At 35.7% G+C, this 144179-nt stretch overlaps 8 protein-coding genes across 22 annotated transcripts in view; 4 read left to right on the forward strand and 4 right to left on the reverse strand.

Annotated features, from left to right (window-relative positions):
• The window catches only part of LOC137965689 (protein FIZZY-RELATED 3-like), a 3134-nt gene extending 580 nt beyond the window's left edge, over positions 1-2554 (reverse strand). For both annotated transcript variants that reach the window (XM_068812002.1, XM_068812001.1), the window contains exons 1-7: positions 2013-2554; positions 1271-1393; positions 1033-1137; positions 768-947; positions 600-662; positions 317-511; positions 117-218 (exon numbers count right to left, since the gene is read on the reverse strand). In XM_068812002.1, the coding sequence (XP_068668103.1) occupies positions 117-218; positions 317-511; positions 600-662; positions 768-947; positions 1033-1137; positions 1271-1393; positions 2013-2480 (1236 nt within the window). In that variant the 5' untranslated portion in view covers positions 2481-2554. The remainder of the gene's footprint in view (positions 1-116; positions 219-316; positions 512-599; positions 663-767; positions 948-1032; positions 1138-1270; positions 1394-2012) is intronic.
• Positions 2555-11833: 9279 nt separating this feature from the next.
• On the reverse strand, positions 11834-13860 carry LOC137966652 (probable WRKY transcription factor 49). The gene is made up of 3 exons (XM_068813337.1): positions 13578-13860; positions 13333-13476; positions 11834-12518 (listed from the first exon to the last, which is right to left on the reverse strand). The coding sequence occupies exons 1-3, from the start codon at positions 13841-13843 to the stop codon at positions 12005-12007; spliced, it is 924 nt and encodes a 307-aa protein (XP_068669438.1). The 5' UTR covers positions 13844-13860; the 3' UTR covers positions 11834-12004.
• Positions 13861-26888: 13028 nt separating this feature from the next.
• LOC137965911 (protein IWS1 homolog 1-like) lies at positions 26889-31113 on the forward strand. Its single transcript, XM_068812296.1, has 11 exons — positions 26889-27089; positions 27749-28208; positions 28375-28491; positions 28631-28851; positions 28958-29087; positions 29255-29317; positions 29396-29473; positions 30034-30125; positions 30237-30302; positions 30426-30585; positions 30759-31113. The coding sequence occupies exons 1-11, from the start codon at positions 27070-27072 to the stop codon at positions 30855-30857; spliced, it is 1506 nt and encodes a 501-aa protein (XP_068668397.1). The 5' UTR covers positions 26889-27069; the 3' UTR covers positions 30858-31113.
• An 8169-nt stretch (positions 31114-39282) lies between these two features.
• On the reverse strand, positions 39283-40053 carry LOC137965212 (uncharacterized RING finger protein P32A8.03c-like). The gene is made up of 2 exons (XM_068811576.1): positions 39387-40053; positions 39283-39344 (listed from the first exon to the last, which is right to left on the reverse strand). Exons 1-2 carry the CDS (start codon positions 40051-40053, stop codon positions 39283-39285), a joined length of 729 nt encoding a protein of 242 aa, XP_068667677.1.
• Positions 40054-40553: 500 nt separating this feature from the next.
• LOC137966122 (uncharacterized) lies at positions 40554-50827 on the forward strand. 14 transcript variants are annotated; one of them, XM_068812635.1, is made up of 12 exons: positions 40554-40643; positions 40767-41302; positions 41758-41894; positions 45108-45247; positions 46465-46615; positions 47321-47386; positions 47557-48850; positions 49132-49248; positions 49557-49621; positions 49746-49828; positions 50062-50569; positions 50699-50827. In XM_068812635.1, exons 1-2 carry the CDS (start codon positions 40599-40601, stop codon positions 40947-40949), a joined length of 228 nt encoding a protein of 75 aa, XP_068668736.1. In that variant the 5' UTR covers positions 40554-40598; the 3' UTR covers positions 40950-41302; positions 41758-41894; positions 45108-45247; positions 46465-46615; positions 47321-47386; positions 47557-48850; positions 49132-49248; positions 49557-49621; positions 49746-49828; positions 50062-50569; positions 50699-50827. The 14 variants fall into 14 exon arrangements, with proteins under 14 accessions (XP_068668736.1, XP_068668734.1, XP_068668733.1 ...); XM_068812633.1 differs by having other exon boundaries at positions 40767-41894; positions 45035-45247; XM_068812632.1 differs by having other exon boundaries at positions 40767-41894.
• On the forward strand, positions 49917-51682 carry LOC137965213 (protein IWS1 homolog 1-like). The gene is made up of 7 exons (XM_068811577.1): positions 49917-49982; positions 50062-50157; positions 50431-50537; positions 50747-50917; positions 51025-51154; positions 51322-51382; positions 51492-51682. Exons 1-7 carry the CDS (start codon positions 49917-49919, stop codon positions 51680-51682), a joined length of 822 nt encoding a protein of 273 aa, XP_068667678.1.
• A 13125-nt stretch (positions 51683-64807) lies between these two features.
• Positions 64808-82641, reverse strand: LOC137966124 (UDP-galactose/UDP-glucose transporter 5B-like). The gene is made up of 11 exons (XM_068812637.1): positions 82270-82641; positions 81390-81503; positions 81186-81278; positions 81015-81080; positions 78948-79046; positions 77937-78016; positions 70254-70366; positions 66287-66375; positions 65988-66074; positions 65611-65679; positions 64808-65507 (listed from the first exon to the last, which is right to left on the reverse strand). The coding sequence occupies exons 1-11, from the start codon at positions 82369-82371 to the stop codon at positions 65400-65402; spliced, it is 1020 nt and encodes a 339-aa protein (XP_068668738.1). The 5' UTR covers positions 82372-82641; the 3' UTR covers positions 64808-65399.
• Positions 82642-108756: 26115 nt separating this feature from the next.
• Positions 108757-117379, forward strand: LOC137965679 (RHOMBOID-like protein 2). The gene is made up of 6 exons (XM_068811991.1): positions 108757-109649; positions 114631-114794; positions 115236-115399; positions 115493-115758; positions 115962-116088; positions 116720-117379. The coding sequence occupies exons 1-6, from the start codon at positions 109345-109347 to the stop codon at positions 116840-116842; spliced, it is 1149 nt and encodes a 382-aa protein (XP_068668092.1). The 5' UTR covers positions 108757-109344; the 3' UTR covers positions 116843-117379.
• Positions 117380-144179: the final 26800 nt, after the last annotated feature.

The following is a 144179-nucleotide window of genomic DNA, read 5'->3' on the forward strand; positions in this document are numbered from 1 at the left end:
ACTCCATTTTTTACGTTTAGTTCTTCTTTTGGAATTTGTTATGAGCAAGGAGGGTCTTCTTCATGATTTGTAGTTGTCATAATTCATTTAAGATCTGATTTGTTCATCGAACATACCTTTGCCATGGATGGATACTTCCAAACCATGATTTGGTTCTGTGAGTATCCGTGTGTGCTGACCAGCTCATTAACATTTCTACCCCACGCTAGATTGCAGACCTGTATGAAAAACGATATAATGTGGGATCATCTTAACCAGAGAAGCAAAGAAGGAAGAATATTTGGAGAAGTCATGGTGTTTGAGAAATGAAGAGAACCTGACTGCCAGTATCCACAGAGTTCAATTGGTTACCATTTGCTGTATTCCAAAATCTGATGCACCTATCAGCTGTTCCCCCTCCAGATGCAAGTAGCCCTTGTTGGTGAGGGGACCAAGCAATGGCCTTTACAGCAGCTGTATGTTCCATGAGTCTAAAGATGGGTTGCTGAGAATGTTGATTCCAAACTAGAAGCTGAGCAAACAAAATCCACTAGGTTAGTATCTCATAACTTCATCTAAGATAATCGACATTCTTGATCAGACTATCAGTTCTCTCAAACCTGATTATCATTTCCCCCTGATGCGAGTTCTCTATCATCATGTGACCATTTCAGCCCACAGACCTGGTTTGGCAGGACAGAGTTTTTTCTTTTCGTCAGTACAAAAACTTGAAAAACCTTGATAAACCTTGATAATATCCTTTGTCTGATTTACTAGCTTTGCCTCACCTCAGACTTATGGCCAACAAGCTTTCCAACAAAATCGTTTGAAACACGAAGATCATGGTTTAAAATATTTCTGTCTCTACTTCCAGAAGATAGAATGCAAGAACTCCATGCTAGTACTCCTGTTCTTGTCTGGTGACCTCTCAAGGTCCTTACCCGTTTGCAGCGAGTTCCGTCCCAGATCTGTCAACCAGAGATCAGTAGCGGAATATAGAACCAGGACAGAAATCCTTCTAAAAAATTGCTGGGCTAAGTTGAGACAACTTACTTGAACCTCACCAAGATTTGTACCAATGGAGAGATAAGTGCCTTCACGAGTCCACTGCAATGCACATACACTGTCGCTTGGACCTAACTCACACAACTTCGTCACCTAATCCACAGTATGAACAGTGTTTTAACAAAGCAATAAAGCAATAACCTACAAACGTAGTAGCAATCAATGGAAGGATAACCCCTTCAGCTACCAATTTAACATGGATTATTTCTTGAACTAACTGATCTACCTTACTATTCGAAGCAGTCCAAAGATAAACACATGTTCCCAATCCAACTGCTAGTACATTCTGACACGACCAATCCACTAGGTTCAGGTAGAAATCATCTTGAAGTGCAGGAGCATCCAGAACCTGCAACCCAATATGGCCATCAGCATATTTAAGCATGTTCTCAGTAGGTCCCATTGTGTAATGTTAAACTCATTATCTCGTGCTAGAGTGGATGGATTTACAGTTTAATTTGCCAACTTTTAGCACATTCATAGAGAGAAGCTTCAATTAGAGGAAACAGCTTGCAAAAGAGTGACGTGGACTGTTCATCATCGTTTCAGGTGATTCGATGGCACCAATCCTCCGTCATGCGTATCATATATGAGGTATCTCTAAAGGCTCTTGGATTTATTTCTGTGAAGAACAAACAAAAGAGCAAGCACACAAATATTCTCTTTTCTGGGAATCATAACTGCAAAATAGGTGCACCAAGAAAGGCAAATACGCGCTTCTGATACTGCTTAATGCTCCTATCCGTTTTTTAATGGACAAAAGGGCGCTAGCTTCACATGCGTTAAAGTCTAAATGAAGAGAATCAGGTGTAGAAAACGAAAAACATTATGTAATAACAGCTCCGTCTTTCTGCTACGCTATTCAGTGGAAATTTCTCTGTTCTCGTCTCAACATAATAGAAATCGAAGAGATCAAGAAAAATTTGCTGAAGAGCAGAAAGTATCTTAGGCTTTGCACGTCTCTTTACCTTATGAGGAGTCTTTGGTATCTTTCGAGGTGCTTTAGGAGGCGTTGAAGCTTCGCCGACTATCCCCCCTTCCACACCTGAAACCGACTGCGCGAACGGCGAGGTAGGGGCCGCATTGTCAGTTTTAAACCTAAACAAGTTCTTGTTAGGACTCATCGGAGATCCCAGACTCGCTGGTGACCTTGGTAATGAATCTTCCCCTAAGAGCTCACTTCTCAACAATCTGGCATAAGCCTCATTGCCCCCTTCTTTACCCTGCGGAGACTTCTCTATCAGAGCAAAGTTTTGAAGCCTCGAGGAAGTTCTGCAAGGGATGAACCTATCACTGTATGTGGTTTTCGAAGGTGAAGATGTTTTAGGAATAGAAGAGAAAGATCCCGTGGGGGAAGAAGTTTCCAAATGTAGAGATGTTTGGGACATCCAAGTAGGGAGATTAAGACTAGGTTTCCGAGCCTCGACGGATTCCATGGCTTCGCTTCGATTTCTTGTCGGCGATAGAGAAGTTCCCGCTGTTTTGTGGTGTGGAAGAAAGGGGGAAAGAGGAGGAGGGCAAGGAAGGAAGAGAGCTGCCAGTGTCAAATTGGAATGTTTTTAAACGTTGCAGATTGCAACGGTCACATTAGGAGGAGCTCACGTGGCCAGTTTGGTAACTGGGACGTGAAAGGCTGGCTTCGGTGGCTCCGCGCACCAAGTACTGCCCGTAGTAAGTAGCCGTTGGAGGCTTGGAGTAGGAGATTCCATCCAAAGAATAATTAAGAATTATGTTTATACATACTGTACTAAAGAGCGTTTTTAGTGAACATACAAACTCCTCTAAAAACCCTAAGACTTGTTAGTGCCTCTGGTTGGAGTAAAATAAAACACTTTTCTTAAGATAAATATTTCCATGAAACCTTCAGATAAAATCCTATTGGTGATTTACAAGGAAATTACATAAATTTTTTTAGAAATTTTTAAGAAAAATTAAATGAACCTATTAGTGCATTTTTAGGAAAATAAATAAAAATTAATAATCAATCTCATGCGCTACCATACTAATCTGATAAATTTTCAGTAAAATAAAATATCAAATACAAAATTACTATGTCAAATACAAAGATTTTCCAGTATCACAACATCAATTGTTCATAAGGTTTTTCGGCCTATCTTGCCTGGAAAATCTTACGTAGAAAATTATATGATTTTCTTGGTAAAATTTTTCTTAACATCTGTAATAGTTTAGGCTTGTATTATATCTTTTTTCTTTTTTTCTTATCCCAATACTTGTTAGTTTCTTGGTGTTCGTAGCAATAACAAAAAGCTTCAAATTTTGATCCATTTTAACCCATCGAGAATGGGACTTTATTTATAGATCTATATTTCAAAAGAAATATCTTTAAGTCTATTTTCTACCTTATCAAATTAATTCTCAATCTGAGTGTTTTAGAGGGAGAAATCAATTTCTCAAACGTATTCCCAATACTTTTTTCTTTAAGTCAATGGACATGTTGGCCAAAGAAGAAAGAGTATTCTATTTGGCCAGATTAAAAAGTCCAAAATCTGTTAGATTCTTTATTTAAAAAGAAGTATATTTAATGAGTAAAAGTTATACTTGATGAAAGGTGTTAAATTCTAGTTACAAAAGAAGAAAATTCATGTCAATATGATCTATATTTAAGGAGATATTCACATCGGAGTTGACAATGATTAAGGTACAGAACAAAAAAAATCAAGAGGTCATAAAAGATTCAAGAAAAATATTTTTTATGTCAAATTAGATATTAATTTAAAAATCTTTGAGTCTAGTTTCTTTAGCAACAAATATTTTGTAATTTTGAGCTATATTTTTGGAGATATCCATATCACAAGTACCAAATGTTTGTTCTGCCCAAAATGTCTCATTTATCCTATTTTCTCTCCTATTATCTCTCCATGCATTGCCGTGAATTGACTTTTCTTTTCCTCTAGAATCCTAGTTTTTTAGCCAAATTTCTCTTCTAATAAGAGAGTTTAGGTCAAACTTAATCACTCCATGATGTGCTCATTCAAGGTATGCAATATCTTGCTTCGATGTTGCTTTCAAGTTATATGTTTTTGTTACCTGATTGTGTATCTTCAACATAGTTAACTCCAAAAAATTGCAGTCACCCCAAAAAAGTTATTCTTGGTCAAGTTATTAAGTTCTACCATTACAGTCTCCCCTAATTTTTTTAAAAAAAGTCACTTTAGAAGTATGAGTATTGCATAGTCGCCTCCTTCTGGTTAAAGTTGTTTTCCTATAATATTTCTTTAGTTTATCACCTTGCGTTTTTATCACTTCAGAGCAATGCCTAGACCCATTATCTAAATAGTATAGGAGTGTGTCCAACATCCAGTTTGAGTCAAGTATTTTGTTCTTCACACAAGAGGTGATTTATGTTTGAGCTACCCTTAAAAAGTATGTAGTCTCTTTGTTATGCCCTAAAGTTTGATAGTTTTTTTGCCTTTAAAATTGAGCATAGTGTGTTTTAGACTATGACTGTTTTGATTGGTACATGGAGCTTTATCGTACGGCTAGAAGTGATTTTCATCTCCCACATTGTGTTTTGTCCAAGCTAGGTTTAGATGTCCTTTTTATCCCCAACTCAAGGGGGAGAAGTAGAAGAAGTACAAAAAGAGGTATTTTGTTCCACATGTTGTGCTAATTTTTATGTGACCAAAATCTTCAAGAAAGGGAAAGCACAAAAGATGAAGTTTTTATATTATGGAGAATTGCATCTATGAAGAATTTTTTTCACTAAAAGAAAATTAAAGACCAAGAATCTTTTTTATTGCAAGTAAGTTATAAAGTCCAACTTGAAGGGGAGTATTGAAGAGCATGTATGGAAGAGTCTCATTTGACTCTCACAATAAGAAGTCATACAGAACAAAAATTATTATGGTAGTCTTACAAGAGTAGGTCTCACAGAAGAGTCTCAATTAAAGGTATTTTAGTTATGTTAGTCTTCTATTTATATTCAGTTGTTCAATTATTCTAGGACTTATCATTTAGTATTTAACTTTGAGAGTAACTAGGATAAGGGTAGTTTAATTGTAAGTGAGTTCTATTTATTTCCTCTATTATAAATAGAGACTCGTGTGTTCAAATTACATCAAATTAGTGAAGTATTTCTCTTTTCCATAAATTCAACAAAGACATTCAAACACCTCGGGGGTAGAGAAAATGATGATCTAGAAGGGAACAAAACTTTATTTGGAAATTTATTCTTTAGAGTGGAGGAGAGCATACGATTGATTAAATAACATGAGGTAAGGATAGAATACCCTAAAAAAAAATTAGGTATCTTCATGTGAAACATTATGCTTTGGGTTATGTCATGTAGGTGGTGAACTTTACTTTCAACCACCCCATTCTACTGTGGAGTATAACTACATGCTTGTTCATGTAAAATTCCATGTGTTGAAGAATTTTTTGAAAAAGCCCCACTGTGTACCTAGTGCATTATCGGTCTTGAAACATTGGATAGAAATACCAAATTGACATTGAATTTCATTATAAAAATTACTAATCAAAGATGGGCAATACTCAGACTTGTTCTTCAAAAGAAACATTCAATTACATTGATTAAAATCAACAATGAACATAAAAAAATACTGAAAACCATCTTTAGGAGGTACTCTACATGGGTCCTAAATATCAGAACACATTGACCAAAAAAAAAGTAGAACTACTCAAAGTCTTCTTTTTGTGATAGACACTCCTATGATGTTTGACAATCAAACAAGATCCACATAACGAGCCTATAATTGAGGGAAACCATAATTTCAACTTGTCTATGGAAGGGTGCCATATTGGAACATACCAATGAAATGTTGTTTCTATAACCCTTTGTGCTCATCCCATGCACCAATCATCTTCCATGTTCTTAGGTCCATGTTGTTTCTACATACATAGAGGGGAAAACATTATTGAGCAATTCAGCTACTTAACAAGTTGATTAATTGAAGGTAGATTGACAAGGAATTTTGATACATATAAGACAAGTTGTAGAGGCATGGAGGATTTTTTTTCTGAACCATCAACTAGTAGCATGCAGAGAATATGTGGATCTTTTTAAAAGACGAAAGAAGACAAGAATTACTTGACATGTGAGTGGAAGCACCTATGTCAATCACCCAAAACGAAGTTGATGGAGAGCAGAGTGTTGAATTTCTTGATTGAGAGCAAGTTGACCCGGTAGATGCCATAGTTGGTTGGCGCCTAGAAGTAGCGGTTCATGCTATCGTACATTGGTGCATCATGTTTTGAAGCTCCTTCCTTATGGTGGAGTTACATGTATTATGGTGGACTAATACCAGCACCAATTCCAAAATTTCCCACAATGAATAAAAGTTTTAGAACCCTACACTTGATCTCTTCTTCCGTCTAAAAATTTTGAATTTTTTGGAATTTTTTCAGATATAGAAGAGGTGTTTAAGACAAAGAAGTCACCTTTGAAATAGTTGAGGAAATGGTTCACTTGGCCCTTACCACTTGTGAAAGTGCATCTTCAAACACTGATTTCTCCCTTCATATTCTGGTCCATCGCTAGGAAGAAACCTAGTAACTTGGAGGATAGCTCTCTCTACCTTTCAAGTTGTGCTTCATCCATAACAAGAGGCTGATAATTTATAATTTCTTCACAGATCACCTCTCTAAAACATAAAACACCGAGTATAAAAGACCATAAACATCGAGTCTTGAGACACTCTTACAATTTTTCTCCACACTATTGATCAACTAAGTCATGACTAGGTAATTTTATACTATCTAAACTTTCTCTCCAACTAAAGGAAGCCACATCATCCCCCATGGTAATCAGCAATTGACATGAAACATAAATTGCATAAAGTTTAACCTATGATTACATAATACCAATAAAGTCTCTTTATGCAAAAAAAACTACCTAATTTTTTTTACTAGTCCTAACAATGCAAAAACACACTTAAGTCTAAATTCACCAAACACCCTTGGTAGAACCCTATATGACTTCACAACCACTACGAATCGTACCTCGTCAGTGATGGGGGTCAGGTTTCGTTGGCTAATGGACGGTTGTGCATGCAACTCAATATAGTTTGAACTTGACTCAACCCACCCTCCATTACCCAACCTACTCTTAATCAGATTATGTACCCATCCTAGTAACTAGGGCAAACACAAGAAAACATACACAGGAAAAAAAACCCATGTGGTGGATATTTATAACACCCAAATCTCCTCACCACATGACATGATCATTCCATGGTACTTCAAATTTATTTAATAACAACTAGCAACTAAAAATCCTACAAATCCTATCTTAATAGAGTAAATTGCAATTTCATAAATATGAAACCGACGGAAAGCATAGGGCATAGGGATGAGGGTTTAGGGTTTAGGGCATAAGGTTGAGGGTTTAGGAGGGTTTCAAACCCTAAATCCTAAAAAAATCGTAAGGGTTTAGGCCCTAAACACACAAAATTGTAATTTCTATTAAAAAACAGAATTCAACTTCCATTAATATGGGTTTAGAGTCTATGTTAGTGTTTAGGGCATAGGGAAACCCTAAACCCTAAAAATCCTACGAAACCCTAAAAATTGGAAAAGGTTTAGGCCCTAAAAACACAAAATTGAAATTTGTATTAAAAAATAGAAATCAACTTCAATAAATCATCCATTAGAACAAAATCATCCTTTAATTAAAAAAAGAAATACAACATTCAAAATCATCATTATTGAATAATTTACCAAAATTACCAAAATCAAATACAACATTCAATGGCATAGAAATCAATAAACTAAAATATAAAAAATAATAAATGCAGACATCAATTCAATCATGTTTCAATTAAACTTATCAATAATCTTAATTTAAATCAAATTTTAATTTATTTGTAATTGACAAAAAATTCATTAACAAAAAATTATAAATTAAACAGTAATTCACACAAAAAGTCAAAACAGACCGACAAATCAATACAATAATTAAATACCTAAATTAAAGCAATAAGATAATAAAATACACTAATTAGATTCAATTAACAAAAATCCTAACAAATTATCCTGGTAAATTGGCTTCTGAAATTCGGGGTTGGAGGGTGAATATGGCTTCAGTTTTGAGAGAAGGGGTGTTGAGAGGATGAAAGGATAGGGTACTAAGAGAGGGGAGCCAAGAGGAAATGATAGACTTCTGTTTTGAGAGAGGGAGTGGAGAGAATATGAACAAAGGGGGAGATGAAAAGAAGGCGGTTGAGAGGGGGACGTCGAGGTCAAGGCTGAGCTGTAACAGTGGCGGAGTGGTGGCATCACAGGAGCAGTACCCGAGAGGCGACAACAGGCATGACGAGAGTGAGAGAGGGTGTGAACAAAAGCAAAATAAGAGGGTCGAGAGAGGGCTTACGTGGTGCATGAAGACATGTCACAATGACATGGCAACAACTAGGGGTGGCTTCGAACTGAGCCAGCTCGCGAGCAGCTCGAGTTCGGCTCGGTTCGATTCGTTATATCTCGAGCTTGAGCCAAACTCGAGATCAGAAATTGGCTCGTTTAGATTAACGAGCCGAGCTTGAGCAGAGCCAAGTTCGGCTCGCTGGCATGCGAGCCCACTTGTTAATTTAACGAGCGGCGATTTGGGGATGGGGGGATTTGGAAATTTTTTGGGAAAGAGAGTCCCATCTCTTCCATTCTGTCTTGCTGCCTACGAAACCCATGCTTCTCTGCCATTTTAGCATGATTTTCTCGAGAAAATCGCTGTCCGTCGACGGGTATTCATGGGAAACGGGGGATTTTGGTCTTCAAATCCCTCGTTCTCCCTCTCCCTCTTCGATTCCTCAATCACTGTCAAAGACTTCAATTTTTTCATCTACGATTGGGCTTCGAAACCACACCGTTTCAGGCCAAGAATTGTCGCTCTACGTGAAATATGAAAATATCAGAAGTCTGGGGACCTCCTTGTTCCGCATACTCCGTTTGTCCAAATAGTGAGTATGGCTTCAAAAAGTTTCTCATTCTTCTAGAATTTGGTCTTGACAGGCTGCATTATTTCTTAGAGAAGTCCTGGGGTCAATTCTGCTCAAGTCTCGCTTAGGACACATATATTTAAAGATCTCTAGGAAGTACGGAGTCTTCCAAAATTTCACGTTTTATAATTAAGTTTCTCATGAGTTACCCCGTAGATTTATTGGCACAAATTCAATTTTGCAGCACTAATCTTGGAGGGACACTAAAGAACAAAATATATACATAATACAAAGGTTTTAAACATTGTAACTAGTGCACTTGAATCCATGTTTAGGCTACTTCTACTGACTTGAATGGCTGGATCTGTGCCCCCTGAATCTTAGTGTAGCGCTTTGATATTTTTTGTTATCTTCATGTGTAATATTTTAATCTATTATTTGAGAGATGTCTTACCTCTCTCCTTTGTTATTTACTCCACTAGCTTGATTCAATTCTAATTCATTTCGAACTGAAATTCTTTGTTAGTTTTTCTCTTTTTCCAAAAATTAGCTTGTTATTTTATTTTAAGATAGTGTTTTGACTAGGGACGTTGGTTTTGCATATTAATTCTTTTATGCAGCCTATGCACTCGTTTTGTTTTCATCATTACAAAACATTAATTTCAAATCTTGGTTATACGAGGAGGTTGAAAGAAGAGAAGTAATTTAGTTGATTCTTTTGATCAAAGGTCAAGGACCAATCTATTTCTTATGAACTTGAACTGCAAAATGTTAGTGCCCCACAAAATTCTTGTAATAAAGCTTTAGTATTTATGTTGTATCGACGCCTTTTCATCTTTGAACTCTGCAAAAGAGAATTAGGGTGTAAAATGCTCTGGATACATTTCTGCAGTTATATGATGTGAGATTGGACAGTAAATATGAAGCGTATTACCAACACAAAGCTTATAACTGTAAGATGTGGAGAAAAAGTACATCGAAGGATCAGTTACATCGAGTTGAGAGTATATTGGCCAAGATAACTCAAATCAGTAGGGAAACTGAGTAATGTTTGCAATCTCTATTCCTATGCAATTTTATTGAGTTTCTTTCATAGATTTGTTGAATGTTAAAGGCTTGCCTCAGAATATCTGCAACCAAATAATTTCAAGCCAGATAAAAGATCAGCAATCTAAGATTTTATGGAGTTTCAGAATCCCAGACATCCTGCATATATCCATCAACGTGAATGTTAACTGCAAGTTGTCTCCATGAGAGTTCAATCTTATACATGTATTATTTATATAGGTTATGCCCAATTTTATGTAGAGGTCATGTCCAATTTTATGTAAAATGTATGCATAATTTTATATACAATTTATTTGATATATATTTTTTGAAAAGTTTTAAATGTATGTTGAAGCTCGAGCTCGACTCGAAGCTCAGCTCGAACTTGGTTAAAATTTTTGGGCTCGAGATCGATAAAAATTTTAGGCTCGAGAAGAGGCAGGTTCGGGCTCGGCTCGACTCGATGCCACCCCTAGCAGCAACATGGATGGTGACAAGATATTCGATGATTTGTCATAATGACATGTCATCCTACATGGAGGATGATGTGGGTTCCCGATGATGTGGTAGATGACATGTTGTTAGCCTCTTCGAGTGGTGATGTGGTGGATGACGTGTTGTTAGCCTCTTTGAGTGCTGATATGGCATGATGATGTGGCTTCATGTAAGTGGTCAAAGCTTATGTGTCATCTTTGATTGTACACTTGGGTAGTTGACTGGTCAAAGTTGGGTATTTGTGATATTAAGTTGAAAAGTTGATTATTTGTGTTATTATTTAAAAAAATTGGGTAGTTCAAGAAAATTCCCTAATATATATCGAACTGTTAGGTATTCAATCTTGTAATTGATATATTTGGTTAAATGATATACAAAAAGGCACTACCCATTTAATTATTTTTATTAAAATGTATAATTTTATGTAGAGGTCATGCCCAATTTTATGTAAAATGTATGCATATTTTTATATACAATTTATTTGATATATATTTTTTGAACAGTTTGAAATGTATGTTGAACCTCGAGCTCGACTCGAAGCTCGGCTCAAACTCGATTAAAATTTTTGGGCTCGAGCTCGATAATAATTTTAGGCTAGAGACGAGGCAAGTTCGCGCTCGACTTGAACATAGGCAAGTTCGGGCTCGGTTCGACTCGATGCCACCCCTAGAAGCAACATGGATAGTGACAAGATATTCGATGATTTGTCATGATGACATGTCATCCTACATGGAGGATGATGTGGGTTTCCGATGATGTGGTAGATGACGTGTTGTTAGCATCTTCGAGTGGTGATGTGGTGGATGACGTGTTGTTAGCCTCTTTGAGTGCCGATATGGCATGATGATGTGGCTTCATGTAAGTAGTCAAAGCTTACGTGTCATCTTTGATTGTACACTTGGGTAGTTAACTGGTCAAAGTTGGGTATTTGTGATATGAAGTTGAAAAGTTAGTTATTTGTGTTATTATTTAAAAAAATTGGGTAGTTAAAGTAAAATTCTCTTATATATATATCTGTTAGGTACTCAATCTTGTAATTGATATATTTGGTTAAATGATATAAAAAAAGGCACTACCCATTTAATTATTTTTATTAAAATGTATAATATGTCAATAAAATTATGCATAAATTATGATTCTTCGATAAAAAGATACGACGTATCTTTAATCTTTGGATAAAAATACCCCTACCGTAAAAGTAGTTGACTACAAAAAATAATCAATTGCTTCAACTAGATATAAGAAGTAGTTGGCTGGAGTTCAAACAAAGGAGAGGAGAACAAAAAGAAGGTGAATTATCTATGAAAAGTAACTACAATTACTTAATTTACTGTCTTTACACTATACCCACATATGTTGCTTTCACTAACTCGAGGACACATACTTGCTTTGGAGGAGTGCAATTTTACAGAGTTTATTGTGCAACAAATTTGTTGTTTTCCTAATAAAGATGAAGAGAACTCTGGACAAAAAGAAAACATCAGTATCCGTTAAACTTTCCCTTCATCCTCTCACAAAATTCCTGAAAGAATGCCGACGTCGAGGAACTGGGACGTAGGTGACCAGCTGACGGAAGAAGACGAAGAAGATGGCGGAGAAGATAGTAAGCAGGGATCGTTGTGCGACAAAGTTGAGACGTTCAACGGGTTTCTTATAATGAAGGGAACAATATCCTCAAGCAACCCTTGCGAGGTTCCGATGGAGCCGGCGTCTTCTGCCGTGACTCCTCCAAGAAGTGGCTCTTCTTGTCTCACGCGTGCCGTCGTAGAGGCGTCGGGCAAGTCGGCTGGAGGGCTGGATCGGATTTGCTGTTCTTGGTCAGAGTTGGTTGGATCGAACGGTTTAAGCCTCTTGCTGGGCCGGAAGTCTGACATGAAACTCATGGGTCGAGTTCTGAGGAAGTGAGAGTAGATGAAATGGAGATGGAGCCCTTCGTAGGTGACGATGATCGTGTCGGGATCGTCTTTCGATCTTTCTACTTGCTTCTTCGCACTGCATCGAGGGTTCGTGCACCTGTAATAGCTCCTGCATGCACCAGAAGCATAACAATCAACCCGCGTTAGCAGAACTTCCCACCGAGGAGTTTAATGGGCTCTAGATCATGAACCATGAACAGTTCGGATTTGCTTTAGAAGAAGGGGACAAGAGCCATTTTAACAGTGTTCTTTATTCCTTTCATATACTACGCGGGATCGTTTACTAGTCAAAGCTAAGAGTCCCTAGACACTGACTTGCTGGGCCGCGTGATTATCTCCTTCTCCGGAATAGAGAGGAGGCCGATGTGAGCCGCAGCAAGTGCGAGAACTGTGCAAGTGCTTAATGGCTTTCGGGTGGAGGTCCATACTTTCTGTACTATTTAAACTGTGGGAATCTTCAAGGCTCTGGTGTAGCGACTAAGAAGGAAATTACCGTGGGAGGAAGGTGGCAGTGCTCTACGTCCCAAAATAAGGAGTTGCAGCTTTTGTCAAAGGAAAAATGACAAGACGTTCTCTCTGATCATGAAAATGGCAATTGTAAGGAGACATGCCACTCGCATCGGCCAGTGGTTTTCTTTCTTTTGATTTTACGAGGGGTCGGGGCAGGAGTGGTGGTAGTTCTCCACTACTTTTGGCGACTTTGATATTTTCTTTACGACGCATCATCTGTTAAATTAGACGGGAAATGCTCAGTTCGTCTGGGGGTTTGGGAGGGCGCCGGACAGAGAACACTTGGGCGACGTCTGACGACAAATAGGGGCGAATTAATTCAGGAGAGAAATCCGGAAACTTGATCACCAAAAGAAATTCAGAAACTTCCAGAAAATGAATTAAGACCAAATTTAAAACAACGGAAAGTCTACCTCGGATTCGGACTGTTTTTAATTGATTTCTGCCCATATTTTCTCCATTTGTAGCCGTCATCCGCCGTTGTATTCCCTGAGCTCTTGATTTTCAGCGTGTACTTGTTATCAACTTTGCTAAACCTCTTCTCGATCAAAGAAAAACTACCAGGAAAAAAACAAACAAGCAGCTTTAGATTATAAGACACATCGCTAAATAAAAAATTAAAAAAAAGGAAAGAGAACCAGAGGTCCATTAAACATACGACGTCCGCGAAGTACTGAGCTCTTCCAATTCTATGCTTTGCTGAGTCGTTGACAACGCGCTCTCTATATCTTCAATAGTAGGTCCTGAATACAAGTTCAAGATTGAACGACCGGCAGCACTTGTCGGCGCCGGAAGAGAACCGGATTCAAATCCCAATGATTCAGGTAGAACGAAAAACGGCGTCTCGTCATCGAGCAGCTCTCTGATGAGCTCATCTTCAGACCCAGAAGCCCAATTCGCGTGGGGTTCATCACTTGCGGCCATGAATGTAGATGCAGATATTCACTTCATAAGCCGGAGTCGGACAGGAAATGCTTATGAGAGGGAAGAGCAGATATAAGAAGACGTTTACTGATTTACAGTAACGTAAAAACTTGTTGTAGATTCTCTGCGTTGCTGCTTTAGAGCTCTTCTGTAAGACTAAAACACCCTTACCTGATTTTGTTCCTTTCCGATAATTGTATCAAAGGTGGAGCAAATTGAAACCACCTGATCCATGACAACCACCCCAAAACCATGATTTTGATTTGCTTTCTTCTCTTTTGTTTAATGCTAATGACCTTTCTTATGAGGGAATGATTCTGGACAAGCACATGTTTAATTGGTCATTTACAATACTAGACTAATCACAAAAAAAATTTTAAAAATGCTTAATTGATTAATGAAATTGACTTATTTTTCAACGCCGATCACATCTGCAACTGCTCTATCTAACAACTGCCCCCTTAATGACATTCTACTCTTATCTCAATCTACAAGACGATGGACATTTCCGTCATTTCATCTCTCTGTGCAGTGAACGTTATCGCTAGCTCGTGGACGTTGGTATCAAATTTTTGTCTTGCATGGGTTGACTTTGTTGCTTGTGAGACAGAAGTCCACCTAGAGACGGAGGGCGTGGACTGGCAGAGGCTATCAAGTCAGCCATTGTTCGTACGTGGTTAAAAAGTCAACAGCAGACAGGACACGTGATATTGGAAATTAGTGGGTCCATGAAAAAACGAGTGGACGGAGTGAGCGTGGGATGTGGGTCCCATATTGGGTGTCACGTGCACGGTCAAAGTAGCTCCGTGATGTCGCCGTCGTCTGCCGGTAATGGACAAGCGACGCGCCAACCACTCCAATGGTGGATCCCACGAGCGCAAAACGAAACGAAAAAAATCGGGGTCACCAACTTACCCTCTTTCGTTAGTCGGTTATGTTATTGAAGTTGTCAAAAGAGTTTACTTCGTTACATCGCCACCTGGGAATCTTAGTTGTCGATCTATCTGGTGGGCCATGACAAAGGATGTTCTACCTGTGACTTAACGAATTGATAGTAAATATTTTTATATTTAATTTATACTGATTTTACAACAAAATATTTACAAAGGAAAATCAGATTTTTTTTCACAAGATTCTTATTATGTTTACATTAGATGTTAGATGGAGAAAATATTTTGTTATCATCATAAATAGGAGGATTAAGACAAGAAGGAACATCCTTGTCAAGATTGACGGATGTTCAGTGGACATATTTAATATCGATAGTTTGTCATCTAGAATGCTGCTAGTTACATGGTTTAATCATCACAGTTCTAATAAGTGAAAGATAGAGTCAGCTCAAGCAAGGCGCTGATAGTTAATATCACTCGATTGATTTGGTTTTACTTGTAAAACAAATTATTTTTATATGATAATTTTGATTTATATGTTATAATAATATTAAAATAATTTTAATTATATATAGTATTGATTTATATGTTATAATAATAATAAAATAAAATATGTAATTATTTTAATTTAATTTAAAAAAGTAGACACCTTTTTGACATTTAATATTTGAATAAAATAAAGTTATTTCAAATAATTAAAAAATAATTTTTAAATAATATGAAAAAAATTGTGTATTTTATTTATGTTAGTTAAATTATATTAATATTTTTAATTTTAATAATATGTCAGTACATGAAAATTATGTCAAATGTAAAAAAAAGGCATACTATAATATTGTTCCTCGTAAAATTCCTCATTACTTTGTTTCTTTATGCTAAAATTTCCTCATCAATATATTTTATTATGAAAATTTTCTCGATGTTGATGAAATAAAAGTAGAAAATGACATATTTAATATAAAATACTTAAACAAGTAACTCCAAAATTTTTTTAAAATAGAATCAAAATATTTTAAATAATTAAACCAAAAAGCATTTTAAGAAAAATGAAACCAATAATCAATTAATTTAACAAGAAAATATTTTTTAAATATAAAATATAAAATAATATAGTTTAATTTTATATAATTAAATAATAAATTATATTAATCATTTATACTAAATATATATTAAAATTTTAATTACTTAATCTGAATTAACAAAGTATGAATAATTATATTCAATAATTATAGTAGCTCAAATATATTTGTCTAAAATTTCAATTATTGATTAAAAATATATATATTTAATAATTATCATATTATATTTTGATAATATAATCAATTAATCTAATTTATGAATATATGATTTTAGTTAATATAATAATTTAAAATTATATTCAATAGTATGTTTTAAAATTATATTCAACTATTCTCGAGAGAATTCAAATTTTGTTGAGAACAGTAAACCTATTCTCAAATCCGTTGAGAATAGGTTTCTTGAAATTTCTAGGTGAAAAATTACTTGGAACCATTCTAGCTGGAATATGAATTCAATTAATAATAAGTTTTTAAAGATTTCAGACAGGAAATTAATAGAAACCTTTATACATGGATTATGAATATTGTTTAGAACACGTTTCTATAAATTTCTAGCTCCTAAATTGCAAGAAACCTATTATCAACGAAAATCAAATTATGCAACGAATAGGTCTATTATTCTCAATGAAATATGAATTCTTTCAAGAATAGATTTATAGAACTTTTTGAGCAAGAAAAATTTGGAAACCTATCTAGGCAGAATTCATATACCACTGAGAAAGGTTTATTCCCACTTGGATTTTTTTTTTATAATCTTACAATGATGAAATTGAATTTCACAAGCAAATGTCTTTCTATTTTATCCCATGCACCCTTATTTCGTATGTTTTCTCTATTTTCTTCCTCTTTCCCCCATTGCCATAATCCGTCCCCATTGAGGTGTTGTCCATCCATCGCCATTGATGTTGTGTCTATCTATTGCTGCTATCACCACCGTCTCTCACTGTTGTCATTGTTTTTTACATGGAGATGTTTGCTTTCCATCGCCACCACTGACATTGGGGGTAGGGTGGAGTTCCAACGGTTCAAGCAAGGGGCTCGAGCCAAAGGCTCCCCATATTGATTAAGGTTGACTCAAATCCACAAGAATAGGTTCCCGATAACAAAACTTAAGCTTTTGAATAATTGTTGAATATGTAGTATTCTACGTGAAGAAAATACATTTCCCCTTCAAGTTCTATGATGACGAAGTATAAAAAACAAAGCAAGACCGGATACCTCAAGCTAAAAAAGGAAGGTCAAGTAATCTTGAAGAAGAACTTACAAAGATTGGAGTACGAAGACTTGAAAACCTGGAGCCTGATTGGAGTACAAAGACTTGAAAACCTGGAGCCTAAGTGTCATAAAAATCTCAAGATATCTAGTCATGTATGAGGATTGTCATACAACTTCCAAAACTTGGGTAAGACATGAATTATAGTAGGGCATTAAATGTTTTCTAAAACCATATTTTAAAAAATCACACAAGTGTTCAGGAAAATTATTTTATCACATTAAAGTGTTTTCCCATAATTCTCTTGTGTATTGAAAATCTAGCAGAAGAATGATGAGTCAATTTTTTTTATATGATTGATCAATGTCAAAATGATCAACCATTTTTTTAAAACTATTGATCATTCATCTAGAGTTCATTAATTATGATTGATCGACCTTTATAACTAATGCTGAATTAATTAGAATTTACTTTTTTTTTGCATTTAATTAATTATTAATCAATCAGTAGGCTAGAAAAATTAAAAAATAAGAGCCATAGGAAGGGATTGATCGATCAATGTAACTAGAATGATTGATCAACTATTAAAGAAATAGAGTTGTTGGAAGGGATTGATTGATCAATGATATTGATATTTCAAAGTTGACTTTCTTTAATGTTTGACAATGACTAGTTTTCTATCCTAGGCTATAAATAGATAACCTAAGCACGTTCTCAAGCATCCAAGAGCCTTCAATTGCATTCACAAAGCCCTCAAAAGTTTTATTTCCTCGTCTGTTATTTCATTATGTAAATAAAAGATTTTTCTTGGTTTTCCCAATCTTTTTTCAACTTCTTTTCAATCTTTCATTCATTCCTGGTTTTCCAAGAGCTCCTTATTTGTTTTATGTGTGCTTAATGATTTGGAAAGATGGTTTTCATTAGGAGTGTGGCAATCTCTCCGAAAAGAGTGGAAGTTTTACTTACACTTTTGTACTTTTAATTTTTCTTACAAAGGTCTTTTTAGAACCTTGAATCAAACAAGGGAAGTGCCTACTAGAGGCAAAATCTAGTTGATCATAACAAAATCCCTTCAACAGAGATTAGGAAAAAAATAAATTGGGAATTGCACTTGTTTAGGCCTAAGAGAGTCATGAATCTCTTTCTACTTTTATTAGTAGGAAAATTAGTGAATTTTTTTGAACAACGGTTCTTGGGTTGTGATTACTAGTAGGTGAACATAAAAATAAAAAAACCTTGGATTCTTGAACTTATTTGGTTGTTTGTTTGTGACAATTGTTAGACTAAATGGTAAAATCATGTTGGTCTCCATTATTTTAATGATAACAAAATGGGTAGCTTGAAAATGTGCTACTGATGGTGTTACCAATATATTTTAGACACAAGCCATCTAACACAAATATTACTAGGTTTGTAGCAAAAACTCAAGACAAAAGAATGGTCAATCAAGTTGCAACGTCAAGACCCTAAGCAAAAACACATTGAAGATTGTTGTTGTGAAGAAAAACTTACATAAAGAAGAAGAAGAGTTGAAGAGTAAAGTCAAAGTCAAATAGTAAATCTCAAGAACTCAAGCTATGTAAGTAGATAGCGAACCAAACTTCGATTCTTAAGCACATTTATATTATGGAGTTTTAGGGCATATTTTGTTTTCAAAATCATGCTTAATCGATGGATAACCATGTTTTTGAACTTACTAGATTCCCCTAGGATAGTTTTCATCATGGTTAGAAACTGTTGGAGGACACCTCGAAGAGGCATCAATGTAATTATCTTTCCCATATCAAGGAGGTGGCAAAGGAGGTAATTCAAAGGTCTTCTCATAAGGATGACACAATGGTATAATTATCTAAGAAGATGTATGTAGACTTATGTCTTTTCCTTTTCAAAGCTTGTAACTCTAAGTGCATTGTAAACATTGTAAACTTCCTTCCACAACTATAAATAGAGGCTCAAGGCATGGGATAGACCATTAAGTCTCCCCTCTCCTCTCTCAAATTTGTGCTTAGAATTGTCTCATCTCCCAAGTTCTCTCTCTCTTCATCTCTCTAGCCAAGTTGTCTCTTCTCCTTTCTTTTCTTCCTTTTCTTCCTTTTCTTCTTGTCCTCTTTCACTACTTAGGTCGAGGACCTTGTCATGGGATCCTAAATTCAACATGGTATCAAAGCAATGAATTTAGGATCCCCATGTCAAGACGTCCTAAATTCAACATGGTATCAGAGCAATAGATTTACGATCCCCATGTCAAGAAAAAAATTGGAAGGCTCTATTGATTACGCTTCATGTAGAGTTCTTCTCGTTGATGAAACAATTTTCTCTTGAATCTGCACTGAGATAAGTTTTTTTCTTATGAGATTATTACTAATAGTAATTTATCTCTATAAGATGGTTTATGGATGACTTTCTCGTCTAATCTGAATGAGAAGTTGGTGATTGTATTCTTGGTTTTGAAAGTGGCTCATCCATGGTGATTATGCTCAGTTTTTATTCCGCATGCAAGACCGATTGTGTTTTTACTCTCTTCATATTATGCTGATGTTTGTGGCTGGAATTTTTGTATGAATCAAGGTTCAGTATATTTGTTATTGACATCCAAGTTTATTATGAGTTAAGCTTGTAGTTCTACCATTTTTTTGAGTTATTATATTGGTTAAGTTGTTGCTCCTCTTGACTCTTCCCAAAGAGCTCAACAAAAGATTATTTGAGAGGGTACCAAGAAGGGATTTTTTTGATAAGGTTGATTGTCTTTGTAATGGTTTTTTTTGTATTTCATTGGGTGTCTTATCCTCTCTGGTATCCTACCAAAAAGTTTTGAGGGAAAAAGAGAAAAAAATGGGCCAAAGAAGGCATGATTCTACCATCCAAAGCTAATGCATAATTAGAGAAGGGAAGTTTCCTTCTTAAAGCCATCTAAAAAATGTTTTTTTAAGAAAAGAAAGTGTCACTATTTTGGCTCATTTGTAGATTTTATTTATTAAAAGATTCAGTGGTATTTGTTTTCTAATCAATTTAAGGAAAGAAGAAGAAGAGATTGTGCTATTTTTTGCTTGCTAGGTGGCACATTTGATAAAGAAGGCAAGTTTTCATCTTTGAAAGATTTGATTTGATTCAAGTTTAATTATATCTGATTTGATTTGAGAGAATCTTCTAATTGAGGAAGATTGAAATCCTCTCTAATTGGCATGATCAACACCTAATTATCCTCCCATTCCTGTTTTAGTGCTTGTTTAAAACAAGATAGTAACTTACCTATTCTCTCTGGGTTGAAGACCCTTCTCCAATCCGATTTCGAGTTCATGTGTGATAAAAGTATGAGATCTATCTTCTATGATACAACACTTGGACTTCTCTTGGATAGAAGATTTATGGTGCATACTATTTGAGTTCTAGTTGCTCCACTCTTTTCAAATTGATTTATATATTTGCATTGGTTTGCTTTTCAACCTACTTGTTGGATTTCAATATTTCACATAAGAAGTTGTTTACTTGTTGATTATAAAGGTTGAAGACTTTATGGGAAAAAGAGTGATCTCTTAAAATTACCACCATACCCTTGAGAGGGTTACCTGATCCCAATCAGTTAATAGGTTTCTCATTACTCGAGACCTCTTAGGTCACTTAACCAAACCTACTCCACTCTTTGATGAAGAAGATAATTCTTATGTAAAAAGGTTCAAGAATGTCACCTTAGTCATTACTTGGCTTATTAATTGCATGGAGGAGCATGTGGCCAACAATGTTGTTCACGTTGAAACTACAAAAAAAATTGGGACACTTGTGTTAAGTTGTACTCTAGTACGAAAAATTAACGAAAGTTTTATGATGTGTTCCAAAACATGTTCAACGAAAAGCAAGGGGACAATCTACATGAAAGCATGGCTTGATTTAGAGGAATGATTCTATTGAATTTAGGCTCCCTTTTCCAATATTCTGAGCAAGAGAAAGAAGAAAGAAAAATAAGAAAAGGGAAGAAGAGCTATCGGGTAGAGAGAAGAAAAAAGAAAAAAGAGGTGTGTGCCAAGCAAAGAGAGAGAGAATTACTCAAGAAGGAGATGTGTAACTTGATTTAATTCCAAATTACAAGACCTCTATTTATAGTAGAGGAAGAGATAGAGTCCTTATACAATTAGCTTTTCAATCTCCTAATTACATTCCAACTCTAACTCTCTAAGATAAGTCTATCAACACAATCTACTAGAAGTCTAATATGAGTTGAACTAGAACTCTTCTTCAATAACGTGAATATAAGACGTGATACATGATAAATGTCTGTCATTCACAAGACGACGATAAAAGACGTGATACATGATAAATATCTGTCATTCACAAGACGACAATAAAGGACGTGATAAGTGGGTAATGCCTATCATTCACAAGACGACAATAAAAGACCCACGGGTATATATATAAGTCTCAATAGACTTAAACTCCCAACCGAAGCAACATGCAAAAGGTTGGCCCAAAGATGTATGTGAGAGTCAAATAAAGGATGGTAGGAGTAAGGTTGTCAAATAACCATGAAGATAAGATTTTGAGGCCACCACTTCTTCAATAATAATGTCTCATCCAAAGAGACACAATAGATGCATCCGAAATGGGCCTGGGCCTATATAACACGAGCCAAAATAATAAAAATCCTTATAAAAGGACCCATGAAATAATCCGATGTGACTATCTGCACCAAATAATATGTTGACCAAAGAATATGTTGCGAATACCTCAAAATAATAATTAACCCGGAGAAATAGAATCGAGTCGAGCCGAGTCAGGTATCAACAATAATTACCACAATTATTACTGTGAGTCAAGATTCTTGATCTGGGATTTTATTTGACGCTAAAAAATTCTTCTTAGATGCAAAATCTTCATCTTTTTTGCTCCCTCTTTCTTGAATATTTTGGTCATATAAAACTTACTACAACATATGGAATAAAATACTTCTTTCTTGTACTTCTTCTACTTCTCCCCCTCAAGCTAGGAGGTAATGACAATGTTTCCAAATTGAACCAAATAACATAGATGTAGTTACCAAAAAAGGCGTAAGTGAGATATTTTCCTGATATAGTTGATCAATAACAACAACTCAAAAAGTGACGCAAAACAATCGGCTTAAATTCGGATTTTTTAATGCAACAGGATACCGATATGACCTTTGATTCTTAAAATGCAAATATATCCTTAAATATAGATCAGATTGTTATGAAATTTTCTCCTTATAAAACTAGACTTAAATAACTTTCATCCAAGTATAAATTTTCTTCATAAAATATAATTATATTGAGATATATAATTTGATAGATTTCGGTCTCTACGAAACAAAGTCCTCTTTCCCCTTTTCCAGCATGACCATTGACTCTTCCAAGATCAATATCTCCATATAAAAAACTCAGATCTAGTATTTTTTGAATATTTAAGAAAATATACTTATAGATATTTCTTTTTATATATAATTCTCCATATAAAGTCTCGTTCTTGATAGCATAAAATAGTTCGGAAGTTGAAGTTTTTTGCTAATGCACGAACCTCTTTTTCAATCTAACCTTTGCTGCTTCAAATATCAATTTCTCTTTGTAGATAACTCCAATTGAAAAAAAATATTTTTCCTTGGAAATTAGACTCGAATATCTTTCTGTCAATATATAATTTGCAATATGAAAAACTCATCATAGAGGTGAAAACTCAAATAAAACAACGGGTATAGGGACTGAAAAGAGAAAAAAAAATAGATATGAACCTAAACTATGAGAGATAATAGATCAGAAGAGGATCACATTAGAATCTAATCTGATACCATGTTGAATTTATGGAAAATAGAAATACTTCATTGACCTTTTTTTAATCAGAGTACATGAACCTCTATTTATAATAGAGGAAGCTAGTAGAGTCCAATTACAATTAAACTACCTTTGTTCCAATTACACTCAAACTCTAACACTTAAAGATAAGTCCTAGCATAATTAAATAACCCAATATAAATAGAAGATTAACATGACTAAAACACCTTTAAAATGAAACTCCTCTATGAGATATGCTTCCATAATAATTGTGGCTCTGTTAGACTTCTTATGCCACCTCATGTGATCATGGTGGGTCCCATATCTTATGGGCTTTGGCCCATCTTCCAACACTGTTTTCTCATTAGTAGGCTATCATCCTAAGTACTTGGTCATAATTCACCATATTCTTTGTTATTTCCCCCCTTTTCACTTCCTTTGAAGGTATTTGGTAGCAATTTTATTATTCATGTCACATCCCCACAAAAAAGTAAGCTACATCTGAAGGCTATGAAGTGTATCTTTTTGGATTACTCTCGTACTCAAAAAAGATATGTTTTCTATAACTCCTCTCTTCGAAAGTTGAATGTCTCTAGGAATGTAACTTTTTTTTAAGACAAATCCTTTTATTCCTCAAACAATGTTCCTCCGGGACATTCATTTGTTCCTATGGTTGTGAAGCCTGTTGTGCCCCTCGATGCGGATCTCTCTATTCAGCCCCCTGAAGCATAAGCCAATACCACACCTGTGGATTTTATGGATCGTTATGCGATGAGTCCATCTCCCGTTCTTGTATATGTTATACCATTTGATACTAGGCCCATAACTCTTTGTAAGGAACCTAGGACTTATACTAAGCCCTCTACTTCTCATCCTATATCAAATTTTGTTTCCCATCATCGTTTGTTTTCTTGTTGTTGTCAATTCCATGCATTTATCTCTTCTATATCTATCCCACATTCGTATCAGGAGGCTCTAAGACTTTCAGGATGGATAGAAACAATGGAAGAGGAAATGAATGCTTACTTACGAGAATCAAACATAGTGCCTTGTTTCCTTACCATCTGGTAAAAAGCCTGTAGGTTGTAAATGGGTCTTCACTTTCAAACAAAATCCGATGGCATGGTGGTCCATCTTAAATCCCGACTTGTGGCTAAAGGTTATACCCAATGTTATGGGATTGATTATGAGGAGACTTTTTTCCCTATTGCCAAGTTTAACTCGGTGCGTATCTTCTTATCTTTGGTTGTTAATTCTTGATGGTCTGTCTTTCCGCTCGATGTAAAAAATGCCTTCCTCAATGGCGATATTAAGGGGAAAATTTATATAAAGAAAACACTTGGATATGTGGTTGAGGGGGAGTTGGTGTGCCGCTTTAAAAAATCCTTATATGAGTTCAAAAGGTGTTATGTGGATCATTATGTATTTGTTACCGAGAAAGGAGTTGTACTACATGTTGTATATGTGGATGATATTATTCTAATGGTAGTAATTTGATAGCATCAACCAAGTAAAAAAAGATATGTAGTGAATTCAAGACAAAAGAGTGTTCTTAAGTATTTTCTCGGTATTGAGGTTCTTCAGTCCAGACATGGTATTATTTTATCCCAGAGGCAGTATGTTATTGACTTGCTTGACGAGACATGAATGATGTGATGTCGCCCTGTTAAAACTCCCATGGAGAAAAATACAAAACTATGTGCTAGCTCGGGTGAAGAAGTTGATGTTAGCAAGTACCAGAGGCTAGTTGGCAAGCTTATCTATCTTACTATGACTAGACCACATACTCTCTTTGCAGTCAGTATAATTAGTCAATATATGCATAAACTTCAGATGTCTCATTGGCAGTCATTGGAAAGGATTCTTAGGTACTTAAAAAGGATACTAGGACAAGGGCTCTTATATAAGTGTCATGGTCATCTTAATATTGAAATATTTATCGACGTGGATTGGGTTAGATTACTAGGTAATAGAAAATCAATTTTAGGATATTGTACTCTAGTTGGAGGCAACCTTGTTACATGGAGAAGTAAAAAACATAATGTGGTAGAATACAAAGTCATGGCACATGCGGTAAGTGGGATTCTTTGGATTAAATATCTTCTAGCTGAATTGGGATTTCACAAAGAAGGTCCTATGGAACTCTATTGCGATAATCAAGTAGCAATTCACTTTGCCTCCAACCTAGTATTTCATGCGAGAACAAAACATATCGATGTGGACTGTCACTTGGTAAGAGAAAAGTTGCAAGCAGGAATCATAAGTCTTAAACATGTCTCAACCCATAGACAACTTGTTGACATGTTTGCAAAATCAGCCAACTCCAAAAATTCTCTCCATTGCATGTACCAAGTTGGAGTTATATGATGTCTTTTCACTACCAACTTGAGAGGGAGGAGGAGGGGAGGGGGGGTTGTTGAAAGTCGTAGACAAGATTAGGTGGCATTATTATAAATATCTTATGTTCTTTGTCTTTCCTTCCGTCTCACTAGGGCGAAGGGCATACTATAATTTTAAGTACTCTTGATATCTATAAATAAAGATTAAGGGGGAGGGTTTGGATAAGTCCGACGACCCAAATTCTCCTCTTCTTTCCTCAACATGAACTCTCACTTCCTCTCCTCTCTTCTCTTCTCTTCTCTTTTCTTCTCTTCTTATATCTTCTTCTCTTCTCCTTTGCATTTCCTAAATTGAAGATCTTAATATCATGGAATGCTTAAATCAACATTCTACAAAATAGACTATGAGAAGAGGAAAATGGAATGGAAGGTATAAAATCAATGAGAGAACGGAAAAGATGGGGAAGGAATGACTTTGTATTTGAACTCACATCTTCCTCCCTTTCTCTTCCCCTACCGCTCCCTTCTTCTCTCTTCTCTCGTCGCTCTTCTTTCACTATTCTTCTCTCTTTCCTTTTCCTTCTCCCAGCCTTGTCGTCCCCTTCTTTCTCCTCCTTTCTTCCTCCTCGTTGCTTCTTCTCTCCCACTCCCGGTTTCTCTTTTTCCTTCTTTCCCAACTCCCCTTTCAAAAGCTTCTTAAAACAAACTAATGCCCCTCTTTTGTTTCTTTTCTAATTTACCTAAATGCCATTTTCCTTTTTCTCATATTTCGTCCTTATCCTAAAAGGTATGAAACTTTAACATTGACCAAAATAAAGAGAATGAATACAAGCTGAAATGTAAAACTAGTTACACTCTATTCTCTATCAACTTTTAATTATCCCTTTCTAGAGTTCAAGTAGATAAAAATACATCAGACATGATGACAAAGGTAATGGTGTCAAGGGAGAAACATGAGATAATGCACAAATTTGGTTGACAACAACTCTTTAAGATTTTAACATTAAGAGAAAGATTGAAGTCTCCCTGCATATCTGGAAACCTTTTTCCATCCTAAACTTTCTGTTCTTTGATATCTAACCTATGGAATGCTTTATTTTTATTATCTGAAATGTCATTTGTGAATGATTTTTGGATTTAAAGTTTGACTACCCCTATTCCTTGTAAGTGGATGTTACTTTTTTTTTTTTTTTTTCATTAACATTGCATCCTCAAGTATGGGCAAAACTTGAGAAGAAGAGATACTGGAATCCCATATTTTATATTAGAAGTTTCTTTTAAAGTTTCCTTGTGGTTTTCCCCCTCTATAATGGAGGGTTTTTATGGAATATTGTGTGCTTTGTGATTCTTGGGTTGAGTTTTATGACTAGTCACTAGGTGTTAATCAAAATTCTAACCAAGTGAAGCTCTTTATTCCTTATTTGTTAAGTTCGGTTTTGAACAAAACTATAAAGCCAAGTGACAAAAGTTACTGAAATGTACTGCCACATCACCTATTTTGATTTTTTAATTAAATTTTCTAATTTTTCAGGCAAACAGCCCCGGCTTTGGTTTTGACATATGAGTTTGGTTTTTCATGCAATTAATGATAAATGAGTTGGGTCAGTTGAGATGATGGACCGCAGACAAGCCGACTGGACCGGTCCCCCGACCCTTACCTCAGTTTGGTAAGTCCAGATTAGACAGGTATTCTTTTTTGTCAATAAAATGTTTTTCGGCTGGTAATACAGTTATTTGACGCCTGGGGTTAATTGAGGGCAAGCTTGCGCGTAGCTCTTTGGAGACGCGAAATCCGTTCTCGGTCGTGTCTGCGAATTGGTTTAAGGTCTGCAGTCCTCGCCGGGCGGTCGCGGTACGAAGTTGTTCTAGGGTTGCAGGTTGCTCTTGTCGCCGGCCTATCGCAGGAAGAAGTTGAAAAATCTGCTGAAGCAATGGGATACGAAAATGATCCGTAAGCTCTCTGGATTGATTTTTGCTTTTGTTGTTGTTCTTGGGCTTCTTAGGATTTAACTTTTCCGTTATTTTCTTTTCTGGATTTGAAATTTCTTCCCGATCGAAATTTTAGGGTTGTTGAATTCCTCCTCATGGCAAAAAGGTTTATGCCAATTTGCTTTCTTCTTTTTGCTTCTTTTTTATTTAAAATTTTCAGTATTAGGATTTGTCCTAGAAAATTCAAGTTTCAGATTTTGGGTACTTATTCGTTTTGGTGGCGTGCAACCTGGGGACAATGGCTTTCTTTTTTCTTTTTCTTTTTTTTCTGCGAGACGAAGTAGACATAACATTTTCACTTGAGACATTAGGGCTTCTGAATTAACTTTGTTGATTCAAGTTGCCCTTTGGAGTTGGATTTTTCCCCTTTTATTCGCCTCTTGTATTTTGTTTTCTCTGGTAAAATTATCCCTATCGATAACAAAAGTTTCTGGACGAGATCAATTTGCTCTTCGTCTTTATCTGGAAAAACATTGTTTAGGGATCAGGTTTTGTGGAATTTCATTTTGTTTTTGTTTCTATTTAAGTACTTTCAAAATTTTCCACTTAATTTCTTTTCACGTGGGGAAGAAAATTAGGCGTCCGAACTAAAAATTTATGGAATTTTCTACTAATGTTTAGATACCGAGATGAAGATGGGGAGCCATTGATGGACTTCAATGAACAGTCTGATCGTGAGCAATCCCTTGAGCCTGAAAGGGATGACTGGCGGCGTGAGCGATCACCAACACCTATCCTTGATTCTGTACCAGATGAAGCTGGTCCATCCAAAGGGAAGCCTAGAAAGAGGCTGGTGAAAAAGAGTTTTCAAGAGGAGTCACTAGATTTGAAGGATGAAAGTGCTGCTGTGAGGTCGTTTGGAAGAGGGAACATTTCGGATGAGGAGCCCTTTTCTAGGAAAAGGAAGGTGGGGAAAGATGATAGGAGTGAAAAGAAGGAGAAGAAGTTAAAGTTAGATAAGAATCTTAGGGATGAGATGAAATTAGGGTCCAAGGGTATGGGTTCTGTCAAGTCAAGGGATCATAGAGGTGATTCAGAGATGAAGGAGATGTGGGATACCGTTGCTGGGGTTGATTCTGAGGTAATGCTTTTCATGAGTTTGACATTTGTGTGGTGGTGCCTTCATTAAGTTATGCTTTTGGTTGTGTGATATTTGGGGAGATATGGTCATCTTTGACTTAAGTTTTGATTAAAGTGCTTTTATCAGATATTGATTACACCATTTCTTCTTTATTTCAATGAAATAGGATGATAAAGAGGGTGATAGAACCTTGGATGATGATGCATTTATTGATGATAGTGCTGTGGATCCAGTTGATCGATTTGGCAGCGACAATGAGGTCTCTGCTGGGGATGCTCCTCAGGTTTGTGCATCATTTAATTTATGTTTTTTTTTTCATTTTATAAAGGTAATCAAATCGTGATGATTGAAGGCACTTCTTATTGATAGGTTATGTGGAATTTAGTATGTGCATTATAACTCTTTGTTCTGACTTCTTACAGGCAGAAGAGGGTGAGGAAGATGATGAAATTAACCAACTATTTAAAATAGGGAAGAAGAAGAAAAAAACTGAGAAAACAGCTGCAGAAGTTGCATTAATTGTTGAACATCTTTTGGCTGAACTTGAAGTTACAGCGGAAGAAGATGCAGAGCTAAATAGGCAATCTAAGCCTGCTATCAACAAACTTAAGAAGTTGCCATTGCTAATTGGGGTTCTCTCAAAGTAAGTTGGTCCTATGGTGCTTCTTTTGGTGCTACTGGACTAAGAGGTTTCTTTTTGATTGGTTGATGATCTTTTGCTTTTTGTATTGCTTGGATTTTTTTTGCAGGAAGCAACTTCAACAAGAGTTTTTAGATCATGGAGTATTGACTCTTTTGAAGAACTGGCTTGAACCTTTACCAGATGGTAGCTTACCTAATATAAACATCCGAACTGCTATTTTGCAGATTCTGTCTGATGTATGTCTACTGGGCTTTCCATTTGTTTTTCTTACTTGATATTTTCTCTATGCATGTTTGTGTTAATTCATCCTTTAAGATGCTTGTTTCATAATGCTTTTGCTTATCCTCTTCTTTAATTGATATTGTGATTTGCTTCTTTTTGACATGCAATATCTGTTATGCAGTTTCCAATTGATTTGGAGCAGTATGACCGGAGGGATCAATTAAAAAAGAGTGGTCTTGGAAAGGTGGTCAATGTTTAATATGTATACACTGTCCATCATTATTTAGTGTTTGACTTGAAAGACTAATATATATCTCCACAGGTTATAATGTTTTTATCAAAATCTGATGAAGAAACCACATCAAACCGGAAACTTGCTAAGGAATTGGTTGATAAATGGGTAAAGAGCTTGGTTTTAATTTTTAGTGTTAGAGTATCTCATGTAGCAATTAGCTTGCTTTATATGAGTTCAAAAGGCTATTTTGTTTTATTAGCTAAACCTCTTGTAAATGTCTCTTTGATGGTGCTCTGTTATATTCCTTAGTCTGCTGAAAGTTTAATGTTTTTTATATTACACAGTAGTCTTGTTTCTCTATTGGGAGTGGTTTGCAGTTTTCTCCTTTTCTCTGCTGTCAAGTCTACTTTTTCTGGATTTCTATCAGTAGGTTTTTTTAGTAAGGGTTCCTATCGGTAAAAAGCTTTCTCTTTCTGAACACCAATACACCCTATACAATAGTGTGTTTGAGGAGAAAAAAAAAAAAAGAACTTGGTAATGGGTTGTGCTCAAGCAAAAACAAAAAAAGAGAACTTGGTGGTTTGGTCAGCCAAATTGCAAGTTGTCTCTTTGTTGGGAGATAAAGAGTATTGGCAGACCCTTTTTTTTTTTTTTTTTGTTAAAGTAGGGCGTCTAAGTACTGCCTTTTTTTTTTTGATAAATTTTCAATCTGGTTTGTTTTGCAGAGTCGACCTATATTTAACAAGAGTACCCGCTTTGAAGACATGAGAAGTTTCGATGATGATAGAGCACCTTATCGTCGACCATCTGCAAAGAAGTATATGATCTTTATCTTTTCCTGTTTTGGGCATTAATATTTTGAACTTGACTATTTTTTTTTTTTTAAAAATGATATTTCTAATTACCTTTGTGAAATTTTATTAATCAGGGCTTTGACAAAAGCAGCTGGTTTGGAATCCAGAGATGATGACCTTGACTTGGCTGGATACTCACAGTAAGTGAATGCCCACCCCTTGCCAGTCGAAACAGTTGAAAGACTGATATATGCTCGAGCACGTTGTGCACTTCCCTTTCTAGTAATAGTAGGTGCTAGGATTTTAATATGGTAAAACTTCAGGGAATCAAAATCTGGATCGAGTTTGTCTGCTCAGCGGCTTCATCCATCAAGGCCTGAAGCATCACCTTTAGATTTTGTGATCCGGCCTCAATCAAAAATTGATCCAGACGAAATAAGAGCTCGGGCTAAAAATGTGGTGCAGGATCAGCGTCGGCTAAAGGTTGGTCTGTGGTAACTTGTTCTCTTCAAGTTATTAAGAGTGAAAAGAATTAGGGATTTTAAAATGTAGATTTGTATTCTAAACAAGCTATGTAAAGAGAAACCTTACATTTGTTTTATCAACTTGGCTTACTAGACCTATTTTCTTAACGACTTTCACCTGGTGGTATGCAGATGAATAGGAAGCTCCAGCAATTGAAAGCACCCAAGAAGAAGATGCTTCAAGCTACCAAGTTGAGTGTAGAAGGACGTGGGATGGCCAGGTTTTGTTAGCCTGTTAAACGGATTTGTTGGTGTATAGCCTGGGGCAAGGGATATGGTGTAATCGTTAATTAATAAGAATCTTTTTTATGCTCTTGCAAGTTTTCTCTCCAATAAATTCTTGCCGAGCTTCTGGGACTGAACCAAAGAAAGTTTCAATCGTTGAGATTCTTCATGTAAAACTTATTCAGAGTAGTGGCAGGCAAATTTCAAAGGTTATACCCCATCAAATATGGTATTAAAGCCAGCAGTAATGGCCCTCTTGAAGTCTGAGACGTCTAGCACCCCCTCATTGTAAGAGCTCAATTTAGTACCTCTATTGTATGCTTGTATTCCCCATATATCCATACCAGCCCACTCCAGAATATCCAATCAACTTATTGTGTTCATCATCTGATTCATTCCCCGCTTACATGAATCATTCCAAAAATTGATGTATCTTAATTTATAATGGACTTGTTCTATTGAAATATTTTAATAAATTAATTATAATTTATTTAAGTAAATATAATTTCATAATTAAATAAAATTAATTTTATTAAAAATAGTTTATTTATCTTGACTATAATACAATGATAATAATAATAATTTATTTCAAATCAATCAAAATTATTCGTTATAATTCATTTTTGTCAAATTATATTTAATAAAGTTACTTATACTAAATACAAGTTCTACATTAATTTACCCTTCTTCCTAGTCGAAAGCCAGCTTTGATGGCTCAGTTTCTCTTTTCTATCCATTTTCCTAAGGCTATGTTTGGAACACTGAAAGTAGAGAAAAAAAAATAGAAAGGACGAAAAGAGAAAAAGAAAGAGAAAAGAAAATAAGTTTATTTTCTCTTGTTTGGATGCCCGTAGAAAATTAAAGAGAAAATGAAAGAGAAATGTAGTTTCTTTTATTTGGATACATGAGGAAAATATAAAATAAAATAAAATTCTTAATATTTTTAAATTTTGATGATTACAATTTTCTCTAAAGTTATTATTTCTTTCCGCTACCTACCAGACTGATCTTTTGGGTAGTATTGGCTAGGTGCTTAACAAAGAGTCATTCTTCCATAATAATGTATCAATCAAAGAGTCACAATAGCAATAGCGGATATGGGCCAATGCTGAAGTAACACGTACCAAGTAATGAAAGTCCTTAATAAGGACACATGAAATAATCCGCTACGAGTCTATCTTTGAATAATGAAGTTTTAATACTTCTAATATCAATATCTCCAAAAATATAGCATAGAATCACAAACAATTTATTGATCAAGAAACTAGACTCAAATATCTTTAATTTGATATCAAATTTGAAATAAAAATATTCGTTCTTGAATCTTTTATGATCTCTTGATTCTTTTTATTTTGTATCAAGACCTTTGCTCACACAATTGAAAATATCTCCTTAAATATTGATAAAATTAACATGAACTTTTATCCTTCTGAAATTAGATTTCAATACCTTTCATCTAGGTATATTTTATGCTCATAAAATATATTTATTTTGAGAAAAAGAATTTGATAGATTTCAGAATCTATAACCTGGTCGAACTAAGTGCTCTTTCTTCTTAGGCCAGCGACCATTGACTCTTCCAAGATCGATATCTCCATGTAGAAAACTAAGATTGAGAATTGGTTGAATAATTAAGAAAGTAGACTTATAATTAGTTTTTTTAATATATAATTCTTCCTATAAAATCTCGTTCTTGATGGCATAAGCTGACTCAAAAGTTGAAGCTTTCTGTTGTTGCTCGAACCTCTCTAGCAATCTGACCTTTTTCGCTTCAAATATCGATTTCTCTTTGTAGAAACCTTCAATTGCCAAAATTACTTTTGCGTTGGAAAGTAGGCTCGAATATATTTTCGTCAATATATAATATGCAACATGAAAATCTCAGTATAGAGGTGAAAACACAAAGCAAACAACTAGTATATGGATTGAAAAGAGAAAAAAAGATAGATACGAACCTAAACAGCTAGAGATAATATATCAGAAAAGGATCACATTATCTCTATGGGTTGACCAAGTCAACTCACAAAACCTGCTCTGATACCATGTTAAATTTTTGAAAAAGAGAAAAACTTCATTGACTTGTTGTAATCTGAGTACATGAACCCCTATTTATAATAAAGGAGAGTAGTAGAATCCAATTACAATGTCTTAATTAACCTAAACTACCATTGTCCCAATTACACCCAAACTCTAACACTTAAAGATAAGTCCTAACATAATTAAATGACTCAACATAAATAGAAGACTAACATAACTAAAACACCTTTAAACTAAGACTCTTCTGTTAGACTCCTATAAATCTGCACCATATTAATTCTAGCTTTGTGAGACTTCTTATTGTGAGAGTCCTATAAGTGCCTTATATATCTTCTCTTCAACAATGATGAGGTAGCTAAAGTAACTGGTTTAATTGATTAAAGAACCACTTGTGCACAAGAATCGTACCAATTTGATTGAATAATGAACTCTACCAATTCAACCACATAGAACCTTCACATCATAAATTTTACTGAATTTAATTTGTGTATACTCATAAATGGTTAAAAGATACCCATGTGTGTAGTGATGGCATGTATAGTAAAAACGGAGAACTTTCCATAGAGATGAAATAGATATTTAGGCAAGTTGGTGTATGTCCTCTGATATCTTTTTTTTCTTATGAATCATGTAATCCTAAGGGCATTGTAGTCATTGTAAACACCTTCCCACAACTATAAATACAACCTCAAGGCATGGGATAGAGAGCATTCAAGCCTCTTCCTCTTGGCTCAAATTCATCCTTACTCCTCTCTTTTTTCCTCTTCTTTCTCTCCCTTGGTTTCTTTTCTCCTCTCCCAAGAGCTAGATTTCCTCTCTACTCTCCTTCCCTTGAGATCTTCTGTGTTTAAGTGTTGGCCCAAAAAATTTACATATTGACTATGGATAGACTACCTTCTTGATTTTTATAAGAATAAAAGTTAATAGAGCTGACAATTACAAATCTCGTATTTTAGGTACTTTTCCTTCAAGAGACATCTATTTCAAGGTCTTAAGCATCGAAACGGGACAAGCTTCTCAAAGACCTCAAGCTTCATGGAAAGTCAAGAACTCTCGCAATTTTAGGTATTTGTTCCTCTTCGATTTCTTAATCCGAAGTTCTTCCTCATAGACGAGTCGAAAGCGACGGTCCGACGGAAGGAGGTAAGTTAGTTATTTAATCTTCTTGGTTTTTTTTTTTCGTCGCCGACCTAACCCTACAAAAGCTCTAACTCTCGTAATTTTTTTTAGTATCATCCAGATGAATGCAAGGGGAACAACTGCGGCGTTCAGTTTCATCGGATAACCGAAGCTTACGATGTAAGTACTTAAAAAATACCCCCTTTCTCTCCAAGTTTTAATCCATTCCCTTGTCTTCCTTCAACAAAATCAGAAAAATCGATTACTGATTTCTACCGGCGACCCTTTTCCGTGTTCAAATGGTGATGAGTAGTTTGAGGGAATCCGATGAAGACGAATAGTATTCTTACAAGACCAACAACTAAGAATACGTGGATGGTTGCGACGAACCCTTCTGGGGAATGAACGATTCGACCTGGGATTTATGGTATAATGGATGGGTTGGGAAGGAGCCGGAATCCGAGACTAATCTCACATCAACCCTTACATCTATTTCCTTTCATCATCATCTTCTTCTTTGATTTTCTTCTTATTCTGTGAATTTCGTCGCCGCAAAAGGAAGAGGTTGTTGGAATTATTATTTAGCATATTTTTTGAAATTTTTGTCTTGATCTTCATCTCTTCACAAATTTTCTCATTCCCATATATAATTTTAGCTCTGGAAGGATTACATATCCTACTTTTTTATTTCTCTTCAGCATACTGTGGAAATTATCTTGTTATCTTGCCCCTCTAAGTTCTTCAATTACTGAGACATTGCACTTAGTAAGTACTGGTGTAACTGGTCAATCATATGGAATTTATATCACTCTTACATTTTCAAGTTATTATGCAAGATAACTTTGACAACAAAAGGGTATTACCTAACTGATATTTTTCTCAAGTTCTGCATTCTAGTAATGTTTATCTCAGTCATTGCATGATCGTCATAATTGGAGAATTTTTAGAGTGTATTTCCCCTTTCAGGTTCAAAGATGTAGCGGCTATTGACATCAACATGGGCCGCCCCAAGTCATTCTCTATTAGTGGGGGCATGGGCGATATTAGTACTCAGTTCCACAACCATCTGAATTTTTATCCTGGTGCATAGGACATTAAAAGTAATGAAATCCGCTTGGTAATATGTAATTCCAACATTGTTCCTCAATGATGTGTTTTATGTTTCATCTGTTTGGCCATTGAAATTATTGCATGATCTCCAATAATGATTCCCATTACCGAAAAATGTATCTTTTTGTTTGAAAATAAGAGTGGCTATATAGTTCATTATTTTCACACAGGGATAATATCACCTACCTTAACCCCATTGAAGAGTACGAGAACAATTTAGGTTACGACACAACTATTTGTAAAATTCCAAATTTGGGTGAAGGAAGAGGAGAAAATAGAGAGAAAAATGAGAAAAGAGAAGAAGAGATTTTTGAAGTGCTAAAAGGCTTCGTTGGGAACTGTGCACAAAATCCCAGACTTCTTAAATAGGTACTTTGAGTTCCAAATTAGAAAAATACTCCTATATACTTAATAAACCTTCTCCCTTAATGCAAATCCTATATACATGAAAAATTAACCACTAAATAATAAAATGACCAAAATACCTTTGAAGGGTATTTTCTATTACCTTCTCAAGCTAGAGCATATATATATATATCCATGAGTCCCAGCTTGTTGTAGAATAACATAAATTCTCGTTTGCCAAGGGCCTCAGTGAAGACATTTTCCAATTGATCTCCAAACAGAGTCACTATCGCATTTTTCATTACCACATATCGAATGAAGTGGCAATCCACTTCAATATGTTTTGTCCTCTCATGGAAAAATGGGTTACTTGCAATAAAGATTGCAACATGAGTATCGCAAAACATGTTCATCAACTCATCCTCGTCGAAACCCAACTCTCGTGAGATTGACCTAACCCACTTCAACTTGTTTATTATGCGAGCCATCGCATTGTATTCAACTTCTACACCAGGTCGGGCTACAATATTCTATTTTTTACTTTGCCAACAAACCAAATTTTCTCCAAGGAAGACACAACTTATGAAAAATTATGTTTTTGAAAATTTATTTGTTTTATATTTATATGAACTGCCTAACTTGGTATGTACAATGTATCGATCTTGTCTTTGATGTTCCTCGTTGTTTTTGTTAGGAAACATAATTCATATGGAAGAGTCTAAGAATCTAGGTATAAAAACATCATTTTAGTGAAAAGAAAATACATTTCTAGGGGGTGTTACTGCGTGCGCGAGTCAAATGAAAGTGTAAGTGATTACATTGTCAGTTGACCCGAAGGCGTTAGTGCGCACATCGGAGGCGAGTTGAACTGGATGAACCTGTTTGTTCGCTTGAACTCATTCCTGAGTAAAGTGGGTGAAATAGGATTCCTACCAAAATCCTAGTTCATCCACTTTCCCTCGCGTCGACGCTCCCTCTGCCCTATCGCTCTCGGCCTCCCTCGCATCATTAATTTCTACTACGTAAAAATCTATCTTATGTTATTAATAAAATATTATATTTATTTATTTATTTATTATATTAACTATTTTTATTATTATATTAAATTAGTGATTTAAGAGTGATAATTAAAATAAATCTTTTATCAAGTATTTTTGTTTAATTATCCTATTTTTATAATTAATTGAACCCATAACTTTTTACTTTTTGGCAGTATATTATTAATTTATACTATGTAAAATCAATCTTAAGTTATTAATAAAATTAAATATTTATTTATTTATTATATTAAATATTTTTATTACTATATTAAATTAATGATAATTAAAATATCGTGAAAGTAAGCATTTGATCAAGTACTTTTTTTAATTATTCTATTTTTTAATAATTAATTAAACTAATTATTTTTTATTTTGTGGAAATATATTATTAATTTATACTACTTAAAAATCTGTTTTATGTTATTATTAAGTACTATTTATTTAATATATATATTACTATTCAATTTTTAATTTTTATTTATCTAATTTTAATTAATTAGTGTATCAGTTAATTTTCACACATAATTATTGTATTAATTTAGACTAAAGCGCAATCTATCTTAATTTGTTAATGAAATATCTTATTTAATTAATTAGTACATTAAATTACTTATTAGTGTAGTAATCATGTGTTGTTTAGGTTAATTAGTTATTTAGGTATATTATAAAAAAATAACTCATTATCTTGTTTAAACTAAATTTTTCATTTTGGGCACTAATATAGGAAAGGATGAATTTTTCTTCAAATTTTAATTAATTATTTAATTTAATTTATGGAGGGTGGGAGGAGGAAAAAGGGCAATGACGTGCATCAGGTTTGTCATCATCCGACAAGTGGCTTTGCACAAAACTGCAAAATCTCTCTAGTCTTTTCTATTTAGTTTTTTATTTGGATGCACAAAAAAAGGGATAAAAATTAAAAATTTATAAATTTTAAAAAATTATAAATCAAAATTAAGGCCATCGATTAAAAAATAGAGAAGGAAAAGAAATTTTTTTTTTTTAATATTTCTTTTAATATATCATGAGTAATCACGATTCAAAATGTAATTGCTTTGACATTAATCTACGAAAATATTATAATATTCACAAAAAAATAGAATAAACTTTCTTTTGGGTTATTTATGCTTGTTGACATGTATATACGAATATGATAGTATTTTCTATTTTGATTATACAATAGTATATACTCGTAGAGTTTTCTAAAATAAAGAATAATATTTTTTATAATAAAAAGTAAAATAATTATTAAAAATAGAAAGTTTTCAAATATAAAACTATACAATATGATATACTATAATATGTAAGATAAACATAGTAATTAATATCTTTTATAATAATTATATTTATTTTATTATCATTTATTATTTAAAATAAATAAATATTATTGTTTAAAATAAAAATAAAATAATTATTACTAATAGATAGTTTTCAAATATAAAACTATACAATATGATATACTATAATATGTACGATAAACATAGTAATTCATATCTAATATAATAATTATATCTATTTTATTAACATTTATTATTTAAAATAAAGATATAAATAATTATTACTAATAAATAGTTTTCAAATATAAAACTATACAATATGATATACTATAATATGTAAGATAAACATAGTAATTTCTATCTTATATAATAATTATATTTATTTTATTAACATTTATTATTTAAAAGAAAGAATAATATTTTTTATAATAAAAAATTAAATAATTATTACTAATAGTTTGTTTTCAAATATAAAACTATACAATATGATATACTATAATATGTAAGATAAACATAGTAATTCATATCTTATATAATAATTACATCTATTTTATTAACATTTATTATTTAAAATAAAAATTTAAATAATTATTACTAATAGATAGTTTTCAAATATAAAACTATACAATATGATATACTATAATATGTAAGATAAACATAGTAATTCATATCTTATATAATAATTATATCTATTTTATTAACATTTATTATTTAAAATAAAAATTTAAATAATTATTACTAATAGATAGTTTTCAAATATTAAACTATAAAATATGATATACTATAATATGTAAGATAAACATAGTAATTCATATCTTATATAATAATTATATTTATTTTATAAACATTTATTATTTAAAATAAATAAATATAATTGTTTAAAATAAAAATTTAAATAATTATTACTAATAGATAGTTTTCAAATATAAAACTATACAATATGATATACTATAGTATGTAAGAGAAACATAGTAATTCCTATCTTATATAATAATTATATTTATTTTATTAACATTTATTATTTAAAATAAAGAATAATATTTTTTATAATAAAAATAATAGATAGTTTTCAAATATAAAACTATACAATATGATATACTATAATATGTAAGATAAACATAGTAATTCATATCTTATATAATAATTATATTTATTTTATAAACATTTATTATTTAAAATAAATAAATATTATTGTTATCGTAATAAAGGGCTTCTCTTAACTTGAGTAAGAAAGAGATAGGGTTAGTGCACCCACCTCTAGCTCTAAAAAAACCAGTGGTGGTATAATAATAATTAATAATAATTTAAAATATACTACAAATGATGTATATAATCTATGTTTATACTTTTAAATAACAAGAAGAAATTATGGAAGATCTTAATTTGTAGATTTGAAAATCTAGGTTAAAAGAAAATTCAATTTATATGATAGATGAAACCAATTCCAATCTAAATGAAAACATGCTTGTAACAAACGCAAGATCCCGAAAGAAAAAAATACCATCACAATGGAACAGAAACTAGCATTTTATTTGCTTTAATCAACAATATTTTGAGGGAAGTTTCTGAACAATCAACAATATACACTTTTGATTCGTTTAATCAACTAATCAGGGAGGATCTGCAGAGAGGACATGTAGTCGCTCTCCTCAGCCATGGAAGGAGGCACTCGCTGTGGAACATATGTGAGCATGGAGTCTCCGTCACCTCCTTCCTCGATCCTCCTAATTGTTCCATACAAACTGCGCAAGTCTCTCCGGCAGCTATCTCGCTGACCTCCTTCAACTTCATGTTCTGGCCGACAGAAGCCGGCGGCATTGACTCAGGCTCTGCGGGAAACAGTGGCTGAATGTGGATTTCGAGCATCTCACTCACGTCAATAGCCACATCCAACCTCGTACGCCCATTCCTCCACGTGATCTCCGCCCAATCACCTCCAAGAATATAGAGATGCGCAAGGAGTTGGGCGTACGCCTCGGAGCTGAAGGAGAAGTGGTCCAGTATTCCGGAGGCCGCATTCTGCCAGCGACTCCGATCCAACAATAAGGAAAGCGGCAGACGAAAGCTCATAGCCGGTATAAGGAGATTAACTTGTTCAAAATGGGCTCCCTCCGGCATAGGACACATACAGAAGACTTGATGGGATATTGAGATGACCGCCGTGGGATCGTCCACTGGGGCTTCATACGAATGGTTAAAACTCATTTCAATAGACACTGGTTCTTCAGGGGTAAGTAGGGCAGGAACAGGAGAAGCAGCGGGGTAATCAGCCATGAAGGCCACTGAAGAAGAGGAACGACTGGAGTGGGCCACTGAAGAAGAGGAAGGGGCCACTGAAGAAGAGGAACGACTGGAGTGGGCCACTGAAGAAGAGGAAGGGGCCACTGAAGAAGAGGAACGACTGGAGTGGAAGAAGAGGAAGGGGCCACTGAAGAAGAGGAACGACTGGAATGGAAGAAGAGGAAGGAGCACCGGAGTGGAGTGGAGTGGAAGAAGAGGAAGGAGCAGTTGAGTTTGAGTGGAAGAAGACTCAGAAGCTTGCTGGATTGGAGTTCAGAAAGCGCGGGAAGAATACGGAAGCTGAGCCCTTAATTTATAGGCGAAAAACCGCGTAGTTAGTTTAGATCGTTCGAGTTTAAATCTGGCGGTGGAAGATGAAGGGGCTCCAGAAGATCAACGGCTAAGCCTCCTTCAGCAGCGCCAGCGGGAAAGGGTCGCTGCTCTCTTGATTTCCCCCGCCCCAAGACACGAAAAGAAAGAGGGCGAGGGACTCTGGTCTGTGTTGATTCGATTCGTTACCGAGCTGCCTGCAGACGAAGATGGAGTATGAGAACAAGCACGTCCTCGCCCCCATGGTTCGCGTGGTCAGTTGGCAGTACTTTGCCTTTTTTTTTTTTTTTTTTCTGTTCTTTTCTTGCGGTTGATTCCTTCATTCTTTAGCTGTTTATTTGCACTAAAATAGTGCTATCCCATTCTTGTGCATGTAGGGAACTTTACCATTTCGGTTTTTAGCTGCAGAATATGGTGCAGACATCACTTACGGAGAAGAGATAATCGATCATAAGATGCTGAAGTGTGAACGGAAGAAAAATGGTAAAGTAAAAGGCGAAAAAAAAAAACCAGAGAAATGGTACCGTATGCTGGTTTTAAACATCAAAATTATAGTTTAGAACTTGTTTTATGTTCTTTGATAATTTTCATTTTCCACTGCTTGACTGGGAAATATTGTTTGTTTATCTAGGTGTATAGCATAGAGGAAATATGGTTCTAAGGTTGCTAGATCTTACTGGTACCAAATCATGTCCTCTGTTAACTGAGAGAAGGATAGTGGTTTTACACAAATTCTTGTTCATGTTCATGCTGTGGTAAAATCTCTTAAATAAATTCTGTTTTCTTCTAGAGTCTCTTGGTACTACAGATTTTGTGGAGAAAGGAACGGCAGCTTTAGTTTTCAGGACTTGCGCCAAGGAGGCAGATTGGGTACTTCAGATTCTGTGAGGGCTCTTGCTGCTGCTCAGATGGTGTACGTTTATTCTTGTTGTATCTTAGATATAGATCAAGTTGTAAATAAGTAAATCTAGTTGGTGATCAATTATTGAAGCATTGCACTTAGTAAGTACTGGCCTAACCGGTCAATCATATGGAATATATATAACTCTTACCTTTTCCAGTTATTATGCAAGGTAACTTTGACAAGAAAAGGGTATTACCTAACTGATATTTTTCTCAAGTTCTGCATTTTGGTAATGTTTATCTCAGTCATTGCATGATCATCATTACTGGAGAATTTTTAGAGTGTATCTCCACTTTCAGGTTCAAAGATGTAGTGGCTATTGACATCAACATGGGCTGCCCCAAGTCATTCTCTTTCAGTGGGGGGCATGGGTGCAGCTTTATTGAGATATGGCAGTTTCAGGATTTTTATCTTGATTATTGCTATTTTTATCCGATGACATGCTGTAATTTCATTTTATGCAGATTTTAACTACATTGAGAAGGAACTTAGACACTCCAGTAACTTGTAAAATTCGACTTCTTAAGTCACCTCAAGACACTGTAGAGCTAGCTAGACGAATTGAGAAGACTGGTGTCTCTACTCTTGCGGTTCATGGAAGGTAAATACTTCATATATTCATAGTCATTTTTTTGAATGTTTGTTGCAATAGAAAAATATTTTTTCTTGTTGTGGTATATTTTGTGTTGATGGTTTTTTCTAGTTTTATTTGTTGTTTCATTGTACTTCTGGTGTTTATATAGGAAATTGCTCACCGATTCTTCCAAGTATTGTTTGCTAAGAATAGTAAGATGAGAAAATATAGAATGTTGCGTGCTATTTGAATGAAATGTCAAGAAACAGATACTGGAATGGATGATTACTGCATTTCTGAGAAGATTAACTTGAAGGTGCTTTGAAAGTTTGACTAGAATTTGGTATTTCCGATATGTATCCTGATTTAACCCTTTGGAGTACTGACTTATATAAAATAATATAAGTAAATAAAAATTTTGGAAATATATGCTCTTCAGTAATCATCCATTTTTTAACAAAGTTTCAGAGTTCTGTCCAGAATGGTATTAGATTCCAAATGAGTTTAGTGAACCCTTTCGCAATACTATAGATAAGCTACAAAATTCAGGACCTGTTCTGTCTGCTGTATCTTCTCTTGTGAAACTTGAATTGGTATTTCCTCTTGTTTGTTTCATGTATAGGCCTGAAATTAAATTAGATTTAAAGAGGAAGATAAGTATTTAAGCACAAGCGGAGGTTGACAACATGGTGACCTTACAGTGTATCTATTAGAAAGCAGTTGATGAATTTGTGGACATAACAAGCTGATAGAGTTAATCTCATCCTTTTAAAAAAGAAAAAGAAAAAGGCAGGTTGAGTTGATCACAGGGAAATGACGGATAAAGAAGACACCCTGATTTAGAGTTGTTTGTTGCTCAGGCTATCAACATGGTTGCAATGCTTAAAAAATTGGCTTAGTGCATGCTGCCACCTCTATAGTGAACAATGCAATCTCCTACACTCAGGCATCATTATCTTAAAGGTCATTTTAAATGTATGTAACAACTTTACATAAATAATATTACTTATATAGTGAAGATTTACATAACTAAGTACAATATATTCAAGCATATTCATAGCAGGTTCTGGCGATATTAGTACTCGGTTCCACAACCATCTGAATTTTTATCTGGTGCATAGGACATTAGATGTTTAGATATGCGATTACTTTTGAGTACTCCTAAGGGTATGTACCCCTGAAACGTCTAGATTAACCTGCCTCAACCTGACCTCCTCCACATGGCAATGTGTTTTTCTCTACAATCCGGTAATCTGGCTGATAAGAAATATATTCAGGGGGTTCAGACATTTGCTGACATGGGTATAGTTGGAAATAGTCCCTCTCAATGTCCACACTTTATGACTTTTGTTTCTGGTTGTAGTTTACTATTTTTTTACTTAAAATAAGTGAATTTATGCCATTCAAAAAGTAGAAAAAGAGTTTATAAGTTGTATTGAGAAGAGTGTTTTTCTCCATGTACTAATCTCTTACTTAAATGAATTTATAAGAGGCGAAAAGTGATTGACTTTAAGCCTAACATGTTCCTATCAAATACAAACCATATCATCATTGTAAGATTTGTTAGTGGGAATTATTCCATATTGGTTAATAATAAGAAGAGTCATGTGGTTCTTAGTTGGGAAAAAGGCCCGGTTTTGCTATTTTAGTTTGTATGCTATATGTGTTATTTTTGTCTTAGACCCATTGTCCCTTTGAGTAGGTTTGTATGTGAAGGGGAGTGTTAGTGGAAATAATCCCATATTAGTAAATATCAAGAAAAGTCATATGGATATTAGGTGGGAAAAGACCTCCTAACTTCGGTTGGGATGGACCTAGATCCTAATGTGTTCTAGAGCCTCATAATGCAAGAAGGGAGGAAACTATCTATCTTGTCTCCAAATCTATTAGTTTATAACTGAAACTACATGAAGATTGACTTTCAATTAACACTCTTTAGTCCATAATATGATTTAACCTCTTAAGTTTCTTTACAAGGAAATGGTTTTTCATATACTCGAATAGTCCCTCTCAAGTTGGAGCATACAAGTTATAGATTTCCAACTTGTAATATTGTGAATATAATTGTGCTGATGACAAGGCCTAGGTGAATATATCGGCAAACCACTTTTATTGAGAAGAGATAGTGTGATTCTGCATCTTGTCTCATAAGAAACTACAATCAAGTTCAAAATGTTTGTCCACTCATGAAAGACTAGGTTATTTGCAATGTGAAGAACTGTTTGATTATCACAATAGAGTTTCATCTCAGGCTAAATTAGGCGTCTCTTTCCAACACCTTGTTGTGGAGGGAGGCCCTGTTTAGCAAGGTATTGTAATCTTCATCTTTTTTTAATACAGCTTGTACATCTTCTTTTAAAAAAAAAAAAAAAATCAATAGAGTTTCATTAGTCCTTCAACTGTCAACTGCAATTCTTGGAGTAATGATTTTAACCAAATCTGCTTACAAATCACATGAGTCGTCGCCTTATACTCAACTTTTGCACTTGATCTTGCTACCATATTTTGTTTTTTAATTCACTATGTAAACAAATTTATGAGAATTAGGGCGCAATACCCAGACTTACATTTCCTATCATCTGACAAACCCACCTAGTTTGTATATGTTAGACCTTTTATACATATATGTCAATAAGATTTATATAACAACCCTTTCCCTGGAGCATGTTTAAATAGCTCAAAAACTCTTTTTAAAGCTCTCTAGTGGGAATCACATAGGATGTGCATGTATTGACTTATGGCACTAACTCGAATTGCAATATCTTGTTTTGTGATGGATAAATACGTCAGCTTTCCCACTAGTCCTTGAAACCTATCTGGATCGTTAACAATTCATCTCCTTTTGCTTCAATTGTTATCTTGACATTGAGCTCCATAGGTGTGTCACTAAGTCTAAACCCCAACATCCCTATCTCCTTCAATAGATTAAGAACATATTTTTGTTGGGATAGGTTTATACTAAATCAAGATTGCATGATCTCAATACCAAAAAAAATACTTAAAATATCAAGATCCTTTGTTTGGAAGTTATTATGTAAATGATCCTTGATCCTCTTGATCTCATCGTTGTCAACCCATTTCATCTTCATAACGAAACTTGGTTTCTTTTTATTACATCGTTGAGGCTTTATTCTGTTGGTGGGTGAAGTGTATCCTATTTTATGCAGGTGGGTCTTGTAATTGGAAAATTAAGATGAAGCTTAGACTAAGGTTTTGTGTTTGATTTTATTTCAACGCCAGCCAACGATACCGGCGAACCCTCTTGATGGCTTTCAGAGAGCAGGAAAGACAATAAGAAGAAAGGTTTGAAGACGAAAGCTCAGGTGGAGGGTTTGTTGCCTATGATCGACAGGGATTGGGTTGAAGAACATGCTAGACAGGTTATTCTAAAGTTTTTTTTTGAAATGAAGGTTATTCTGAAGTTAATTGTTGATAAATTTTTCTTTCTCAATACCTTAGTTGGTTTTTTGAACAGAGGTTGTTCTTGTGACTTAGGTTGTCAAATGGGGATTTCTATTGTGAATCCTTAAGTTCAAGTCTCTGCGGGGGTAAAAGGGTGTGTGCTTCTTTAGTTTACATTAAAAAAATAGACATTGATCTTAGGGTGATCACCTAGGGAAATATAAAGGAATCGTTCGTTCTACAAGATGACTGTCCTTTTCTGCATCAGCGGGAGCACATAGAAGGAGTCAAGGGAAGTATTAATTCAAATCTTATATTAAGATGAGATATGATATTGTGCCACCTTAAGCTTTCTTTCGAGAATCTGAAATTTCTCATTTACACTGAAAATAGACAGTGAATTCTACTCCCACATACCTATTAACTAACTCGTTTTCTTCCAATTATCTAGAGTAAAACAACTCTCCACATACACTAACAAGCCCTGACAGGCAAGTTTTGGTATCTTTGACTTATCTATTGCTACACTGGTTATACTCCATATGACTTCAGTCGCGTACTTTATGAACTCACGCAGGGTTTGTCCATGTCCCAGGCCAATTATCTGTTTTTTTAAGCCTGAATGAGGCGTAGTGTTAGTGGGAGTAGTCCCACATAGATAATAGTAAAAAATATCCTATAATTTTTAGTTGGGAAACAACTAATTTTGGGTAGTCATTTTTCGGATGGACCTTGTGACCCGAGTTGAGAATGAATAACATGGTGTAAATGTTATAGGGATCTATATTTGGGCAGCTGAGAGCTCATTCAAAACATCAACCACTATACTGTGGCGGGTACTAATTTTTTCCTTTTTACTAAATAGACTTGATATATCTTAAACAACCTAACATGTCCAAAAGTGCTTTCAAACCCTTGTTACATTTCTGCAAATTTTACTGATTAGACATCATATTACAGACGGTTAAGGTTGTTGCGGATGCAGCACAATGTTATGAAAGTGATTTGGATGAAAGGCTACTAATTCATATTTCGTTCAGCCCAAGAAGTTTTTTACCCAAATCTGTTTTATATCTTATACCTGGGAGGAAAATTTTATTAGGATGCACTGGCCTTTTTTTTTCTTTCTACTTTAGTACTATGCTGGAGGATCCTTATCCCTTTTGCAAGCGATTAATAAGAGCTTTTTATGCAGGTGGTCTAGCTGAAATTGCAAGTTGGGGTCTACTTTTTCATAAAGCAGTTTAAGACCTTTTTGTTTTTATATTTTTTATTTCGAATGAAAGCAGCTTAAGACCTTGTGACTTCAAAATGGGAAAAGTGTTACCATACTGCTTTGAGATGAGGTATTGCTAGATTTGGAGTTTCTCTATGATTGAATGGTGCCAAAGTCGTTGGTTTTTTTCCTTTTTTTTTGCTATGGTCATGTTATGAGACTTCTTTTAATAGACATATATGAACTGTCTGGTGTTAGAGGCTAAGAGTTTGGAGATGTTTCTTGATCTAAAGATATGTTTTAAGTGCATGTACAACTTTGAGATGAGGTATTGCTAGATTTCTTCTTGGAGTTTCTCTATGTTTGAATGGTGCCAAAGTCGTTGGTTTTTTTCCTTTTTTTGGGCTATGGTCATGTAATGAGATTTCTTTTAATAGACATATATGAACTGTCTGGTGTTAGAGGCTAAGAGTTTGGAGATGTTTCTTGATCTAAAGATATGTTTTTTCATTCATATTTTTCTGCCAACACGGATTTTTTTCTTCTAGTGTTTGTGTATTTTATTTATGGGATACAGGTCCATGTTTTGTTTTGTTTTCTTTTAATATTCTACAAGTGCAATTTTTTTTCTTAATATGTGGTTCCTTGTGCACATTGATTGAGGGCTTTTAGGTTTGTTAGAGATTTTTACACTATTAGGGCAGGCACTTTCTTTTAGAAAATTTCAGAAAGGAAAGCCAAGTACCACCCTTTACTTCTTTCATACTTTTCCTTCAATTTATTTTTTTAATCATTTTCTACAGTACCCTCTGACTGTCTGATAACTTATTTTCAGGGCACTGTGTGATTGTGGGACTGTTGAGATTGTTGGACCAATTGCATCCACTGTTGAAGATGTTATGTTAGTGTACTGTGTTCCTGTGAATACATCTTTTATACTTATTCGATTCAATTTTTTATATGCTTTTTCCATCTGCAGCTCCATGTTGTCCTTACCAGTGCTTTTTTCCTTTTTCTAAATTTGAAAAATATATATGGGATGGCTGAGTACATTTTAAATGAATTCTGCAGGTATGCAGCCATGTTGGGCTCCTCTTCAGCTGATAGAATAAGTTTGAATCCTGTAATTTCTCTTAAAACGGATACTTTCGTGATATGTACATAGTAACTGTTTTTTTTTGTGAGAATAGCTACTTTTATGTTCTTGTGTCTTAGTCGGATCAAAGATTATCAACATCCAGAAAAAAAAAATGGGACTGCTAAAGGACAAGCAGTTACCCTGTGAGATATTTATTTATATAATGAATGATAATGTTGACCACCTCCCCGTTTACCATGCTTAGCTTCATTGGAGAATTTGGAGATTCTGAGATCTCTGAGGCTAGGAAAGTATACTGAGGTACAGAAATCTCTAATTTCGTATACTATTTGATCAGCTAAATAGAAAATCTTTATCTTTTTTCATTCTTCTTCTGCAGTGGTTTAATGATGTATACTCTATTGAGATTTCAAGTAAGGGGGGGTTAGTCCACAATGAAGTGGAAATGAAGTGGAAAATTGAATTGAAGTGAGATGAATTGTTTCCACTTCAAGTCATGTTTGGGTGTTAGTCCAGGCCAGTTGAAGTGGCTGGAAAACAGATTCCAGTGTTAGTGGTTGGAAAACAGATTTCAGTGTCCTTTTCTAGATAAATGATTATAGTTTGTTATAAATTAAAACAATAATTACGTGTGACTATAATAAATTATATAAAATTAATAAAAAAATTAAAAATAACATAAAAAAATATAATAAATAAACCTAATGGTTTAATTAATTATAGGAATTGGATAATTAACCAATTAAGTGCGAAGACATTCTTGATAAGGTCACAGGAACTTATGGATCCCAAGTGAGACTTTCACTGATTGTATCTGTGTATATTGTGATTTAGTGTTTCCACTATTTCTTTTTTGTGAAATCCTAATGTGCATGTTACTATCTTGGTTCAAGGTGATTGAGATTGCACTCCCAGAGCTACAGGAAATGCGAAATGCTCATATTTTATCTATTGGTTCTGAATCATTGGCTGCTTTAAATCCTGAGATCAAGAATGGGTGGAGTTATTGACTTGTTTGCTGTATAGTTTTTGCGAAGATAAAATTTTGGCAACATTCGGATGGATCTTGCTTGTGAATCCTGCTCAAACCTCTGGAGCTAAATTCTCAGCTGTCTTTTACTGCCACCTACTATTTATTTAGATATTCATTCAGCCCTCATTATCTGTTTACAGGAGACTTACTGAACTAACTCATGATACACGTACTAATTTGGCTCTTTTCCAGTTGTTCTCTGCCTTAGAATATGTTGCTGCCCAATGTATTAGGTACGACAGATAATTGTGTTGGACTTGGATCAGATGTAGATTCCTTATTTTTCAATTGTATTTTGATATTAAATGGAGAATATATTGAAGCTCTATATATCCATGCTTCAAAGATATTACTATATAACAGAGAACTGTACAGAAGTGACATGTCTGAACAAAATGAATGTGTTGATCTTATTATATTTCAACTTTTTTTTTTAACATGATCATCTTGATGGATCACGTTGCAAAGTTGATACAGCGTCTCTGTATTTGTGAAATTGGTCCACGTGATGCAGGAGATGTACTACCATATGGAGGTGTTTAAAAAGGTTGATGTCATTGTAACCCCAACTACTGGATATGGTGTAACTGTTCCATTGTTCGGATACAGAATAACATATTTGTAATTATAGGTAGGTGCTCTTTTCTTTACAGAGAAGTTGCTGAATAGACACATGGTTTGAAAGAAAAGCCATATTGTGTTCAAATTTTCATCCTTCAAAAGATAAAACCATTTTTAAAATGGTTAACTGATTTTGTTCATATTTTTTGCTTTCCTGGTGTAGTTGAACCTGACAAGTAATACTTTTTGTTTTAATCACTCTTTAACTATAAATTAAAATGTATTACATCTATTTTCACTTGCCTTTTCTTTTTTAGTTGTCAGATTGGAAGTAGTTAGTTTTATTTTTTCATTTTTTTCTTTTTTCCTGGATAACAGTATGACTGCCCTTGTTATTCCTCGAAATGCTCTTAACATTGTGGCGTCAAATTTGGAGGTATCAGGTCAGTTCAACTTGTTTAATTTTTGTAATCTGACTGAAATTATTCTGTTAGTTCAAATGGCCAAATTTCTCAGAGATTGTCTTTGTTTTATATTCAGTTTATCTTATGGGATTCATTTTGGCAGGAAATTTTCTTGGCCTCCCAGCCATTAATGTCCCAGTGAGTAGACTATATGATACTGGGGGAAGGTGTTTATATTCTATTTGAGTAAGTTTCTTTAAAACTAGTGTTTTTAGGAAGCTTATTAAACGAAAACTACTTTGGACTCACACACAAGTGGAGTCATAGTTGCTAAATGTGTTATGATTTCTCTGAGTCTTTTCATGTTGTTGTTTCCAACATAATTGCAGAGATTCAAAATGTATGTTGAGCTGCAGTTTATGAATACATTGTATGGTTCACTAGTATGTGGATAACGTTGAATTATACCACTTATTCAGGTTGGTCATGACAAAAATGGTGTTCCTATTGGCTTACAACTGATTGGTCATCCATGGGGTGAAGCAACAATTTTGGGTTTGGCTTTTGCAGTCGAGGTAGCGAACCTATAGTTTGAAAATGTATAGACAAATGAGACTCGGTATCCTCTATACCAGAATTATCATTCCCAGATAATAAAATGTCATCTACATAAACCAAAAGCACCACAATTCAAGAGGACCTCTTCATCACAAACAAAGAGCGATCACAATGACTCTTTGAGATAGATACCACAACCTGGCTGAATTTTTCAAACCAAGCACGTAGACTCTGCTTTAGCCCATAAATCGCCTTCTTAAGTTTGAATACTTTTTATGTCTCCCCATGAGCAACATATCCTGGAGGTCGCTCTATATGTACCTCTTCTTCCAGATAACTATATAAGAAGGCATTTTCAATGTCCAGTTGACGTAGGGAACACCCCTGATTCAAACAGGTGAAAAGGTTTCAAACACATTAATACCAAAGGTAATTAAATTTATGTTTTTTTATGAAGGTAATCAAATCGTGATGATTGAAGGCACTTGTGAAGTCTTATTGATAGGTTATGTGGAATTTAGTATGTGCATTATAACTCTTTGTTCTGACTTCTTACAGGCAGAAAGGGTGAGGAAGATGATGAAATTAACCAACTATTTAAAATAGGGAAGAAGAAGAAAAAACTGAGAAAACAGCTGCAGAAGTTGCATTAATTGTTGAACATCTTTTGGCTGAACTTGAAGTTACAGCGGAAGAAGATGCAGAGCTAAATAGGCAATCTAAGACTGCTATCAACAAACTTAAGAAGTTGCCATTGCTAATTGGGATTCTCTCAAAGTAAGTTGGTCCTATGGTGCTTCTTTTGGTGCTACTGGACTAAGAGGTTTCTTTTTGATTGGTTGATGATCTTTTGCTTTTTTGTATTGGTTGGATTTTTTTTGCAGGAAGCAACTTCAACAAGAGTTTTTAGATCATGGAGTATTGACTCTTTTGAAGAACTGGCTTGAACCTTTACCAGATGGTAGCTTACCTAATATAAACATCCGAACTGCTATTTTGCAGATTCTGTCTGATGTATGTCTACTGGGCTTTCCATTTGTCTTTCTTACTTGATATTTTCTCTATGCATGTTTGTGTTAATTCATCCTTTAAGATGCTTGTTTCATAATGATTTTGCTTATCCTCTTCTTTAATTGATATTGTGATTTGCTTCTTTTTGACATGCAATATCTGTTATGCAGTTTCCAATTGATTTAGAGCAGTATGACCGGAGGGATCAATTAAAAAAAGTGGTCTTGAAAGGTGGTCAATGTTTAATAAGTATACATTGTCCATCATTTTTTAGTGTTTGACTCGAAAGACTAATATATATCTCCACAGGTTATAATGTTTTTATCAAAATCTGATGAAGAAACCACATCAAACCGGAAACTTGCTAAGGAATTGGTTGATAAATGGGTAAAGAGCTTGGTTTTAATTTTTAGTGTTAGAGTATCTCATGTGGCAATTAGCTTGCTTTATATGAGTTCAAAAGGCTATTTTGTTTTATTAGCTAAACCTCTTGTAAATGTCTCTTTGATGGTGCTCTGTTATATTCCTTAGTTTGCTGAAAGCTTAATGTTTTTTATATTACACAATAGTCTTGTTTCTCTATTGGGAGTGGTTTGCAGTTTTCTCCTTGTCTCTGCTGTCAAGTCTACTTTTTCTGGATTTCTATCAGTAGGTTTTTTGAGTAAGGGTTCCTATCAGTAAAAAGTTTTCTCTTTCTGAACACCAATACACCCTATACAATAGTGTATTTGAGGAGAAAAAAAAAAGAACTTGGTAATGGGTTGTGCTCAAGCAAAAACAAAAAAAGAGAACTTGGTGGTTTGGTCAGCCAAATTGCAATTGAGAAGAATCATTGTAAGAGCTCAATTTTAGTACCTCTATTGTATGCTTGTATTTCCCATATATCCATACCAGCCCACTTCAGAATATCCAATCAACTTATTGTGTTCATCATCTGATTCATTCCCCGCTTACATGAATCATTCCAAAAATTGATGTATCTTAATTTATAATGGACTTGTTCTAATGAAATATTTTAATAAATTAATTATAATTTATTTAAGTCAATGTAATTTCATAATTAAATAAATTTAATTTTATTAAAAATAGTTTATGTATCTTGACTATAATAAAATGATAATAATAATAATTTATTTAAAATCAATCAAAATTATTCGTTATAATTCATTTTTGTCAAATTATATTTAATAAAGTTACTTATACTAAATACAAGTTCTACATTAATTTACCATTTAAAAATCTACCCTTCTTCCTAGTCGAAAGCCAGCTTTGATGGCTCGGTTTCTCCTTTCTACCCATTTTCCTAAGGCTATGTTTGGAACACTGAAAGTAGAGAAAAAAAATAGAAAGGAAGAAAAGAGAAAAAGAAAGAGAAAAGAAAATAAGTTTATTTTCTCTTGTTTGGATGCCCATAGAAAATTAAAGAGAAAATGAAAGAGAAATGTAGTTTCTTTTGTTTGGATACATGAGGAAAATATAAAATAAAATTAGTAATATTTTTAAATTTTGATGATTACAATTTTCTCTAAAGTTATTATTTATTTCCGCTACCTACTAGACCAGTTTTTTGGGTAGTATTGGCTAGGTGTTTAACAAGGAGTCATTCTTCCATAATAATGTCTCAATCAAAGAGTCACAATAGCAATAGCGGATATGGGCCAATGCTGAAATAACACGTACTAAGTAATGAAAGTCCTTAATAAGGACACATGAAATAATCCGCTACGAGTCTATCCCTGAATAATGAAGTTTTAATACTTCTGGTATCAATATCTCCAAAAAAATAGCATAGAATCACAAAAAAATTATTGATCAAGAAACTAGACTCAAATATCTTTAATTTGATATCAAATTTGAAATAAACATATTCGTTCTTGAATATTTTATGATCTCTTGATTCTTTTTATTCTGTATCAAGACCATTGCTGACACAATTGCAAATATCTCCTTAAATATAGATAAAATTAACATGAAATTTTCTCCTTCTAAAACTAGACTTCAATATCTTTCATCTAGGTATAATTTATGTTCATAAAATATATTTATTTTGAGAAAAAAAATCTGATGGATGAATCTATAATCTGGCCAAACTAAGTGCTCTTTCTTCTTAGGCCAGCTACCATTGACTCTTCCAAAATCGATATCTTCATCTAGAAAACTCAGATTGAGAATTGGTTGAATAATTAAGAAAATAGACTTATAGATATTTCTTTTAATATATAATTCTCCCTATAAAATCTCGTTCTTGATGGCATAAGCTGACTCAAAAGTTGAAGCTTTCTATGGTTGCTCGAACCTCTGTAGCAATCTGACTTTTTTTTGCTTCAAATATCGATTTCTCTTTGTAGAAACCTTCAATTGCCAAAATTAGTTTTGCATTGGAAAGTAGGCTCGAATATATTTCTGTCAATATATAATATGCAATATGAAAATCTCAGTATAAAGGTGAAAACACAAAGCAAACAATGAGTATAGGGACTGAAAAGAGAAAAAAAGATAGATACGAACCTAAACTTCTAGAGATAATATATCAGAAAATGATCACATTATCTTTATGGGCTGATCAAGTCAACTCACAGAACCTGCTCTGATACCATGTTAAATTTATGAAAAAGAGAAATTCCTATTTATAATATGAGTTAAATTCCACCTGGTGGGCCTGCCTTGATATGGGAAGCAGTTGTTGTTGCTAATTCAGTTACAGTAGCACATGAGCAATCCATTGATTGAGTTGATATTTCCAAATTGCAAAGGAACTAGCTATTGTTATATTTGCTGTTATCTCATGCTTCCTTCCAGCTTCAAGGTGTCAAGTACTTACCGTTGCAGCACTTGCTGGGTGATAATTCCAACACACGTTTTTGGGATTTTGGATGATTTATTAATGATTCCAACACCTATTTTTGGATTATGAAATTTATTCCTTGGGAGTATTTAGTTGCACTTCCAATTGTGTTTCTCCCCTGGCGAAATTGATCCATGATAAATTTGGCAAGATTAAGGGATTGATGACAACAGTTCACTCCCTTACTGCCACACAGAAGACCATTGATGATCCTTCAAATACCAGCCTAACTTGATCTTTCATTGATCGGTTTCAAAACTTGTTTAGTTCTGGAGTTATACCTAAACTTATTACTCAATGCACACAACCTACTTATTTAAGGATAGACTTGTAGCAGATTATTTCATATGTCTTATTACTTTAAAGGACTTTCATTATTTATCAGTTATCCACTGCTATATAACCGTATATTTGATATGTGTTATTTGGGCATTAGCTCATTATCGTAGCTGCTATTGTAGTTCTTTGATTGAAAAATTATAATTAAAGAAGAAATCCTTGATTGCTTGCCTTGGGTTATTTATTTGTTGATTGTTCTCAGCATTGGTTCATTATTTCATATGATGAAGAATTTGAATTACTTCGGAAAATAAAGCACATGATGACCCCGACTTCTCCACCTTATCTTCCTTTCATTACCCATTACCTTTTCATTATTTGGTAGCCCTACCATCCTTTATTTGACTCTTATTTAACAACTTTAGCCAACACTTTTTGGTGCATTGCTACAGTTGGTCATTTTTATGTATGGGTGTTTTTAAGTCTAGTGTGACTTTTTATTTGGTACCCTTGGATTTTTTATCGTCGTCTTATGAATACAGACATTACTCACTTTAGTGATTATTATCACTATTGTTCGAAATCCTTTGAGGTTGGTTTTGATTGATGTTTTGTCACCCATTTTTTACTTTTTGAGAGTTTGTATCCGGTTTCGTATTTATCCTTGGGACACCTTGATAGATGAGATCATTACTACATCTATTTTATTTGTTTCAAGTTGGGGTCATTGCCATTATCTCCCAGCTTAAAGGGTTAGGACACCTTGATAGATGAGAACATTACTACATCTATTTTATTTGTTTCAAGTTGGGGTTATTACCATTACCTCCTAGCTTGAATGGGAGTGTTAGAAAATATGAATGAGTTGGGGTGTCATTGATGTAATTATCATATGATCTTTGTCTACTATTCACTCCTACTAGGATGAAGGATATTCTTGTAAGAATGGTACTTTTGACATCTATAAATAAAGTTTAATGGGGAGCGTTAGGGCAAATCCATAACTCTAATCTTCCTTCTGTTTTCTCTCTCTCTCCTCTTCTTCTTTCTCTTCTCCCATCTTCTTCTTCATCCTTCTCTTCTTCATTACCAAGGATCTTAAGGCTATGGATCCTGAAAATCAATTATTCTAATCGTTTGTTTAAGAATAATATTTTATTTGATATTTTAAAATATAATTAAGGGTTCATTAAAGATTGTTTCTCATCATTCTAATCCAATTGATTGCAAGAATACAACAAGCAAGGACACAGAATAGGGATCATGACCCTCTTGGAACATAAATTCTTCCTGAGATACAATAGAAATCAATTGAATGAAATCAAGTTAATTTTGAATTTCAAATCGTTAAGGCCTATTGCAATACCAATTGTGGGCCTAGGGGTGCTGAATTGAGATACAAAATAAATTTTTAAACGCTTTTGGAGCAATAAAAAACAAATAGATTGCAAAATAAAAGGCACTCGCACACCACAAAGAGAGAAATATTTTTTGTTATTAATGTTCCCTAGTGGTAATCATTGCCTGAGAACCTTGACTCGAGAAAACTTTCACTATCTTGCTATAGTAACAAAAATAAAAAGAGATTTTGGCTTTCTGTAAGTCTATTGCAATACCCAATTACACTACTTTAATCTTTCATCAAAAGATTCATAACAAACTAGATTCCAACTCTAGTGGTGACTCCTTCTATATCCAAGGCTCTAGAATGCCAATAGTTCTATACTAGAGAACCTCTAACAAATAAATTAAAATTATTGAAAGAGAAAAATGAAACTTACAACTTTCTTTTTGAGAGATAGTCTTCTCCTAGTGAGATCCAAGCTTCCAAATCATTAAGCACGTATATTGAAATTTTTAGAGCTTGATGGACTAGGAAAATACTGAGAAATATGTAGAAAATTTGAAAAATATGTAATTTTTATAATTCTTCTTGTACAAAAGAGTAAAATTAGAACTTAAAGTATAAAATATTTTTTCAGAAGTTTAGTATTCCGCTAGAAGTTCAATCCATACTCCTCTACTAGTTTGGGAGTTCACATATAAGTTTCCTAGCCAAAAATAGTCATTACTTGACCATTTTCAAAAACTTGTACAAAGGATTGATCGATTAGTCGGACCCCAACAACTAGGTTACTAACATTATGATCGATCATGCTTAAGGGCTGATTGATCAATGCTATAGGTTGTTTGTCCAATCTACTATGATTGATTGGTCATGCTTTATGTGTTGGTCTGGCAGAATTTTGGTTGATCCATCATGCTTTATATAGTTTGATCAATCAAGCTATGTTTAAGTGTATTAAGTCCATGATTTAGGCAATTTTCAAGGGATTTAAAGTTTCTAAAATATTTATATGCATCTTAAAGGCATGGTTTTATAAAATATTGTATATCCTAATGTTTTTTCTTGAATTCATAAATCGGAATAAGAGAAAAACATCATATTGGAGTTTCATGTGGAGTTACATAGCTAGAGTTAAGATTTTTTATTTGATGTTGACTCTAGGTTTTCAAGTATTCAAGTCTTTAAACTTCCACTTCATGTAAGTTTTTCTTTACAGCAACAATCTTCAATGAGTTTTTACTTCAAGTCTTAATTTTTTAACTTGATTGATCGTTCTTTTGTTCTTGAGTTTTTTATGTAGACCTCATAATATTTATGTTGGAAGGCATGTGTAACTTACACTGATAATAGCGTTAATAGCAAAATTTCAAGCTACCTATTTTGTTATCATCAAAATAATAAAGACAAATATGATTTTAATACACATGGATAAATATTATTTGGAAAACTATTTGGTGTGATTGAATGTACATTTGGTTCTTTTTAAGTTTGAAATGTAAAGTAGCCAAAGTTAAATTGAATTTCTAGTACCTAAATCAAGTCTTGAGAATCTCATCATATAGTTCAAAATGATATATGCTAGATTTTGAAATGGTTGTTCAATTATTTTAATACATGATCTCAAGTTGATTATCTAACTTGAAGCAAGATTTGGGAAATAGTCATCTCCCCTGGCTACACATCTAATCAAGAATTGATTGATTAGGAAAATGAACTCACTACACCCTTTTTTGCCAAATGTTAGAGGCATAGTTTAGTATGGTTGGCTTTAAATTCTTAGAAGAATAAATATGTGTGTAGATTTAGTGAAAGCCTTCTAGGTAAACATGTGGACCGAAAATACTCAAGACCCAACCTTAAGAACCATCTAGATAATAAACTCCTACGATAGATAGTACACTCACCTTCAACAATCAAATGATGGTGTACAATTTAAGAAGGAAAGAACAAGTGAATTTACGGTATACATTGTAGATGTCATTTGTCAAAGTAGAATTAGGGAGGGCAATGGCCTAATTCATGGATGGATTCTAATACATGTCTTGCAAGGTCACCATATAGAGATGATTAAATTTGAACAAAGATAAAGAAATTGAAAAGGAAAAGAGTAAGCCAAAGATCTCCGTAAGGACTATATGCTATAGCAAAAGATGTATGTGAGTCAAATAATAGAATGAAAAGGCTAGAAGAATGAGTGAGCTAATAAAGCTGAAAGTGGAATATATATGAAGCCATAACTAAAATTTTCAATCAAGAGAGCAGTGGAACAATGAGGAAATTAAGGATGAAGAAGAAAAATCAGAAATTGAATCTTTCTAGTGAAGATGTAGGTTCCTAAGTGTTGAAACAAATGACGAGTCCAAAAAGTCATAGAGATAGAGGATGATGATCCTTCTTCATACGGAAGAGTAGCAGAAGTAACTCCAACTGGAAACAAGAGGAGGAACTAGATTGAGAGACAACTCTAAGATAGTCTCACTTCTATGAGTATGTTAGGTTCATTATTTTGTGTAATTTTGTTCGACACTTCTTGTTTCTTATGATAAGACTCTTTGGATGTAAAAAATATTTTTTTTACTTTTATTTTGAAATCCAATATTACATTTGTGTCATCATGTGGCTTCTTGAGTTGTGTTTTTTTATTTTATCATGGATATTATGTTGTCTTGTGTCTATGACAAATTTAAACAATGTCAATTGATACAAAACTTGGGTAAGCAGGATAAATGAAGAAATGAAGTGAAGCTAAAACTTTGAAACACCTGTCTCACTTAAAGCTAGTAGAAGCAGAAGAATAAATGAAGTTACCAAAACAGTTTCATAGGAAAAATAAGAAAGAGGCTAATAAATGTTGTAGTCATAAAGATGAGGATAAGAGAAGCAAATGATAGAATTCAAGAAGAAAATGATGAGAAAGAAGAGTGGCAACAAGAAAAAATATGATGTGAGAGACAAGAATGTGCATGAACTATTTTAAAAAATCAATTAATCAATACAAAAATCATAATGCACAAAAACAAATCAATTCCTCTTCTGAATGTATCACCTTCTTCATAAATTATATAGAATTAAGAGTTAGTTGTATTTAGCCTTGGTAAGGCATCACTAATAGCCACCAATAGCCACCAATTGAAATTTTAAAATAATGAGAGAAACAAGAGGGCTTAAAATCAAAGAATAAGAGAAGACATGGCAATAAGAGAGGTAGAACAAAAAAGGAAGGAAGAGGACTTAGTTTTTGGCACAACTATTAAAGGGGGAGGCATCCAATTGAAAGAAGACGAAGAAATGAAAAATGAAGAGAAAAAATGACTATGAAGAAGAATAAAATAAGGGATCTTACCGATTTGAGGGAAGGCAATGGGAGATGAGGCAAATCTTCTCCTTCCCTACACCAAAGGTTGCCCATTTTCAGCGAAGAAAAATAGACTAATAAATGTTCCAAGGTGAGCTCGATGGGAAAAAGGAGAAAAACGAGAGGTAATCAAGTTTAATAGATAGATAGATATATAGCGAACTGATCCAATACAAAAAGTCATTTGGTGTAAAACATGCAAAACGGTTATCTTAGTCGTCCGATCAAGCGGCTATCTCAGCCGTCCAATCGTACCAAATGGTTTTTCGTATTGGATATATCTATATATATATAACCATTGCTCTCCATCTCTTGAAGGTATCAAAGGCATCAGATTTTGTTAGAAGATGGTCCAAAGCCCACACCACCAAGGAAGGCCCACAAATCCATGTAAGTGGAAGATAGGCTCAAGCCCATAAGACCAAGAAAGTCTCATACATCCCATAGATGTGGAAGATGGGCTCAAGACCCCATAAACCAAGGAGAAGGCCCACAGGCCTATACAATGATGATATGATAGTAAATAAAGAGTCATCTCATAGATATGGCATTGATGTAATTAGGTTATAATTTCAAGGGCATTATTATAATATTTTGGGATCATTAATCTATAAATTGAAATTTAGGGGAAGGGTCAAGACATCAAGTCCATAACCTCTTCTTCCTCTTGTTTTCTCCCAATGGGTCTCCCTCTTTGTTTTCTTTCTCTTAAACTAAATCCATGGAGTCCTGAAAATCAACATGGTATCAGAGCATTGATTTTTAGGACTCACAGGTATAGTTTTCAAGATTCCAAAGTCCCATTTGTTTTCTTTCTCATATTAATGGTTCTTTTTTTTATAGTTTTTCGTTGGAATTCATTTTTTTATTTTATTGGTCGTCTTCGTTCTCCCTTTAAGCCCGCTCATCTTGCCATTCCATTACTGCGGGTATTGCCTCTGCTATCATACTTTGGACTGTGATTACATTCAAGCCAGCACATGATTTCTGGTTCATCGACAATCAAACCTCTCTACCGATGGTTTATTTCTGGACTTACCGAGCCGGTATCTCTGTTGCAGTTCCCGTAATCTTCCTCATTACTAATTTCCTAGCCGAACGGTTGCTCTAAATCAGTGAAAAATTATCTACTTTTATGCTTATCTAGTTGTACTGATTAGCTTGTATCCCACTGGCATCTTCCGAAAATAGCAATGCTGAACAGAGCATGCCGGCTAGAGAAATAATCATATTTCAGAAATTTCCTGTTTGGAAAGTTTCCATTTCTTTTTTCAAGATTTCTTTGCAGGATTTATCTTCCTCTATTTGGAAGGCTTTCTTAGGATTTATCTCTTTTCGGAAAGTTTCTGGTTCACCTTCATCGCTAGCTTGGTTGCCGCTTCATGAGGACGACGGCTCTACTGAATTCGAAATTTCCTTCTTTGGCTCACATCATTACTGGAAGATATCTCCACCACAGATTTTTCGAAAATTCCTCTTATCGCCATCCGAGACCTCTCGTTGTTGTCCCATGCTTTTCGGAGACTATCAGCGCCATTGTCGGAGAAGACGACTCTGTGAGTCTATTTTCTGTTTTTGCTCGATGGATTATTTCCTCCGCCGAGAAGAGAGGTGCTGATTCGAACTAGTGAACCAGCGTACCGAGTCCATTACAATCTTTCAACGAGGGGGGCGAAAGAAGTTCATTTGCCGAGTTGTTCGACACCGTGAGGAAGATACGGTAGATTGATTAAATTTCGCGAGCAGCTCGAGCTGGCTCGGTGCCGCTCATTTCGATTCGGTATCTCTTGAGCTCGAGCCGAGCTCGAGATCCAGAATTGGCTTGTTTAAATTAATGAGCCGAGATTGACCGAATTTAGGTTTGGCTCGACAACTCGTGAGCCGGATCGTTAACGATCTGAGTCGGGAGCGGGAGCGGGAGCTGGAGCGAGAGCGAGATCGGGGTGGGGGGAATTCTTCCTCCCGTCCATTGTTGTCATCGTCCGCCTCTGTCTCCGGCCGTTCGATTTCTTCCTCCCCTCGCCTTCGCCTCTGTTTCCGCCCCCCGTCGCCTCCATCACAGCCATAATCCCCGACAAAACCGTCACCGTCACCCCCTTCCTCCTCCTCATCTCGGCGGAATACCTAAGTTCAGGGGATAAATAATTTCTCCCCTCGTCACCGCCGAGTCCCTCCCGTCCGTTGTGGTCGCCGCCTATGTCACCGTTGACAGCTGCTCACTGACCACCTCTGTCGCCGGCTGTTTGATTTCTTCCTCCCCTCACCTTCGCCTCTGTTTCCATCACCGCAGCTTTCGTTGCAGCCGTCATCCTCGACAAAACCGGCACCGTAACCTCCTTCCTTCACGTCGTCTCGGCAAAATACCTAATTTTAGGGGATAATAATTTCTCCCCAACCCCCCTCCCGTGAAGATGATTTTTCACGTAATAAGATCATACCCCCCACCCGCGCGCGAAGATGATTTTGCACCTAACGAGATCACGAAGTTAAAAAAAAATCCTTAAACTCTCCTTCCTCATAGCTCTTGAAGAAATTGAAAATACATTTTAGTAAAAATAAGTTTCTAGGGCCTATTAGTGTCTCATGTTATATGTAAACATTTTTTTAATTGAAAATTCTTATTAAAAAATCATATAAATTTCTAGGTAAGATCTTCCAGCCAAGATGGGTAAGAAAACCGTATAAAAAATTTTTGAATAAGTATTTGACAGTTGATGCTGTAATACTTTTCGCATGAGGCAATTTTCATAGCAATTTTGTGTTTGACATTTTATTTGAATAAAAATTTATTGATAAATATAGTAATATAGTAGATTGATTATTAATTTTTATTATTTCCCTAAAAGAGGCAATAAGAGGTCCATTTAACTTTCCTAATTTTCTAATAAGTCACTAATAGTAATAGGATTTTATTTAAAGTTTTTTTGGAAATATGTATTGTAAGAAAAACATTTCTAGTTTTTCCTAGAATATAAGTTTCAACCAGAGGCACTAAGGAGGCCATAGTAAATTTATGGCCAGATTCAAAAATTACAAAACAAGCTAAACAACATTTGGAGTAAAAAAGATTAATATTGGTGCATTTTAATCCATTATTGAAATTCAATCCAGAACCTCCCCTATCATTCTTTTTTTAAAATGTATGTATAATTTTATATATAATTTATTTGACATATTTTTTATATAGAGTATTAAATGTAGGTTAAGCTCGAACTCAGGTAGAACTCAAGCTCGAACTCAGTTAAAATTATTAGGCTTGAGTTCGATTACAATTTTATGTTCGAGGCTAGGGTCGGCTCGAGCTCGAGTTCAAAATATTTAAATCAAGCTCGGCTTGAACAAGGTTCGGACTCAGTTGGATTCGATGCATCCTTATGCCCAATTTTAAGTAGAGGTCATTCCCAATTTTATGTAAAATGTATGTATAATTTTATATACAATTTATTTAACATGTATTTTTTGAAAAATTTAAATGTATGTTGAAGCTAGACCTTGGCTTGGCTCGATGCCACACCTATTCCTAACTTAGGTTTATGGTTTAATCTACCAATAGGCCGCGCCTATTTTGACCCAACCTGGACCGGGCTAAGTTAACCTAAAGACACTGCCGACCTGAGCTTAGCCTATGTTCTGCCAAGTTAACTCGGCTCAACCCGGTCCGGATCGACTCGGGTTCGGGTCAACTTGACTCTGCTCACTTGTTTTTTTTTACCTCAATATACTTGTCTGGTCTCAAGTTCTATGACCCAACTATATTGGTCTACTATTTGACTTCGCTTGACTCGGTTCCTTGTCTCCACCTTGATTATTATAGTATTGGTAGTTTATTCCTTGGTTAGCATATTATTTGGTGCACAGACTTGCATCGGATTATTTCATGGGTCCTTTTAAAATGATTTTTATTATTTGGTACGTGTTATTGGGCCCAGGCCCATTTTAGCTATTGCTATTACGTGTCTTTGGATGAGACATTATCTCAATTGCTGATTTTTATCAGCATTGGCTATTCTCATGATGAAGAAAGCCAAGGTGGCCCCAAAATATTTTCTTCTTGTTGAATTTATGGAAAAGAGAAATACTTCATTGACTTATTTAATCAGAGTACATGAACCTCTATTTATAAAAGAGGAAGGTAGTAGAGTCCAATTACAATAAAACTACATTTGTTCCAATTACACCCAAACTCTAACACTTAAAGATAAGTCGTATCATAATTAAATAACTCAATATAAATAGAAGACAACATAACTCAAGCTAGAAATCTTCTGTGAGGACGTGACCATAAGATAAATATGCCAGCCCGTGGCTATTTTTGTGGGTCCCACTTGATCTTCTAACCAGCTTGTGGTTATCTTTGTAAGTCCCACTTGATCTTCCAACTTATGTCATAAGGATGTCAGCTCGTGGTAATCATGGTGGGTCCTACTTCTTATGGGCTTGGACCCATCTTACATTACTTTTAGATATATGGGCCTTCCTTGGTCGTGTGACCCATCTTATAATCCTCTTAGATATGTGGGCTTTCCTTGGTTGTGTGGGTTTGAGCCCATCTTATAATCTTCTTAGATATGTGGGTCTTCCTTGGTCGTGTGGGTTTGAGCCCATCTTCCAACACTCCCCATCAAGCTAGGGGTGAGAAAACATTTGAAGGCCCCCACACATCTGTGTGAACTAACTCTAATTTGTTGTCTTTTGCTCCTTTTCAGCCTTAGAAAAATTAAACCTTTTCTACTTGCCAAAAATACAACCTTCACACAAATTGTTATTTACAGTTTTTAACCCTGGTAGCTTTCCTTTGAACTGGAGCACTTTCATTCTCTTTCCACTCATGTGACCAAGCCTATAATGCCACAAATCAGAATCAGTAATAACATCAGCAACTGCAACCGTGTATTTATAATTGGAAGTAATGTATATATATATATATAAAGAAAGAGAGAGAGAGAGAGAGAGAGATGGGGTTTGAGAGACTTGAGAGACTGGAGTGGGTTGAGAGGGTGGGGATATGACTACCAAAATAAAAACCCATTCCAGCCAAGCACAAAAAAAAAGCTGGGTTACAAGAGTTCAACAATTTTTTTGGTAGGCTAATCGATAAAAAATTGTTGTCTATCAAACAATTGATCTGATTGGACAATTGATACCAAATTTTCATATCTTTCACAAGATAACATGTTTCATATTAGAGACATTCAGAGGAGGCTTATCATCAAAGTGAGACATAGTAGCCAAACTTTTCGCCTATTCTAGCGTTGTGAGAAAGCGAGCTTACATGGATATATGTTTGTGAGTTGGGCTATCTTTTATACGTGTATTTAGGGCATGTTTGGAACCCACACAAAAGAAAAGAAACAAAGCGATAAAGTTATTTTCTGTAGTTTGGCAATAGAGAATCATCGAGAGAGAAGAAAATAAAAGAAAAAATCACTCTTAGTTAATAAATTTTCTCTCACAAAATGATAGAATTTTGGAAGAAATAATAGAAATAAAAACCTAAGAGAAAATTTTAATCATAAAAATTTTAAAATTTACTAATTTTCTTTTCTTTTTCATTTTTTATATGTATCCAAATAAGAGAAATTATATTTCTCTTCTATTTTCTCTCATTTTTCATGGACATCTTTTTTTTTCTTTTCTCTTTTCTTTCTTCCAAACACAGCCTGTGTTATTATGTACGTGGGAAACAATCTTGGTATTTTAAAAAAGTCCTGATAATCTAAGGAAGAAAATGAAGACATTTTGAAGTGGGAGTGAACTAATCTCTTCTACATGAACATGAGACTCTTACCCTAATTTTTTCTTTTCTTCTCTCTCCAAGCTCTTCTTCCAACCACTCATAACTCTCCGCTGGACCTGTAAAACAATCTTAAATTTCCATTTTTCAAGTGCCAACAATGGGAGAGTGCCGGTGTTGAAATAAAACAACCCTCCCCTCTTTTTGTAATGCACCCTTGCTAACCAGACTAGATTGACCACTTCCCCAGTTGAATAGGCTAAGCCAACCTGATCAACCGGGTTTTAACAATAAAAATTTGTTATATCTTATGCAAATAAAGAACTGAGTTCGATTGAACCTGTTTCAACCGGCCAGTCCAGTCTGAATTTTGTAAAACAAATGCAAAGTTTCTATATACTAAGTCACACAAACACAAAGGGAACAAAAAAATCACCCAGGTTTCGTACTAAAACAGAAAACTTTTTCACACTAGTCTTCTAGCAACCTATTGAGGGCAAAACTTTCTTTTACATCTCTGGTTCAGATGCAGTTGTTCTTGTGCATCTCCCATATTACAAAACTGCTCTCCTCTATCCATATCTACCTTGGAGACTTGGCAAAGGCAAGCAGATGAAATAGCTAAACTCAGTAGATGATACACTTCACCCGCGTTTTCTATCTGATGTTAACCAATGCATCAGTGCATCAGGGAATTCCATTTGATTGTTTTGGATCTCCACCATCTACTTGGTCTGGTGGGGTGGGATTTCTCCTCTGAAAACTTCTCCAGTAGAGAGCACCAAAGACAACAATCTGTCAATTTATTAGACGTTGGTCAGAGAAGACACGATCTCACGGCTAAAATAAGGATAAAAAAGTTCATTATATCAAATAGGATATAAGAAGATATGCTTACGGCTCCAAAACACTGTTCTGCACTTAGGGGATGCACGAACCACACGCACGATAGCATGATGCTCACCAGCTTCACCAGTATCAATGGTGCAAATCAGTGAATAAGTTAAAAGCTAGAAGAAGATATGTGCAGAACTGATTTTGCTCTAAACAGTGATTGACAGAGGTGGTTCACAACAGCGCATGGTAGGTTTCATATCATTGGCATAGAACATAAAGCATAAACTCAAAGGGCCAGATCCTCATCAAATATAGCAGGTACTTTCCTAGAAGAAATGTAGATATAGTAACTACCGAATAGGTAAATATCCAGAAGAAATGACTTTTTCTGCTTTTTTTTTTCAGAAAAATAAAAGCAATGATGCAACATTGTCTTACTTGTCTTGTTGTCATTATAGTAGCATTTGTAAGGGAGCCAAATGTGCGGATAGTGTAGGAAATGAAGAACTGGCCGGCTGTTGCCACCTGCATTAGCGGCGGATCAGTAAATTCCATGTTAATCTTTGCCCGTAGTTCAATAAAGAAAAATTAAACTTACTGTGTATAGAATGCTCTTATGGTTAGGCCAAACAACAAGGAAGGCAGAAAAATATTGGATTATATTTCTTTCATAGTTAAATAGAAGAAGGCAGAAAAATATTGGATTATATTTCTTTCATAGTTAAATAGAAGCTTACCGAAGAAAGCAATAGAATATCATATAAGCAGTCACGATGCTGCAATACAAAATCAACTGCCAACAGTAGTTGCCCCTGCAACACAAGTCCTATGTTCAAGCAATAGAAAAAACATCAGTATTAGCAACTAAGGTTAGAGATGAAGGATAATATCAGAACCTTCCTACAGAAGAAGATAGAAAAATAAAGATTCTGCCAATCCTAGTTTTTTTTTTGAGAAGTAGTTGGCCTCCAAATTGGACAATTCAGTAACATAATTTCAGTGCTCCTGTAACAAAGGCTGAGGCTTCATTAATGCCGCCAAATTACAGAAAGTTAACAGAAAATGCTAGAATATGGGTAACACAACCTCTATCTTCTCAACTCTAGGAAATTCCCAGTTTTCAAGTCCAATGGAATGAACTTGAATTTTGCGAGTGTAATTTTGTAACTAACAGTAGCTAGCACAAGAGAAAATCCACAAGAAATTATTCTCAACAAAAGAAAAGAGAAATAATGGTGCTCTAGCAACCCAAAAAAAAAAAACTTTTATTAATTTCAAAACTTATTGAAAGTTGCAGCATACTCATCCATTAATAGACTCTAAAACACCTAAAGACCTGTCAACATATGTAACATCACCCAAATAGATCTTTCCCAGGATTAAGCCTCCTAATTTGACTGAATTGTTACTTACTAAGTTAAAAACCACTTGCTAGAAAAAATTTCAACAACTAACTTAAATAAAAACTACCAATAATTGACCTACTAACTTGATAACTTCCCTAAATTGATTACTTATAAAGGAAACCAGTAACCACATACTTTACTAAATAAAACTTTCCTAATTGAAACCTATTATCAAACTAGGAAAATAACGAAAGTAGAAACTTACTTTCCCTATATAAAAAATACCAAAGTAGAGTACTTTCCTAAAAATTGAAACAGCATTTGTTTTTTGTCTTCAATTGTTTTTTATGACTTTCTTCTTCCATGATTAAGCCACATACCACTTCATACACCCTTTCTTCAGAAGAACTCGACCTTGATTCTGAACTAACTTCATGCTCGCTCCAATAGGGGGATAGATGTGTCTATTGAATGTATAATTGTTCTGCAACTCTATTTGAGCTTGATGCTCTTGTGTTGGATGGTAGAAACAAGACCAAAACCTATCTTTTCTTCTTTAATTTCCTTCTGAAAGTCTGTCAGAGAGAGCCATAGAATAGGTTTTGACTTTTCATGATCCTTCGGCCCCTTAATAGGCAATAAAGTGAAATTCTCCCTGTTGACGAGTTAAGTATTCCTCATACCATTATATATTACCTCTCTATCATAATGACAGTCTTCCAAGTAAAAAATGGCATATATCCAAGTTAAAAACATCATTACACACTATGTTGTCCTTTTACTTGTCTCCAATACCTAAAGTAACAAAACACCTTTTTGAGACTGACACCTCATTAAATGTATTCAACCATGCAAGCTTGTCAACTTGAAAAGGAACTCTTAAACCCTAAACACCTTTTTTTTTTTTAAATTGAGCTTGGTAACCACACTTAGAGATAATATTGCCACAACTAATCAATAATCAATTTGGCAATTTGACCTCTACGAGAACAAGTGATGGTAAAGATGTTATAATGTAACCAAGTCTCTTCGTCCTTCTTAGAAATACGAAGAGACCTACACACCAAATAGTTGATGACCATAGTCTTCAGCCCTAAGGGTAACACCATCACTAGTTTCTTCCTCTTCATTCAAACAATCTCTATCTTGGTTACTAAATCCTTGGTAGTATATAATATTACCCTCTGATCTTCCATCATCATAAACTAAGAGTTGTTACCTAGTTTGTGGACATTAGATCTCTATCTTCAACTATCTCCTTGAAATATATAAAATTACCCTCTCTGCACTTCCATCTTCATAAACTAAGAGTTGTAGCCTAGCTTGTGGACATTAGGTTTCATAAAGACCTATCCTTCCACACTTAAATAATTCACCAATAATGTAATCGTGTAGAAGCTGGAATTGAGGTGACTGAGGTGGAAACATGCACTAATAGTTTATTTTAGGATGGTGTAGAAGCTGGAATTGAGGTGGCTGAGGTGGGCTTTGAAAATAAAAATGAAGGATGAATTGTAGTAAGAGGTGGACTTGCAGTTATTGATGTATTAGATGGCTGAAAGGAAGATTGATAATGTGGTGCTCTAAAAGAAGAAACAGTTTCATCTTCTTCAGCATATTGAGCTTTAGTGAAGGCTTCTGAAACAAAAGTAAGGGTAAACATACACAATTTCCTAGAGATAGATGGTTTCAGTCCACTCACATATCAAGCAACCAATTGATCTTACAACTCCAACCAACTCCTTGCTAGCAATTTCTAGAACTTTTTACTGTATTTGGAAACATATTTTGTTCCTTGTGTGAGTTTCTGATGTCTTTCATACAATGCTTAATGGTTGCTGAAAGGTAGAAACTCTTCCCATTATCCTTTTCATCTTTTGCCATGTAGTGATCTCAGGCTCAAAAAATTGGCTTCACTGGTATCCGTGGCTTGCCACCTCAACCGTACAACTACCAAAGCAACTTGTTTATCAGGTGGGACGTCTTTGGATTGGAAAATTTGCTCAACAGCAATCACCCAATCAAGGCAATCTTCAACATCAAGGCTCCTATTGAATTTAGGAACCTCAATTTTGATTCCACTCTCCCAATGGCTATAATATCGTGGTGGATAATTATCTTAGAGGTGCCTTGGGTATAAATTTTGAGGTCTCACTATAGAGGCGCATCCATAGGCTGGAGTCTCCATGAAATTTTCACCTTCTTCATGATCTCCAAGTCCCACATTGCCAACTCCCAAATTAGTAAAGATACTTGTTTTAGTGACCTGTTATAATTGCTTCATAGGCTGTTCGAATTTTCTTATGATGTCAGCCGTAAACTCCTCAAAATCTAATCTAGACATATTCTCCATGCTAAAAAAAATTAAGAATCTAGAGTCTTGGAACTAGCCTTGATTGGACACTAGCTTTGATACAAAACAATGCTGCCAATTACAAAAATAAACTTGATGGACAAGGTTGGAATATGGTAAACCATCCTCTATCTTCTCAACTCTAGGAAATTTCTGGTTTTTCAAGTTCCAAGGAAATGAACTTGAATTTTATAGGTGTTGAACTAGTAGAAGCTAGCACAAGAGAAAAATCCACTCAAAATAAAAAAGAGGAAGAGGAATAATGATGCTCCAACAACCAAAAAGAAAAAGTTGTAATTTCAAAAATTATAGAAAGTTACAGCATATTCACCTTTTTATAGACTCTAAAACATCTAAAGACTTACCAAAATAAGTAACATCACCCAAATACAACTTTCCCAGGTCTAAACCTCCAAATTACAATTGAATCGTGATTCACTAAATTGAAAAACACTTTCTACAGAAAATTTTAGCAACTAACTTAGATAAAAACTATTAACAATTGACTTACTAACTTTATGACTTTTCTAAATTGACTAATAATAAAGGAAACCACTTGCCAAACACTTTCCTAACTCAAATTCTCCTAATTAGAACTTATTAATCAACTAGGAATCTAAGAACAGTAAAAACTTATTAATTTTCCCTTAGAAAGAAACAAAGTAAAGTACATTCCTAAAATAGTAACTTTCTAGAAATAGAAAGAGCAGCATTTCAGTCTTCTTCTTTCTTATTTTATGCGTCTTCAATTGTTTTGGATGACTTTCTTCTTCCACAATTGAGCCACGTACTACATCATTCAGGAATGTAGTCAATTTGAGCAATGAATTTACGACTTTGAAATCTACATTTAAAAAGCTTAGGGATTAAGGGATGTCCGTTTTGTTCTTTTAAATTTTTATAGGACTGTGGTATATAGCTTGGTCACAACAACGCATTAAAAATTCTTCTTTATCTTCTTTCTAGGAGAAAAAGAAAAGAAAAGGAAATGGGGAAAAGAATTACCAGAAAAACTAAGAATTAAAGAACACAAGGAAGTAAAAAATATTTGATTGTGTATTTCCATGTCATAACCCTTAAATAATTTCTCCTGAAAAGTGCTTGTGAAGCCATCAAACCTGCAAATAACAAAGAGAACGCAGACTCAAGGACTTTGTCTTGAATAACAGCTGGCCAACAAACAGCATTAGACATTATCATAGACCCAACAAAGCCAGAGCTTAAACTAGCCTGAAAGAGTATGTATACTTACAGTGTATGTGTCCCTTTTGCATATCAGATCAAAAAATTTCTCCAGATGTTGTCAAAAATATTCATCTCATGCATGCAACTCAAGTTAGACAAGGTTGTCTTAACATTAGTGTCTTCTCATGCTCACATTACAATTTACTCTCCATGGTTTTGCATAAGTTTGTTTTCATAAACAATCAAACTATTAGACATAGTTGCCCATTGTCAATACATAAATACCTGTGTTAAAAGTCTTCATACAAATTTGTCTATAAATGAATAATATACACAGCACTTTTTTTAAGGAATTTTTTTATGTCTAGACCGAAACATCAGGCTTTACTTCCTGTGTCAATCATATTATGTTACAATTGTTAGGAATTAGACGCCCTAATTCCAAACTAACGAGAGCAATAATAATAATCATAGAAGAAGAAAAACAGGCAAGCACAGAAAAAACACAACAAGATTTTATAAGTTTGCCTCAAGGTGAGACTACGTCCTGTTTTCCGCCACTGCAGTAATCCACTATGAAGATGAAATAGTTTATAAGAGAGATCACACACACTTACATGTGTTGTTTTTCTCTAACCTCTCTCAGTCGCAACTGATGCTCCTCGGATTATGATCGAACCCTAATAGCGGTGACCCCCCAATTATAAAGAGAAAATTAGGGCAACCGCTTTAAAAGAATAAAATTCCCAAACTGCCCTTAATGAAACAGAAATTGATATATCGTGGATCTGACGGGGGCTCCACCCCCACACCCCCGGGAGCCACGGTGACCTTACCACGAAGGTCAATCCGCGTACCGACTCTGTGTAGAGCATTAATTAGGCTCCACAACTTAACATCTCTCACTTGGAGACTTATCCATCATCAATTTCTCCTCTGTAGCGGTAACAACTTCTCAACCCTGAGAGAGAAGTCCAACTGAAGTTGCACACAACTTCAGTTTCTCAATCGTAACAGTCTTTATCAACATATCAGCCAGATTATAACTTCCTTGAATCTTCTCAAGTGCTAAGATTCCATCCTCCATAGCCAATTTGATGAAGTGATAACACACCCTAATGTGTTTTGTTCTGGCATGATAAACAGGATTCTTTGCTAAATGAATAGCACTCTAACTGCCACAATAAAACACATTCTTCCCATGCTTAAGACCTAATTCTTCCCAAAAAGACTGCAACCATACCATCTCTTTGCTGGCTACGGTCACAACGACATATTCTGCCTCAGTAGTGGAAAGAGCAACTATCTTCCGCAACTTAGAGACCCATCTAACTACTGTACCATCCAATGTGTATACATATCCAGTGGTACTCTTCGTGCCATCAATGTCTCCAACCATATCAGCATCTACATAACCTTGTAATCCCAAGTCTGACTTTCTAAAACATAAGGCCGAGTCTGCAATGCCTCTCAAATACCTGAGAATCCACTTCACTGCTTCCCAATGTTGTTAACCCGAATTACTAATATATCTGCTCACAACTCCCACTACATAAGTTATGTTAGGTCTAGTACACACCATGACATACATGAGACTGCCAATAGCAGAAGCATAAGCCACATTGGCCATGTGGGCTCGCTCCTACTCTGTAGAAGGTGATTGCTCCTTAGATAGCCTAAAATGACTAGCCAAAGGAGTGCTCACTGGTTTTGTATCATTCATGTTGAATCTGCTCAGCACCTTCTTCACACATTCTTTTTGTTACAGTTTCAAAACATCAATGTCCCTAGTAATCCTCATCCCAAGGATTTGTTTTGCAGCACTCAAATCCTTCATTGCAAACTTTTTGGACAACTCCCTTTTCAACTTATCTATTTCCTATTTGAAAGCACCTACTACCAACATGTCATCAACATATAGCAGTAGAATGTAGGAGTCATCAAGCTTCTTCACATAACAACAATGATTTGTCTGGCACCTCAAAAAACCTTTTTTTTTTTTTTTGAAATAAGATGTGTAAGCTGAATTAAAAGAAAAGAGAGATTACAGTACCTTGCTAATAGGGCCTCCTTCCACAACAAGGTGTTGAAGAGAGACGCCTAATTTAGTTGGGCATCCGCTAAATGATTAGCAAATCTAGGAATATAATTCCATTTACAACTTAAAGAAGAAATTAAATTACATATATCATAATACATATCCCAATGCCACCACGGAGGACGTTCTTTATTTGCGCTAATTGATAACAACTTTTGAGTCACCTTCAATACGGAGGGGCCCAGAAGCACGACTTTTGAAAATCCGAAGTCCGTTTAATAATCCGGTTAATTCAGTCGTTGTAGAATCCGAATTTCCAATTGGCATGGCATAAGAAAAGAGAAGAATTCCATTTTCATCATGAACAACACCACCAAAACCTGCAGGGCCCGGACATCCGTACGTCTACCATCAAAGTTCAACTTAAAATGGCCAATAGGGGGAGGGGACCAACTCGACATACAAGGGGACATTTTAACTACAATGTGCCAGTTTTCTCGGAAGTTTGCTCCTCGATGATCACGAAATTCCTTTCGCAATAAAATCCATGAAGTAACTTGACCAATAATTTTTTCAACCAATATTTCTCTAGAAGTAAACTTCAGGTTGAATTTTCAATTATTCCTTTCTTTCCATAATGCCCATATAAGATGCCCCACACAACAAGATATTAATATTTTTCCGAGTTTTGGTAGGCTGGTATTTGTAATTGAGAGAATGGTTGAAGGGAAATTATGAGAGGAACAGAATTGGAGACCCATTTTTTTTAAAAGGCCGGTCCACACAAAAAAGGCATATTCGCAATGGATAAGGATGTGGGAGATAATTTCCGTAGAAGTTTGGCAAAAGGGGCAAAGAGGGTCTGGGACATAGGCACCTCTTCGAATTAAGGTGTCCGACATAAAGACTTTGTTATAGCATGCAGTCCAGATAAAAAAAATTGCATGGGGGGAGCATGAAGAGTCCAGGAAATGGCAGATGGATGATTGATTTGTGGTAGGTTGGAAGAGCTTAGGAAGCCATAAGCAATGGAAATTGAAAAATTACCTTTCGAACTGGGCATCCAAATGAGAGTATTTGTCGATTTTTTTAGACTTACCGAAGACAGCATGGTAAGGAGGTTAGAAGCTGCCAAGGCCTCAAGAGTCTGAGAGTGATCTTCGAAGATTTAAGTTCTACCCTCCTGAATCAGTTCGCAAATCAGAATAGAAGCTTCAATGCTTCTTGCCAGATTTGAAATCAAGTTGTGGCTATTGTTGAAGCTTTGTGTACCAGTTCACCAATCGGTCCAGAATCTTGTCACAGAACCCGTGCCCAAGTAACATTTTACAGCTGATTTGAAAGCAGGTAATAACTTTACAATTTTTTTCCATATTGGAGACAACTTATTACATCGCCCACCCTCAGTCCACCAACCCAACAATTTATTTGCTTTTGCCGCAACCAATTTTCTCCAAATTAATTCAGGAAATAAGTTAAACTTCCAGATCCATTAAAGTAACAGTGCTGAATTTGTAATGACAGTATCCCGGATCCCAAGCCCCACTAAGGGATTTTGATTTACATTCCTCAACCCATTTCACCAGAGAGTATTTCCTTTCCCCATTCGGTCCACCCCAAAGGAAATTTCTTTTGAGTTGTTTAATTCTTTGGCAAACAGAGGCAGGACATCGATAAAGTGAAAGGAAATAAGATGGAATTCCATGCATACAAGACTTAATGAGAACCAGTTTACCAGCCTTGGTTAAGAATCTTCCTCTCCAAGTGGCCAAATGACCTTCCAAATGCTCAATAACAGGATACCAAGAGCTTTTGGAGGGTATTGAAGGAGATAAAAGGCAATCCCAGATAAGAACATGAAGGCGAAGCAATTTTACAACCCAAGTATTGGGCCATGGAATTTAACACAGAAGGATCAATATTAAAGCCAATAATAGATGATTTTGACCAACTAACCTTCTGACCAGAAGAGATTTCAAATAAATTTAATAAGACTTTAATATGAGAAATTTCTGCTAACGTACCTTCCCCAAAGAGAATAGTATCATCGGCATATTGCAGCAAGGAAATATCTTGAGATGGGTCATCAGATATAGATTTCAGCCACCCAGAATTTTTGGCAAGACGGACCATTGAGGAAAGATGTTCAGCAATGAGAGTGAAGATAAACGGAGACAAGGGGTCCCCTTGCCGAATACCTCTAGTTGGATTAAAATACCCACAAGGTTTACCATTGACTAACACAGAATATGAAACATTCGAAATGCAACTCCTCATCCAAAATTTCCAGCGTGTCCCAAATCCCATCTTATAAAACAACTGATCAACAAGTTTCCAATTTACACGATCAAATGCTTTTTCAAAATCGAGTTTCAGGATAAATTTGGGTTTTTTTGAATTTTTGAAGGTATCCAACAGTTCATGTGCAGCCATGGTAAAATCCAGGATATTTCGTCCTCGTATAAAGGCACTTTGACTAGGGCTAATGATCTTGGGAAGGAGGACTCTCAGACGATTGGCTAGAATTCGTTCAATGACTTTGTAAAAACTCGTGGTGAGATTAATTGGACGAAAATCTTGAGGTAAGGCAGAGTTAGCTTTTTTAGGAATGAGGGCAATGAATGAAGCACCCACAGCCTTGTGAGTGATCCCCATTTGATGAAAATTATGAACAAAAGCAAGAACATCATTTTTTCTGACCTCCCAGAATTTTTTATAGAACTCACCATTAAAGCCGTCAAGACCAGAGGCTTTGTCTTTAGGGAGGCCAAGAGTAGCAGCCTCGATTTCCTGAGTACTAAATGGCCGCTCCAAGATGTCCGCATCCGAAGAGGAGATGTACATAATAACATAGGTATTTCGACCATTCCTTGGCAAGTTCTTGGTGGTCTACTTTGATGATACCCCATTTATAACTAGACCAAATACCAGCACAAATTTGCCACACACTCTGGAAAGAGAAGCTTTATGTCAATCTCCAAAAATGTTCCTTCCTAACTGATCAAGTGGTTTTCTTGGGTTTTGTGGTAACTTCTACGGGCCTTACTGCTGATCTCCAGAAGGTGAGAGTCATCCTCAAGTGGTCAAAACCATCTATTCACCACAAGGTTCGCAATTTCCATGGTCTTGCCACTTTCTACTGACGATTTATTAGGAGATTCAACACCATCATGTCCTTGATCATGGATTGCATGAAGGGGAGTTCTTGTGGTCGAAAGCTACATCTCGTGCTTTTCAAGAAATCAAGAAACATATGACAGAGGCACCCGTTATGAGATTACCTGACTTCTCTAAGGTATTTGAGGTAGAATGTGACGCATTAAGTTATATGACCTACCTCAGACCATTGTTTCGGATAGGGATATCCGCTTTATGAGCTATTTCTGGATAACTCTTTGGCACTTGATGGGTACCAAATTGAAATTTTCTACTACCTACCACTCCCAAACTGATGGTCAAACTGAAGTCGTTAATTGGAGCTTCGGGATCCTCCTTCACTGCCTCATAGGAGATCACCATCGCACTTGGGATTTGATTCTCTCAACAACCCAATTTGCCTACAATAACTTAAGTCAATAGGTCCATAGGCATGATCCGATTTCAAATTGTCCATGGTTATCAATCTAGGAAATCTTTGGATCTCATACATATGTCACCTCATACTAGGGTTTTAAAGTTTGCCACAGCATTTGCAGGTAGAGTTCAAGACTTGCATGTCGAAGTCAATAAACAAATCCAAGCAAGTAAGATGTCAATAAACGTGATAAACAATTTAATGTGGGTGATTATGTCATGGTTCAGATTAGGCTTGAGGGATTTCCTCCAGGATCTGCTAAAAAATTGCAAGACCTTTTAAAGTGCAAAAAATGGTAGGACGGAATGCTTATGTTGTTGATTTGCCATCAGATTCAGGCATTAGCTCAACTTTTAACATTGAAGACTTGATAGCATATAGGGACCACCGTTCTATTCCTGATGACCCCCCTTTTTATCACCTTCTCACTCCACCTCATAACTCGATACACCCCCTCCTTCCTCCTTGCTCGCCTAATATCCCTTTGGATCCTATTCCATTAGCACCAACACATAAAGAACATATTAATGCTATTTTGGATGAACAAGTTGTTTTTACCAGGAGTGGCGTGGTTCAACATTTCCTAGTGTGATGGACATGGCAACAAGATTCCAATTGCACATGGATTACGAGAGACACAATACAGCAGTTGATCCTGATTTGTTGGAGTACTATGAGAGTCATTAGGAGCCCTACTCAACAGGGTCGAGTTTACCCCAGACCGGGAAAGTTGGTGAGGACACCCCTCGTGTATTGCCAATTACAGGAGTCTATACTCAAAGACACCGGACCACGACAAGACCCACCACGTTGTTGCTGGGAAGTGAGGCATTTAGGACAAATTAGTTGTTATGTTATTTATTTATATCTTTTATTGTCCTTAGAAGTAATTGTTTTATTTGTTCAGGGGCATTTTTGTCATTAGGGGTATTTTGGTCATTTTGCATTAGGGAATGTCCTAGGGTTTTGGGTCTCTATTTAAACACATGATGCTTAGAAATCAGGATTATTAAATGAAAATGGAAATTCGCCCCAACTATTATCTTCTTCCCCTCCTTGTTCTCGACTTCCTACTTCCCCTCTCTTCTTCTTCTTCCTTTCTTCCTCCTTTCTTCTTCTACCTCTATTTTCTCCATTCTCCCTCACTGCAACAACGCACCACCATCATTGCACATCAAGTACCCTTGAAATTTTTTTTTGAGAGGGTGGCACAATTCGAACTCGCGACCTGACGCACCTGATGTAAAGAGAATACCACTAGACCAAACAGCCATAGGTAAGTACCCTTGAACTTACTCTCTAATTTCCCTTTAACCCACTTTCGCCTTATTAAGTAATAACGCTTACATCAAATTACCGAACTAACTTTATAATAGGCTACTAACTTATTGATATGCAAGACGAGCTTGTGGATAACTCACATACAAGAATCAGCTTCAAACCAACTTTAGGTACCTTTCTTCAAAAAGAATGAAGAACCAACAGCTCAAGAATTAAAGCTACATGTATAAAGCCAACAATGTAATCTTTGACTGCTTCTGCCGCACGACTTATCTATAAAGCTATCAAACTCAGGAAGGCTAGGTAATGTTTTTTTAAGATAGAATGTGCAAAACACTTAAGTTGTTAGCTGATGGATACTAACACTATGAACTGACATTAGTCCATCTCAAACTTCATTATCCATGCATTACTGTCTAACAGGCTTTCATTAATGCATGTCAGAATTGTTCGTACTTAGCAAGAGGATTCCTTTCTATCATATACATTTATGGATTATTGAAACCATGCTAACTTGCTGGGGTCCCATCCTAAGAACAATTATGTGTAAAATACATATTGATACACGGATAGCTATATGAAAAGAGAGAGAAAGAGCAAAGAACCATACCCAAGATATCCAGTCATAAGGAAAACACCCCAAACTGTGTTTTCCCTCCGTGAGTTGTATGGATTAATATCAGATGCTGGCTACAATTCAAAAGGAGAAAATAGATAAAATAAATTAGATAATGGTGAATTAATGCTTTAGCTAAATATACACCAAATTAAATACTTATATCCCTTCAATATCTCAGTACAACTCTTGTCCATTATTCAAGTGGCAAAGTAAATTTGTACATTTCAAAACAACTGAAAGCCATGCCCACAGGTAGAGAACAGAAAAAAGAAACCATTAATTAAACAAAGTCAATGCAGCTAAAAACCACTCATTTGAGAACTTGTTTCAAAAATTCTTTTTCTAGAAAACTCTAAAATAACTGAAAAAAAAAATTTAAGTTTAAAAAAATGATTTGAAGATCCATCTCTGTAAAGAGGTGATCCAAAGTGAAGAGCATCAAGTAATGACAAATAGTAGAAACGAGGAAACTAAACATTCTCTAATTTGCTAACCATCAAAATTAACAATGACTAGAGATGTTATTATGTTTAGCACTGCCTGTTTACTCCATATTATTGGTTATTGGCTACGACCTTCAAATATTTATCTATTGAATAGGTACTCAAACTTAACATATTACAAAAGATATAACCAACAATAAAAAATGAAGTTGTTAGAGGAACTTCGCAATCACATTCCACATTCCAATCTAATTTGCTTTTAGCCAATGCAATGGATGTTTCTTCATTCCTTTGGACACGTTCCTGGTGTTTGCCATATGTTAATGGTTTTATTTCAAGCTTCTACTTACTTTTTTCTGTTGCAGTGCATCATTTAATTTATCAAGTATTTGTCACACTAGCTTCTGTATATTGAAGACAATTTTGAAAAGGGAAAATGGAGGAAGCGTATTTTACTCTAACATAACTTCACAGGGGCTTAGATACAGAATATATCACAAAGATAAGAAAGTTAAGAGTTCAATGTTTGAGAGAATAAAACATCTCACATTGTTATTACCGGATATAATATGAAGAGTGCACTTCCCAGTGTCACCAGAACAGCCACTATGTAGTCCTGGCTTTTATATTTCTTTTGCATGATTATCGTGCACCATACCTGCAGGAATAGTAGAAATTTGAGAACTTCTTAAAGTGGAGGTTAAACAGACTGAAAAAGCCTTAAACCATAACAAGAAACAGATACCAAAAGAAACATAAATTTCACCAGTTCCCAGTAAAATAATGGAAAATCACTAGTTAGTGAATGATAAAGCAGACAGAAAAACACAGTTAATAACATTTTCCTCTCACATAAACACTCTTTCATATCAGTTATAAAGTAGTTTCCAATAGAAAGTAGTTACCAATGTAAGAAAGTGTGAAACCCTAAAGTAGAGGGTATTCTTGTGATATTTGTATTTAAATTGATGAAGGATTATATAAGTGATAAAGGGAAGCTCAAACTCTAAGCTGATTCTTTCCTCGCATTCTCGTGAAACTGATCTCTCTTCCTTTCCTCTCCCCTCTTTTGCTTCTCCTCATCTAGTTGTAACTCCTTTACACTTTTCCACATAGCACCAGAACAGGCCACCCACTCCTTATGAGATTTTTCAAACTTCTCCCTTTTTAGTACCCATGTGAGCCTTTTTAGGAGGTACGAAATCAAATTTTTTATGCTGAGACAACAGTAAAGGTCCTCATTCTCTCTACTCTGTGCCTCAGCCCTACGTTGATGGTGTAAGCTTCTATACTGGGTCACATGTGAGTACCACATTCCCTACTTAGTAAGAAAAATCTTAGCTTTGTGTCTTCCCTTGGTATGTGCTAACATCATGATTCGACATTGAATTTTGAATGGTTTAAGAGTTAATAAGTGATTTAGTTTCAGGTTATGTGATGTTTGATGCTCATGCTTCATGCTTAAGCACTGTAAGTGAAGTATACCTGTGGTCTGAAGACCTGCACCAGGACAGGGAAGGTTCCCTTAGTGATGTATTCATTTAGCTCTATTTTTCAAATCACATCCAGCTTTTCAAGTCAAAGAATGATGCTTAAATGTTGATTAAAGTAGCTTAGGTTCTGCTCTTGACTGGTATTTTAATTTTCTGCTTAGGAAATATAATCATTGTATAATCATTGTCATATTAGTATGTTGTTTTCAATAAAGATTATTGGCAGGTTTTTGTGGCTACATATTTAGTTATTTTGGCAAAGAGTTGTGGGTGAAGTACTGGTGTGTTTTCAGGTTCATTCTTGCTGCCTATGGGTGAAGTCTTAAGTGTGTTTGAAGAGCTGAAATTTAAGAGTTTATTATAGCTCAAGATAAAGTTCACACACTATTCAACTTGTTTTGAGTCTATCTGGTGGCAGAAGTGTAAGTGTTTTGGTTGATTGTGTAGTTATTATGATCTTTGTAGCTGGAGTGTCCATGACTGGTAGAAATTTGCCCTGTGCAGGAGAGGTTGGTGGAGCCGATAACTTCTGTAGCATCATTACTTAGTTTTGTTCTATATAATAGGTTTCTGAAGGAATTTCCCTTATGGAAGGTTCTATTCTTGATTGCCATTATAGGTTCAACTCTTGGGTTAACACAGCTTATGCTTGTGATGGGGCTAATAGAAATTTTGGCTTAAGTGATTCATGGTTTGCTATTGGAGATTTTTTTTTCTTTTTTTTTTTTTTTTTTTTTGGGAAAAGGCAATTTCAATAAACAGCCTGAAGGCGAAAGCACAAGGAGCTAGAGGAGGTTGATCATAACAACAGAGATTGGTGATCAACTACCTTTTTACTATTGGAGATTAACTTATTATAACTATCCTTGGTCAGGCATCATTCATGAAATTTTTGGTGTTAGCAGCAAGATTATGTCCAGAAAGATGATACCGCAATGATTGACTCTTAGCTGTTTTGATTTTCTAGGCTTGTTATCAGCTTTTATTTGAACAAAGATCTCCTCTTGATCCAGACGAAAAAGCTGTTATATCAGGCTTCTCTACTTGACCTTGGGCGTCTCTTTCATATCTAAAGGAGAAAAGCATTAAGAGAGCAGATAAATGACCATGGAATGCAAAATGTGGCAACATACCATTACAGGAATCATCTTGGTACATTTTGCAAGTGTCTGTACTGGGAAACTGACATACTTCAATGCCTGAAAGAAAAAATGGAAATGAGCTCAAGTAGTGAAAGCAGAGTGATCAGATCACTGATGAAGATGGTAACACATAACATGGAACTATAAACTGGTAGTCCTTACCTCATATTGGCATGTGGTTGTAAGTATATTAGATACTGATACAATACAATATTTATAAACTGGAGCTACAGGATTCAGACCTTTCTTACTTGCCTAATTAAAAAAAAAAAAACACAAGTTAATCAGGCCAAAGAGTTCCATGAACTCCATAAGCAATATGAAAGAATTGAAAGCACAAATATAAACATTATATGTTGTTTTTACCAGTAATATGCCTGCAGATATTGCTGATGTCGTGAAACGGTTGCAGCAAACAATGAATAGTGAATATTTAAAGAATTCCTTGTTTACCCCATAGGGAACCTTCATGATTTTTTCCTGGAAAAATATTAATTTGTAAGCAGTCATGAACTAAAATTGCAGTGGAGATCTATTTTAAATTTACTAAGATCATTCAAAAAAGGCAAAAGAAGATGGCGACCAATCCAGGCAGATCTTTCTCACGGAGAAGAAAGAACAATCAAATAGAAGATAGAACAGTACTGATAGGATCAATTGGATCCTGATGGAACCAGAGGCAATTCAATTCAACTCAACTACTATTTAGCTGATTTGGTAACGGACATTAAAGCTAAGATGTGAACGCCTAAGAAAATTTCTACCCTGTCCTACTATATTGTTTGCCCAAATCTGAAGAAGCAGGATGACTGTTGAAGTTGCTTCCATAAGGGACCACAGAAAGTATTGACAATCCATTTAGTAACAATCAGACATACTCCGGTAGATGTAAACAGAAATACACAAACTTCGCATTTAGTTTATCTATTCTAAAAGTCAACGGTTGAAGCATGAGAAAAAAAAAACAACTCTTAAAAGCATCGAGGCTCTCAGAGAAACATTCATGGAGGTTTGGTCTAACGAGCACAAACCCACAGATAGGGGTTACCAAAATTCCTCAATCACATATTGGTACTAGACGGCAATTCAGAGCGTCAGGCTTCTAAAGGCTTCGAAAGGATGGCAATCCAAGAAGAAACACATGGTGTTCACCCAAGTGACGTGCTTCCTCAACAAAACCATCACCAAGGATCATAATAGTAACAACGCTAAGAGAAAAAAGAGAGAAGGAGAAATAATGCATTACCTGAAGCACACCATATATGACAAGAGTGCTCATGATCCCACCGACGGAGATACCCCATTGGTACGGTTTATGTTCTTTCACAGGTGCCGTAGGTTCGGCCATTGCCCATTAAAGCTTCTATCTTTCCCCTACAAATCCACTGACCATAGACCGTCGACCTCTGGATATATAAGAAAACCTCGGATAGAAAAATAAAAAAGCAGAGAGACAGAGCTCCAATTCTGAGGGGCCGCGAAAAATTGGGATCGGAAGAGACGAGTTGTAGAGTCCTGAAAGACCCGAAAACTAGAGGCCGCTGTGAAGTGTTGGAGAGAGAGGCGGAGAGGACGTGGCTGGACTTCAGTGAAGCGATCGGCAACGCCTCTGCTCGCGTCAGTTTATGCGGGGAGTATAGGCATCGGTTTGGCTTATTGAATGACATCATTTGAAATTATGAACTGTGCTACGTCGCTGTCTCCCGGCCGGTTACGCAGGCCCACTTCTCTCATGTGCCAATGTTGTTTACAGGCCATTAATTTACATTCATCAAAGAAGAATATATATGATATAAACATATAAAAAATATAATAATGTGATATAAAAATAATTACCTCGATTATTCTATTAACTCCAAGTAAATTTCTTTAGTTGCTACAAATCATTAAATTAACCATTATAACATAGTTAAAAATATTTTAAAATATAAATATCCATGAGAGAACAACCAACCGTACATTAAGAGAATAGAAGGAAAAGAGAGGATGAGTGAAATAATTTGAACATTAAGAGGTATTAGGTGGGAGAAAGGAATATCAGGGAAGAAGGGGAAAAATTTTAACTAAAAAATATCTACGATGAAAACATTTAATCCTATTTTAGACAAAGGTCTCAAGATCCCTCCAATTGTTATAATTTTGATGATAACAAACATAACAATTTTAACCATCGCAAACAAGAGTAATTATTGCAGCAAAACAATTTATTTTTGTATTTTGGGCTAAAAAAGAACTCCACACATTGGAGTCAAGCACTTCATTAAGGAAGATAAACGCTTGAAGTATAAAAGGTTGTTCGATTTTAGAGTTCCATGCATGACCGTTGTGAAACCTTTCAGTTAGATGTGCGAAGAAGAAGAAGAAAAGAGAAAAAGATGGAGAAGAATCATGTGCAAAGAAGAGAGGAGGAAAAGGAGGAAAAAAAAAAAAGAGCTTTTGGGTTCCCCTTAGCTTCTATTTATAATTTTCTCCAAGAAAAAGTTACAAGATTGCCCTTTTACATGGATAAAGAGAAAAGTTGAAATATAATGACAACTTAACCTTTTACTTGAATACTTCCCCTCAAGTTGATACATATACGTCAAAGACACCTAGTTTGGAACATGTGGAACAAATTAGTCCTACTGTAATTGCCTTTGTATCAACAACTTAACTTTGAGAGGAAACATGTTGAAGACATATAAATCCAACTTGTAATTTTTCCTGGATAAAGTGACAATCAATTTCTATATGTTTTATTCTTTCATAGAAAACTGGATTTGAGGCAATGTAAATCACTACTTGATTGTGAAAATAGAGTTCTATTGGAGTGTCTTTATGAAATCTCAGCTCAGAAGAAAATACTTTACCCATAACATTTTACTCATTGTATTTGTCATTGTTTTGTATTTGCCTCTACACTAAATCACACAACCATCTTTTGCTTCTTACTTTTTTAAGTTATTAAATTGTCTAACAAAGGAACAATAGTCTAAGGAGGATTTCTTATCATTTGAAGAGTCAGCCCAATCAACATCTACAAAACCCTCAATGTTAACATGACCATGACATTTATACAAGAGACCTTGTCTGGAAGATTTTTTTAAATACCAAAGTTGTTGACCCAGGTGACGTCTCAAGAGGGGGGTGATTGAGAATGTAAACTACAAATTTAAAGTGTTGAATGTGAAAAATAAATTGAATGACTTAAGTAAACAAGCACACACTACAAAGAGGCTAAGATTTTTTATTTTCAATGTTCCCCTAGTGGTAATTGTTGCCCAAAAGACCTTGCTCAAGAAAATTTTACTTATACACTATTAATGGAAATTACAAGTAAAGAGATTTTGACCTTTTAAAGTTAAGTGTAATATCCTATTACACAAATTCCAAATCTCTCTCAAAGAGATTCAATACAGCTAGATTCTACTTCTAATGGGCAATTTTCCTTCTAAACTAAATGGCTCTAGAAAACCCCTTATTAAAATTGAAAATACAAAAAACAAAAACTTACACTTTAAATGGAGAGATAGCCACACCCAAAGTGTCTCCAAACTTCTAGCATGTTTGGCACAAAAGAAAGATGATTTTAGAGCTTGAAAGAACCACGAATGCCAAGACAATGCAAGATTTTTTAAGAATTTGAATGAAATCTGAGATTTCTCTTGCAAATGGATAAAATTGGAAGAATGCACTTGAAAATGATCATTGAGTGAGAAGGTTTGTCATTAAACTCTCATAAGCTAAGGAATGAGTTTCGGTCCCTATTTATAAGTTTCTTACAAAATTAATCGTTTAAAACCTTTATCCCAAAAGCTACACAAGTGGTTGATATATCATGATTTTTCATTTATTGATCAATCAACATCCAACAGCTAAATTTTTAGCACGCATAATGGGTTGATCGATCAATGTTATAGGTTGATTGACCATGTGATTGATCGTGCTTTATAACCTCAACTGGCAACACTTTGGTTGATCGATCATGTCCAAGGGGGTTGATAGATCAAGCTTTGTATCTCAGCCTGTCAACATTCTTGTTAATCAATGATGTGCATGACGTTGATTGATCAAGCGTGTATGCCAAAGGCTTGCTATCAATGTATGATCAATCGAGCTTTATATAGGTTGATCAATCATATTGTTTTGCAATGTGTAGAATTACATGTTTTGCATGTATAAAGCTAAAAATAAGTGATTGAAAAGTTTCAAAACATTTATATGAAGTTGGAAAACATGCACATTCATGCCTAAGGTTTGGAAACTACATGACAAACCTCTTTACATTACTTGAATTCTTGAGAATTTTTTAATTTGCCTACACTCTAGGTCTTTCTACTCTTTGTTCTTCTCTACAATGCTTCGTTAATGTGACTACTTTGGTTAAACTTGAGGTCTTGTGTTGCATTTTTCGGTTGTTCCTCATAGACCTTGTAACTAAGTCACTTGAAGAGAATGCACCTGAATTTCTGTGAGTTGCAAATTTGTTAGTAGTTAGTTTAAGTTTCGTTATCATCAAACTCTAGGAATGAGTCAACCTAGGTCAACAATCTCCCCCTTTTGATGATGACAAAACCTATCTTGTGAAATGTGAAAATTTTCTTCTCAAGTGTTAAAACATGCATGGGTTATAGATTCTTCCCTTCAATTTATGCATGCATGAGTGCTTGTGTTTAAGAATTTTCAAATTTTGTTAAAATATTCAATTTTACTCTCTCCCTTAAGATATGCATATTATCTCTCCTCCTTTTGTCATATGTTAAAAAAATTTAAAAAAAAGTAATGAGATTTTCATTGATTTCAAAATATGATTTCATATTACCAAAATGATTTTTTTGGCCAAAAAATGATATTTTTGGATGATCAAAGTTACTCATAAAAGGCTCTTTGTGAAGCAAGATTGAAGCTTGTTGAGATAAGTTTTTTATTCGTGTTATTATCATCCATTCATGGCTTCATGCTCTAGTTTTTTTTACTCTAGAAGATGTTTCAGAGATGATTTTCTTTAGGGGGTTAGTCCACAATGAGTGGAAATGAAGTGGAAAATTGAATTGAAGTGAGATGAATTAATTCAACTTCAACTCATGTTTGGGTGTTAGTGTAGACGAGTTCAAGTGGATGGAAAACAAATTCCAGTGTTAGTGCCCCCAAATGAAAAGTATGATATAAAGAAGAGAATTAGTAACCTTTTATAATAGACTAAATAGAACATATACCTAAATATATAATTAACCAAAATAAACGTGATTACTACACTTATAAGTGATTTAACGTGTAGTCCACAATATATTACTATCTTAATTAATAAAAAAATTATATTATATTACTTAATGATTATAATTTATCATAAATTAAAACAATAATTACGTGTGACTAGAATAAATTATATAAAATTAATAAAAAATTAAAAAATAACATAAGAGAATATAATAAATGAACCTAATGGTTTAATTAATTATATAAATTCGATAATTAAACCAATTAATGATTAAAGTTTATTATAAATTAATATACTAATTATGTGTGACTAGAATAAATTATTTAAAATAAATAAAAATTTTAAAATAACATAAACGAATATAATAAATAAATAAATTATTTTGTAATGACATAAAATATTTTTTAACATTAAAAATCACTATTTTAATACAAAATAAAAAATACATAATAAATAAATAAATATATTAATTTATCAATAACATAATATATTTATTTACATATTATTAATTAATAATATATTAACACAAAATGTAAATCCAGTGGTTTAATGTTTATTATAAATTAATATACAAATTACGTGTTATTAGAATAAAATTTTAAAAAGTAAAAAAATAAAAAATAATAAGTCATCGTCGTCGTCGAAGAGCCCTGCGGCTCCGAGATCTTCGATTTTGAATTTCCCAGGCGGCTCCGAGACCTTCAAAATCGCCGCAAAATTCTGTTAAGGCGTGAAGATCTACCTCACAACAACAAATGTCCCTCCATTGCTTTGCGCCGACGAGGTTCCTGTCCCAATCCTTTCTTCGAAGCATCATAGACTCGGTAAGAACCCTAAAATCCCGCGAATCTCTGATGCCGATGGCAGAAACCCTAGGTATTACACAGCGAGAGAGACGGGATGAATGAAGTTTGGGCAAAAGGAGAAAGTAGAGAGCGAAAATGAGAGAAAGCAGAGAGAACGAAGACGAGGGGAAGAAATGGGGCGAAAAAAATCGTTGGGGGGGGGGGGGGGGGGGGGGGGGGGGGGGGGTGGAGGGGAGGAAGCGACGTCGTCGCTCATGGTAAGTGAATGATTCAGAAAAAAGGTAGAATCAACTTTCCTCCATTTTTTCCTGGGTAGATGAAATGGTGTAATCTCACTTCAATTCAAGTCTTTTTACACTAACGCCTTATTTGTGATGACCTAGGTAATGCGGGGGCAATTCATTCCACTTCATTGTGGACTAACCCTCCCTCTCCCCCCCGCTTATTATATGAAAGTATTGAAATTTCTATATCTTAGATTGGAAGAAGCTTGTCAAAAGATTTTTTTTCAGTCAGTTTACAAGTTTTTTGGCTGAAATCAGTTTATGTTGAAATCTCTTGCATGAGAAGTTATTATTTCGTGGGTGCAAGTTTTTTTTATGAAGAACAATGTTATTGAGCCTATTATAAGTTTTTAATCCATTAGATTTCAAAAATTTGTTCACTTGGCTACTATGCTAAGTTTTTCACTAGCTGATTTGTGGTATTTGAAGAATTGGAACTCTACTTGGCTTAAGCTTCTTTGAAGAGTTTTTTATTTTTTTAATATCTCATAATTCTTATGAATATAACAAGATATGCTCATGCATGGATGATCTATCATGCCAAGGGCTCCTCTCTGAGGTTTGAGAAGTTGTTGCCGATGTAGAGTAGATATTGATGATGGATTAGTCTCCAAGTGGGAGATTGTTAAGTTGTGGAGCCTAATTAACGTCTTACATTGAGTCGGTACGCGGATTGACCTTCATGTTAAGGTCGCAATGGGGGTTGGAAGGGCGGCGGGGAGCCTCCCTCCCCGGAGGTTTAGGGGCGGAGCCCTAGCCAGATCCACGATATATTGAATGTAGTTTTATTAAGGGTAGTTTGGGGATTTCACACTTGTAATGTGATTGCCCTAATTTTCTCTTTATATTTGTGGGCGTCATTGCTAGGGTTCTATAACCTAGAGTATTATCATTGGAGCATCATCATCTATTGCAGGCAAAGAGGTTAAAGAAGCGATTTCTCTTGTAAACTATTTCATTTTAATAGTGGATTACTGCAGTGGTGGAAGACAGGACATATCTCACCTTGAGGCAAACTTGTATAAATCATGTTGTATTTTTGTGCTTGTTTTTCCTCCTTTCACGATTATTATTATTGCTCTCGTTAGTTTGGAATTAGCGTGCCTAATTCCTAACAGCTCAAGCCTACACGTCCAAGGAAGAAAGCCCACACATCCAAGAGGTGACATATTGGTAAATAAGAAGAATTCTCATAAAGATTGCATGAAGATGTACTTACTTGTCTATTTATGTCTCTTCTCTTGTAAGGTTGTAGCCATAAGGGCATTGTAGTTATTGTAACATACACTAGAAAAAACTATAAATATAGGCCCTTGGCTAAGATGTGGAACATTAAGTTTTCTCCTCACTTCTCAAACTCGTTCAAACTCTCCTCTCCCTTCTCTTGCAATCCTATCTCTAAACTCTCTCTCCTTTCTCTCTTCTTCTCTTCTTCCTCTCCTTCTTCTCTTTCTCCTCTCCCACTTAGGCTCGAGATCAATACGGAGTCCTAAATTTTACATGGTATCAAAACTAAGAATTTAGGATTCACATGTTGAAGTGATGCTTAAGTACCATTGAAGGTTTCATGCAAGGTGCTCTTGAAGGAAGAGATTCAACCTGGGAAAGATAAGTGATTTCTGGTTAGTTTTTTCTATACATTTATACTATGTATCGAACCCTTAATCTCTATATTATATTAACAAATAAATGACCTTAATATGAAAAGTCATGAATGTTAAGTTGTGGAACCAAATTAACGCCCTACGCTGAGTCGGTACGTGGATTGACCTTCGTAATAAGGTCACCATGGGGGTTGAAAGGGGGGTGGGAGGTCCCCCTCTTAGGGGTGTGGGGGCGGAGCCCCCGCTCGGTCCATGTGGGCAGTTGAGAATTTTACTCTTGTTTTTAGTTGCCTTAATTTTCTCTTTATATTTGGGGGTGCCATTGTTAGGACCTCCTAGGGGTGTGGGGGCGGAGCCCTCGCCTAGTGCATGATATATTAACTACTGTTTTGTTAAGGGCAATTTGAGAATTTTACTCTTGTTTTCAGTTGCCTTAATTTTCTCTTTATATTTGGGGGCGCCATTGTTAGGGTTTTTATCACCCAAAGAAAGATTATTCATCCGAGGAGCATCATTTGCGGCCGAGAGAAGTTAGAGAAAAAACAACACCTGTAAGTGTGTGCGATCTCTCTTGTAAACTATTTCATCTTCATATTGGATTATTGCAGCGACGGAAGTCCCAATCCAGGCATCGACTCTCATGGTATCCTAACCGTGATATTTTTTAGAGTCAATTAAATTATTGTATGAGAAAAGGTATTGAGGCCACCTCTTCTTGAATAATAATGTGCCCAAAGAGACATAATAACTACAACTGAATATAACTCGACCATCTTCCAACTCATATAACACGAACCAAAATAATAAACCTTGTAGAAGGACCCATGAAATAATCCGATATAAAAATTTCTTCTTAAATTCACAAGTTTCATCTTTTGTGCTCTCCCTTTCTTGAATATTTTGGTCACATAAACTTATCCAAAACATATGGAATAAAATACCTCTTTTTGTACTTCTTCTACTTCTCCCCCTCAATTTGGGATGTAATGGAGTGATCCCAGCTTGAACCAAATATTATAGATGTAGCAATAAGCTAAAATAACATAGATATATAAATAAGCCCTCAAACCAGGGAGAAGTGAGATATTTTCCTGATATATCAACTCAAAAAGTGACGCAAAACAATGGGCTTAAATTCAGATTTTTCAATGCAACAGAATACCAATATGACCTTTGATTCTTCCAATGCGAATATATCTTTAAATATAGATCAGAATGACATGAAATTTTCTCATTCTGAAACTAGACTTAAATACCTTTCATCCAAGTATAAATTCTCTTCATAAAATATAATTATCTGAAGATTAATAATCTGATAGATTTTGGTCTCTATCATCTGGCCGAACTAAGTACTATTTCTCATTTTTTTCTAGCATGATCATTGATTCTTCCAAGATCAATATCTCCTTATAAAAAAATCATACCGAGAATTAGTTGAATAGGTAAAAATAGACTTACATATCTTTCTTTTTATATAGAATTCTCCATATAAAGTCTCTTTCTTGATAGCATAAAATACCTCGAAAGTTAAAGCTTTTTGCTGCTACTCGAACCTCTTTTGCAATCTGACCTTTGCTGCTTCAAATATAGATTTCTCTTTGTAGATAACTCAGATAAAAATTGGTTGAATAGGTAAAAGAATAGACTTATAGATATTTATTTTTATATATATTTTTTTATATAAACTCTAGTTATTGAGAGCATAAAATACCTTGGAAGTTGAAACTTTCTGCTGCTGCTCGAACCTCTTTTACAATCTGACCTTTGCTCATTCAAATATCGATATCTCTTTGTAGATAACTCCGATTGGAAAAAAAATAGTTTTTCCTTGGAAATTAGATTCAAATATATTTCAGTGAATATATAATTTGAAATATTAAAATCTCAGTATAGAGGTGAAAAAATAGAGGAAAGTAGACTTAGGGTTTAGGGTGAAATCAAACTACGGGTTTAGGGAGTAAAAAATAGGTGAAATCAAACTATGGGTTTAGGGACTAAAAAAATAACTATGAACCTAGACTTAGGGTTTAGGGTTTAGGGTTTAGAGAAAAGAATTTCATTATCTATGTGGGTTGACCAAGTCAACTCACAGAACTTGGTTCTAATACCATGTTAAATTTATGGAAAAGAGAAATACTTCATTGACTTCATTAACTTATTTTAATCAGAGTACATGGACCTCTATTTATAATAGAGGAAGGTAGTAGAGTCCAATTACAATAAAACTACCTTTGTCCCAATTACACCTAAACTCTAACACTTAAAGGATAAGTCCTAACATAATTAAATAATTCAATATAGATAAAAGACAAACATAACTCAAAATAGAACACTTCTAGGATGTGACCATAAGATAAAGATGCCTTTGTGATTCCTTCTTTATCTTCCAACTTATGTGAGAAGGATGCCAACTCATGGTATTCATGGTGGGTCCTACTTCTTATGAACTTGAGCCCATCTCGTGGGTCTTCCTTGGTCGTGTGACCCATCTTATAATACTCTAAGATATGTGGGTCTTCCTTGGTCGTGTGGGCTGGATCTCATCTTCCAACAGAGGACTTGGAAAAAAAACCTATCAAATCATGACAACTTGTCTCAACACTAGTTGCTTTGGTTGGGATCCGACAACGCAGAAAGTCACCGCAAGTAAGACAGTGTGGCAAGATTACATAAAGGTTTGTAAATGTAACATAGAATGTTATGATTCTTGCATTATTAATCAGGATTTTAAGTTTTGTAAGCGATAATTTTTCTTGTAGGAGCATAGAGAAGCCAATAAGTATAGGTGGGAAGGTTGTCCACTATATGACAAATTGGCTTTAGTTGTTGAAAGTTCTATTGCCATGGGGACAACAAGTCAAACATGTGTTGAGTTAGAAGAAATTCTTCCTAATATTGCAGAAGGGGCAATGATTGAGGACATAGATGAAGATGATGCAATTAGGGAGATCCCTAAGCCAATGCCTAACGGTATGGAGTCTCCAAATGAGGCTCCTCCAAGATGCAAAACACCAAAAAATGTAGGGGATATAATTTCTGCTACTTAACGTAGGAAGAGATCCCAACCATTTTATGAAAATGCTAAAATGGTCGTTGATGCCATTAACAATATCTCATCAACCCTTTTGGGGATCTTTAGTCCCATAGATGTCGATGCAAAACTTCCATGGTATGAAGCTCTTTTAGCAGTACCTAACTTGCCCAGAGAAGTCAAATTTCGTGCCTCAAAGTTGTTTGATATCAAAGATAAAAAGGATATGTTTGTCAAGATGACACAAGAAGAGCAGTATGACTGACTGATATTTAACTTCAATGAAATGTAATCAACTTACACATAGTTGTTGACAGTTTTAACCTAGATTTACGAGACACATTTGATTTTGTATGAATGATATTGATTAACGAGTATTTGTGGTAAACAATGAACGTGTATGTGGTTAATATGTGGAGTGGTGAACCATTGACGCGAATGTAGGTTGAAAATGAATGTGTTTTTGGTAGGACAAAAGGGTTGAAAATTATTTATTGATATTATTTATTATTTGTGTTCAACACGTAGATGTTGAGACTTTTTTAATGGTACATGTTGTGTTAACACTTTCAGACATAGAAGATCATTTGTGTTCGAACCATGTTTTCATTATTGAATGTCTAGTATTGCAGGTACCTATGGATAATCTACTAGACAGGGAAAAAATATGTATTTGTATTGCAGCTTACACACTTGTACTTGCCCTTGTCAAATTATACTTAGATCAACATAATAGGCGAGTACAACATTCTTATGGTATGGGTGGTCCACGATATTTAAAAAAGTATTAGAAAGATCGCCTATTAAATTTTTTGAAGTGTATAGGATGAATCAAACTATTTTTCTCAAGTTGGCTAGAATCTTGAAAATAACTGACTCTTATTTGATACAATGACAATATCTGTGGAAAAACAACTTGCATATTTTTGTTTTATTATTAGTCAACAACAATCATACAGTCTTACCTCAGAGATGTTTGAAAGATTAAATTAGACCATTAGTACATATTTTAATAAGGTGTTAGATGCTATTGTCAAACTACAATCTGATTACATCAAGCGACCTTCAAGATGTACTCATTCAAAGACTTTGAATAACGATATCTATTATTCTTACTTTAAGGTAAATATAAAGTCATTTGATGAATAATTTTCAGTTAATATCTAATATATGTTTGTATTATTGATTTTTTTATTAAGATTGTATTGGTGCCATCAATGGTACTCATATTAAAGCACATATCCCATTTGATCAACAAGCAAGATCCTTGAACAGGAAAGGTTTCCTCTCACAGAACATAATGGCAACATGTACATTAGACATGTGATTCACTTATATACTTGTTGGATAGGAGGGATCAATAGCTGATTCTTGTGTATTGAAGTTAGCATTAACCAGACGAGATAAACTTTGGGTTCTTAAAGGTAAATATCACTTCTCTCTCTAGTCTATTTTAATTTATTATTATTTTTATTATTTTATGAAAGATATATATTTTATTGTAGGCATATATTATTTGGTAGATGTTGGATATGCAAATATTTTAGGGTTTTTGACTCCATATCGAGGCACTCGTTATCATTTGCGAGAATTTAGAGATAATATTCCTGTAGATGAAAGAGAATTATTTAACCGAAGATAAGCATCTTTATGGAATACTATTGAGCATACATTTAGGGCTTTAAAAGATCATTTCAAGATATTAAAAGATGTTCCTCCTTTTGATTTTGATGTCCAGGTAAAAATTGTGATTGCTTGTTATATATTGCATAATTATATACGCATGGGGGATTACATGGATTTATTTGAAGATGAATAATATGATTCAAGTGATGATTCTGTGGAGAACATTGTGAAGATAGCAATGCAAATGAAGATGAAGATAGTGATTGTGGTGATTATTTTGAGGATGATGTGGACAAACAAAGAAATACTCAGAGGAAGTCTGTAGTACAATTTGCAGGAGCATCGTATTTTAGAGATGTATTAGCAATTTAGATGTGGCAAAATTATTGACTATTATGTTTTAATAAAATTAAATATTTTTTTTGTATTTTGTATGTACAATTGTAGGTTTTTTATATTAAATATTAGATTGAGTTATATCTGTATTATTTTTATTTTTATTATTACATTGATTACATAGTACGTTGGATAATGAATAGTTCAAGAGTGAGAATTTAAAAACTTTAAAAATAAAAATTTTATTAACTATTTTGTTATTATAAAAGTAAGTATTTGTATAATTATTTTACTTTTTATATATTTAGTTAATTAATTAATACTATTTTGATATTATTAATAGACTAACTTTATATATCCTTTTCATATAAATATTTCATTTTTAGATATTAAAAAATTAAAATTTGATTAAAATTTTAATATTATAAAAGTAAGCATTTATTTAATTATTATATTTAATATATTTAATTAATTAACTAATATTAATTTAATTTTCTAAAAGTCAGATCTATCAAAATATTTTATTAATAAATAATCTCTCTACACTTTACAACGCACTTTCCATTGTGCACACTAACACAAACACCTCATACTATTCCTCAACTGATACTCATCAGGTTCTTTCATTCCCTTTGGCCACTCCTCGTCCATTTCAGCCCTTTTATGCAGATGTCACTCCGCCCCTCGAAGTATTGGCCGATACCACACCTGTGGAGTTTTTGGATCCTATTGAGGTAAGTCCTTCTTCCCATATTCCATTTGATTCATAGTTTGATACTTGGCCCATTGCTCCAAGAAAAGAACCTCGTACTTGCACTACTTCTCATCCTATCTCCAACTTTATGCCTCACCATTAGTTGTCTTGAGCATGTTATCAGTTCCTTGAATTTCTTTCTTCCATCTCTTTTTTGCAGTGCTATTAGGAGGCCCTGAAACATCCAAGACGGAAGGCGCCTCTGGATGAGGAAATGAGAGCTTGATATGAAAATCAAACATGAAACTTAGCACCGCTTCCGACAGGTAAGAAACTGGTGGGTTGTAAATGGGTTTTTATTGACAAACATAATCCGGATGGTTAATTGCTCACCTTAAGGACTGCCTCGTTGCTAAAGTGTACACTCAATGTTATGGAGTGGATTATGAGGAGACCTCTCCTTTTACGAAGTTAAATTTGGTATGTATTCTGTTATTGCTTGCCGCTAACTCTTCATGGCCCGTCTAGCAATTCGATGTTAAAAATGTTTTCTTAAATGGTTATATACGCGAGGAAATGTATATGATTCAACCCCCTAGTTATGTGTTTATGGGGAGTCCGTATGCCATTTAAATAAGTCCTTATATGGGCTTAAACTGTTCCCTCGGGTTTGTTTTGATAAATTTAACCAAGCACTACTACGGTTTGGATTTCGTCGGTACTCAACTGATCATTCAATATTGTTAGAAGATACGCCCAAACCCACATGACCAAGGAAAACCCACACATCTAAGTGTGTTAGAAGATGGGTTCAAGCCCATAAGACCAAGGAAGGCCCACACATCCAAGAGACGTGGAAGATGGGCTCAATGCCCAAATAGAAGGCCCACAGACTAATACAGTGATGGCAGGATGGTAAATAAAGAGTCATCTCATAAAGATGACACATATGTAATTAGTTTAAGTTCTAGGGGTATTATTGTAATACTATAATTTGATTGATCTATAAATTGAGCTTTAGGGAAATGGTTAGGACAATAAGTTTATAATCTCTTCTTCCTCCTGTTTTCTCACAATAGGTGTCTCTCTTTTAGCTAAATCCATTGAGTCTTCCCAGGTGTCTCTCTTTAGCTAAATCCATGGAGTCTTGAAAAATCAACATGATATCAGAGCATTGATTTTCAGGACTAGTAGTATGGTTTTTAGGATTCCAGAAATCCATTATTTCTCTTTTCTCATATTGATGATTTTTTTTATTGTTGTTGGAATTCAGTTTTTTATTTTGCTGGTTGTTTTCTCCACTTGCCCAATATTACACTGTTGTTTTTTTTCTTCCCGTAAATGTTGTGGAAATTGAACTCCATATCTTGTCAATTCATCATATGCCCAGTCGTGTTGAGGATGTTTCTGTAAAACAGAGAGAATCGAAAAATCATAACAGAGATTCAAAGAATGATTTTTCGACGATGTATTCTTCTCCGTTTAGGAGGTAATTTATAATACATTACATACTGATTTTAGGATCAATTAGATTCTAAAATCAAAGAATAAATTAAAAGATCAAGGAAACAATCCGTTTCCTACAATCACGTTAATCAATTTACAACCAACTCATTACAGCTTTGTAAACACTCCCCCTCAAGTTGGTGCATAGATATCGGTCATGCCCAACTTGTCAATTATACCATGAAGGCCTTCCCTGATACCGCCTTCATGAGCATATCAGCCAGCTGACTCTCAGATTGAATGAAGGGGAATTGTATGATTTTTGCATCGAGGTTCTCCTTGATGAAATGACGATCAACTTCAACATGTTTAGTGCAATAATGTTGAACCGGATTCTGTGCAATGGCTATGGTTGCCTTGTTATCACAGTGGAGATTCATTAGTTTGGAGTATTCCATCCCTAAATCCCTTAGTATATTCTTTATCCATAACAACTCGCATAAACCATGAGTCAGCCTCGAAATTCAGCTTCAGCACTTGATTGTGATACTACCTTCTGTTTTTTACTTTTCCAAGTGACCAGATTCCCTTCCACAAAAGTAAAGTAACCTGACGTGGATCTTCTGGTTGTCTGATCACCTGCCCAATCAGAATTTGTATACCCTTCAATACTAGAGATATCATTTTTTTAGAATAACAAACCTTTTCCTGGAATACTCTTTAAGTATCTCAAGATCCGATAGACTGCTTCCATATGTTCTTCACTTGGTGCATGCATGAACTGGATCACAATGCTTACTGCATATGCTACATCGGGCCTTGTGTGTGATAGGTAGATTAATCTTCCAACTAATCGCTGATAACGCCCTTTGTCTGCTGGAATTTGATCTGGAAGAATTCCGAGTTTATGATGCATTTCCATGGGCGTCTCTATTGGTTTACAGTCAAGCATTCCGGTTTTCGCTAGAAGATCCAACACATATTTTCGCTGTGAAAGGAAGACTCCATGTTTCGATCTTGCAACTTCAATTCCCAAAAAATATTTAAGTTGTCCGAGATCCTTCATTTCGAATTTAGTAGCTAAATACTCCTATACAGCTTGCATTTCACCTGGGTCATCTCCTGTCACGACTATATCATCAACAAATACAATTAATGCTGTTACCTTTCCTTCTTTGTGTTTTATAAACAAAGTATGATCTGAGTTACTTTGTTTATAACCAAACTCCTTCATTGTAGCCGAGAATCTCCCAAACCATGCTCTAGGTGACTGTTTCAGCCCATACAATAACTTCTTCAATTTACAAACTTCACCTTGAGACAAAGAACCACTTTTTACGCTTGGTGGTAGTTCCATGTAGACTTCTTCTTCTAAGTCTCCATTGAGGAAGGCATTTTTAACGTCAAATTGTTGCAGAGGCCAGTCTCGATTTGCTGCTATAGATATAAGAATACGAATTGTATTGATCGTAGCTACTTGTGCAAAAGTATCCTGATAGTCTATCCCATACCTTTGCGTATATCCCTTTGCAACTAGCTGAGCTTTATATCTGTCAATGCTTCCATCCGGTTTGAGTTTCAATGTGAACACCCATCGACATCCAATTGTTTTAACTCCTTTAGGTTGGGGAACAAGTTCCCAAGTGGCATTTTTTTGTAGAGCCTCCATCTCTTCGTTCATCGCTTTTTTCTATTTTGGATCAGCTAATGCATCCTGCACATTACTAGGAATAGAAACCCTGGATAATTAATCAACAGTAAATGCATACGATTTAGTCAACCTATGGGAGGACACATAGTTATTGATTGAGTATTTGGTCTTGGCTTCAAGATCAAGTTCATACTTTTTTTTGGAACTCCCCTATTCAATCTTTGTGGATATCTAGGGGTTACGTTTTCTATAGGAAGACATGTTTCATTAGACTCATCAAACACAGGATTCGTATTTACCTGAGGAGGAACATTCCGGGTTGATTCTTCAATTGTTGGTGCAAACAGGGGCAACTCTGGGGGTTCTTCAGGTGAAATTACTGAATCACAGTCTTGTTGCACATCATGACACTTGAAAAATTCATTCACTGCTTCTAACTCAATAAACTCAGCACCTCCCTTAGTTTCATGTGGAACATTCTCTTCATTTGAACTCTCCCCCTGAAGAGATGTCCAAGAAACTCCCCCTGAATAATAAGAGACTGATTCATGGAAGGAGTCATCTAAAGTCACATGGAGCTTGTTGGTGTGTGGATTATAACACTGATATCCTTTTTGAAATTCAGAGTAGCCAACAAATACACATCGCTTGGCACATGGATCAAGTTTATTTCGCAAGATATTTGAGATATGAACATAAGCGGTACACCCAAAAATTTGGGGTTCAAGATTCGGAAGATGGGGAATTGAAATCAGGGATTGTAGCTTGCGTAGAGGAGTTTGAAAATCAAGTACTCTAGAAGGTGTTCGATTGGTGAGGTAGGCAGCAGATGTGATAGCTTCGCCCCAATAAAATCGGGGCATGTTCATGCCAAAGAGAGAGACACGCACTACTTCCAAAAGTTGTCTATTCTTTCTTTCTACCAATTCATTCTATTGGGGAGTATAGGTGCAAGAAGTCAGATGACGAATTCCATGAGTGGTCAGAAAATTTTCGAGAGAAGCATTAACAAACTCAGTACCATTGTCAGATTGCAAAACACGAATTTGCTTTTGGTATTGAGTATGTACCATTGTATGGAATTTCTGAAATGCTAGACACACATCACTCTTTTGGATAAGCAGAGATACCCAAGTCATTCTAGTGCATTCATCAATAAATGTCACAAAGTAACGAGCTCTAGAAACAGCGGGAACCTTGGCTGGACCCCAAACATCAGAATGAATAATCTCAAAAGGTTCGAAACTTTCATTCAAACTCGGTAAATAAGAAATACGGTGGCTTTTAGCCAATTCACATGTGTCACAATGAAAATGCACATCAGTCAAACCTAAAAAAAAGTCGAGGTCGCAATTTCTTAAGATAACCAAAGGAAAGGTGGCCTAATCGTCAGTGCCATAACCATACAGTTGTTTGATCGTCGGTCGCAATTTCTGACTGATTTTCGATCCCCCGTTCTTTGTCAACTCCAAATAGTAGAGTTTGCCCCGTCTAACACCATAACCAAGAATCTTCCAGGTTAGAATGTCCTGAAAGACACAAAATGAGGGCCAAAAGTTACAGTACAAGCAAGAGTGGAAGTAATTTGGCTAACAGACAAAAGGTTATATTCAAGAGAGGGAACCACAAGGACAATATCTAATGTCAGATTATGGGATAATATAACAGAGCTTTCCCCAGTAATAGGAGAGGTACTACCATTGGTTGTTGAAATAACAGATTATGGAGAAGGTAGGATTGATTGTAACTGACTGGGATCCCTTGTCATGTGATCGGATGCACCTGTATCAATAATCCAAGGTCTATTCTTAGAATGTACAGAAAATACTAATGCATTATTGAGAATACCTGGATGGGCAACATTTGCAGTAAGTAGCTCCTGATTATCTTCCATGGATGTCACCATAGCTTTCCCAGCAATCTTGTTACAGGGACTTTTCGAGAAATCCCACCACTCCGGATAGCTAATAATCTCATTACACCGTTGTTGTGAATGTCCTTATTTTTCGCAGTGAATACATACACGATTGCTACTTTTGCCAGAGGATTGAGGGTTTTGATTGCTTGATGATCCTAGTCGGTTTTGGTTGACCAATATCGCCGAGTTCTCTGAGACTGGACGATAGCTCCCCATTGTCTGTCTCTGTTCATATTCGCGTCTGACATATGCATATGTACTCTCCAAATCAAGTTTGGGGTCTTTTCACAAAATTTCTCCACGAACTTGATCAAACTCGGAGTCAAGCCCATTGAGAAAAATATGAACCCGAAGCCTAGCCATTGCAGAGTGCAACTGGATTAGCCCTTCGATTGTTCCTTCTTGAGATATAGTTCTATGATCAATCTCCTGGAAAATAGCAACCAGTTCATTGTAGTACGTGGATAACGGTCTACCATTTTGTTTGGTAGAAAAAGATCTCTGGTTCAGCTCGAATATACAAGTTTCATCGGATCCATCATAGAACGTTTTTGATACTGCTTCCCATATCTCCTTGGCAGTGGAGAGGCGAATAAATCGCTGCATGAGCAATGGACTCATGGACTCAATAAGCCAACTTTTGACTCTTTGATTTTCAGTAATCCATGCTCCAAGATTGGCATCGCCAGATGCTGGTTTTTTTGTTTCGTCGGTGAGGTATCCAACTTTGTTGCGTGCGCCAATTCGCATCTCCATGAGTTGGGACCATAATGAATAATTGGTCTCATCGAGAATAATTCCAGTTGGAAACGCAGAATTGTCTTGGTGGACTATAATTTGTGGTGATGGAATAAGTTCGGTGGATGCGCCTGTAGTGGTGGCCATCGATCTGAATTTTTTATTTTATTTTTCTAATCCGGTCCGGTTCGGTACGATATGGGCTGATTCAATTCTGGTCTGGTCCAGTGCTGGTCTGATCCGGTTCGGTTGACCCGCCGGTCTGGGTTGATTCGGTCGACAGGAAAATAAAGGAACATTAGTTCCTAAGTTTCAAAAAAAATTACCTTCGTCTTCGGCAACGGCAACGGAGCGTCGGCTTCCTTTGGCAACGATGGTGGTTGGCAGCGACAATAGGGTGGTGGTGCCGTCGTCGGCGCTCATCGGCTATCGTCGGCACTTGTCAGCGATCGTCGGCACTCGTCGGCGACGTGATTTCGGCTACAGGACCGTCGTAAGAGAACTCTATTCTCTTTCGGCAATTCGGCTTCCCTCGGCGACAGTGGTGATCGGCGGTAATAACGGGAAGGTGGAACTGTCGTTGGCGGTCGTCTTCGGTCTTCAGTGATCGTCGTCGGTCGTCAGCAACGTTCTTTTGGCTTCGCGACAGCCGGAATACGGAGTTGCAGAAAAAAACAGAGTTTTGCAACTCTGACGATTTTTTCTTTCTCCGGCTTCCTCCTTCGGCGATTACAGGAGCACTTAGCTCCGAATTTCGGCGACGGAAAAGAGAGGATAATTCTCCTGCTCTGATACCATGTAAAACAGAGAGAACCGAAAAATAATAACAGAGATTCAAAGAATGATTTTTCAATGATGTATTCTTCTCCGTTTAGGAGGTAATTTATAATACATTACATACTGATTTTAGGATCAATTTAGATCCTAAAATCAAGAAATAAATTACAAGATCAAAGAATTGAATCTGAGGAATCTCCTCAGATTCCTACAATGACGTTAATCAATTTACAACCAACTCATTACAGCTTTGCAAACAGTTTCCTGCCATGAATCCAGCAGTACAAAATTTTTTATCTCTGACAAATGTCAAGGCTAGCAGTTGCACCTCTTAAGGCAGAGGAAAAGGGCATTGGCAAATCAGAAAAGATCACTATCACCAATGACAAGGGCCATCTGAGCCAGGAAGAGATTGAACGTATGGTCCATGAAGCCGAGGAGTTTGAAGAGGAGGACAAGAAGGTGTAAGGAGAAGATTGATGCCAGAAACAGCTTGGAGACGTACGTCTACAACATGAAGAACTAGATCAATGACAAGGACAAGCTGGCCCACAAGTTGGAATCTGAGGAGAAGGAGAAGATCGAAGCTGCCATCAAGGAGGCGCTGGAGTGGCTCGACGAGAACCAGGCTGCGGAGAAGGAGGATTACGAGAAGAAGCAGAAGCTGCAAACTCCTCATCTTCCCCGACATTGCTTCCCGACAGCGAGTCCACCTCTGTCTCTGCTATTCCATCCCGAACACTGTTGCTTCTCTGGGATCTTCTACTAACTTCAGAAAATCTCTGCTGTTTAAGCACTGCAAATCCGATTTGCTGTCATCTTGGTATCTACGGTCATCTGCTTGATTATTTTTTCTGTCTTAAACCAGAAATTGACCTCGCTGATTGCTCGCTTGCTAGATATCTTGCCGATTGATGCACTGGTTGAAGATACTGCGATCCCACATTGTTCGGAAGAGAGTGGCTCGGAAAGGACGAAGATGCCAGTGATCTTTCCGTTTCTGTTTCCTGTAATTGATTGCTATGCCCGAACTGTTCACTACTGAATCAACATTATCCGACTTTCAAGGAAACTCAGCCAGAAACCTGCTGAATCGTCATGATTTTCTGCCATTTCGAAAACTTCCTACTGCCAGATAGTATCTGCCATACCTGCCGAGGAAACTCAACTGCGAACCCATCTGTGATAGGTATTCTCCCGAGTCGAAAAGCTGTTCTTCGCTGGCGTTTCCCTTCCCGGCAGCATCTTTAATCAGCGCTAGTTCAGCCGAGTCGGACTCACTGCGTCAACCCAGCGACCCGAGAGTCATTTGTTTCACTGGTTTAACCCAGCGGGCGGGCGTTGACTCATTCTGTTTTTGCAGCGGGTTAAACCAGTGGGTCGGGTCAACTCGAACCAAGTCAACCTGATCCAAGTCAACTCGGGTCTTGATCAACTCAGGTTTGGGTCAACCTTGCTCGGCCCACCTATCTTCTACCTCGGTCATATGCATCCGGGTCCCAAGTTCTATTTCGATTCCTTTCGTGACTCGGCTATATTGGTCTATTATTTGACTCGGTTTTTTTTTTTGGATGGATTATTATTTTGAGATATTGGTTACTTATCCATTGGTCAACATATTGTTTGGTGCACATACTCGCATCAGATTATTTTATGGGTCACTTTAAAGGATTATTTGGTACATGTTATTAGGCCCAGACCCATTTTAACTACGGCTATTGTGTTTCTTTGGTTGAGATATTATTATTGAAGAAGGAATTCTCAGTTGCTGATTTTTATCATCATTAATGATTTTGATGAAGAAGAAATCACATGGTGGCCCCAAAATATTATCTTCCCTGTAATTACCCATTACCCCCCTTAATTGTTATTTATTACTCCTTGAGAGTCGGTGTCCTGTGGAGGGACACGGTGATGGAGAAGTTTATTACACTTCTGAGCATTGCATATAGACCCACTACCTACAGAAGATAGGAGTGTGCCCTACATCCAACATGAGTTATTTGAGTAGAATATGGAGCGATGTCTTATGACTTGGATTGATTTTACTCTCACTTATCTTATGCTAGCTGGGCCTCTTGGAAGAGACCACCAACTTGAAAGGGAGTGTTGGAAGATATGCTGGACTGCCATTTTATACAAGAAAATCTTATACATCATTTGTAGCAAGTTCAACGTTCATAATGTTCTCTCACCTCCAACTTGAGGGGGAGTGTTGGAAAATGGGTCCAAGCCCACACAACCAAGGAAAACCCACATATTTAAGTGTGTTAGAAGATATGTTCAAGCCCATAAGACCGAAGAATGCCCACATAACCAAGAGATGTGGAAGATGGACTAAAGGCCCATAGACCAAGGAGCAGGCCCATAGGCCTATAAAGTGATGACATGATGGTAAATAAAGAGTCATCTCATAGAGATGGCACATATGTAATTAATTTAAGTTTTAGGGGTATTATTGTAATACTGTAGTTTGATTGATCTATAAATTGAGCTTCTTCCTCCTATTTTCTCACAATGGGTGTCTCTCTCTTAAGCTAAATCCACAGAGTCCTGAAAATCAACAAGTATTTATTAAAGATACCTTGAAAGGAAAAATATTGTTAGCTGTGTATCTTGATGATATTGTCTTAATCGGCAATGATGTGAATAATATACAAAAAATCGAAAACATGATATGTCATGAACTTAAAACTAAAGATCTTGGACTTCTAAATTATTTTCTGGGCATAGAAGTTCTTCATTTCAAGTATGGGATAATATTATCTCAGAGGAAGTATGTCTTGGACCTCCCCGAAGAAACGAGAATAATGGGGTGCCACCCAGGTGACACACCTATGGATGCGAATATTAAATTATGTACAAGTTCTGGAGAAGATATTGATATTGGCAAATATCAAAGACTTGTAGGCAAATTTATCTACCTCACGATAATAAGACTAGACATATCATATGTCGTAAGTTTGGTGAGTCAATACATGCATAAACCACAACTTGCCCATTGGCAAACATTGAAAAGGATATTACTATACTTAAAAGGAGCCCTAGGAAGAGGATTACTTTATTAAAAAAAATGGTCATTTCAACATAGAAGGTTTCTCAAATGCAGATTAGGCTAGATCACCTAATGACAGGAAGTCCATTTTTGGATATTGTACTCTTGTTGGGGGGAATCCGGTTACATGGAAAAGCAAGAAGTAAAATGTGTTTGTGAGATCTAGTGCAGAAGTAGAACACATGGCTATGACTCACACAGTTAGTGAACTCCTATGGATCGGGTCCCTTCTTATTGAATTGGGATTTTATAAAGGAGGTTATATGAGTCTATATTGTGATAACCAAACAGCTATTCATATCACTTTGAATCTGGTCTTCCATGAAAGGACCAAACACATTGAGGAGGACTGCCACATTATACGGGAGAAATTTCAAGCGAGTATAATCTCCCTCAAACATATTTCATCACAAGAGTAAGTAGCAGATATTCTTACTAAATCGGTTACGTCTAAAATTGGTTATGATGCTTTCTCTTCTCTAGCTTGAGGGGGAGCATTAGAAGATGGGCTCAAGCCCTTACATCCAAGGAAGAAAACCCACACGTCTAAGAGGTGGCATATTGGTAAATAAGAAGGTTTCTCATAAAGATAGTATGAAGATTTAATTAGTTGTCTATTTATGTCTTTTCTCTTGTAAGGTTGTATACCTCAGGGCATTGTAGTCATTGTAACATACACTAAAAAAACTATAAATAGAAGCCCTTGGCTAAGAGGTGGAGTATTAAGTTCTCTTCTCACTTCTCTAACTCGTCCAAACTCTCATCTCCATTCTCTTGGAATCCAATCTCTAAACTCTCCTCTCCTTTCTCTCTTCTTCTCTTCTTCCTCTCTTTCTTTTCCTTCTCCTCTCCCTCTTTAGATCGAGATCAATATGAAGGAGTCCTAAATTCTATAGATAGTATTATCTCAGAGGAAGTATGTCTTGGACCTTCACGAAGAAACATGAATGATGGGGTGTCAGCCAACAGACACACCTATGGATGTTAAACTAAACTATGTGCAAGTTCTGGGGAAGATACTGATATTAGTAAATATCAAAGACTTGTGGATAAACTTATCTACCTCACCGTAACTAGACCAGGCATCTCATATGCAATAAGTGTGGTAAGTCAATACATGCATAAACCATAACTTACCCATTGGCAAACTTTGGAGAGTATTATGGTATTTAAAGAAGCCCCAGGAAGAGGGATTCTCTATATGAAAAATGGACACTTCAATATAGAAGGTTTTTTGGATGCAGATTGGGTTGGATCACCTGATGACAACAAGTCCACCTCTGGCTATTGCACTTTTGTTGGAAGGAACCTGGATACATGGAGAAACAAAAAACAGAATGTGGTTGCTAGGTCTAGTGCAAAAGCAAAATATAGGGCTTATGGCACACACAATTATTGAACTCCTATGGAGTAGGTCCCTTCTTACCGAATTGGGATTCTACAAAAGGAGTTATATGGATGTATATTGTGATAATCAAACAACTATTCATATCACTTCGAATCCGGTCTTCCATGAAATGACAAAACATATTGAGGTGGACTGCCATTTTATACGGGAGAAATTTCAAGTGGGTATAATCTCTCTCAAACATGTTTCATCACAAGAGAAAGTAACAGATATTCTTACAAAATCGGTTACGTCTAAGATTTTATATTTTATATGTGGCAAGCTGGGTATTTATGATGTTTTCTCTCCTTCAGTTTGAGGGGGAGTGTTAGAAGATGGGCTTAAGTCCACACGTCCAAGAGATGGCATCTTGGTAAATAAGAAGACTTCTCATAAAGATGGCATGAAGATGTAATTAGTTGACGAGATACGTGTCTATTTATGTCTTTTCTCTTGTAAAGATTGCAGCCCTATGGGTATTATAGTCATTGTAACACACTCTAAAATTATAAATAGAGGCCCTTGGCTAAGAGGTAGAGCATTAAGTCCTCTCCTCTCTTTTCAAAATCATCCAAACTCTCCTCTCCCTTCTCTTGGTAGTCGATCTCTAAACTCTCTCTCCTTTTTTTGTTTTTTCTTCTTCTCTCCCTCCTTTGCTCGAGATCAATATGATGGAGTCCTAAATTCTACAATAATTACATCTCCATGCCACTCACTCTCTAACTTACATAAAATGCCATTATCTTCCTTAACAGAGAATGCTAGGAATGCTGAGTGAATTGAGAGAATAATGTGATTTTCCAAGATAAATAACTCTTTTCTCTCAAAATGGATTTGTATTTTAAAATTTTAATTGAAAAGACTTTTTGAGTGTTTTAAATTGCTAATAAATGCTCACTTAATACTCCGCAACAAGTTTGGGGCCTTACTCCCAGCCTAAACTAGTCGTTTCTTGCCCATTTCAAAAAACTGTAAAAAGTGTTGATTGATCACTACAAAGGTATGATCAATCAACCATGTATAATAAGTATAATTTTTAAGTTCCCCAAGTTTTTTGATCAACCCAGGCATCAAGCAATGAATTTTCATAAAACTCATTGATTGATCAACCCATTTCGAGTGATCAATCATGCTTTATAAGACTGCCTATGATGAGTTTTGTATGATCGATCATATTGGACCGGATGATTGACTATGCTTTAAAAGTTCAACTAGCATCATTCTCTATGATCAATCATGTTGGACTAGATGATCGATCATGTTTTATTGGCTCTACCAATCTGCATGTTGGATGATTGATCAAGCTTATGTAGATTAATCGATCATGCTTTATGCTAGAATACTAATTTGAGTTCTAAGCATGACGAAAGAAAAACTAAGGGTGGTTTTAGCGAGTTTAAATCATTTTTATGCATCATTTAAACATAGTTTTGAAAATCTTCATGTCTTAAAGATCCAATGCTCTTGGATGGCTAGATTTTTTGAGATTTTTCTAATGATGTTTGATTCTAGTCTTCCGGTCTTCAAGTCTTCAAGCTTCCACTTCATTTAAGTTAATCTTCACAACAACAATTTTCAATGAGTTTTTGCTTTAGGTTAACTTGGCTAACTTAGTTGATCATTCTTTTTGTCATGAACTTTTGCCATATACCTTAAAATATTTGTATTGGAAGGCATGTGTCTAAAATACACTTATAACATAACTAATAGCACACTTTTAAGCTACCCATTTGTTATCATAAAAAAATAGAGATTAACAAGATTTTACCATTGGTCTAACGGATGACATTGCACTCAGACATCTTCAAAGATAAATAAATGCATGCATAATTACTATACAAGTTGTGAGTTAAGCTAAGCTACAATTCTCGCACAAATAATTCACTCTTTTTCATAACATACATTCTCCATCACTTGTTCAAGAAGAAGAAATTACTAATCATGCCCACAATGTAATCTATGAAATTTTAGCAACATTTTCTTTCTTATCTATAATTATATGTGTATTGTTTGTTGATTTTTGTGCATTGTTTGCCTTTCTAATTCTAGAGAAATGTGAAGAAATATTATTACTTAATAATAGCATGGAAACAATTATAAGAGAGATACATCAAAATATCGACTACTATCCTAAATTGTACACATAAGTACACTAAATAATTATCCATACCCCAAATGTCCAATCGAGACAATTCAATATATACTGTCAGTACTATAACAATGAATAAAGGTAAATAATTCGAGTGTGGGATTATAAGCATCAAGGTTTTCAATAATTGAAAATGATATAAATACATAATAAACTTTATCAACTAGTCTATGCTCCATCCAATGTAATTACACATCTACAAGTATAGGTAACACATCATAACACATCAACTCACTGTGCACATACATAATAATAGGACATCATGCTTATACTTTTGAACCGACACCACCACATAATGAACCTAACAATTTGGTACTGACAAGATCAAACTTTATCTATCTTGAACATAAATCGTAAACACACATTAACAACATCTAATTCTTAACAATTATTTAATTGATCAATTATTAGTTAATTCTTACATGTTAATTATTTCACACTTAGGTCACTCAAAAAACACAAATACACCTACACTAGAAGTTGATGAAAATAAGAAATATTATATTAAACCCAATTACTAAAACCAAGTTCAACTATTTGACCCAATTACACTCAAAGAAAGGGGGACAAGCAATAGTCAAGTTTTACCGTAAAAATAATTTTTTAGTTGTTTCCGTCATCAAAAGGTCACACAACTGGAAGGTAACACTTACTTATTGTTTGGATTACTTAATAAATGTAGAAATGCTTATGTTGCTTATTTACATATACACTTTGTTTGGTATAGAAGTAACATAATAGAAAACACATCATATTGTAGGTATATGTCTAAGCTCAGACGTTTAAATTGCAGTTGTAACAAAAAAATGTGGACTTTATTTGCTTAATTGTATGCAATATTTCCTAGCCTAGTAAGATCCAGTTGATCAAATAAGATATCACATGTAGCAATCAACTCACATGGACAAGATATGACCGGCCATAAGCAGATACACATTACATTTGGAGGCTTGCCTGGGAATATCGGACTCAGTCTCATCAGACAAAAAGATTTGACCAAGTAAATAGTAATGAAGGGAATGATCTTTCAAAGTCCTCCGCCATCCCGTCATCCTTCCTTTCTTAGTTTGGTATATGCTCATGCAGGGAAGCCGATAACCTGCTCTCGTGGAGGAAAGAGATGAAGCAAGGTAGAAGAAGCCAGCGAGTTGGTAAGCGACTGGAGTCGCTTTCCAACGAAGGAAACCAAAGCCATCCGATCGATTGCCCTCGTTGATTTGACATTTTGACTCTCTCCCCTTCACCAATATCAAATCTATAAACCAAACCCACCACCTGGTTTTCAATAATACTGTGAAAATCCGAAGCTATTCGATACCCATTCTTGTTGTATCCTCCACCTCCGTTTTACATTATTTCTTCTGTTTTGGAGGAATTCTTCAATTCTGTACTAGTTATCGTTTCTTCTTTCTCTCTCCGTTCTGGATTAGTTATTATTTCAGCCTCTTCTATTTTTTTATACTTGCTGATGAATTGTACGCTAAGTTCTTGTTTTCTTTCTCAATTTTACAAACTTGTTCATTTTTTTCTTTTTTAATTTTTTGGCCGTGACTACTGGAATTATTTTAAAGGGCATCGCAGTTTCCCCCATTTGAATTTTTCTTATTTTTGTCACTGATCCAATGGGGAGGGACTCCCCTTCCGATGTCGAGAATAAGCTCCATCAGAGAACAGGGAGCGGAAGCGCGGTTCATCCATTGGGGTCCGGCTCATCTGCTCATCAAGTTTATGAAGGCTACCATCCTTTCAGGAGATGGTTCCCCTGGCTTGTTCCCTCCTTCGTCGTTGCTAATGTGGTCGTGTTCGCGATCACAATGTCCGTTAACAATTGTCCCAACAATTCGTCTTCTTGTATAGCCAAGTTCCTCGGAAGGTTCTCCTTCCAGCCTTTCAAGGAGAACCCGCTCCTGGGGCCTTCCTCCTCCACGTAAGTTTTTTATTTCGGGATTTAGAAAATTTCTCTCTTTTGATAGATATCATAGAATTTGGTCCATGGAACTGGAAATTGTAGCTTGACTGTATGACTTTTGATTTCCTTAATAGTGATCGATGATGGTTTTTTTAATTAGACCTGATGGGTCAATCGGAAAATAGTGAACTTTATGTACATAATTTGCACTTTCTCTTTGTTGGTGTCGGACGGTTTTGTTCCAGATGAATTATGTAATACAGTTAAGACTGAAATTAAAACTGAAAACAAGATCTTCTGAAAGCCCTTTTTTTTTTGTGGTATTAGATCTTATGAATGTTAGCATGAGAGTGAAGTGTTACTTATAAGTTTACATAGTTGAACACCCTTTGGCAGTTAAACCCAGACTTCTATTTTCATACAGCTAAGCCACTTTGTCAATATGCCCTTTTTGACCTTAGAATCTTCTTTAGATAAAGTATAATTAACTTTCTTTCTTTTATATCTATTAAACTGACCATGATTACTTTTATATGAATTAAATGGACTGTGAGGTGAATCCTTTAGTAGTGAATGTGTTCTCAATTTGTGAGTTGTTGGAATTTTAGGAGAGGAAAGTACTTCATTGATTGGGTATAAATTGAATACATTGGGTCTCTATTTATAAAAGAGAAATTTTATAAAATTATATGCAAATTAAACTACCCATGTACTAGTTACACCTAAATTATATCTCTTGAATTTAAGTCCTTAATTAAGGAAACAATTGTAACATAACAGAAGACCTATAACACTAAAAGACATTCATGTGTGAGACTCTTTCAAGACTTTGCCATGTTGATTCTTTCTTTGAGAGATTTCTTACCTTGAGAGTCATGTAAGACTCTTCCATATTCGCCCTTCAACACTCCTCAAACTGGAGTTGCTAACTTCAACTTGCAAATAAAAAAATTCTTGGTCATTCAATATTCTTGGGCTGCAAAAGTCTTCTTCATCTTCTATTCATCGTTTTACTTGGGTTTTTGGTCAATAACAACACCTTTGGTTCATAATAAACTTCAGCTAACACTACCATATCTCTCTAGTTCTCCCCCTCAAGTTGGGATCAAAAGCACACAAGAGTCCCAACTTGGATCAAATAAACAAACATATGTATCTTTCTCCAAACCTTCTCCAAAAAAAAGGAACATAATAGAAAATTTGTGAAGACTGATTCTTAGAAAACCCTATGTTGAATAACAAGTATCAGGGGTATTTTGATCATTTTACTTTACCTTTATTTATATTTCTTGATGTATCTTGTTCTGTATGTCCAATCATGTCTATGGTCCAAGTTTCACATAAAGTGAACATGTGGAATGAGAAATGTAAGGAGATTAGGGTTTCACTTAAAGTAAGGGCATATTTGTTAATTGTACTCAACAGCATTATAAATAGAGGTTGGGGGACATGCACATCCCCCAACACACAGCTCTCTTGAGCTTTTGCCTCTCTACTGTCTAACCAATATCACGTGAAAATTTGACAAAAAAGAGTTACTGAAATTAAAGACTTAAGGTAAATAAATTAAAGGGAAAAGTATTGGGCTAAAGAGTTGTCCTGATATCAATAGAGCCTTGCAATAAAAGAAAGTACTAGTAGTCTCCTTAGCTGCTGCTTTGGTGCTGTTGACTGAAAGTAAATGCTTTACTTTCGATAGCAGTATAAGGAAAAATGAGACAGCTGCTGTAACCAAACTTTATCAGAACAAACCATAGTAGGTAAAACAATGCAATGACAGCTGCTGATTAATTGTTGACCAGACTGCTGGAATAATAAGAGCAATAAAAATTGTTACAAAGCAAAGTCTCCACAAGTTTCTGCCAAACATTAATGAAACTTAGACAAACCGAAGCACTCCCAGGAAGGATAGCAATGAGACACAAACAGAGACCTTGTCCTGATTTTCTGCTAGAATCATAGGTTGACAAGCAGTTAAACACCAGGGACTAATCCAATTCTGGGACAACCAGAACATCGCCTAGGTAAGACTAACACCAAATAGCAACTCTTAATAAGAAAGGCAGCCAACAAGTAAAAGGCAAACACGTGACTCCATTACCTCAACCCAGTAATCAGAATAATTTATAAGCACCTATCTAGACTGAGACTTGGACAGGAATCAAAAAATTCAGAAAGACTATAAACTTAGCAGCTGCAAACATAAGGAAACTAGATACATATTGCTCAAAAACATCAACTCTTAACCAGGAGACAAAACTTGCAGCTTGGAAAGTAGAGTTTGAACCAGCGAACCATCAGGGTGTAAAACTTCTACTCCAAATTGGAGACCTATTTTATGAACTTGATAGACAGGTCATCTACCAGATCAGTGGCAACTTCTTACCTCATCATCAGAATATTGATTGCAATCCAATGATAATTTGGCTCGACTAAAACGAGGACAGAAAACTGAAGCTGAGGCTAGCGAGAATTCATGCACGGATATAGCAAGTCCCTACTCGATGCCTGCTTACCCTTTTAATTCTGAACTTAAAGAAGAAACATAGGTGCTTTGATTCCCTTGAAAGCACCATTGATGGACTGAAAATCCTGGTCGGCAGAAGCGTTATTGGGTTTGTGAACATCTTGGAACAGAAATTCCTTGTTGTCTCTGTCCACTACAACTCATGAAAACTTCATGTTGTGATGCTAGGACTGCTCATAAAAAATAGAAGAAACAGGAGTAATGCTATTACAACTGTTCGAGAATGAAAGGTGCAGCTAGAAAACAGAACAGACCTTGCAAAAACAGAGGATGCTCCCATCTTCGTCTTCTTCCTATCGAATTTTTTGTTGCTGCAGCCGCAAAAGAAGGCAGTTTCAGTATGCCAGCAAGCTCCAATTTGTAGGATAGTTGGATGCAATGGAGATAAAGAAACATAGTTGCTGAAGATAATGCTTGATGGACATGAATGGTTAATCATATCCAGGCAGCATGGGCATTGACAATGAGATGCTGGTCAGCTAGATTTAAAAATAAAAATAAAAATGCTGGTGGCAGCTGGTGGGATGCAGTGTTCTGCTTTGAAGTTGAAAACCACCGCTGGAGGCAAAAGGGTTCTCCTCCCTATCTCTAAATTCTTACATGGATCAAATCCTTTTCTGATGTAAACTTCTACTCCAAGTATGTGTAGGAGGTTTGATCTCACGAACAGATCAAATCCTTTTCTGATGTCAACTTCTACTCCTAGTAGCTGTTGGAGATTTAATCTCATACAACAGATAGGTTCCTGTTTCAAAGTAGAAACTGTAGGGTCCAAGACCAAGTGAGAGTGATGTAACATCCAAAAGCTGCAAGTCCTGTACTTTCTCATTGTCCTCAGCACTCAAGACAGCAACCTGGACAGCGGCACCATAGGCAACAGCCTCATCAGGAGTAATGCTCTTGCAGAGCTCCTTCCCATTAAAGAAGTCATGCAACAACTGCTGCACCTTGGGAATTCTAATAGAGCCCCCAACTAGGACAACATCATGGATTCTGCTCTTGTCCATCTTAGCATCCCTCAAACACTTTTCAACTGGCTCCATACGCTTTCTGAAGAGATCCATGTTGAGCTCCTCAAATCTTCCTTTGTGGTTTTCTGTTCACTTGTGTTAAGATTCAAAACACGAAAAAGAACAACTCATTTGAAATCAAACAAAGAAGAAAAGGAGTAGGGAGCAAAGATTTCCTTGGTGGATGAATCCACTAGTGAACTCTCATGCGGCTGGCATGTGGATGCCGAGGTGTTTTTAGCTTCTTTTGGTGGAATTCTTCTTGGCCATGGGCGTCATAACAGACAAGAATCACAAGACTATAAAAAATATTGATAAGAATAAAAGACAGATGGATACAAAGAGAAATTAACCAGGAATGAGATTGGAGAAGAGAGTAAGCATCATCTCTGTGGGTTGACCGAGTTAACTCACAAACCCTGCTCTGATACCATGTTGGAATTTTAGGAGAGGAAAATAATTCATTGATTATGTGTAACAAGAGTATATTGGGTCTTTATTTGTAATAGAGAAATTACATAAAATTACAGGCAAATTAAACTACCCATATCCTAGTTACACCCAAAGTATATTTCCTAAATTTAAGTCTTAAAATAAGTTAGAACTTATAACATAAACAAAAAATTAATAACACGAAGACATCCATATGTGAGACTCCTTGCAACAGTCTTGTAAGACTCTGCTGTGTTGAGTCTTCCTCTGCAAAATTCCTTACCATGACAGTCATGTAAGACTCTTCCATATATGCTCTTCAACATAAGGAACCCGTCACCTAAAATCTCTATAACAATTTACTTTAATCTGGAGGATCTGAAAGATCTTATGGATCTGCCGCATTTCCTTTTTTGGTGTAGATGCATTTATATGGTTCATTGCCTTCCACTCTAGTGGAACCAATTATTTGGAGAGTTTTATTGCAACAGTCTTGTCAACAAAGTCATGTTTGGATTTTTTTTGTTTAGTGGTTATCATATTATGAACTTACAGAAACTTTGAACATTATCACTGGTTGTCCAAGTTTGTGAAGTGCTTGATAGAAATGTATAATAAACTGTTTGGTTGTATTCTGCTAACTGTATAAGGCTCATATGAGACCTATCAGAAGCTCTTTAGGACTGTTTTTTTTGGAAAGATATTGACATTTTTCTGTATGTGAAAGGCTTAAAACAAAAGTGGCATGTCTGTTTGCTATATATTCACAACTATTTCGGTACCTTAGTCTGTATTTGTCTATCCATTACTGTTGCTGTAAAAGCGCATGTTCTTCCTAATAGCTAATCAAGGTGAAATTCCTTCATGACACAAGAAGTATATGAAATAACATTTCTATATTATATTGACCAATTTATAGTAATTATTAGTAAGTAAACAGTCAAAGTAGAATATACTGGTGGTAGTGTATATAAGGAACTAGGTAGGTATTTCATTTCTATGTGATTATTTCCTTTTTTTTTCCCTTCAGGCTGGTAAAGATGGGAGCTCTAGATGTGAGTAAAGTGATTCATCAACACCAAGGTTGGCGCCTTATCACTTGCATTTGGCTACATGCTGGAGTCTTCCATGTACTTGCCAATATGTTGAGCCTTCTTTTTATCGGGATTCGGCTTGAGCAAGAGTTTGGATTTGGTATGTGTTGATGGTTAAGGGTCACTGTTTCTATTCCTGTCCTTCCACTTCTTAGGCTGAAAATATATTCAGGTTCTAAAGACTAAAATGAGCTTCAGCTTGATGGTCTGTTATTAAGTCTATCTTGTTAGAGTTGAAAAGCTTCAGAAATGAACTTGTAAGAAAATGCATTATCAGCTAGTGAGTCAGATGAGCTATGGGTAGAAGGAAATTGATAACGTTCATGAGTAAAGCTCTGTTATAAAATCTATTTCGTTAGAGTTGAAATTCAGAAATGAAGGTATAAGAAAATGTGTTATCAGCTAGTAAGTCAAACAGATAAGCCATAGGTAGAAAAAAAAATTGATAACATAAACCATCTCTCCCCATATTTATTATCTATTTCATGAAATTCTTGGAGATCTGTTCTAAGTGTCTATGCTCTGATTGGTCTCTTCCCAGTGCGAATCGGCATGATATACATTATATCTGGGGTTGGTGGGAGTTTGCTGTCAGCTCTATTTATCCAATCTAGTATATCAGTTGGTGCTTCTGGTGCACTTTTTGGACTATTAGGAGGCATGCTTTCAGAGCTCATTACAAATTGGACAATTTATGCAAATAAGGTAATAAGAGTAGCAATTCTTGTTTTAGATATTTTACCTGATTGTCACCCTTTATTAGCAATTTATCTAACAATAACTTTCAATATTTTCTAGACTGCAGCATTATTGACTCTGTTGGTAATAATTGTGATCAATTTGGCTGTGGGAGTCCTGCCTCATATAGACAACTTTGCTCACATTGGAGGTTTTATCTCAGGCTTTCTTCTTGGGTTTGTATTTCTTATTCGCCCGCAGTTTGGATGGGTTAGCCAAAAAGTTGCTCAAACTAGATATGGAGTTGGCCAACCTAAATCAAAGCCAAAACACAAGATGTATCAGTATGTATTGTGGGTTATCTCCTTGATTCTTCTAATTGTTGGGTAAGTGACAGATATTCTGGATCTAACCATACTTCAGTCTCATTTTCTGTCAGTTTTTTGTTCTGCAATCTTGATTTAAAAAATATTCTTTTGCATGGATTCAATTTTTGCTCTCTTTCTTGTGCTCTTACACCAATGACTGAAGACAGCTACACCACTCCAAATTTTTACACCACAATCTGAGCAAGTGCTCTATCTTACAGATTTACAGTAGGATTTATCATGCTCATGCGAGGAGTTAATGGAAATGACCACTGTACCTGGTGCCATTATTTGAGCTGTGTTCCCATCAACAATAGGAGCTGCAACCCTGCATCTGTCAATTGTGCAGTAAGTTCACCAAACTATTGTTTTTTTTTACATTCCAAGGGTTAATGGACCTGGTCTGGACAAAAAAAGTCGTTTCCAAATGAAAGCATCTGGTTTATGCAAATTGTTGTATTAATATTCAGCATGAGATCCTAAATATTTCTTACTGCTATAGTTCAAACCTGTACTAGAACTTCAAAGTTTTTTTTTTTTTTTTTAATTTTAATTAATTGATTTATTTTTAATGAGGGCTTCAAGTGCCAAAGAACTAACTCGAAGAACAAAACACGTGACTGTATTATGATTAGCAGCCAAGAATAAGGGTACATTTGTAAACTTAATAATAAAAATATTTTTAAATTAAAGATATCTTTCTTTCATTTTGAAAATAAAATTTTTACTTGATTAGATGAAATTTTAAATACGCTAATAATACTTTTTTTTTAATTTCATATATATTCTAACATTCTTTTGAAAGTCAGTTTGGTCAATCTCTGGAAAACTTCATTGTTTGAACAAGAACACCTTAAAATTTCAGTCCTCTTGGGAATTGGTCATATTTGTATCCACTTTTGGAAATTTTTAATAACTCTAAAAGCTCTCATTTGAAGAGAACCAAGAACTTGATAACCAACATTCTTGTTTACTGCAGTCATTCCAAACTGGGAACAGTCTGAACGTGACATGCCAAGGTTCTGGGGGAAGCCATGTGTACCAAATATCGAATCCATCAGAAGATGAGATTAAAGAGTTATGCTTACAGCTTTGTACTTGATGGATATATATATATATATAAATACACACAGCAATGTTTGCATCACGATTGTGGCATAAAGACTTCCACTACTTGTTGTTTCTTTTGGTGTAGAAGAGATGTCTGTGAAACGCTTCATCTGTAAAGTAAATGCAGGTTTTGCAGGGAAGAATTTAGATACAATTCTACAGATAGATGGATGAATAGACAGAGGAAATACATATGTGAATTTTCAAATGGTGGGACGATAATACACTTAACAGGAACTTTGATCAGGCATCTTTGCATCCACCTACAAATGGTGACTTTTTATTTAGGGTCTCCTTTTTGTTCTTATACTCACAAAAGAATCGATAAAGAGACTAAATTCATGAAACTTCAACTCCTCTACAGTGTATAGGGTGTTACAATTTCATGAGAAAGGGGGAGTGGCTAAGGGTCTGTTTGGAACCCCTAGCAAAGAAAAGAAAAGAAAAGAAAGAGAAGAGAAAGAGGAGAAGAACAGAAAAGAAACGAGGTTTATTTTCTCTTATTTGGATGTTCATGGAAAATGAGAGAGAAAATGAAAGAGAAATATAGTTTTTCTTATTTGGAACATGTAGAAAAAGAAAAGAAAAGAAAACTAGTCATATTTTAATTTTTTTTGTAATATTTTAAAATTTTGATGATTAAAATTTTTTCTACCCCTTTCAATTTCTTTTATTTTCTCTTCTCTTGGAATTCCATCATTTTAAGATGAAAAATATTATAACTAAAAGAAAAACTCATTTTCTTTTCTCTCCATAATTCTTTGTTGCCAAACAACAGAAAATCACTTTATTTCTCCTTTTCTTTTCTTTTCCAAGGGTTCCAAACAGACCCTAAGGGAGGTTTTTATCTTTTGACATGTTTCAAACTGACTTTGTGCTCTATGTCTAAATCCTTTTAATTAGAATTCATTGGTTTTATGCTTTTAGGATATTCTCACACAATTTAGTGTTCTCAACAATATTATAAAATCTGGATGGAATCAACCTTGGACCCACATCACTAAAGACCGAGAATTGAACCCAGTTTATCGGTAAATATCTTACTTACCCTTCCAACTTCTTGGTTGTTTCAACCATTTAGTCTCATTCAATACTTGAACTTGAGGTTTTGTTATATAATAGCTAACAAATTTGTAAGCCATAATGCCACTATTACTTCTCTTATTGTTGGGATTGATATTTGCACAAAAAAAGGGATCATCATTTTGGACATAGTAGGAGGTTTTCAACTTGAGTCATGGTGCCAAAAGGTAGCAAATGGGATAGAATTGGATGTAGAGTTGTAAATTGTGTACAAATAAAATAAAACACCTTATATTGTACACCATTTTATTCATGTACAACATATCCTCTATTGTTTTACCTAATTCTTTAACACTTAAAAATAAACACAAATTTGCTTCTTTGATAGGTTGATATTACATAAGAAGATTAAAGTTAAATACACTCAATCTTAGGCGATTCTACTAAGATGACAACTACTCAAACTTAATCTCAAAAATGATTTCAAAGTGAATGCATAGTGTGACTTTTGGTTTTTGAAAACTTCTAAGATACCGTCTCAAAGGAGTGTTAAAAATCAAATGCTCAAAGAAATTCTAAAGGCTTAGTTTAATTTCATCAATATTAAAGTATAGGAGCACAAGTTCAAATTGTAAGACATACTCTTAATAGATTTTAACATTTCAACAACACAAGTACTTAGCTCAATCTGAAACCTTTAGGAGAATTTTTTTTTTTTTACCAAATTAGAGGGAACCCAAATGTGAGTGAGAGCTTGAGAGGACTTGAAAACACTGTAGCATTGTTTACTTCAAAATTTTATGCACAAAATTGCTTAAATAGACTGACTTTCGATGTTGAAAAAACTAATTGTCTTTCATAGAAAATGACTCCTTGTCCTCTAACTGAAAATAATCAAAACGTTACTAAAATATTATGAGAAAATACTCAAAATTTTATTTCGAACTACTTATCAAAATGGTATCTCACTCGCAAGTTTGATAACCTATGGAATTTGATTCAAGGCTTGAAATGTCACTCTATAATGCTTGTAGCTGCAACTATTCCAACAATCAACTTGTTCGGGCATTCTATTTGTATAGTAAGCTTCAGATTGACCTTATTTGAACACTTTTTAACTTTTGTTCATAAGTCATTGTTCGAATATTCCACCTATTCGAACAATTCATTTCTTTAGAAACCTTTTGTCTAATCACAATGTTCGACTTGTGCTTTTTGTGCAAACCTCTCTATTTTTTCATATTATTCAAATATTGCCTTTGGTTGATTGATTTAGTGAGTTAATTACAACCTATTTATAAAAGAAGAAGGAGAGTTTCCAACGTTTTAAAATTTGAACACTAGAAGCTTCTAGCCGTTTGAGGGTAGGGTATGTGTAACAATCCCTAAAGAAACTGTTACACCTATCTCTTTGAAAGAACTCCAAAGAAAGATTAGCGAGATAAAAAAGGAGCTCACATAATTAAAATCCTTCTACACTAAAAAAGAGAAGAAGGTAGCAAACATGCCTACAGAAGAAACAAACAATTATTTTCTTCACTTGATCACCAAAGTCACTCATCAAAAGTGGCTTACTAAGATAAGTCTTGTTATTAATCAAGATTATGTTATAAAAAATCTAATTTGATAGTGGTGTAGATTTAAACTGCATTTAGGAAGGATTAATTCCTACTCAATACTTGAGAAAACCTCTCAAAACCTAGTCAATGATACTCTCCTCTCTTTCTATAGTTACAAGATAAGGTAATATTACCATCTTTAAACCAAAATTTTTTCCTCCTTGTTGTGGGCGTGGTATGCACGTGAATCTTTCATATGGGACCCAATGGCACTTTAGCTATTGTGTCATATGTTTATGCTTGGCGCTTCACGTGTGGCATGTATTCAGTCACGTCTTTTTAAACTTGAACTTGGTGTTTGTATGCATGTGATTTGAATTAGAGTAAGTATTTGTATTGAATCTTATCAAAGAGGTCAGCTGCTTGGTCTTCTGAGCGCACATGAGGGATAGTAATTCTCCCTTTTATGACTTGATCATGGATGAAGTGGCAATCAACTTCTATATGTTTGGTCCTCTCATAGAACATTGGGTTGTTTGCAATAAAGATGGGAGCTTGATCATCCCATTCCCTAGTCAGTGGTAATGTGGCTCTCACACTAAATTCAAATAATAGAGTGTACCCAAATCAACTCACATGAAGTGTGAGCTATTTCTATCTTCCACTTCAACACTGGATCTTTCTACAACAGTTTTTTTTTGCTTCACCAGGTGACCAGGTTTTCTCCAACAAATACAAATAATCCACTAGAAGATTTTCTATCATCCTTGGAATGAGCATAATCAACATTAAAATACTCATGTATGTCTACAAACCCATGACATTTGTATATTACTCCCTTACCTAGTCCCCCTTTAAGATACCGAATGATCCTATGTACAACTTGTAGGTGAATCTTCCTAGAAGCCTCCATAAAATTTATGCACTAGTCCCACAACATACACTATTTAAGGCTAGATCATTATTGCATATATCAACTTCCCTTCTAGATGCCTATAATGAGTTTTATCCTTCAAGACTGGTGAGTTCTGATCAAATAGATTAACATTACCTTCTAGAGGAGTCTCAATTTGCTTGGCTCCTAGCAACCTGACTCATTTAGAAGATCCATCATATATTTTCTTAGTGACAGTAGAAATACCCGTTTTTAATTTGACCACCTCATTCCCCAAAAAATAAGTGTCCCAAGTCTTTAGTCAGAAAATGCTTCTAGAGATGAACTTTTACTTGAGCAATCCTACAATTATCATCATCACTTGAAATTACAATATCATTCGCATACACAATTAAGATCACATACCAAGTAACTATTTTAAGAATGAAAAGAGATTGGTCTGAATTGCTCCTCACAAACCCAAACTCCGTAGCCACTCTAAATTTATCAAAGCACACCCGTGGACTTTGTTTTAAGCCATAAATAACCTTTTGTAATTTCACATCATACCATACTTCTCTCGACAACAAACCTTGGAGGTTACTCCATATAAGCCTCCTAACATAGATCCCCTTACAGGAAGACATTTTTTTTTTTATCTCTAGTTGATGTAAAGGCCATTCATTATTCACAACCATAATTATTAAAATCCAAACAAAGTTTAACCTTGCCATTAGAGAAAATGTTTCTCCATAGTCTACTCCATAAGTCTGAGTGAAGGATGGTCCATAGAGAGAACGTTTCCCCACAGTCTACTCTACTAGAGAGATCGCTCATTTATAACCCCGATAGTAGCATCAAAAGGGGAGAACACCTGATCCATGTCCCTCTAGCCTTTAAGGTAGCCCTTTCCTCTTCCATAGCCAACTTCTATTTTGGAAAATATAGAGCCTCAACATGAGAATGAGGAACATATAGGGAATCAAGATTAGACAACAAAGCTCCATAGGAAGTAGAAAACCAATTAATAGAGACAAATTTAGATGTGGGATGGCTAATCCATTCTCCCGATCTCAATGCAAGTGGTAAATGTAGTTTAGAAAACATACGAGAAGAAGACTCACCATTTGAAGAGGGGATTGAAGGAGATCCGTGAATAGTTTCAAGAGTGTAGGACCGGCATATGGGGTTTCACCATTAGAACCAAAAAGTGATTTAGTTTGAGAGGTTGATACAATGGGATATACTCAAAGAATGGCACATCAGTTGAAAGAAACCATGTATGTCTTTGGATAAAAAATCCATACTCTTTTTGTGAAGAGGACAAGGAAGACACATTAAATTGACTGAGGAGATAGTTTTTCCTTGGATAGATTATTGTTTTAAACATAACATGTAAAACCAAATACCTTAGGTGGCAAGGGAAAGAGTGTAACATTCAGTTTAAAATTTTGGAGGGGAATCTTCCCTCTAAGGATTGAGAAAGGCATATGGTTCATTGAGAATACAACAACAAGAATAGCCTTTCCCTGGAACGAGTAACGAAAATCATGTGAAATAAGACAGTTCGGATTGTGCCTACTCTTTCTTTTTGCACCTCCATTAGTTGCGGTGTGTAAGCACATGATGTTTGGTGGTAGATGCCATGTGATACTCAAAAAATTTGAAAAAATGGAACTCAAATATTCTTTTGCATTATTAAATCGAGGTATAGCAATAGAAGTATTCAACTAAGTCTGAATTTTAGTGTAAAAGCATTTAAAAGTAGGAAATACTTCAGATCTTCATTTAGTAACACACAAATAAATTTAATAAAATAAGAGTGACCACTAGGATATGGTCCCCTTTCATATGAGTGTATAAAGTAGAAAATTCTAGTGGAACTAAATCAACTATTGGCTGGATAAACCCCTCAGTGTTGCTTTCCTAGTTGACAAGCGTCAAAATTAAAATGACAGAGTGAGGTGAAAGTTGATCACGAAGAAGGTAGTACATGTTTCAGCATTTTCATGCTCCGTTCTTGAGTCTAAGGTGCCATTCAAATGCTATTCTTGAATTTTTTTTAAGCAACTGAAGATGGCCTGTGTTCTCCCTTAAGGCAATACAATCTACCACTCTCAAGGTCCCATCCAATCTTCCTCTTCGTTTGGAGGTCCTATACAACACATATATGAGAGAATGATATGATGGAGCAATTCATATCTTGTGTAAGTTTATTAATGGACAAAAAATTGACTGGAAAGTTTAGAACAAATATGACATTAAAGAGATAAAGAAGAAAGTTCAGACATTTCCAATACCATTAACCTTAGAAGAAGTACCATCAGCTAGAGTTACACCTTGTAACTATTTATTTAATGAGAACTTTGAGAAAGTACAAGTACCTAATATATGTGCTAAAGCACCAAAATCAATAAACCATTTAGAAGATGAGGAAGTAAATAAGGTTGACATATGTGTTTGTGAAAGAGTGGCAACACCTGTGGAAGAAGATGTAGAGGCATGAACTTTAGGATGAATAGAGGATTTTTGGAAATAATTAAAAAAAAACCAATGAAGATCATCTTTTTTCATTATGTTTGGTCTAGTCTCGCCATCTTGAACTACTTGATTTGCCCAATTAAGTTTCCCAAAATATTCCCAACACCTGTTAGAGAAATGATTAGCTCCACTGTGACTACATGGTACTCTATTCGCTATCCCACTACCTCTACTTCCTACTCCTCTTCCCCTACCTTTGACTCCACCTCCTCGGCTTGTAGAGAACTTACTACTAGCAACCACTATATCAAAGTGTTCAATTTAGGATCCCTTTTCCAATATTCTGAGCAAGAGAAAGGAGAAAGAGAGAAAAAAAAAACAGAGATGTGCGCCAAACAAAGAGAGAGATTTACTCAATTAAGGAGATGTGTAACTTGATTAATTCCGAATTACAACACCTCTATTTATAGTAGAGGAAGAGATAGAGTTCTTATACAATTAACCTTTCAATATCCTAATTACATTCCAACTCTAACTCTCTAAGATAAGTCTATCAACACAATCTACTAGAAGTCTAATATGAGTTGAACTAGAATCTTCTTCAATAACTTGAATATATGGGAGGAGGCCAGCTCGTGGTATCTTTGTGGGTCCCACTTAATCTTCAAGTCTTCTAACTCATTTCAGCTTGTGCTTCTTATCTTCTTAACTTGTGCTAGCTTGGGTGAGGACTCTTCTTGGTGTCCCACGTCCTCATGGTGGGTCCCACATTGTAACACTTCCCCTCAAGCTGGGGGTGAGAAAACATCATAAATGCCCAGCTTGCTGTAGATGGTAGACATAATTTTGTGAGTGACCGGCTTGGTGTGAATATCTGCAACTTGACTTTGTGATGATATATGCCTTAGAGATAAAAAAACCTGCTTGGGACTTTTCTCGTATAAAATGGCAGTCCACTTCAATATGCGTTGTTCTTTCATGGAAGACTGGATTTGATGTAATGTGTATTGCTGCTTGATTAATTCAATATAGATCCATCAGAGCTCCTTTTTAGAATCCCAATTCAGTGAGAAGAGATCTTATCCATAGGAGTTCACTAATAGTGTGTGCCATGGCTCTGTATTCTACTTTTGCACTAGACCGTGCTACTACATTTTGCTTCTTGCTTTTCCATGTAACCAAATTCCCTCCAACCATCGTAGAAAATCCCGAACTAGATTTTCTGTCATCTGGGGATCCGGCTCAGTCTGCATCTGAGAATCCTTCGATGTTGAAGTGACCATGGTTTTTATAGAGAAACCCTCTTCCTGGAACTCCTTTCAGATATCGTATTATTCTTTCAAGTGCTTGCCAATGACTAAGTTGTGGCTTGTGCATGTATTGACTTTTCACGCTTACTGCATATGATATATCCGACCTTGTTACACAAGTAAATAAGTCTTCCCACTAGTCTTTGATATTTCCCAATACCTACATCTTCTCTACTGCCTCCACATAATTTTGTAATTGAGTCCATAGGAGTGTTTGCTAGTTTGCATCCCATCATTTTTGTCTCCTCTAGTAGATCAAGGGCATACTTCCTTTGGGATAGCACAATCCCATGTCTGGATTGTAATACTTTAATACCCAAAAAATATTTGAGTAGTCCAAGATCCTTCATCTTGAATTCAGCACATATTTTTTCCATTGTTTTCTAGATGCCTTCGGAATCACTACCAGTTAAAATGATATCATCAACATACACAACCAGAATCACCATACCTCTCGGTGTGTTTTCAATAAATACTTAGTGATCTCCAGAGCATCTGTAAAAGCCGGCCTGTATGAGGGCTTGACTAAATTTCTCAAACCATGCCCGAGGGGACTACTTTAGACCATACAAAGATTTTATGAGGCGGCATACTGACTCCCCCTCAACTACATACCTAGGTGGTTGTTGCATATAAATTTCTTCTTTAATTTCCAAATTCATAAATGCATTTTTCACATCAAGTTGATATATCGGCCATGACGAATTGGCTGCAAGAGATAATAATATACGTACCGAGTTCATTTTTGCCACTAGAGAGAAGGTTTCTTGATAATCAATTCCATAACACTGAGTATAACCTTTGGAAACCAGTTGAGCCTTCAGTTGTGCAATTGACCTATCCGGATTATGTTTGACAATATAAACCCACTGGCAACCAAGAAGCTTTTTATCTGTTGGAAGAGGAACTAGTGACCATGTCTGATTGTCATTAAGTGCCATCATTTCTTCATCCATTGCTGCCTTCCACCCTGGGTGTTGTAGAGCCTCTTGATAGGATTGTGGAACAGATATGGAGGAAATAGAAGAAAGGAACTGACAACATAAAGGTGAGAGGCGATGAAGATACACAAAATTTGAAATGGGATGAGAAGTAGAAGTTGTAGTGCATGATCTAGGTTCTTTCCTTACAGCAATAGGACGAGTGTCATATTGAGGGCCAAAAATAACTGGGGATGAAGAACTTACCTCTGTTGGCTCTGTTAACTCGGCAGGTGTGGTGTCGGCCACTTGCTCTGGTGGTTGAATAACCTTTGTATCACGGGGCACAACCGGTCGGGGGGAACCTGGTACCGAGGACAGACCAGGAGGAGCACTATTTGAATAAAACGAGGAGTCTTCAAAACATAAACTTTTTGTGTGAGAGAGTATCCCAAGAAGATGCACTTGATAGATTCAGGATCAAGTTTGCTGTGTCTAGGAAATGAATTATGAACAAAGCATTGACATCCAAAGACTTTCAAGGGTAGTGAAAACGGATCATCATTTGGTAATAATCTAGAGTAAGGAGATTTATTACCAGGAACGGAAGATGGTTGACGATTTATAAGAAAGCAAGCCGTAAGGACTGCATGAGGCCAATAAAAGTATGAAACTTTCATGGCATATAATAAACCTCGAGCTACCTCAACAATATGGCAATTTTTTCGTTCGGCTACACCATTTTTTTGAGGAGTGTAGACACATGATGTTTGATGGATAGTGTCATTTTCTTGACAAAAAGAGTCAACGTCTTTTAAAACATATTCTTTGACATTATCAGACCAGAGAATTTTATTTTCTGACCAATTTGTGTGAGTACCATAGCATGAAATGACTTAAAAATAAATGGTATCTCAGAACGGTCCTTCAATATAAACAACTAAGTTTTGCGAGTGAAATCATCAATAAATGTAATAAAATATTTTGCTTGAGAAATGTTGGAGACACTCAAGGGCCCCCAAACATCAGTATGAATTAAAGTAAATAGAGTAACACTTTTGACTTCTGGATGAGGAGAGTATGTACTCCTTTGATGTTTACTCAATTGAATGAAATTCTGACCTTACTTTAAGATAAGGAAACATATAATGAAGAGACTGTGCAGATGGATGTCCCAACCGATTGTGCCATAACCTTGTCTCATTTTTAGTAGTGGAAACATATTCATTATTGGCACGTCTAGGTAGTAAAGCACCCCTTGTTCATGGCCTCCATCAATCACCTGTTTTGTTATAAGATCCTGAAATACACATGAAAGTGGGTGAGAAGGTAACAAAGAAATTAAAATATTTTGTCAATTGACTAATAGATAATAGATTCAAAAGGAAAGTAGGAACGAAAAGAATATCAGTGATGGCGTGACAGAAGTGGATCCTTTCCCTTGGACTTTGGTTTGAGAACCATCAGCTATGGTAACAAACTTGTGTGAAAGACTTGAAGATAGAGAATGTAATAAATTTTAGTTACCTGTAAGATGCTTGGAGGCTCCTAAGTCAATTATCCAGAATGAAGATGCGGCAGATAGCATATCTGAAGTAATTATCTAGGATGAAGATGAGGCAGATAGCATATCTGAAGTAGTAGTGGCAGCAGTAGCTATGGAGGAACTAGGAGAAGACCCTAGCGTTGTCTTCATTTTCTGAAATAGCTCATATTCTTCATTAGTAAAAAATTTATGTGCTGCTGATTTTGTGGGTTGTTCTTCTTTTGTATCACTTACAAAGGCTTGATTAACCTTTGTCAATTCTAACTGTCCATTGGCTTTTTAACATATTTCTTTATAATGATCATATTGTCCACAATAACTGCATGCCTTGTAATCCTTGTAATAGCATTGATCTATAGTGTGGCCAAATTTCTTACAATGAGTACATTCTTTCCCATCTGCTCTGCCAGCACCAGTCCTTCCACCTCTTCCTCTGCCTCCTCTATAACCTCTGCCTCGACCTCTATCGCGGTTAGATGATGGTCCTCTATGATCAGAATACAAAGCGGATGATACTTCAGTAGTGGAGGAAGAAGTATCTGGACTATGGAGTAGTGTTTCACATACATCATCAAACTTGGGGACAACAGATGCACTCAGAAGTTGACTCTTGGCAATCTCAAGATGGGGTTTAATATTTGCAAGGCAAATAGCAGTAATTAAGGCTTCCTTCTGCTTGTCTTGGATTTATGTGGTTGAAGGCTGAGCTAACTTTCACTCTTGAAGAAAACCTCTAAAGCGGGCCAAGTACTCATAGATATTTTCTCCTTGTTTAGTATTCAACATCCTTTGGAGAATATCATATGGTCTATGTAGAGTATTCGAGCAAGAGTACTGTTTAGCACATGTTTCCCAAAAAATTTTAGTAGTGTCAAGATGAATGACATTGTTGGAGACATGTTCTTCCATGTTGTTGATTAGCCAACTAATCACCAAGGTATCATTTTCAACCATTTGTTATAAAAAATATTATCTTCATCAATAGGTGGTCATCGGGTGGTGAGGTGACCAAGTAGGTCTTTTGTTATAAAAAACCTTTGAACCGATGTGGACCAACTCATAAAGTTCGATACCCCATGTAAGGGTATAGCGATAATTCTCAGTATATCACTTTTGATATTCATATTATCTTCGGCTATGATAGGTCCTTCTTCAAAAAAATTCTAACAATAACACAAAGTAGTATTCTTCAAACAACTCGATGTATGAGAAACTTTAGCATTTATGCTAAATTATTATTCTGATTTTTTTTCCTCTAATACCACTCATAAGAGACTCAATAACAATCTTCTATATCAGGGGACTCTTGTTCCTATGAAAAAGAAATTCCAACAATCTGATCATGGAACGGTTTCGATTAGCAGAATTTCCAAACAAACAAAATTGTTTTGATAGCTTCTTCTAGATGGAGAGGCATGCATATCCACAATATAATAAGATGAAAAACATTCATATACTCATTTTTAAATCATCTTCTAAATTCAGAAACCGGTAACATGAAGGAAAAAAAATTAAGCACTTATCTCACGGTTTGTGGTCTTCCTTCACAAAAGAGCCTTCTTTGAGTGGTGTTAATCATCACTTCTTTAGAGCATTCCTTTTGACGAGGGATCCTAAATTTAATGGTCTGATACCATGTTGAATTTAGGGTCCCTTTTCAAATATTCTGAGCAAGAGAAAGGAGAAAGAAAAAGAAGAAAAGTGAAGAAGAGCTCTCAGGTAGAGAGAAGAAAAAGAGAGAGAGAGAGAGAAAGAGAGAGAGAGAAAGAGATGTGCGCCAAGCAAAGAGAGAGAGATTTACTCAAGAAGGAGATGTGTAGCTTGGTTAATTCTGAATTACCACACCTCTATTTATAGTAGAGGAAGAGATGGAGTCCTTATACAATTAGCCTTTCAATCTCCTAATTACATTCCAACTTTAATTCTCTAAGATAAGTCTATCAACACAATCTACTAGAAGTCTAATATGAGTTGAACTAGAACTCTTCTTCAATAACGTGAATATAAGGGAGGAGGCCAGCTCGTGGCCTTATCCTTGTGGGTCCCACATGATCTTCCAAGTTATATTGATAAGGTTGCCAATTCGTGATATCTTTGTGGGTTCCACTTGATCTTCAAGTCTTCTAACTCATTTCAACTCGTGCTTCTTATCTTCTTAACTCGTGCTAGCTTGGGTGAGGACTCTTCTTGGTGTCCCACGACCTCATGGTGGGTCCCACATTGTAACACAAAGTTCTTGGTCCTAGTCTTAGTCCCATCACTAGTTAAAACAGGTTCAATGCTCATAAGAATCTAATCTCGGATAGCTTCATATGTAGGACTTATAGTATGTAACAATCTAGTGACTTTCAAGAAGAGTTTGATTTAACTTTATAGGGTGGATCTTGCTTATTTGCTTCCATACACTTTCCATACACTAGCTTTACAGTTTTTCTCTCTTGATAGAAATATTTCTTCAAGGTCATCAAAACCTTATAATCTATCTCACAAAAAACTACATGATTATTCACATGAGGCTCCTTGATACTTAACAACCATGGCATGATCTTCAGATTTTCAAATGCCCATTCAGAGGGCTGAATGATAGGGGAGTCTTCACATACGAACCAATCTTTGTTCCTAACTCCAATATATATCTCAGCGGCTCTAACCCATAGAATATAATTATCACCATTGAGTTTGGTAGTAATGATCTTATGAAACAATTCCTTTTTCTCGGAGACATTATTTGACCTTGTTATAGGGTTGATAATACCTGCACCCTCAGCCATAACATCAGCAAAACAAACACACCACTTGAAACCAAGATTAAAGAACTGCACCCGGAATGTTTCAAGCAAGCATTAGAAATTAGCACTTAAAGTTTTTCATATAACCTTCATTCAAACATACAACAATCTATATCTAAACCACTTCAGTAATTGCACACATAATTCAACTTAAACATTGTTCTATAATGAGGCTAAAACCCACCAATTTCACAACTAATTTTAGTTGCACATATATCTAGCACATAAATCATTTAGACCAACTTCCTAATAAAGTAAAAAAGAAAAACTACACTAAACTGCCTAACCATTTGAGTTCTTAGTCTTCCTTAGTTCTTACTTTCCTCTTGTATGTTAGATGTCATTTTTATTTGATTATTTAAACTTCATATCAAACTACACCTGCTCTTATACCATGAAATTTTTGTATATTATTTTTGGTTTAAGTTAAGAGAAGAGAGTTTTGAGAAAGTAAGATGGTGAGAAAAACAAGAGAGAATACGAAGGGAGTAGAAAAGAAAAGAAGAGAACCGAGAGAATTTTCGACAAACGATAGCCAAATCCTCTTTCCCCTTAGACTCTACTCTCAGCCAACTACCTTTCCTCTTATTTATAATATATTGAATACAAAAAGACAAGAGTGCCATATAATATGTCAATACATGGGTTACATCATATAAGTTGAGTTAAATAAGATAGTTCCTCCTAAATTTCAACACAAAACAATTGTAAGAACTCATGGCCTTTACTTATGACGGAATGATTCAAATTCTTTTTTTTTTCTAAAATTTGTGAAGACTAGATTCATAAAATTTTATAAGAAAGAGATTCTAGCTCTCCTTCAAGCCACGTGTATGCTCAAATACACAACTACAAGCAATATCCATTGAGATTGAGCTAGATTCTAGCTCTAAAAAACTCTTCTATCTAGATTCAAGGTTCTAGATGAATCAATCAAATGAAATCAAAGATTATAACAAAATTGAAAGACTTGCACCCTTTTGAAGTTTGGAGAGACGGTCTTCTTCTTTGAAATATCCAAGTCTCCAACTTTGATGCACACTTTGAAATGATTTGGTGCTTGTCTAAGATGAATGCGAGTGGATTTGAGAGTAATGGTGGAGATATGCAACAATTGCCTTTTCTCTCTAAAAACTTAACTCAATATGGGATTTTAAGATGTACAGTTTATAATTGAGTAGGATTGCCAATAAATCTTCATTAACTTCTCAAATGAACGTTTGGTGGGGTATTTATAAGTTCCCCAAGCTAAACTAGCCATTTTTTCCCCTTGGCAAAAAACTGACTTGACATTGATCGATTAATGTAAAGTGATTGATTGATCAATTGTTCACAATGACTATATTTTTGTCAGAAATGACGTATTGATCGATCACTATTTGACTTTTGGTTGACAAAATAAGTTGATAGATCAGTGCAATAGTGACTGATCAATCATGCTTTGCAATTTCTATTGTGACATACAAGTATGATCGATCAATGTATGGATGTTGATTAATCATGCTTTGTGTTTGTGTCCTCAATCATGCCTAAATGATCATTGCTATTGTGTATGATCGATCATGCTTTGCGAATTATGTATGCTAAGTATGATTGATCAGCCAATAGTGGATAAATCATGCTTTATAGAACAATCCGGTGCAGTTCTCGTTGATATCAATGTACAAATATTGATTGACCATGCTTTGTAATTCTTACTAGTGCACATTTTGGTTGATCGATCATTGTAGGTACTGATCGACCAATCCAATACTAGTTTTTAGAGTTGACGTTTATAATTGATTCTAACATATTTTAAGGATGGATATACATGCATGAAACATGTTGAAGATGCAAATGACTTAAGATTCCAAAAATTTTAAGTAGTACCTCAATTTTGAAGTCTTAGGGTTGTTCTCTTTGCATGAATAGACTGAAAATTTTCTAACTTAGAATCAAATCTTAAGTTCTTCATTTATTTTCTTGTAGGTGCTTCTTCATAGGTACCTCAATTTTGAAGTCTTAGGGTTGTTCTCTTTGCATGAATAGACTCGGAGAAAACTCAAGGAAGAAGGGTTATGGACTTGATCCTACCCTTCCCCTGAAGCTCTATTTATAGATTTATGAAACTACTGTATTACAATAATACCCCTAAACTTAAGGTTTAGGGTTTTAATCCTGGAACTTTAAGTTAATTACAACAATGTACCCTTTATTTACCATCTTGCCATCATCATATGTGGGCTTATGGGCCTTCTATTTGATATGTGGGCCTTGATCCCGTCTTCTATATCTCTTGGATGCATGGGTCTTCCTTGGTCTTATGGGTTTGGGCCCATCTTCTAATACACTAGGATATGTGGGCCTTCCTTGGTCGTGTGAGCTTGGGCCCTATCTTCTTACCCTCCCCCTCAAGTTGGGGGTGAGAGAACAACATGAACTCCTAGTTTGCTGCAAATGATGTATAAAATATTTTTTTGTATAAAATGACACATCTTCTAATATGCCTTCATCTTCCAACACTCCCCCTCACATTGGTGCTCTCGTTCGTGAGGCCCAACTAGTATAATATCATTGAGAGTAAATTACTCCTAGTCGCTAAAACATTGCTCCATACTCCAATCTTAACTCATGCTGGATGTAGGGCACACTCCATCTTCTGTAGATAGTGTGTCTATCGACATTGCACTGAAGTGTCCACCTCCACCACCGTGTCCCTCCACAGGACAGCGACTCTCAAGTGGTAGAGTAATATATGATATTAATAGGGGGAAAGTAACATAAATGTAACAATAAGTTCCTCCGTCATGGACTCCCAACCGCACATATTTTTTACATTTTTTATGAGATATTAAGTTCCTCCGTCATGGACTCCCAACCACAAATAATTTTGATATTTTTGACAAGGTATTAACTTCTTCCGTCATGGACTCTCAACCATAAATATTTTTGACAAGGTATTAAGTTCCTCCGTTATGGACTCCCAACCACAAATAATTTTGATATTTTTTTACAGGGTATTAAGTTCCTTCGTCATGGACTCCCAACCACAAATATTTTTAATATTTTTGATGGGGTATTAAGTTCCTCTGTCATGGACTCCCAACCACAAATATTTTTTATATGTTTTACAGGGCCAAATAAATAATGGTATGAGTACCTCTTCTTCAATAATAATGTCTCATCAAAAGAGACACAATAACAACAGTTGAAATGGGCTTGGGCCCATTTAACACGAACCAAAATAATCCTTATAAAATGACCCATGAAATAATCCAATGCACATATTTGTACCAAATAATATGCTGACCAAAGAATAATCTGTCAATTCTTCAAAAATAATAATCCAGCGGGAGAAAAATTTACTGAGTCACACTGAGTCAAATAGTAGACCAATATATCCAAGTCGCAGCCGAAATATGTATAATATTTGGTCTAGACATGTATATCGATGCAAAAAATAACTGGTCGGAGTCAGGTTGACCCGGACTGAGTTGGTCCTAGATGACTGGGCAAACCAGAAGCCACGCTCCAATTGGCAAGTCCACTGGGTTAACTCGCCCGGTCTAGGCTGCGGCAGAACACGCGCGACCCAGATTTCATCAACTCTTCCAAACTTGGGAAGAATTAACTTGGGAAGAATTAAATTTGGCAACAGTGCTTCTCCCTCTCAGCGCCAAACGAAATGGATATTCAAATTTTTTTTTCGTATTCTGGATTCTTTGAAAGTAATCGAAAAACGAAAAGAAGTATCATCTTCCCAAAGACTGAGCAAAGTGGAAAACCTTCTCTTCGGGAGGAAACTTTCGGGCAGCAGCAACGTTCGGACCAAGGATCCTGGAGAAGCAGTTGGGAAGGGAAACTTTCCCCTGTTAATGGAGCAGCAGAAACGTCTTCTTCCCCGACGCCGAAGATGGTGTATCTTCTGTTGATCCAATTGGAGCTTCTTCCCGCAGCCAGAAACTCTTGCTCCTCTGCGCTGGTATAACCGCCTACAGCCCGCTAAAATACTTTGGCCTCTCCGACCCTAGCCTTCATGTTGGTCTCGGTGGCCTCGGCAACGTTACCGTGAAATTCGCCAAGTTCTTTGGCGCCAAGGTCTCTGCGGAGAATTTAGCCACGAGGTGGGAGATTTTCTCATCATCAACCAGAGCAGTGCGATTCTGGGGTGGTCATACAGAGTAACAGCAGAAATATTTTCATTCTGCTCAGTACCAGCGAGTAGCAGAAAAACATAATTCTCCTTGCCTTTCTCTTCTCTGCTGCCAGTAGTAGAAGATGGGCTCTGTACAGTCAGGCCCGTCTTGCTCTTCTTTGCTACCGGTAGTAGAAGATGAGCTCTGTGCAGTCGGGCCCGTTAGGATAGATCTTCCAGCCTAAAATCTTTGTGTTTGGTCAATCAGATGCTGGAAATAGACGGACTAAGGGGAAAACAAGCAACAAAAATAAAAAAACTGAAGTTCCAAAAAGCTATGGAAAAACAAAGCATCTATACGGGAAATGATTTTTGGAATTGTGAAAAACCATATTAGAGTCCTAAAAATCAAAACTCTGATACCATATTGATTTTCAGGACTTCATGAATTTAGCTCGGAAAAAAAAAAATTCATTAGGAGAAAACTAGAGGAAGAAGGGTTATGGACTTGATCCTAACCCTCCCCTTGAAGCTCTACTTATAGATTTATGAAACTACTGTATTATAATAATACCTCTGAACTTAGGCTTTAAGGTTTAGGATTTTAACCTTGGAACTTTAACTTAATTACATTAATGTCATCTCTATGAGATGACCCTTTATTCACCATCCTGCCATCATTGTATGTGGGCTTATGGGTCTTCTCTTTGATCTTTGGGCCTTGAGCCCATCTTTTATATCTCTTGGATGCATGGGTCTTCCTTGGTCTTATGAGCTTGAGCCCAACTTCTAATACACTTGGATATGTGGGCCTTCCTTGGTCGTGTGGGCTTGAGTCTATCTTCGAACAATCTTAATTTGACAATGCTGGTTCTTTGGCGTAGACCTTGGTTTTTGTGTCTCTTGAAGGATATGCATCTAAAATATTCAATTTTCGATTTGTTAGATCAATTAAGTTTTGTTATCATCAAAATATGGATGGGAATCAACACTTGATCAATATTCCTAACTTGAAATTCTACTTATATCATGTTCATAGGCAAAGCAGTAAATTCACTTTATTGAGGAGATGATTAGTTGTAACAACTAACTCTTGACAAAGGATACAAAAGTTTTATTCTCAATAAAAATTCATAAGAAATAGCACTCTATTAATTTAAATTTTTTGACAAATAGTTTCAATTCAATCTAATTTTTCAAAGTTTTACACAAAAATAAAACCTAGTGCTACAACATGATTTAATTTAGATGATGTTGAAACTTAAGAATCCATGATGTATAATCATAGTAAAAGAGGATTAAGAGGTGAGAAGAAGAGGAAGAGTGACAAATTTGGAGAAAAAAGGATAAAGATTAGAGTAATGGACTTATCCAAACTCTCCCCCTTAAGTTGTATTTATAGATATCAAAAGGACTAATATTACAAGAATACCCTTCACCCTAGTAAGAGTGAGTAAGAGACATAAATCATAAACTAATTACATCATATCTTCCAATAGACGAGACAATAATCTAATTTCAACTTTGGTTAGAATTAGTCTCAAATTCTAAGATCTCTTAATCAACTTGTTTTGTCTCCAAGATGACCAACAATCCATTGATCAAACTTCTTAAGCTCAATGAATTTCAAAACTTAAAGAAAGACTTGAACGTGGAGACACTACTCATAATGAAGTAGTCAAGCGACATAGGGATCCCAATCTTGTTTGGTCCCAACACATCTACTCATAATTCTTCATTACAAAAATCAAACAACCCATTGGTTTGCATGGAACACACACAACTTTCACACTAGCAAACACACTAGATAAATGAAGTCACTCATGAAATCAAAGAAAGGATCTAACTTTTCTTAAATATTCAACTATTTGATTTGAGAAGTTAAAATACTAATCTTGATTGAGGAGGGTTTGTAGATTGCAAAATCAAGTACTTACTCTTCCAATTGCCTTTCTTTTTGGGATTTTTGAGATGCGAGAGAATGTATCAACAATTACCAAGGAAAGTTACTCATTTCATTTACTTCTCAAAGTTAAGTCAAATAAGTGTGCCTTTCCTTAAAAGACTACTTATTCTATTTGAGCAAAGAGAAATTTCATATGAATCCCATTTAGGATTTAGATGGGCACACAATTTCAAATAAAATTTTAAAAAATCAATGTTGACAATAGTCAACCCATTTGACCCATGAACATTCATGAATCAAGGCTAACAACTATTGGCCTATGTGGCTTCTCAAGAGGGGGTGAATTGAGAATTTCAAGTTAACACTTAGGTATTCACCGCCCAAGAACTTTTGTTGGGAAAATTCCACTATTTTAAAAACTCTAATAGTTGGAATTACACAAAGAAATTATGATTCTCTTTAGGCCATGTTTAGCTCAATACATGTTTTTTAGAAACTCAATCTCCCCAAGAGATTGGCTAGATTCTAGCTCCAACTAGGCTTTTCTATCTAGCTTAAATAGGTTCTAGATAAACCTTTTTCAAATAAATATAAAGAAAGAAAAAACTTACACCCAACACTTGGAGAGTACCTTCTCCTTGAGAGATCCAAACATCAGTTTCATTTCAGTACAATGTGTAGTATATGGGAATTGACTAATGTGAAATGTAAGGATAGGTGGAGGAAAGAGTGAAGGTAATGCAAGTATGTAGCTCTCTTTCACTCACAAGCACTTTAGAGAAGGAATTGTAAGTCTTTGAAAATGAAGGCTTAAGAATTTGCCAATAACTGTTCATTAACATCTTTATATGTGGTTTGGTGGGTATTTATAACTTCTCCAAGCCAAACTAGTCATTTTTTGCCAATTTGCAAAAATCAGAATGTTGATTCATAGATCAATCGATCATAGTGGCTATTTTTGTTAGGATGTGACTTATTGATCGATAGATTGATCGATCAACATGTTACCATTGGTCCAAAAAATTTAAGTTGATCGCTCATTACCAGGGAATGATCAATCAATCAGAATTTCCTCTACTTGTGCAATGCAAGTATGATCGATCATGCTTTATGTCCCTGACTGGCAAGATTTTGTCTGATCGATCAATCGTGTGGGATGATCAATCATTCCATGTAATTTTTGCTTTCTTGGACAGTATTGATCAATCAATCCAATTGGTTGATCGATCAATCGACTATGATTGATTGATCATGCTTTATAGTCTTGGCCTGCACACTTCTGGATGATTAATCAATGGCGGAGGTTGATCGATCATTCTAGTGTCAATTAAGCTAATTTGACTTTTAAAGCATAGGAATGATTGAATCTTACTGTTCTAACATGTTTTAGAATATGTGTATGATGTTTCTAAGCATGTGTATATGCAATGTGTACCCTACAACTACATGTATACCATTATACTTTAAACATAAACTGTAGCCTTCAAAATGTCTTCTTCTTCAGGGATGCTTCTTCAAAAGATGTCTTTCAATGTTTGTTGAGGTCTTGTGTAGGTTTATTCGTTTTAAAGCTTTAGACCTTGATATGCATTTTCTCTTGAAGGTAAAATATCTAAAATACTTTGTTTGCAACTTGTCACCCCTGTTAAGTTTTGTTATCATAAAAATCAATGACGGAGTCAACCTATGGTCAACAATTTTCACCTTTTTTATGATGACAAAACCTAACTTGGAAAAATAAAAATATACGCATTCCTTAATGTTCAAAGTTAAGGTAATTATGCAAGTTTGATATATGCTCCCCTTAATTTTTGCATAGTATGTTTAAGTCATTTTAAGTTTTAATTTACAATTTCTAAACTGCCCATGTCCAAGTTCGATCCTTTTCTCCCCCTTTTTGTCATACTCAAAAGGATATGAAAAAATAAACATGTGAGTAAGCAATTTTTTTTGGGTCAAAGGCCATTTCATATATATGTTCAATTTATTACAAAAGATGTACCGGATTACAATGCTTTATTCAATCAAAATTACATTTATGTGAGCATCAAAAGGAGTTAAAATGGGGTGGTCCCAAGGACTAGATAGAGAGGTAACTAGGATGGAGGCGGTAAGATTCTCAATCCTCTATTGTGGATGGTGTATCTCAATTTGTCTGGCCTTCAATTGTTCTTGCATCGCAAGAACAGCTACCTGAGTCACCCAGATGTCAAATACATCTTCCTCAAGTGCTAATAGACAGTCGGTGGATGATGAAGGGCTTTCTTCAGTGGGTCTCCTCTTGGCGGATTCGAACTAATCTGCTTGAGGCTCCGGACTTGATTCATTTCCAGATCCGACTAGCACGGGGCGGCTTCTCGGATTCTGACGAACCCAAATAAGCCAAGATTGCAAATTCAAATCGAATGCATGGGGTATCATGGAAGAAAGCTTTGTGTGTATTTCATCCCAGATGTTCCAATTCGGGATCTAGTGGGCATGGTTCCAGCCTTGGTTGAAGCCATCCAAGCGAGTAATTATGCCACTGGAAAGAGAAAAAGGCTCAAACAACATAGTAATTTCCAAAGCCTCCCTCCATTAGTTAGAATCGAGTACTAAAATGAAAGGATGGCAGATCCAGTTGAATGTAGATGAAGGCAAGACTGCATGGGCTTAGAGGTGCACACGCAATTGCTATCATCTCCATCCGTTCAACCCTGCCAAGTGTTTCTTATTGCTTTCCTTGGTTGCTGGTAACATCACTGATTCTCCCATGCAGCATTTGTTCCTCCTGTCTTACAAAAGTAAGGCTGTAATAAAAAGATTTTCGTATTTGCTTCAGCCTTCAACAGTTTGATTGCCTTGTGAGTTTGAGATATTTTTTTAATTGCCTTGTGAGTTTGAGATATTTTTTTAATGAAGTGGTGAAGAGCATCTTCCACCCACCCATAGAGAATAACGAAAAGATGGTCTTGAGCAATGCCATAAGGAAAAAAAGGTAAAGAGCTCAGCTGTGCCTAGTTGACAGAGTACAATATGTCTGCTTTTCGGTGCATGGGAAGTGGGAAACAGTAAAGTTGTGGGACATTATAACATTAGACCATTAAGAGTTAGACCTCTAATATGAAAAATCATTTGGTACCAAATATATGAAACGGTTATCGCAACTGTCCAATCGTGGTTGAGATAACCGTTTCACATGTTTCGTACCGAATGACTTTTCGTATTGGACCAACACCTCCCCCCCCCCCCCCCCCCCCCCCCAAAGACCCATTCATATCATTGGTTTATCGGATATTGCATTCATTGATATGCATCCCACATATAGCCGTTTGATCAGATGGCTGATATAATCGTTGAACATGATCGAATGGTTGAGATAACCGTTTCGCATGTTTCGTACCAAATGATTTTTTGTATTGGAACACCCTTCCAGACCCATTCATATCATTGGCTTGTCGAATGTGTTAAGATTCACTCTGAGATTTCTTCCCTTAAGGAGAAATTATGTAAATATTCTGTAAATCCGGTGATTGGGGTAATCCCGTTAATCACTCAAATTTTTCCATGTATATTCTGTAAAACGGCTATTTGAGCCGATGATGTGAATGAGAAATCATGATCGTAATTGAAGTATTATTTTTTACTTGGTATCAGAGCAAGAGAATCCTTCTCCTTCTCGTCGCCGAAGAACAGAGCAAAAGCTCTGCCCCGTCGTCTCTCCCGTAGCCAAAGAACAGAGTTGCAACTCTGTTGCCGGAAAAAACAGAGCAGGTCTGCAACTCTGTTGAGGTTCTCTTCGGCAGTCGTTGTACAACAAAACCGCCGTCACCTGAACTCCCGAAACCCGTCGACGTACCGCCAGCCCGAACGTCGCCGACAACGAACCACCTTCCAGTGATCGGCACCAACGTCACCGACGCAGAAGACGAAGAGCCGCATTATCTCTGTTGTCGCCCCACTTTGGTGGACCGTCGGGACGACGCCGAAGACTGAATCCGAGCGACCGCTCGGCCTTCTAGCATACCACCAGCCCGAATGTCGCCGGCAACGAAGAAGCCGCACCATCGACAAAGAAGACAGGTACGAAAAAATTATCTCTAGTTCGCTTCCGTTAACTTAGGTCCGAATTTTTTTATTTTTCTGGCGGGTCGCGAGATCTTCTTGAACCAGACCAGAAACAGAGACCCGGACCACTTTTCAGACCGGACCAGACCGGGAAAAAAAATTATTCAGAAAGAGGACCAGACCACAATCGAAGACCCAAACCGGGTCAACCCAGCGAATAGAAAACGGACCGAACCAGTATTTTTTGGGTGATCATCACCAATCTACCGATCTTCTATTTCATCATGTCGAAGGAATCAACACCGATTATTCATGTGCAATCCGAAAATTCTGGTTTTACAACCAGCGTCACTCTTACCGAAGTCAACTATGATGTATGGTCCCAGATCATGGAGATGCAAATTGCGGGACGAGAAAAGTTCAAATATATTATGGGAAAAACACCATTTCCACAAGAAACGGATGCCTCCTATGCGAAATGGTATGCTGAAAATCAAAAAGTCAAGGGGTGGTTGTTAACCTCTATGTCACCAGATATTATGAAGCGCTATATTCGACTGCGTACCGCACGCGAAATATGGAATGCTCCGGAAAAAGCTTTCTATGATGGGTCAGATGAATCCCAATTATTTTCATTGAATCAGAGAGCTTTCTCCACCAAATAGACTGGTCGCCCTTTATCAACGTATTATGGTGATCTTGTGGAAATTTTTCAAGAACTTGATCATCGTGACAGGATTATAATGAAAGATCCTGATGATGTTATCGCGTATAGAAAATCCATTGAAAGATTGTGTGTTCATATTTTCTTAAATGGATTGGATGCAGAATTCGAACAAGTCTGTGGCGAAATTCTCAGAAAAGACCCGATATTGGATCTTGAAGAAGCCTATGCTTATGTACGTCGTGACTCTGTTCATAGAACCACTTTACATAATGAAGTTGATCGCGTTGAGACATCTGCAATGGTAGCACGTCGAGCTAAGCCTAAAACAGCTCAATCAACTGGTCCTAACAGTGATCAAAATCGAATATCAGGATTTCAGAATCCTAGCTATGAGGTTGAAACAACCAAATCAGAGCGCATTTGTACTCACTGTGGTGAGACTGGGCATATACAGTCACGATGTTATGAACTTATCGGGTATCCAGAATGGTGGGATCCTACCAAAGCGCCTCGCAAACGGAACTCTAAATCAAATAAGCATGCTTCCGTTGTAGTAGCAGAACCTTCCACCTCTCACACAACTGAGGATGCATCAGTCTTAATCGCTACATCTGGTAAGGTTCTTAATACTTCCACTCCTAGTATAAATAGTGAATGGATAATTGATTCTGGTGCTACTGATCATATGACCTTTGACAATCATCATGTTAAGAGTATGAAACTATCTGCACAACATATCGTATCTACAACAAATGGTACTCCATCTCACGTTATTGGAGAAGGTTCTATCACTTTCACTGAAAATCTGAGTCATGATTCTGTATTAGTTGTTCCAACCCTCAATCATTATCTATTATCAGTTTCTCAAATAACTCATACTCTGCATTGTATCGTGGTTTTTTTGCCTAACCTTTGTGTTTTTAAGGACATTCGAACTCAGAAGACAATTGGGTATGGTACTAGAAGGGGGAAACTCTATTACCTTGATCTGTAGCTAGAGAGTTTTCATCAGTTAGCCCAAGCGTTCTCAACGAAGAATAAATCTGCAGATTCTGACATTTGGTTATGGCATAAACGGTTGGGTCATTCATCCTTTGGTTGTTTAAAGAAATTGTTTCCTACACTTTTTGCAAAGTTATCTATTTCAGATTTTAAGTGTGATATATGTGAATTGGCAAAAAGCCATCGTGTTCCATTCCCAATAAGCATGAATAGGAATCCAACACCTTTTATGATTATTCACTCTGATGTGTGGGGTCCAGCAAATATAGCCTCTTTGAGTGATAAACGGTGGTTTGTTTCTTTTATCGATGATCACACCCGTATGACTTAGATTTGTTTAATGAAGTCAAAAAGTGAAGTTAGTTCATTGTTCAAACAATTTCACAAAATGATAGTCACTCAGTATCATTCTACAATACGAAATCTTCGAAGTGACAATGGTGGAGAATTTGTGAATCAAAGTTTCAAAGAATATCTAGATGATCATGGTATTACTCATCAAACTACTTGTCCGTACACTCCTCAGCAAAATGGGGTTGCAGAGCGAAAGAACCGCCACCTTCTTGAGGTTGTTCGTGCTTCCTTGTTTGAGGCTCATATGTGGGCTAGTTACTGGGGTGAAGCCATCACAACTGCAACTTACCTTATCAATCGAATACCCTCGAGTGTGTTACAATTTCAGACTCCCTTGAGTGTTCTTCATAAAACTATAAGTTCACCTGTTGTGCCGAATCTGCCACCTAAAGTTTTTGGGTGTATAACCTTTGTTCACCTCCATAAGTCATTGAGACATAAATTGGAACCCCGAACTCTCAAGTGTGTTTTTGTTGGTTATGCTCAACATCAGAAAGGTTATCGTTGTTATCATCCTCCCTCTCGCAAATTGTATGTCACTCTTGATGTGGTATTTCACGAAGAAAACATGTATTATTCTACTCCCGAGTCTTCAATATAGGGGGAGAAAATGATTGAATTGAAGACCCTTAATCATCATTTGGATATCTTGGATATTACAAGTGGTCAATATTCAGATTACAGCTGTGGACATCAAAATGATACAAATGAGCATGATTCACAAGATGGAGAAAGACAAGACCGGATGGAAGTAATGCAACCAGAGTCTCAGCCGCCATCTTCCCCCCTTCATAATGTACCAATGGATCAATTGCCTTCTGAGTCCGAGTCCATGTCTGAGCCTCAGGTAATTTCCGAAACTCAACTAAGAGTGCTACCTCATCGAACCACAAGAGGAAAACCTAGAGTCAATTATGAACCTCTTCTCACCTCTAAATCTCAGTATCCCATGCATAATTTTGTGTCTTATCATAGATTGTCAAAGGCAAATGAAGTATTTGTGAATCAATTATCTGCTATATCTATTCCTAATAGTGTGCAGGAAGCCTTGAAAGATCCTAAATGGAAAGAAGTCATGAATGAAGAAATGAGGTCCCTCCAAAAGAATTCAACAAGGGAAGTGGTTGACCTACCTGTAGGAAAGACACCAGTTGGATGTAGGTGGGTATTTACCATTAAATATAAAGTCGATGGCACCATTGAAAGGTTCAAAGCAAGACTTGTTGCCAAAGGATATACTCAAACCTACGGGATCGATTATATGGAGACATTCGCACCAGTGGCCAAAATCAACACTGTTCGGATTCTACTATCTCTAGCTGTGAATTTTGACTGGCCCTTATATCAGTTTGATGTAAAAAATGCATTTTTGCATGGAGATTTCCAAGAAGAAGTATATATGGAATTACCTCCTGGATGTATTATGCAAAACAAATGATGCAAACAAGTATGTAAACTGAGGAAATCCCTATATGGTTTGAAGCAGTCCCCGAGGGCGTGGTTTGGAAGGTTCACTAATTTTATGAAATCTATCGGATACAAGCAAAACAACTCAGATCATACTCTCTTCCTGAAATATAACAAGGAGGCCATCACAGCTCTTATTGTATATGTTGATGATATGATAGTAATTGGGAATGATCCAGAAGAAAAGAAATCATTGCAAAGTCGTCTTGCTAGAGAATTTAAAATGAAAGATCTTGGCTACTTAAAATATTTTCTTGGTATTGAAGTATCCAGATCCAAGGAAGGAATTTTTCTATCTCAACGAAAATATGCTTTGGATTTATTGAAGGAAATTGGTATGACAATAATGTAGTCCAGTCTGTACTCCTATAGAAGAAAATCTGAAACTGGGAACACATTCAGATCAAGTCCCTGCTAACAATGAGCGTTATCAGAGACTAGTTGGGAGGTTAATGTATCTTGCACATACCAGACCAGACTTAACTTATGTACTAAGTGTGGTTAGTCAATTTATGCACTCTCCAAATGAAGAACATATGAATGCCATCAATCGTATCCTGCGCTACTTGAAATCATCTCCAGGGAAAGGAATTTTATTTAAAAAGGGAGGTGACTTGAAAATTGAAGGTTATACCGATGCCGATTGGGCTGGGTCAATAGAAGATCGACGGTCTACATCTGGATACTTTACATTTGTAGGTGAAAACTTGGTCACTTGGAGACGTAAGAAACAAGAGGTAGTGGCTAGATCGTCAGCTGAAGCCGAATATAGGGGAATGGCCAAGGCAATATGTGAATTATTATGGATCAAAAATCTGATACAAGAACCACATATTGAGCAGACAAGTCCTATGAAATTATATTGTGACAATAAGACAGCATGCGATATTGCCCACAACCCAGTTCAGCATGATAGAACTAAACATGTTGAAGTTGATAGACACTTTATTAAAGAAAAGTTAGAAGCAAGAATCATTGAAGTCCCTCATGTTCGATCTGAGGACCAGCTTGCCGATGTGCTAACCAAAGCAGTGTCTTACCGAGCTTTTAACAAATGTCTTGACAAGTTGGGCATGAGTGAAATCTATACACCAACTTGAGGGGGAGTGTTAAGATTCACTCTGAGATTTCTTCCCTTAAGGAGAAATCATGTAAATATTCTGTAAATCCGGTGATTGGGGTAATCCCGTTAATCACTCAAATTCTTCCATGTATATTCTGTAAAACGGCTATTTAAGCCGATGATGTGAATGAGAAATCATGATCGTAA

This window comes from Aristolochia californica, unplaced genomic scaffold (genome assembly GCF_029961685.1).
Source record: "Aristolochia californica isolate CCGP_79_NKW_82.1479 unplaced genomic scaffold, dmAriCali1.0.hap1 SCAF_5, whole genome shotgun sequence".
NCBI lineage: Eukaryota > Viridiplantae > Streptophyta > Magnoliopsida > Piperales > Aristolochiaceae > Aristolochia > Aristolochia californica.

Bases quoted from the DNA above. Each gene is read 5' to 3' on its own strand.
- LOC137966122 (XM_068812622.1), top strand. From the start codon at position 41,752: ATGCAGATTTTAACTACATTGAGAAGGAACTTAGACACTCCAGTAACT. The intron at 41,895-47,320 runs GTAAATACTTCA...ACTTATTTTCAG, and splicing joins ACTCTTGCGGTTCATGGAAG to GGCACTGTGTGATTGTGGGA. The intron at 47,393-47,556 runs GTACTGTGTTCC...TGAATTCTGCAG, and splicing joins GTTGAAGATGTTATGTTAGT to GTATGCAGCCATGTTGGGCT.
- LOC137965679 (XM_068811991.1), top strand. From the start codon at position 109,345: ATGGGGAGGGACTCCCCTTCCGATGTCGAGAATAAGCTCCATCAGAGA. The intron at 114,795-115,235 runs GTATGTGTTGAT...GTCTCTTCCCAG, and splicing joins TGAGCAAGAGTTTGGATTTG to TGCGAATCGGCATGATATAC. The intron at 115,400-115,492 runs GTAATAAGAGTA...AATATTTTCTAG, and splicing joins GGACAATTTATGCAAATAAG to ACTGCAGCATTATTGACTCT.
- LOC137965911 (XM_068812296.1), top strand. From the start codon at position 27,070: ATGGGATACGAAAATGATCC. The intron at 27,090-27,748 runs GTAAGCTCTCTG...ACTAATGTTTAG, and splicing joins ATGGGATACGAAAATGATCC to ATACCGAGATGAAGATGGGG. The intron at 28,209-28,374 runs GTAATGCTTTTC...TCAATGAAATAG, and splicing joins TTGCTGGGGTTGATTCTGAG to GATGATAAAGAGGGTGATAG.
- LOC137966652 (XM_068813337.1), bottom strand. From the start codon at position 13,843: ATGGCCGCAAGTGATGAACCCCACGCGAATTGGGCTTCTGGGTCTGAA. The intron at 13,477-13,577 runs GTATGTTTAATG...TTTTCCTGGTAG, and splicing joins CTCAGTACTTCGCGGACGTC to TTTTTCTTTGATCGAGAAGA. The intron at 12,519-13,332 runs GTAGACTTTCCG...TGGTGCATGCAG, and splicing joins AAAAACAGTCCGAATCCGAG to GAGCTATTACAGGTGCACGA.
- LOC137965213 (XM_068811577.1), top strand. From the start codon at position 49,917: ATGTGTTATGATTTCTCTGAGTCTTTTCATGTTGTTGTTTCCAACATA. The intron at 49,983-50,061 runs GTATGTTGAGCT...CCACTTATTCAG, and splicing joins TAATTGCAGAGATTCAAAAT to GTTGGTCATGACAAAAATGG. The intron at 50,158-50,430 runs GTAGCGAACCTA...TCTCCCCATGAG, and splicing joins GTTTGGCTTTTGCAGTCGAG to CAACATATCCTGGAGGTCGC.
- LOC137966124 (XM_068812637.1), bottom strand. From the start codon at position 82,371: ATGGCCGAACCTACGGCACCTGTGAAAGAACATAAACCGTACCAATGG. The intron at 70,367-77,936 runs GTATGGTTCTTT...TGTTATTTGCAG, and splicing joins CTTATGACTGGATATCTTGG to GTTTGATGGCTTCACAAGCA. The intron at 66,075-66,286 runs GTAAGCTTCTAT...CCGCTAATGCAG, and splicing joins ATATTCTATTGCTTTCTTCG to GTGGCAACAGCCGGCCAGTT.
- LOC137965212 (XM_068811576.1), bottom strand. From the start codon at position 40,053: ATGGCTGATTACCCCGCTGCTTCTCCTGTTCCTGCCCTACTTACCCCT. The intron at 39,345-39,386 runs GTTGATTAAACG...TTGATTGTTCAG, and splicing joins CTGCAGATCCTCCCTGATTA to AAACTTCCCTCAAAATATTG.